The 144,179-nt window shown below is 38.4% G+C and overlaps 3 protein-coding genes across 6 annotated transcripts; all 3 read left to right on the top strand.

The window, feature by feature from the left end:
- The first annotated feature begins 59,035 nt into the window (after positions 1–59,035).
- LOC110602082 (alpha-glucosidase 2) lies at positions 59,036–124,014 on the top strand. 2 transcript variants are annotated; one of them, XM_043951056.1, is made up of 23 exons: positions 59,038–59,203; positions 59,754–60,042; positions 60,185–60,253; positions 62,672–62,809; positions 62,895–63,012; positions 70,403–70,485; positions 70,692–70,787; positions 71,926–72,094; positions 72,218–72,360; positions 72,435–72,521; positions 73,087–73,272; positions 76,361–76,528; positions 79,922–80,042; positions 80,149–80,218; positions 82,885–82,972; positions 83,047–83,167; positions 91,483–91,676; positions 91,783–91,891; positions 93,332–93,487; positions 105,335–105,437; positions 118,488–118,661; positions 122,494–122,639; positions 123,647–124,014. In XM_043951056.1, the coding sequence occupies exons 1-23, from the start codon at positions 59,088–59,090 to the stop codon at positions 123,838–123,840; spliced, it is 3,138 nt and encodes a 1,045-aa protein (XP_043806991.1). In that variant the 5' UTR covers positions 59,038–59,087; the 3' UTR covers positions 123,841–124,014. The 2 variants fall into 2 exon arrangements, with proteins under 2 accessions (XP_043806992.1, XP_043806991.1); XM_043951057.1 differs by lacking the exon at positions 118,488–118,661 and having other exon boundaries at positions 59,036–59,203.
- Positions 124,015–126,228: 2,214 nt separating this feature from the next.
- On the top strand, positions 126,229–129,852 carry LOC110602173 (protein PAM68, chloroplastic). 3 transcript variants are annotated; one of them, XM_021739622.2, is made up of 3 exons: positions 126,229–126,707; positions 128,573–128,846; positions 129,077–129,852. In XM_021739622.2, the coding sequence occupies exons 2-3, from the start codon at positions 128,745–128,747 to the stop codon at positions 129,644–129,646; spliced, it is 672 nt and encodes a 223-aa protein (XP_021595314.1). In that variant the 5' UTR covers positions 126,229–126,707; positions 128,573–128,744; the 3' UTR covers positions 129,647–129,852. The 3 variants fall into 3 exon arrangements, with proteins under 3 accessions (XP_021595314.1, XP_021595313.1, XP_021595315.1); XM_021739621.2 differs by having other exon boundaries at positions 126,229–126,711; XM_021739623.2 differs by having other exon boundaries at positions 126,229–127,416.
- Positions 129,853–140,238: 10,386 nt separating this feature from the next.
- Positions 140,239–141,537, top strand: LOC110602652. Its single transcript, XM_021740223.2, has 2 exons — positions 140,239–140,552; positions 140,643–141,537. The coding sequence occupies exons 1-2, from the start codon at positions 140,336–140,338 to the stop codon at positions 141,428–141,430; spliced, it is 1,005 nt and encodes a 334-aa protein (XP_021595915.1). The 5' UTR covers positions 140,239–140,335; the 3' UTR covers positions 141,431–141,537.
- The last annotated feature ends 2,642 nt before the right edge of the window (positions 141,538–144,179 follow it).

Below are 144,179 nucleotides of genomic sequence, written 5' to 3'. Positions count from 1 at the left end.
TCTTCTTCCATGCTCACATCCAGGTTCCCATCCCTCCTTTGATCCTCTTCCATAACCTCCCTCACATCTGAAGAACTTCCTCCTCTATCAGTCCCCCTTCTGCTAGCATCAAAAGACCTTCTAGGGTCCCTTGACACTCTTTCTCTGTTGGTCCTACAAGACATTGCCCTAGGCAATGTGGGAGGACGGGCGCTCGTGCCCTCATCCTCAGGTGGCACTCTAGTCAATCGTGCTGATCGACGAGTTCCCCTCATCCTGTTTTCTGAAAAACAGCTCATAACAAGCAAACATCAGCATCATATGGTTCATGTGGGCACACATGAACACTCATCACATACATCACATAGCATAGCATATCATTAATGCACATGCACAAAATCATGGCATTTCACATCATCATGTAAGACAGGACTCCACATCCTATCCTAGTGGACATGACCTTTCCTATTGTGCTTGACCTTCTATAACATCTATGAGCCCGACACTCTAGGTCCGACCATATGAACCTAGGGCTCTGATACCATTCTGTAACGACCCGAAGATCCGGACCGCTACCGGCGCTAGGATCCGGGTCGACTTAAGGCCGCCGGGACCCGTAGCAAGCCTGACATATAACCTGTAAACCTGTATAATCCCATACATGATCAACAACATGCATAAAAATTAAGACTTTTCTTCATACATACTGTCATCAACTAACTCAACCTGTGCATACTCTGAACATATACATAACATAGTCCCTCTGTGGGATCTCATCAAGCCTTAAAGGCAAAACAACCTGTGTTGAGTTAGTTTACATAAACATCATAACATAAGATCATGTATATACAAAAGGGATTAACAATATACTATGGTCAAGCACAACTCTATCCTCAATAACCTCATTACATAACATCCTGAATATTTTTACATTTCATCATAATACAATTGTCATGTCCACAAACTAACTATTACATACATATGACTTTTTCTCGTCTTGCCATCTCTATCTATCCCGTACCTGCAAACCTGGGGGTTAGGGGAGAGGGGTGAGCTAGATGCCCAGTGAGTAGAACTATAGAAAGAATATTTAAAACATGCTATCATGAAATGCGTCACTGCACAAACAAATCACACCACGGATGGACTGATTCAAAAATCCCTCAACTCCATGCCCGGCCCTATTATGGGCACCACAGGACTTCGTATTGCCCGGCCCTATTATGGGCACCACAGGACTTCGTACTCGGAGTTATTGCCCGGCCCTATTATGGGCACCACAGGACTTCGTATTGCCCGGCCCTATTATGGGCACCACAGGACTTCGTATTTAGAAGGCTAATGAATCATCCTAATGTCCATCCACTATCATCTATCACAACAATACAATGCGGCATAGTCGTGAATTCTAATGCAAACAACCTATAATATGATCATGATGCATGAAGCATGATAAAAGCATTTCATTTCTCAATTTAAAAGTTAAGTTTAGTTCCACTCACCTCTGGCTGACTCTGACAAACTCTGTAGCAGCTGGCTCACTGCTGGGGTCCTTGGTTCCTCGGGTCCGAACCTACACAGGTGGACTCCAATGAGGGACCAGACATACATAAACATAACTCTAATATATTCCCCAAAAAACCCCCTAAAACATCCTGAAAATATCACATAGAGATATGCATGAAGTGGCTGAACAGGGCACTTTCGGCGGCACCTTCGGCGGCCGAAAGTCCTGGACAGAGACGAAACTCAGGTAGGTTCGGCGGCACCTTCGGCGGCCGAAAGTCCCAGACAGAGACGAAAGTCTCTTTTCGGGGGCAACTTCGGCAGCCGAAAAGCCTGCCTCCCCAGCCATGTTCGGCGGCCGAAAGTGCCTTCGGCTGCCGAACCTGGTTTCTGTCAAAGGGCAGAAACTTGGCTCCTTTGTGCATTTTCGCCTCCAAACTCACAAATCATGCATACCACTCAACCAAATCATGCATACAAGCTCCTAGGGGCCTCAAACAAGCATATACCCCAACTACAACACTTCAAACATACTCAAATATGCCACATTGTTCAAAAATCACATAAAACCTAACATTTGCTTAAAAACTCATACAACCCTATACATGCCATTCTACCCCATAAAATCACTTAAAACATACTTAAAACACATGAGGAGCTTAAGATCGGCTCTTACCTCTTGAAGATCGAGAGGGAGACGACCTAAACTTGGAGATCCACGAAAATGAGCTCCTGAGTTCCCAAAGCTCCAAAACTTGTTTTAAATGTTCAAAACTTGCAATGTGAGTTTAAAACTCAAGAAAAATGGAAGAGATTTCGAAGAAGAATACAAGAGTTGCAAAGGGAAGGTGGGAAGCTTGTGGTGGCCGAAAATGGGAGAAAGCTCGCCCATTTCGGCTAAGTGCCCCTTTTATAGGTGGCTGGCCAGGCCACGTTCGGGGGCCGAAAGTGCCTCCGCATCCATACAATGTTCGGCGGCCGAACTTGACTTTCGGCTGCCGAAACTGAACTTCCCTAACTCATGCTTTCGGGGGCCTAACGTGCCTCCAAAACGCATGCATGTTCGGCGGCCGAACTTGACTTTCGGCGGCCGAACCTGGGTTTTCCTCCAATGCTATTTTCATGCAAAAAAACTCATTTAGTTTCATACTTAAAACATTAAAATTCATGAAAACATTTTATAAAACATGTCTTTACCCTTCTAGAAGTTCCCGACATCCGAAATTCCACCGGACGGTAGGAATTCCGATACCGGAGTCTAGCCGGGTATTACATGCAGGTTGTGGTTTTGTTGGTTGCATGTGTGAGAGAAGTTTGGGCACGTTTGCATGAAGCAGAACAAGGTTCTGCCTAACTGGGAAATCCAGTTTCGGCCGCCGAAGGAAGGTTCGGCCGCCGAACGTGCTAAGGAGGTGGTTTCGGCTGCCTAAGCTCGCCCCCGAAGGTTTGGACTTTCGGCTCTGGAGCGGGGTTTCAGCCGCCGAAGGTGCCGCCGAAGGTTAGAGACTTTCGTCTCTGGAGTGCCTTTCAGCCCCCGAACCTTGCCCCCGAAAGGGTTTGGCTGCCGAAAGTAAAAGTTCGGCCGCCGAAGATGCTTGAGTTTCGTCTCTGGAAGGGACTTTCGGCCGCCGAACTTGCCGCCGAAAGTGCCCTGTCCAGCTTTCTTTTGCATGCTTTTTGTGATTGTTTGAGGACCTTGTAAGGGGGTTTTGGGAAGTTTTATAGAGTTGTTCTTGAGCTAGTTTGGTCCCTCATTTGAGTCCACCTGTGTAGGAACGGACCAGAGGAACCGCAGAGAGCAGCAGTGAGCACTGCTTTAGAGTAGGCAGAGTCAGTTCAGAGTCAGCCAGATGTGAGTGGAACTAAACTTACCTCTTTTTAATATGCTAAATCAAATGTTATTCGCATATTTCATGCATCATGATGATTATAGTAGGTTGATTATACTAGTTTCACGAATATGGCGCATTGCATAATATGATGAATATGATGAAGTGGATGAACCAAGGCGACCCCAATAGCCCTAGAGATGTTATAAGACCTGGCCGGGTCAGGCATACACATACAGATGTTGTAAGACCTAGCCGGGCCAGGCATACACATACAGATGTTGTAAGACCTGGCCGGGCCAGGCATACTGAGGTTGTAAGACCTGGCCGGGCCAGGCGTACTGACACTGGAGGGAATTTTGGTGGTCATGTCCATCCGAGATGTGAAATGTTTGTGATGTGATGCATTTCATGAGAGCATGTAATGAATGAACTGTTTTCAATGTTTCTACTCATTGGGCTTTATAGCTCACCCCTTCCCCATAACCCCAGTTTTGCAGGCTCAGAGGTCAGGGGAGGATCAGCAGAGGTCGAAAAGAGTAAAGAGATGTGTAATAGATTAGTGTGGACATGTAAAATTGTAACGAGATGTAAAACTTATAACGAGCTATGTATAGTTTTGTGCTTGACCCAGATGTGATGTAAATCCCTCTGATGTATACATGGTCTGTGTTATGGATATATCTAGTTGCTGAGTGTGGATGACCAGGTTTAACTTATACTGTGTGGACTCCGCGAGGGCTGTAATGAGTGCTCTGGCAAGGGGGTCTGTGTACAGAGTTAGTGCATGCACAGGTTGAACCATGGGACAGGATTGAGTTTTTCATGTGTTCGGGTTATGTTTGATCATGTATGGGATTTTTACAGGTACCCAGAGAGTATAGCAGGCTTGCTACGGGTCTCGGCGGCCTTAAGTCGATCTGGATCCTAGCGCCAGTAGCGGTCCAGATTTTCGGGTCGTTACACCTATGCTGGCATGATGGCTGTTATTGTAGGCGAACTCCACTAAAGGTAGATGCTGCCTCCAAGAACTGCCAAAATCCAGCACACACATTCTGAGCATATCCTCTATTGTCTGGATGGTCCTCTCTGACTGTCCGTCCATCTGTGGATGGAAAGCAGTGCTAAAATCCAATCTTGTACCCATAGCGTTCTGCAGACTCCGCCAAAACTTGGAGGTGAACTGGGGCCCTCTATCAGACACTATTGAAACAGGAACCCCATGCAGCCTGACGACCTCATCAACATACACCTGCGCCAACTTGTCCATAGAATAGCCACTCCTGACAGGGACGAAGTGAGCAGATTTGGTGAATCTATCCACAATCACCCATATGGAGTCCAATCTGTTGGACGCTGCCGGTAACCCCATCACGAAGTCCATAGCTATGTTCTCCCATTTCCACTCTGGAATAGGTAGTGGGTTAAGCATTCCAGCCGGCTTCTGATGTTCCAGCTTCACCCTCTGACATACTTCGCAGGCTGACACGTACTGTGCCACTTCTCTTTTCATAGCTGGCCACCAATACACTCTCTTGAGATCTTGATACATCTTGGTGGCTCCGGGGTGAACACTGTATCTGGCATTATGAGCCTCTCTCATAATGTCTCCCTTTAGCCCTATGTCATCTGGTACACATAATCTGCTCCCATAGCGGAGGATCCCCTTGCTGTCGAATCTGAATTCACTATCTTTGCCTGACTGAACAGTCCTGGCAATCTTCACTAACTCTGAGTCCTCATGCTGTTTCTGAGCCACCTGCTCCAGAAACACGGGTGCTACTCTCATCTGGGTAATCAAAGCACCTGTACCAGACAACTCCAACTGTAGACCTTCATTCATGAGCTTGAAGAACTCCCTCACTACTAGCCTCCTCTCTGCTGAAATATGGGACAAACTGCCAAGTGATTTCCGGCTTAGGGCGTCTGCCACAACATTCGCCTTACCCGGATGGTACTGAATTTTGCAATCATAGTCACTAAGCAATTCTACCCATGTTCTCTGCCTCATATTCAACTCTCTCTGACTCAGGATGTACTGCAGGCTCTTATGATCTGTGAAAATCTCACATTTTACCCCATAAAGGTAATGCCTCCACATCTTGAGTGCAAAGATTACCGCTACCATCTCTAGGTCATGTGTAGGGTAATTCAACTCGTGCTTCTTTAGCTGTCTAGAAGCATAAGCAATCACCCTTTCATTCTGCATCAGCACACAACCCAGTCCCACACGGGACGCATCACAATAGACTGAGAAGTCTTCATTACTAGCTGGCAGAGCTAGCACTGGTGCTGAAGTCAACCTCTTCTTGAGCTCCTCAAAGCTTTCTTCACACTGGTCGGTCCACACAAACCTCTGGTTCTTCTTAGTTAATCTGGTCATGGGAGCTGCAATCTTAGAGAAGTCCTGAACAAACCTCCTGTAGTAACCTGCCAAACCCAAGAAACTCTTGATCTCTGTCACTGTGGTGGGTCTAGGCCAGTTAGCTACAGCTTCCACTTTCTTGGGGTCTACCTCGATTCCATTTCCTGACACCACATGCCCCAAGAAAGAGATGCTCCTCAGCCAGAACTCACACTTGGAGAACTTGGCATACAAGCCATGTTCCCTCAAGGTCTGCAGAACTAACCTCAGATGATGGGCATGCTCCTCTGCATTCCTAGAGTACACTAAGATATCATCTATGAAGACAATAACAAAGTGATCCAGGTACTGGCTAAACACTCTGTTCATAAGATCCATGAATGCTGCAGGGGCATTGGTTAACCTGAACGGCATCACAAGGAACTCATAATGCCCATATCTGGTCCTGAAGGCTGTCTTCAACACATCCTCTTCTCTTATCCTTAGCTGATGGTACCCCGATCTCAGATCTATTTTGGAGAAACAACCTGCTCCGACTAGCTGGTCAAATAGATCGTCGATTCTTGGCAACGGGTACTTATTCTTGGTAGTGACTTTGTTCAACTGCCTGTAGTCGATACAAAGTCTGAGAGATCCATCCGTCTTTTTCACAAATAGCACTGGAGCACCCCAAGGTGAGGTACTCGGTCGGATGAAACCTCTATCTACCAGCTCTTGCAACTGCTCCTTAAGCTCCTTTAATTCTGCTGGCGCCATCCTGTAGGGAGGGATAGAGATCAGTCTAGTTCCAGGCATCAATTCAATTTCAAACTCTATCTCCCTAGCAGGTGGTAAACCTGGCAGCTCGTCTGGAAAAACATCTAAGAACTCACTGACCACGGGCACTGAGGCGGGCTCTCTGACATGACTATCCAGCTCTCTCACATGAGCTAGAAAACCCTGACAACCCCTCCTGAGCAGCCTACGAGCCTGAAGGGCTGATATCAAACCTCTAGGTGTGCTCCCCCTGTCTCCTCTGAAGACAACCTCTGACCCATCTTGACATCTGAACTTAACTATCTTGTCTCTGCAGTCTAAGGTAGCACCATGGGTAGATAGCCAATCCATCCCTAGAATGACGTCAAAATCTGTCAAATCTAGAACCACAAGGTCGGCGGACAGGCATCTTCCCTCCACGAAAACTGGACTACACTGGCAGACTGACTCTGCCACTGATGGGTCACACTTGGGTCCACTGACCCATAGGGGACACTCTAACCCAGAGACCATCAATCCCAACCTCTCGACGGCCCTCGGAGCAATGAAAGAATGAGATGCACCAGGGTCCATTAATGCATACACATCAGAACAACCAATGATGAAATTACCTGACACCACGGTGTTGGACGTGTTTGCCTCCTGCTGAGTCATGGTGAAGATCCGTGCTGGAGCTGACGGACCCTCACCCCTGAAACCCACTGAAGAAGAGGCTGCCCCTCTTCCTCTGCCTCTGCCACTGGCCTGAGTCGCAGCTGGAGCTGCTGGCTGAGCCATACTACCAGAGGCTGTCTGCTGAGACTGTGCCATAAAAGCTGCTCTAGGACACTCCCGAGCCATGTGTCCCTCCTGCCCACATCTGAAGCAGGCTGCCGTCCCAACCAGACATACACCCTCGTGCGGCTTCCCACACTTTCTGCATACTGCATTATCTGCCCCTGAGCTCGAGCTACTTCCTAATCCTAGACCTGACTTGATCTTGCTCCAGAACTTGTTCTTCTTAGTCTTGGCTTTACCCCACTTTTTACTGCCTGAAGCTACTGCACTCAGAGAAGAGGGATCTAACCTTCCCCCACCTAGGGTCTTGGAACCAGAAGGCTGTGCCACTGACTGTTTAACTTTCCCCTCGATGATTGCACTAGCCTCCATCCTCCGAGCCATATCCACTATGGCATGGAAACTCTCCCTCTCTGCTGACTGAATTAAGGAGGAATACCTGGAATGGAGCCTCATGATATATCTCCTTGACTTCCTCTGATCTGTATCCAGATTCTGCCCAGCAAACGGCAATAGCTCCAAGAATCTGTCTGTATACTCATCCACGCTCATCTCATCTGTCTGCCTCAACTGTTCAAACTCAATCATCTTCAATTCTCTTGAACTGTCAGGGAAAGCCCATCCTGCAAACTCATTTGCAAACTCCTCCCATGATAGGCTGTCCAACCTTGGGTTCACATAGTTCTTAAACCACTCTCTGGCCTTCTTACATTTCAGTGTGAACCCAGCCATCTGAATGGCTCTATTGTCATCAGCTCCTATCTCATCTGTAATTGTCTTGACCCTCTCGAGGTACACAAACGGGTCATCACCGGTTTCAAACTGGGGAGCACCCAGCTTCATGTAATCGGTCATCTTGACCTTGCCCCCCCCAGATGAGCTAGGTTTAGGCATTTGGGTTTCTAGGACAGTAGGTGCTGCTGGTGGTGGAGGAGGTGCAGCATCCCCTGGGGTAGGGTTTGCTGTGCCTGGATGGTAGGGTGGGGGTGGATACATAGGATACTGTGGGTATGGTGGGTAGAAAGGTGGGTATGGCATCTGAGAGTGATAAGGGTTAAAACTGGGGTAATTCGATGTACCTCCCATCGAATACCCGGGATTATGTGAAAAGGGTGGGTAGAAAGGTGGCTGAACAAATCCCGAGGCCTGAGTGCCTCCTTGGGACTCTCCCATTCCCTCTTTCGATATACTTACTCCGAGACTGCCATCCTTCTTCTGATCCACATCCATCTAATCCCCCACATCCTCTGACACATCCCCTTGCACTGTTCCCCTCACTAATCTGCTTCTACCCAGATCCAAAGACCTTTTAGGGTCTCTTACTGCTCTTTCTCTGCTGGACCTACTTGACATTGCCCTAGGCAATGTAGGAGGACGGGCATCAGTGCCCTCGTCCTGGGTTGGTACTCCAGTCAATCGTGCAGATCGACGAGTTCCTCTCATCCTGTTTACTGAAAAATAGTACACATCACATAAACATTAGCATCAAATGGTTCATATGGAAGCACATGAACCTGCATCACATACATCACATACAAAGCATAACATTGATGCACATGCATATAATCATGGCATTTCACATCATCATTCAAGACAGGACTCTTTATCCTACCCTAGTGGACATGATCTTCCTATTATGCTTGACCTTCTATAACATCTATGAGCCCGACACTCTAGGTCTGACCATATGAACCTAGGGCTCTGATACCAATGTGTAACGACCCGAAAATCTAAACCGCTACCGGCGCTAGGATCCAGGTCGGCATAAGGCCGCCGGCACCCGTAGCAAGCCTAACATTCATCCTGTAAACCTGTTCAATCCCATACATAATCAACAATATGCATAAAAATTTTGAACTTTTCTTTCCATTCAACCACCAAACTCAACCTGTGCATGCACTAATCATAAACATAAACATTAACCCCACCTTGGAGTCCTCATCAATGCTCCAATGGGGTGACATAACATAAATTAAGTTTGGTTTATGTTATAAGTTATAGAAAGTAAATATGTTAATATAGGAAGTAAATATTTATAGATGGGTCAGTTGCTTAATCTTAGGGATTATATAATCATAGGTTTGATTTTCCTTCCTGTTTAGTTACCGTCTCTCATGTATAAATAGGTTTAATCTCTATTGTGATATACAATAAATATTATCCTTCTACATGGTATCAGAGCCTTTCTCATAGAGATTTTTTTTCTCTTTTCTCTCTCGTAAAGTTTTAAAATTTTTTTTTTAAGACTTAGGGCTCCATTCATTTGGGTTATCCATAAAGGGTAACATTTGGATTTGGATCTCACCATCGCTGGAGTCACCACACCGACTCCTTGTCAGATTTGAGGTTTGTTTGCCGTTCGGGTGTTTGGTGGAGGTGTTTTATTTGGTACTGTTCATCGGCACTGTTCACCGGTACTGTTCACCGGCACTGTTCACGGGTACTGTTCATCGGTACTATTCACGTGGTACTGTTCATCGGTACTGTTCACGCTGGGTACTGTTTTCTGACTCTGTGTTTCTTTTGTTGCTATTGTTTTTGGGTTGGTTGTCCTTATGGCTGAAGTTAAAACCACCACCGTAACTGATGTGATTCCTATGATGACTAAAATCACGGAACACAAATTGAATGGATCTTCCGATCAGGGAATTTTGATATCTGCAGATGAGTATGCATAATTCATCCAATACCAGGCATCTATAAAATCTTCTAATTCCTCCTCTATCACTGCAATTGCCGAGTCAGGTAACTCTACTGCATGTCTTGTGTCTTCATCCTCCAAATGGGTTATTGATTCTGGTGCTATCGATCATATGTCAAGTAATTCTACCCTTTTGTCCAATCTTGAGTCTCATACATCACCTTCTTATGTTACTCTTGCTGATGGCACTAAATCGTCTGTCATGGGTTCTGGTCATGTCAACTTAACCCCTTCTCTTTCTGAATCCTCTGTGTTATATCTCCCTAAGTTCGCATTTAATTTGCTTTCCGTGAGTAAACTCACTCGTGCATTGAATTGTTGTGTCTCATTCTTTCCTGATCACTGTGTTTTTCAGGATCTTTCGACGAAGCAGATTATTGGTAGAGGAAGTGAGTCAGAGGGTCTTTACGTCTTGGATCAGCAACTACCTCGATCTCCTCGATCTCTGGTATGCTCCACGCGTTTAACACCTTTTGATGTTCATTGTCGTTTAGGGCATCCTTCTCTCTCGATTTTGAAGAAGTTATATCCACAGTTTCATTCTTTGTCTATTCTAGATTGTGAGTCTTGTCAATTTGCTAAACATCATCGTTTACCTACTCTGTCTTGAGTCAATAAACGAGCTTCGTCTCCCTTTGAGTTAGTCCATTCAGATGTTTGGGGTCCTTGTCCTATTGTGTCTAACTCTGGCTTTAAGTATTTTGTTACCTTTGTTGATGATTTCTCTCGTACTACTTGGTTATTTTTAATGAAGAGTCGTTCAGAATTATTTTCTATTTTTTGTGCATTTTATGCTGAAATCCAAACCCAATTCAATACTTCCATCCGTATATTGCAAAGTGATAATGCTAAAGAGTATCTCTCTGGGGAATTTCAATCTTATTTGTTACAAAAAGGGATTCTTCATCAGTCCTCTTGTGTTGCCACTCCTTCACAAAATGGAGTTGCTGAAAGAAAAAATCGATATCTTCTTGAAGTAGCCAGAGCCCTCTTATTCCAAATGAAGGTACCTAAATATTTTTGGGCTGATGCTGTCTCCACTGCTTGTTTTTTGATCAATCGCATTCCTTCCTCCGTCTTTCATGGTGATATCCCTTATAACATTTTATTTCCCACTAAATCTTTGTTTCCTATTGAGCCACGTCTCTTTGGTTGTACTTGTTTTGTTCGTGATGTTCGTCCACAGGTTACTAAATTGGATCCCAAATCACTCAAATGTGTCTTCCTTGGCTACTCTCGACGTCAGAAAGGGTATCGTTGTTTTTCTCCTAATCTGAATCGGTATCTTGTGTCTGCGGATGTAACATTCTTTGAGTCCACTCCGTTTTTTCCGCCATCATCTGTTTATAACACCCAGGAGGAGGAAGATGACCTCTTGTTATACACTGTTCGCTCTTCGTCTCCTCAGACTACTCCTACACCTTTCGCTCATGTGCCAGGTCGCCCTCCCATCTTTCATGTGTATTCCAGACACTTAGAGGACTCTGACTCTATTCCGCTACCCGCTTCTTCGTCGACTGATCCTGCTCCTACTGATCCTTCATTGTCTGATTTGGATTTGCCCATTGCTCTTCGCAAAGGTAAACGTACTTGCACTTATCCTATTTCATCTTGTGTCTCTTATGATCAATTATCCTCCTCTTCTCGTTGTTTTGTCACTGCTTTAGATTCTATTTCAATTCCCAAAACTGTTATTGAGGCTTTGTCCCATCCTAGTTGGCGTGCTGCAATGGAAGAGGAAATGATGGCCCTTGACACTAATGGTACTTGGGAGTTGATGTCCTTGCTCCCAGGAAAGCGGGCTATTGGGTGCAAATGAGTATTTGCAGTGAAAGTAAATCCTGATGGATCTATTGCTCGCCTCAAGGCCCGTTTAGTGGCCAAAGGTTATGCAAAAACTTATGGAGTTGACTATTCTGATACATTCTCCCCAGTTGCCAAGCTAGCATCTGTCCGATTGTTTATTTCTGTAATACCCGGCAGATTCAGACATCGGAATTTCTACCGTCCGGTGGAATTCGAGGATGTCAGAGGTTTCTAACAGGGTAAGAGAAAGGTTTTCTAAAATATTTTCACGTATTTTAAAGGTTTCGAGTGAAAATGATTGAGTTTTGAAGAGAAAAGGCCAAGGAGGCAGAATGCAGGTTCGGCCCCCGAAAGTTAAAGTTCGGCCGCCGAAAGTCCCCTAGTTTCGGCCCCCGAAGGCAATGTTTGGCCGCCGAACGTTGCATGGTTTTGCATGCAGGTTTGGCCGCCGAACTTGAGGCGGTTGCTCATCTATAAGGGCACCGAATGGCAGAAAAAGGGGAGACTTCTTCTCTCCTTCTGGCCTAGGTAAGTTCTTGATCTCCTTGAAGTGTTTTCATGGTTTTTTCTTCACCTCTTTCAAGGTTTTAATGAGTTTTCCCCTTGTTTTGAAAAGTGATAAGCTTTAAACAAGGTTTTGGAGTTTGATGCTTTTGAAGCTTGGTTTCTCCATATCTTTGAGTTGGAATCATACCAGCCTTTGTTCTTCAAAAGGTAAGTGTTGATCTCTGGTTTTTATGATGGTTTATATGAGTTTTGTAAAGGGAAAAGGGAGCTAGGCATGAGTTTCCATGAGATGGGCATAATAGGGTGTATGAATCCTTTATGTTTGATGTGTGCCTTGTGTGAGCTTGTTTTGTTGGAGTTTAAGCTCCTTTATGCTTGGTCAAGTGTTTATGCATGTTTTAGAGGGGTTAAATGCATGTATTGAGGGCTGAGCAGATGATGGAGGGACTGGCAGGCGTCCTTGTGCACGAAACTGAGTTCTGGATGAACTCAGGTTCGGCCGCCGAAAGTCCAAGTTAGGCCGCCGAACATGCCTGACTTTCGTCTCTGGAGGAGACATTCGGCCGCCGAAGGTGCTGCCGAAGGTGCCCTGTCCAGCCTTCCTTTGCTTGTTTTGCATGCATGTTTTTAAGTGTTTTAGAGGGGTTTTGGGAAGTTGTCAAAGAGATGTTTATCTGTTGACTAGAGTATGTTTGGTACCTCATTTAAGTCCTCCATTGTAGGATTGGACCCGAGAAAACGAGGTGTTTAGCAGTCTTCAGAGTTAGAGTTGGTCCAGAGCTAGTTAGCCCAGAGTTAGCCAAGCAGAGGCTACAGGTGAGTGGAACTAATCTGTATATGTTCAATTCAGAAATGACACGCTTCTAGCATGTTCCATGCATCATAAAATGTCATGTTTTATATTAGGTTGTATTGCATTCGTTTCACGAATTTGATGCATTGCATAAGATGATATTTGTATGGATGAATGTTGGATGATCCTTAGCCCTTGATAGAGCACAGAGTTATGGCATGAGCTAGCCATACCAGGTCGCTCCTGGATAGTCCAGGTCGCTCCTGGTACTATGAGATAGACAGTTTGACCTGACTCGGACAGAGAAGTCCAGGTGAGGCCTAATCGCCCCTGGCACAGTTGGCCTTGTGATAACGTTAGGCAAGAGAAGTCCAGGTGAGGCCTAATCGCCCCTGGCAAGTTGGACATATTGTTATATGTATACAGGAAAGGGCTATTGGTGACAAGTTCATCCTTGAGGTGATATGTTTGTGATGTGATACATTTCATGAAAGCATGTAATTAATGACCTGTTTACTGTTCCTTCTCACTGGGCTGTAGTAGCTCATCCCACTCCCTTAACCCCAGTTTTGCAGGTTCTGAGATAGCTATGGGAAGTCAAAGTCAGCAAGAGTACAGGGAACAGTGATGCATGAATGTATGGTTGTAATAGCATAGTGGACATGATGTAATTAAAAGATTAGTTGTCATGTAATGTATCGATATGTATTGTCATTTACTGGATAGACTTGTGCTTTCTCTAGTGTCTTTGCCATAGTGTGATGTATGATTAATCCCTTTGTACATGCATCCTGTTTTACGTTTCTTGATGAGAAATGTGTGAGTTGGGCTTAACGTATGGCTTTGATGAGATACCAATGGGACGTGTTACAGATTAAAAGGGTTTCAATCCCTTGAGCCACAGCAGGTAGTAGTCCCTGGTATAGGCCTTGAGGGCCATTTCAGATTGACATATCTGAGTCGCAGCAGTTAAGCCTACAGAGTTTTACAGGATTGTTGAGTCGTTTTGTATCATGTAGGGGATTTATCAGGTATACAGAGAGTATAGTTGGCTGACTACGGGTCCCGGCGGCCTTAAGCCGATCTGGATCCTAGTGCCAGTAATGGTTCGGACCGTTACCAAGGGGTACCGGTTTCCGGGTCGTTACAATTTCCTTGGCGGCTACTCATGATTGGCCTTTGCATCAACTGGATATTAAAAATGCTTTTCTTCATGGCGATCTTCAGGAGGAGGTTTATATTGAGCAACCACCTGGTTTTGTTGCTCAGGGGGAGTCAGGTAAAGTTTGTAGACTTCGAAAATCGCTTTATGGCTTGAAACAGAGTCCTCGGGCATGGTTTGGCAGGTTTAGTGAGGTGGTCCAACAGTTTGGAATGAAGATGAGTAAGTGTGATCACTCAGTGTTTTATAGAAATTCTGATAGTGGAGTAATTCTACTTGTAGTATATGTGGATGATATCGTTATCATAGGAAGTGACATTGCTGGCATCACATCCTTAAAAGAATTTCTTAAAACACAGTTTCATACAAAGGATTTGGGTTCCTTGAAATATTTCTTGGGAATCGAAGTTATGCGGTGTAAGAAAGGCATCTTCTTGTCTCAAAGAAAGTATGTTCTTGATTTGTTGGCAGAAACAGGAAAATTGGGTGCTAAGCCTTGTAGTGCCCCAATGACCCCTAACCTTCAACTTACCACAGAAGACAGTGAGCCATTTGTAGATCCTGGAAGGTATAGAAGATTAGTTGGCAAGCTGAATTATTTGACGGTGACTCGTCCTGATATTGCATATTCAGTGAGTGTGGTAAGTCAGTTTATGTCTTCTCCTACTGTTGCCCAGTGGGATGCTCTGGGACAGATTCTTTGTTACCTTAAAGGGGCCCCAGGGAGAGGCCTATTCTATGGTAACCATGGACACTCAAATATTGAATGCTTTTTTGATGCTGATTGGGCAGGCTCGAAAGTTGATAGGAGGTCAATTACTGGGTATTGTATTTTTGTGGGAGGTAACTTGGTCTCATGGAAAAGTAAGAAGCAAAATGTGGTCTCCCGTTCTAGTGCTGAATCTGAATATCGAGCTATGGCACAAGCTGTTTGTGAAATCTTGTGGGTACGTCAACTGTTGGAAGAAGTTGGGTTCACAAATTCGGTGCCTGCTAAGTTGTGGTGTGATAATCAAGCAGCTATCCACATTGCCTCCAATCTAGTATTTCACGAGAGGACTAAACACATCGAGATTGATTGTCATTTTGTTCGTGAAAAGGTCCAACAAAAGATAATATCAACAGGACATATCCGAACTGGAGAACAATTAGGAGATATTTTCACTAAAGCTCTAAATGGAACTCGAGTTGATTATATATGTAACAAGTTGGGCATGATTAACATTTATGATCTAACTTGAGGGGGAGTGTTATAAGTTATAGAAAGTAAATATGTTAATATAGGAAGTAAATATTGATAGATGGGTCAGTTGCTTAATCTTAGGGATTATATAATCATAGGTTTGATTTTCCTTCCTGTTTAGTTACCGTCTCTCATGTATAAATAGGTTGTAATCTCTATTGTGATATACAATAAATATTATCCTTCTATAGTTTACAATAATCATCATTAAACATTAAGATCGTGTACTAGAAAGGGATTGACATACTACTATGGTCAAGCACAACTCTAAACTTTCAAAAACATCATTACGTTACATTCAATACTATACTTTTACATGACTGTACTAAACATAACATATTAACATTTATCATGTCCACACTAGCTATTACATGACCATAACTTCATTACTCTTGCTGACCTCCTGGTCTACCCTGTACCTGCAAATCTGGGGGTTAAGGGAGAAGGGTGAGCTACTAGAGCCCAGTGAGCAGAATAATAAAACATTATAATTAAACCACATGATAACATGGAATGCATCACATCACAACTAATCACATCAAGGATGAATTTGTCACCAATAGTCCTTCATACATTCCAATAATGCCAGGGGCGTAGAATGGGCCTCGACCTGGTCTTTCTCTTACCATAACATACATAACATAACATTCCAATAATGTCAGGGGCGTAGAATGGGCCTCGACCTGGTCTTTCTCTTACTATAGTGCAAGGGGCGTAGAATGGGCCTCGACCTGGACTTCCATACCATACCATATCACATCATGTCATACCATACGAGGACTAGAGGATCATTCAACATTCATCCACATCATCAACATAATATGAAATGCAACATATTCGTGAAATCTAATGCAGGCAACCTATTATATCTCATGGCGTTCATGATGCGTGAATCATGCTAAAACTGATTTATTTATTTTAAAGCATAAGGAGTTATTCCACTCACCTCTGGCTGAAACTCTAATGACTCTGAAGCAGCTATCTCACTGCTGAGGTCCTCGGTTCCTCGGGTCCGAACCTACACAGGTGGACTCAAATGAGGGACCTAACATACATAGACATGACTCTGAGATACTCCCCCAAAACCCCCTAAAACACCTTAAAACCATCATAGAAAATAGGCAAAGGAGGGCTGAATAGGGCACTTTCGGCGGCAGGTTCGGCGGCCGAAAGGCCCTTCAGAGCCGAAAGTCATGCACCTTCGGCGGCACTTTCGGCGGCCGAAGGTTCCCTCCAGAGACGAAACTCATGCGTGTTCGGAGGCATCTTCGGCGGCCGAAAGTCCCTTCCAGAGCCGAAAGTCATCTTTTGGGGGCAGGGTTCGGCAGCAGATTTATGCTACCACATGCAAGTTCGGTGGCCGAAAGAGCCTTCGGCTGCCAAACTTGGTTTCTCCCAAAAGGGCAGAAACTCAGCTCAACATGCATAAACACCTCCCAACTCCTTCAATCATGCATTTTCCTATTCTACAACATGCATACTCAAGCATACAAGCTCCTAGGGGCTTCAAACTATCCAAAACCCCATCTACAACACATCAAACATGCATAAACAATCCACATTGCACAATAACTCAACATAAACCCATGAACTCAAAAAATAACCTAGCATGCATTTCTACCCCATGAAACTTCATAAAACTTACTTAAAACATTAAAGAAACTATGGATCTACTCTTACCTCTTGAAGAACGAGAGGAGAGACGATCCAACTTGGAGATGGGAGAGATCTCAACTCTTTGGTCTCCAAGTTCCCAAAACTTGCTCTTTTTGCTCAAATCTCTTCAAATCAACATAAAGCTTGTTAAAACATGAAAGATCGGAAGGAAAAACGTTGAAAACAACCATAGGAGAGCAAGAACTCACTGTGGCCGAAAATGGGGAGAAAACTCGCCCGTTTCGGCCATGTCGCTCTTATATAGGGCTGGCAGACCACCTTTCGGCAGCCGAACGTGCCCCCACATCTCATGCAAGTTCAGCGGCCAAACATGATGTTCGGCGGCCGAACCTTTGAGATTTTCGGAAGCCTAACTTGCCCCCCTAAACCATCCAATGTTCGGCGGCCGAATTTGAGGTTCGGCAGCCGAACCTGGAAATGTCTCCTTGGTCTTTTTCATTCAAAACTCAATTCCTTTCTTACTTAAAATCATTAAATACATTAAAACATTTATGAAAACATGATTTTACCCTTCTAGGGGTTTTCGACATCCGAGATTCCACCGGACGGTAGGAATTCCGATACCGGAGTCTAGCCGAGTATTACAAAATGGTACCATGGCAGTATGGTACAAGATCTTTTCAATGTCAAGCCACGAATATAAGGGGGAAATAAGTCAGCCGGACCAATTGCCTCTTAGGCATTATGAGCGCCCTCATCAGCAACTAATACCATAATAGTATGGCACCATGGTAGCATGGTACTAAATCTCATTAATGTCAAGCGGGTAATACAGTGCGGAAATAAGTAAGCCAACTAATAGACCCTTAGGTGTTATAAGTGTTATCATCAACAACTCATACCATGGTAGCATGGCAGCATTATATCGGATCTTATCAATGTCGAGTTGCCAATGCAGTGGGGAAATAATTCAACTAGCACCAGCATGCTACCACACTAGGACCGAAAATGGGAGGCTAAAAATCGAAAACTGGAGGCTAAAAACCGAAAACTGGAGGCTGAAAATAAAAAATCAGTGGCCAAAAATTGAAAATCAAAAATTGAAAGTTGAAAACTAAAAATTGAAAGCTGAAAACTGAAAATGGGAAGCTGTAGGTCGAAAATCGAAGGCCAAAAATAGAAAAATGGAGGTTGAAAATCGAAAACCGTAATTAGAGGTCGAAAATTATAGCCGAAGGCTAAAAACTATAAGTTGGTTGCCGAAAATTGTAGCTAGAGGCCGAAAATTAGCCGAAGGCTGAAAACTGTAGCTAGAGGCCAAAAACTGTCATTGGAGACCGAAAACCATAGCCGGAGGCTGAAAACTATAGCTGAAAACCGAAAACTATAATTGGAGGCTAAAAAACAGAAACTTTCAAGTAGCATAAAACTTCAAAAATAAAAAACACCCAAGAAAAAAATTTAAGAAAAGTACCTTGAGCAAAAGAGCACGAAGAACAATCTCCAAAATTCGAAGACTAGAGAAGAAGAAGAAGAAGAAGAAGAATAACGTTTTGAAACTTAAAGATTCATAGACAAATGGGGGGACTAATGATACTGACACTGGAACCATTAAAGGCCCAAAAGTCTGAATGGGACTCTTTATGACCCATTCTTGACTAAACATGTCCTTACAGCCTATTTTAGACTAAAGTCTCAAACAGAAGGATTCCTTATCCTACTAGAACTCAATCACAGAATTAAAATTCTATCAGGATAAGACTATTGATAAGATATTTAAAGAGGCAACCTTCAGATATGTCATCTATTTAATCTTTTCTCTAAATTCGCCTCGGATCTCTTACTGACTTTGGTATCGGAGGTTTTGCCCATCAAACTACCCGGTGTTTTTCTTTTATTTTGCAAATCTATTACCCAAAGGAAGGATTGAAGCAACATCAAGTAGTAATATAATTAAGGGGCAAAATGATGTTTTAAAGATTTTTAAGGATTAGGATAGTATTTTTTTTATTTTATAATAATAATAATAATTCAATTAATTTTCTATTTTGCTACCTAATTTTTAATTAATTTAAATTTCATTTTACATTTTAAAAATTTCATCAAATAAAAATAAAAATTTATTTTCTTTCATAATAAAATAATTATTAATAACTGATATTATATAACATCCATCCAAAATAAGTTATAAGTTGTCACCACAAAACAAGGATCACGTGGCAAGGATCTGACAAGTGGGAAATACGGCCTCGCTACAGGAAAAGGAGACTTGGAAGCTTTAACACCCGGACTATCATCAAGACTCACCCTCTTCGGATAGACTGAGTCTTGACACTGAGTTATCATTATCACGCACATTCCTATTGCACCAGAGGTCGCGGGATTACCCACCTATTAGCTGGTAATGTCCATTATCGAGCAGCCGACCACATCATCGCTTGATTTTTAGGAAAAAACTATATTTATCTCCATCCTCTTACAGTATAAAAGGAGAACGATCCAAGAGGTAAAGGTACGTTATCTTTAACACCACTCAAGTTCTAAGTAATCCATTACATTCTCTCTATTCTTCAAGATACTGACTTGAGCGTCAGAGTGGCTGCCGTGGGCATCCACCACCACCTCTCATTTCCTCTCCTGTAGGTTCTAGCTAATTACATCGCAGTGTCGTTCCGGCTGCGTCATTAATTTAATCTCAACAACATCATTTGGTTCCATTGCTGGGAAACCCGCTGGATCTCTCTAATCATTTGGGTTTACGCTAGGCCCTTGTTCCCTTTTTCTCTCTAAAGAAGGAACTTTTTTTTCTCTATTCTGGGAATGACTAGAATTGTACATGTCATCACCGGAGGACTTGACAAGGGTAAAGAAAAAAATAAGTGGGTAGTAGAGGATGTCCTATATGTCCATCAAGAACCATAGATCAGGTAAGAGGTAAGATTCGACCCTGCGGACAAGGCGATCAGATTCTTCCAAAATGACCCACTTGTAACACCCGGCCAAACTCCAGCGTCAGAATTTCCACTTTCCGACAGAATCTCCATTGGAATCCAGAATCTTGACACTGGAATCTTTAGAAAGGTAAAATAAGATTTTCACAAATGTTTGGTTTTGAAGTTTTTGAAAATCTTGTTAAAAAAAAAAAAGAAGAGATAAGGGTGTTTGAGGAACCATAAGGTTCGGCCGCCGAACCTTCAAGTTCGCCGCCGAACCAAGGTTTGACTGCCGAAGCAAGATTCGGCTGCCGAAGCAAGGTTCGACTGCCGAAGCAAGGTTCGACTGCCGAAGCAAGGTTCGGTCACCGAACCTGCAGGAAGAGGCAGCCTTTTAGCCGCCTAAACTGCCCCCAAAAGTATGAACTTTCGGATCTGTAAAGGGGTTTAGGCCGGCGAACCTGCACCCAAAAGTTACTGACTTTCAGATCTGTGAAGAGTTTAGGCCGCCGAACCTACCCCTGAAAGTCACTGACTTTCGGATCTGTGAGGGATCTTCGGCCACCGAATCTGCCACCGAAAGTCCCCTACACAGCCTTTCCCTGCTTGCTTTATATACATGTTTTGGTATGTCTTAGGGGGTTTTTAGGGGAGTTGTTTTAGAGTCTTATAAAAGTTATATTTGGTCCCTCATTTGATTCCATCTATGTAGGACCAAACTTGGGAGACTGTAGAGGCCTGCAGTGAGATAGCTGAGTCAGTATTAGGCGAGCGTCGGCCAAAGGTGAGTAGGACTGAACTAACCTATTATTTTAAAGAAATTAAACTTTTAAGCATGCTCATGCATCACGAATACCATGTATATGTATTAGGTTGTTTGCATTAAAAATCACGAATATGATGCATTACATAATTTACTGTTGATGTGGATGGATGTTGGATGACCCACTAGCCCTCGAGTATGATATGTTATGACGGATATGGAAAGACCAAGGCTTGCCCATTCTACACTCCTGGCATTATGGATATATTATGATATGTTTAAGAGGAAGTCCTGAGGAGCACCCATCGTGGGCCTGGCACTATTGGAATTTGTAGAGGGTTATTGGTGACAAATCCATCTTGATGTGAATTGTTTCTATTGTGACGCATTTCATTCTATCATATATTTTTATTGAACTGTTTTATGTTCTACTCACTAGGCTCTTGTAGCTTATCCCTTTCCCCTAACCCCAGGTTTGCAAGGTTAGAGTTAGCTCGAGGAAGTTGGCTGAGTTGCTGCTATAACCTTTTGTAATAGTATAGATGTGGACATATATTATTTTATGGTTGTAGAATTGTGCTTTGCCCTAGTTTTTGTTCTTGTAATCCATGTTTACATTATTCCTATGTAAAAGTTTTAAGTATGAGTTATATTTGAACTAATCTTGAGGCATGTGATATTTATCATACTGGAGCATTTGATGAGGGCTTTAGTATGGGCTTATATTTTCAGCTTGTTACATGCACAGGTCGAGTCTTGGTTCATGAAATGTTTATGTGTTTATCATTGTAACGACCCGAAAATCGGACCGCTACCGGCGCTAGGATCCAGATCGGCTTAAGGCCGCCGGGACCCGTAGCAAGCCTGACATATAGCCTGTAAACCTGTATAATCCCATACATGATCAACAATCATACATAAAAATTTAAAACTTTTCTTTACATGAACATCAACCAACTCAACCTGTGCATAAACATTAACATAACATTGATCCCTCTGTGGGATCTCATCAGTGCCCCCAAGGGGTGACATAACATACGTTGAGTTGGTTTACATAAACATCGTAAAAAATCTCTAAGATCATGTGTAAAAGGGATAACACAATCTATGGTTAAGCACACACTAACATCCATAAACCTTATTACATAACTATACTGTACATTTACATTACAATCTGATCATGTCCATATCTAGCTATTTCATAAGCATGACTTCTTTACTCTATCCGGACTCCCGCACTATACTGTACCTGCAAGCCTGGGGGTAAAGGGAGAGGGGTGAGCTAAAAGCCCAGTGAGCTGAACTATTAAAACACATAAATACTATGCTCTATGAAATGCATCATAACACAGACAATTCACATAAGGGTTGGGTGAACTTGTCACCAATTAGTCCAAGTTAACTCTGTGCCAGGCCTGTAGAATGGGGTCCTGGTCTTTCCTGTCAGAACATACTTTACTTACCATTTCCCCAGGGCCTCCTCTGAGCTCCTGGTCTTCGAGTCCCGTAACCGTGCTAGACCATAGGATGGGATCCTGGTCTTTCCTTACTCTATGCCAGGCCTGTAGAATGGGGCCTGGTCTTTCTTACTCTGTGCCAGGCCTGTAGCATGGGGCCTGGTCTTCCTGTCATGGACTAATTGGGTCATCCAACATTCACCCACATCAACAACAATCGATGCAATGCGGCATATTCGTGAATACTAATGCAATCATCCTACTGCATAATCATGATGCATGAAACATGGTAAAACATTTTATTTAAAAGATTGAGTTTAGTTCCACTCACCTCTGGCTGACTCTGACAACACCGAAGCAGCTGAACTCACTGCTGGGGTCCTCGGTTCCTCGGGTCCGAACCTACACAGGTGGACTCAAATGAGGGACCAAACACACCTGAGCATAACTATAAACCACTCCCCAAAAACCCCCTAAAACATCATGAAAACATCACATAAAAACATGCAAGAAATGGCTAAACAGGGCACTTTCGGCGGCAGGTTCGGCGGCCGAAAGTCCCTCCAGAGCCGAAAGTCAGGCAGGTTCGGCGGCACCTTCGGCGGCCGAAACTCCCAGACAGAGACGAAAGTCTTCTTTCGGGGGCAAGCTTCGGTAGCCGAATGCTGCCTCCACAAGGGGGTTCGGCGGCCGAAACTCCCTTCGGCGGCCGAACCTGGTTTCTGCCAGAAGGGTAGAAACATGGTTCACATGAACCTCTTGCCTCCCAAAACCTCAAATCATGCATAAACTTGTTCTAAAACATGCATACTAGTCATACATCACACCTAGGGGTCTCAAACTATCATATACCCCAACTACAACACTTCAAACACACACAATCAACACACATTGTTCAAAACATCAATATTAACCCATAACTCAACATATAACCTAACATGCATTTCTACCCATAGATCTTGCATAAAACTTACTTAAAACACATAAGGAGCTTAAAATCGGCCCTTACCTCTTGAAGATCGAGAGGGAGACGACCTAAACTTGGAGATCCACGAAAATGAGCTCCTAAGTTCCCAAAGCTCCAAAACTTGGTTTAAATGCTCAAAACTTGCAATGTGAGTTTAAAACTCAAGAAAAATGGAAGAGATTTGGAGGAAGAACACAAGAGTTGCAAAGGGAAGGTCGGAAGCTTGCTGTGGCCGAAAATGGGAGAAAACTCGCCCATTTCAGCTAAGTGCCCCTTTTATAGGTGGCTGGCCAGGCCACGTTCGGGGGCCGAATGTGCCTCCGCATCCATGCAATGTTCGGCGGCCGAACTTGACTTTCGGCGGCCGAAACTGGACTTTCCTAACTCATGCTTTCGGGGGCCTAACGTGCCTCCAAAACGCATGCATTTTCGGCGGCCGAACTTGACTTTCGGCGGCCGAACCTGAGTTTTCCTCCAATGCTATTTTCATGCAAAAACTCATTTTCTTTCATGCTTAAAACATAAAACACATTAAAATATTTTTATAAAACATGATTCTACCCTTCTAGAGGTCTCCGGCATCCGAGATTCCACCGGACGGTAGGAATTCCGATACCGGAGTCTAGCCGGGTATTACATTCTCCCCCCTTAAGAACATTCGTCCCCGAATGTTCCTAAACTAGTACATACATAGCAAACAACATAGCATACATACATGAAATACATAGAGACTAACCTTAAAAGAGATGAGGATATTGCCGGAGCATAGACTCCCGTGTCTCCCAAGTACATTCTTCCAAATTGTGGTGGTTCCAAAGGACTTTTACCATCGGGATTTCCTTGTTCCTTAGCTTTCTGATCTGGGTGTCTATGATCCGTACTGGCTGCTCAACATAGGTGAGATCCTCTTGGATCTCCACATCAGGCTCACTAAGAACCTTGCCCGGATCTGACACGAACTTTCTCAACATAGAAACGTGGAAAACCGGATGGATTCTCTCCATTGAAGCAGGCAAATCTAGCTTGTACGATACATTCCCAATCTTTTGCAATATTTCAAAGGGTCCGATGTACCGCGGAGCCAGCTTACCCTTCCTCCCGAACCGAACCACTCCTTTCATTGGAGACACCTTGAGCAATACCAGATCCCCCTCCTGAAACTCTACTAACCTTCTGCGGATGTCTGCATAACTCTTCTGTCTGCTTGCAGCCGTCTTAATTCTCTCTCTGATTATGGGTACCACCCTGCTGGTGATTTCTACTAGCTCAGGCCCTGCCAAGGCCCTTTCTCCAACTTCCTCCCAGCAAACAGGTGACCTGCACTTCCTCCCGTACAAAGCTTCGTATGGAGCCATCCCGATGCTAGCATGATGGCTGTTATTGTAGGCAAACTCCACCAAAGGTAGATGCTGCCTCCAAGAACCGCCAAAGTCCAGCACACACATTCTAAGCATATCCTCGATAGTCTGGATGGTCCTCTCCGACTGTCCGTCCGTCTGGGGGTGGAAGGCAGTGCTGAAATCCAACCTAGTACCCATGGCATTCTGCAGACTCCGCCAAAACCTGGAGGTGAACTGGGGCCCTCTATCTGACACTATAGAAACAGGAACCCCATGTAGTCTGACTATCTCATCTACATACACCTGTGCCAACTTGTCCACAGAGTAGCCACTCCTGACAGGGATGAAGTGAGCAGATTTGGTGAGTCTGTCCACAATCACCCATATGGAATCTAATCTGTTGGACGTCGTCGGTAACCCCACTACGAAGTCCATAGCTATATTCTCCCATTTCCATTCTGGAATAGGTAGCGGGTTAAGCATTCCAGCCGGCTTCTGATGTTCCAGCTTCACCCTCTGACATACTTCGCAGGCTGACACAAACTGTGCCACTTCTTTCTTCATAGCTGGCCACCAGTAAACTTTCTTCATATCTTGATACATCTTGGTGGCTCCGGGGTGAATGCTGTATCTTGCATTATGAGCCTCTCTCATAATGTCTCCTTTTAGCCCAATGTCATCTGGTACACACAATCGACTCCCATAGCGGAGGATCCTCCTATTGTCAAATCTGAACTCACTGTCCTTGCCTGACTGAACAGTCCTGGCAATCTTCACTAACTCTGGGTCCTCATGCTGTTTCTGAGCCACCTGCTCCAGAAACACGGGTGTCACTTTCATCTGAGCGACCAAGGCACCTGTACCAGACAACTCCAACTGTAGACCTTCCTCAATGAGCTTGTAAAACTCCTTCACCACTGGTCCCCTCTCTGCAGTGATGTGGGATAGACTGCCTAGTGACTTCCGGCTTAGAGCGTCTGCCACGACATTCGCCTTACCCGGATGATACTGAATCTTACAATCATAGTCAATCAGCAGCTCCACCCATCTCCTCTGCCTCAAGTTCAAATCCCTCTGACTAAAGATGTACTGCAAGCTTTTATGATCTGTAAAGATCTCACATTTTACCCCATAGAGGTAGTGCCTCCACATCTTGAGTGCAAAGACTACTGCTGCCATCTCGAGGTCATGTGTGGGGTAATTCAACTCATGCTTCTTTAGCTGCCTTGAAGCATAAGCAATCACCCTCTCCTTTTGCATCAGCACACAACCCAGTCCCACACGGGACGCATCACAAAAGACTGTAAAGTCCTCATCACTAGATGGCAGAGCTAACACTGGTGCTGAAGTCAACCTTTTCTTAAGCTCTTCGAAACTCTCTTCGCACTGGTCGGTCCACACAAACTTCTGATTCTTCCTGGTTAGTCTGGTCAGAGGAGTTGCTATTTTCGAGAAGTCCTGAACGAACCTCCTGTAGTAACCTGCCAAACCCAAGAAACTCCTGATCTCCGTCAATGAAGTGGGTCTAGGCCAGTTAGCCACAGCTTCTACCTTCTTGGGGTCTACCTCTATTCCATTCTCTGACACTACATGCCCCAAGAACGAAATGCTCAGCCAGAACTCACATTTAGAGAACTTGGCATACAAGCCATGTTCCCTCAAGGTCTGTAGAACCAACCTCAGATGATGGGCATGCTCCTCTGCATTCCTGGAATACACTAAGATATCGTCTATGAAGACAATAACGAAGTGATCCAGGTACTGGCTAAACACTCTGTTCATGAGATCCATGAATGCTGCAGGGGCGTTGGTTAACCCGAACGGCATCACAAGGAACTCAAAATGCCCATATCTGGTCCTGAAAGCTGTCTTTGGCACATCTTCTTCTCTGATCCTCAGCTGATGGTACCCAGATCTCAGATCTATTTTGGAGAAACAACCCGCTCCTGCTAGCTGGTCGAACAGATCGTCGATCCTTGGCAATGGGTACTTGTTCTTGGTAGTGACTTTGTTCAACTGTCTGTAGTCGATACAAAGTCTAAGGGATCCATCCTTCTTTCTCACAAACAAAATGGGAGCACCCCAGGGTGAGGTACTCGGTCGGATGAAGCCCTTGTCTACCAGCTCCTGCAACTGCTCCTTCAACTCTTTCAATTCTGTTGGCGCCATCCTGTAGGGAGGGATAGAGATCGGTCGGGTTCCAGGCATCAGTTCTATCTCGAACTCTATCTCCCTAGCAGGTGGTAAACCTGGCAGTTCGTCTGGGAACACATCTAAGAACTCTCTCACCACTGGCACCGAGGCGGGCTCTCTAACCTGACTGCTAAGCTCTCTCACATGAGCCAAATACCCCTGACATCCCTTCCTAAGCAACCTACGAGCCTGAAGAGCTGATATCAGACCTCTAGGTGTACCCCTCCTGTCTCCTCTGAAGACAACCTCAAACCCATCCTGACCTCTGAACCTGACTACCTTGTCCCTGCAGTCCAAGGTAGCACCATGGGTAGATAACCAGTCCATCCCTAGAATAACGTCAAAATCTGTCAAATCTAGAACCACTAGGTCGGCGGACAAGCATCTTCCCTCAACAAACACAGGACTACACTGGCAGACTGACTCTGCCACTGATGGATCACACTTGGGTCCACTGACACAGAGAGGACACTCTAACCCAGAAGTCATCAGACCTAACCTCCCCACAGCTCTCGGAGCAATAAAAGAATGAGATGCACCAGGGTCCATCAAGGCATACACATCTGAACAACCAATGATTAAGCTACCTGCCACCACGGTGTTAGATGCATCTGCCTCCTGCTGTGTCATTGTGAAGATCCGTGCTGGAGCTGATGGACCTTCACCTCTGAAACCCGCTGAAGAAGAGGCTGCTCCTCTCCCTCTGCCTCTGCCACTGGCCTGAGTCATGGCTGGAGCTGCTGGTTGCGCCACACTACCTGAAGCTGTCTGCTGGGACTGAGCCATCGGGGCCGCTCTTGGACAGTCTCGAGCTATATGCCCCTCCTGACCACATCTGAAGCAGGCGTTCGTCCCAAACCGACATACTCCCTTATGTGGTCTACCACACCTTGCACAAACTACATTATCCGCACCAGAGCTTGAGCCACTCCCAAATCCCAGACTGGACTTGACTTTATTCCAGAACTTGTTCTTCTTACCCTTAGGCTTACCCCATTTCTTACTGCCTGAAGCTGCTGCACTCAAGGTAGAGGGATCTAACCTTCCCCCACCCGGAGTTTTTGAACCGGAAGACTGTGCCACTGACTGCTTAACTGTCCCCTGAACGATGGCACTGGCCTCCATTTTCCTGGCCATATCTACTATGGCATGGAAGCTCTCCCTGTCCACTGACTGAATCAAGGAGGAATACCTGGAATGGAGTTTCATGACATACCTCCTTGACCTCTTTGAATCTGTGTCCAGACTCTGTCCAGAAAAAGGCAACAGCTCCATAAATCTGTCGGTGTACTCCTCTACACTCATTTCCTCCGTCTGCCTCAACTGCTCAAACTCTATCATCTTCAGCTCCCTTGAACTATCGGGAAAAGCCCATCCTGCAAACTCGTTTGCAAACTCTTCCCAAGTCATACTGTCCACTCTCGGGTTCACATAATTCTTGAACCACTCTCGTGCCTTCTTGCACTTAAGCATGAACCCAGCCATCTGAATGGCTCTACTATCATCAGCCCCAATCTCATCTGTGATTACTTTAACTCTTTCAAGATACACAAATGGGTCATCCCCTTTTTCATACTGAGGAGCACCCAGTTTCATGTAGTCAGTCATCTTGACCTTGCTCCCATTGGCTGAGCTAGGTCTAGAAGGTTGCATAACTGGGGCTGCTAGTTCTGTAGGTGGTGGAGGTGGTGCAACATTTTCTGAGGTAGGGTTTGCTGGATTTGGATAGTAGGGCGGAGGTGGATACATTGGGTACTGAGAGTATGGTGGGTAGTATGGTGGGTCTGGCATCTGTGTGGGATAAGGGGTGAAGCTAGGGTAATCCGATGTACCTCCCATCGAATACCCGGGATGTTGTGAGAAATGTGGGTAGTGAGGTGGCTGTACAAATCCCGAGGCCTGAGTGCCTCCTTGGGACTCTCCCATTCCTTCTTCTGACATGCCAACTCCCAGACTGCCATCCCTTCTCTGCTCTACATCCATATCGTCCCCCATATCCTCTGACGCTCCTCCCTGAACTATTCCTCTGACTGATCTACTTCTACCCAGATCCAGAGACCTTCTAGGGTCTCTTGCTGCCCTATCTCTGCTAGACCTACTAGACATTGCCCTAGGCAATACTGGAGGACGGGCGCTCATGCCCTCATCCTCAAGTGGCACTCCAGTCAATCGCGCTGATCGACGAGTTCCCCTCATCCTGTTTTCTGAAAAACAGTACACATCACAAGCAAACATTAGCATCATATGGTTCATGTGGGCACACATGAACCCGCATCACATACACCACATATCATAGCATATCATTAATGCACATGCATAAAATCATGGCATTTCACTTCATCATGCAAGACAGGACTCCACATCCTATCCTAGTGGACATGATCTTTCCTATTGTGCTTGACCTTCTATAACATCTATGAGCCCGACACTCTAGGTCCGACCATATGAACCTAGGGCTCTGATACCATTCTGTAACGACCCGAAAATCGGACCGCTACCGGTGCTAGGATCCAGATCGGCTTAAGGCCGCCGGGACCCATAGCAAGCCTGACATATAGCCTGTAAACCTGTATAATCCCATACATGATCAACAATCATACATAAAAATTTAAAACTTTTCTTTACATGAACATCAACCAACTCAACCTGTGCATAAACATTAACATAACATTGATCCCTCTGTGGGATCTCATCAGTGCCCCCAAGGGGTGACATAACATACGTTGAGTTGGTTTACATAAACATCGTAAAAAATCTCTAAGATCATGTGTAAAAGGGATAACACAATCTATGGTTAAGCACACACTAACATCCATAAACCTTATTACATAACTATACTGTACATTTACATTACAATCTGATCATGTCCATATCTAGCTATTTCATAAGCATGACTTCTTTACTCTATCCGGACTCCCGCACTATACTGTACCTGCAAGCCTGGGGGTAAAGGGAGAGGGGTGAGCTAAAAGCCCAGTGAGCTGAACTATTAAAACACATAAATACTATGCTCTATGAAATGCATCATAACACAGACAATTCACATAAGGGTTGGGTGAACTTGTCACCAATTAGTCCAAGTTAACTCTGTGCCAGACCTGTAGAATGGGGTCCTGGTCTTTCCTGTCAGAACATACTTTACTTACCATTTCCCCAGGGCCTCCTCTGAGCTCCTGGTCTTCGAGTCCCGTAACCGTGCTAGACCATAGGATGGGATCCTGGTCTTTCCTTACTCTATGCCAGGCCTGTAGAATGGGGCCTGGTCTTTCTTACTTTGTGCCAGGCCTGTAGCATGGGGCCTGGTCTTCCTGTCATGGACTAATTGGGTCATCCAACATTCACCCACATCAACAACAATCGATGCAATGCGGCATATTCGTGAATACTAATGCAATCATCCTATTGCATAATCATGATGCATGAAACATGGTAAAACATTTTATTTAAAAGATTGAGTTTAGTTCCACTCACCTTTGGCTGACTCTGACAACACCGAAGCAGCTGAACTCACTGCTGGGGTCCTCGGTTCCTCGGGTCCGAACCTACACAGGTGGACTCAAATGAGGGACCAAACACACCTGAGCATAACTATAAACCACTCCCCAAAAACCCCCTAAAACATCATGAAAACATCACATAAAAACATGCAAGAAATGGCTAAACAGGGCACTTTCGGCGGCAGGTTCGGCGGCCGAAAGTCCCTCCAGAGCCGAAAGTCAGGCAGGTTCGGCGGCACCTTCGGCGGCCGAAACTCCCAGACAGAGACGAAAGTCTTCTTTCGGGGGCAAGCTTCGGTAGCCGAATGCTGCCTCCACAAGGGGGTTCGGCGGCCGAAACTCCCTTCGGCGGCCGAACCTGGTTTCTGCCAGAAGGGTAGAAACATGGTTCACATGAACCTCTTGCCTCCCAAAACCTCAAATCATGCATAAACTTGTTCTAAAACATGCATACTAGTCATACATCACACCTAGGGGTCTCAAACTATCATATACCCCAACTACAACACTTCAAACACACACAATCAACACACATTGTTCAAAACATCAATATTAACCCATAACTCAACATATAACCTAACATGCATTTCTACCCATAGATCTTGCATAAAACTTACTTAAAACACATAAGGAGCTTAAGATCGGCCCTTACCTCTTGAAGATCGAGAGGGAGACGACCTAAACTTGGAGATCCATGAAAATGAGCTCCTAAGTTCCCAAAGCTCCAAAACTTGGTTTAAATGCTCAAAACTTGCAATGTGAGTTTAAAACTCAAGAAAAATGGAAGAGATTTGGAGGAAGAACACAAGAGTTGCAAAGGGAAGGTCGGAAGCTTGCTGTGGCCGAAAATGGGAGAAAACTCGCCCATTTCGGCTAAGTGCCCCTTTTATAGGTGGCTGGCCAGGCCACGTTCGGGGGCCGAATGTGCCTCCGCATCCATGCAATGTTCGGCGGCCGAACTTGACTTTCGGCGGCCGAAACTGGACTTTCCTAACTCATGCTTTCGGGGGCCTAACGTGCCTCCAAAACGCATGCATGTTCGGCGGCCGAACTTGACTTTCGGCGGCCGAACCTGAGTTTTCCTCCAATGCTATTTTCATGCAAAAACTCATTTTCTTTCATGCTTAAAACATAAAACACATTAAAATATTTTTATAAAACATGATTCTACCCTTCTAGAGGTCTCCGGCATCCGAGATTCCACCGGACGGTAGGAATTCCGATACCGGAGTCTAGCCGGGTATTACAATCATATCGTGTGATTATTTATGGGATTTTATCAGGTACACAGGATGTATAGTAGGCTTGCTACGGCTCCAGCGACCTTAAGTTGATCTGAACCCTAGCGTCGGTAGCGGTCCGGAATTTCGGGTCGTTACAGAGTGGTATCATAGCACTAGGTTCATATGGTCGAACCTAGAATGTTGAGCTCATAGATATTATAGAAGGGCAAGCACATTAGGAAAAATCATGTCCAATAGGATAGGATGTAGAGTCCTGTCTTGATGAATGAAAATATAATGTGTAATGCCATGATTGTATGCATGTGCATTTTTGTGATGTTATGTATGATGAGGGTTCATGTGTATTCCCGTGAACCATATGATGCTAATGTCTATGTGTTTAATGTTACTTTTCAGAAAACAGGATGCGAGACTCACATCGATCTACACAGTTGATTGGAGTCCCATCTGAGAATGAGGGTATGGATGCCCTTCCTCCTACTGCTCCGTCAAGAGCGCAGTTGAGTAGGACTAACAGAGGTGAAACATCAAGGGACCCTAGAAGGTCCTTTGATGTAAACAGAAGAAGAACAGATCTGGGAAGGATATTTGCAGTGTTAGTGTATTTGCCCTAGGCCATTATCTTGGACCTTTTTGTATGTCGTTTTGGTTATTAATAAAAAAGGTTTTTACTATCATTATTATTTGTTTGCATGTTACATAATAATTATTAATATCCCTGGTTACTTATTATTATGTTGATAATAATAAAATATAACTAGTATGGTTATTGATTAATAATCATGAGATGATTATGTATATGTTGATATAATTCAATAATCATAGATACTTGTTAGAGAACAAAGTATTGGATGGACCCGCACTGAGATCACTACATGGGTTATTGTCATAAGTGAATCTCAAAGTAGTTATGTCTTAATCCTTTGACTTGAGATTGTCATACTTTCCAACATAAGGACTGTTATGTTTTGACATAACCAAACATTATTTTTAATCGGATAATCATAAAGGTATTGATTGACCATAATAGAAATTATGTAGAGGATATTAAATAATCAAGATAGAATTTGTCCCTCTTTTTGAGAGGGATATCTTTTGGGACCTTCGATAAGTGATACTAAAAAATGCATGGTTGTGCTTAAATGAATTGATAACGTGATAATATCATTTGGTTTTATCAGTCTACTTAGATATCGAGAAATCATAAGTTTGAACATTATAAGTTTGAGATTGACCATGACTTATGTTCAAACTAGATATCGTATGATAAAGGGATTAATACATGTTATGTTTATTAGGTTATACCGGACTATCGATTCTCATATTAATTGGATAGTTATAATGTTTTGCTAGAAGCTGCTTATGATTTATGGGTCTTGTAGGACTGGGCCCATTGCCAATTAATGTGAGCCTATTGGGTCATACACAAAACAACATCATTGATATGCTATGTCATATTAATGGGCTAAGAGCCCATTCGTATAATTAATAATAATAAAGATGTTATTATTATTAATATTAATTATTTGTTATTATTATAAGATAATAATATTTAAAAGATCTGCAGTCTATCTGTAACTATTAGAGATAAAAGATCTTTTTGTTTTCTTTTGAAAAGAACTTATCACATAGATATATTAATATCTACGATACTGTAACGGTGGTGATGAATACAACTCTTTTATAAAAAGAAGTGTGAAAATAAAAAGACAGAGAGAAAATGAGTGATCATAAAACACCTTCTTTGAGTTGCATGTGAGAAGGTTTTTTAGTGATCGTCTTTCTGGGTTACAGATTGGGAGCAATAGCTAATTCATCCATTAAAAGAGCTAGCACTCCAGACAGAAACGTTAATGTGAATACCATTGAGGGCGTTCGTTTCAGAAGAAGCACCATCAGTCCGGAATAGTTTCTTTTCGTTAAGTCTAAAAGGTTAGTCTTTTTATCCTCCTTTCGAATTAAATGAAGCACTTGGATCCTAAAAGGAGAAACAAAGATATTTTTTCGCTGTGTAATTTTGGGTTGCAATGCTCTCTAGGCTTCCTTACACATAGCACTCGGTCATTGGTTTAATCAGCCGGCCATAAAATAACTCGTTCTTTTTGTAAAATGGGATCGACATTCGGACATGTGGCTTGGCGGATACCTGCCTTACGGCCTGAAATGGCTTAGAGAAATTTTTATATGCTGCTAACACTCGGTCATTAAGCCTAGCAAAACCCGCCTTATGGCTTGGCATGAAAGACTTTTTTAGTAGGACCAACGCTCAGTCTTCTAGCCTAGCTAAACTCGCATTGTGGCTTGGCACGAATGCTTTGATTAGTGGGACTAATGTCCAATCTTCTAGCCTGGCAGAAGTTGCCTTATGGCTTTTGTTTAGCGGGTCCAATGCCCAAATGGCCTGGCGAAAGTTGCCTTATGGCCTTTTTTTTTGTGGGTCAAATGCTCGGATGGCTGGGCGGAAGTTACCATATGGCCTTTGTTTAGTGGATCCAACGCTCGAATAGTCTAGCGAAAGTTGCCTTATGGCCTTTGTTTTAGTGGGTTCAACACCTGGATGGCCCGGTAGAAGTTGCCTTATGGTCTTTGTTTTAGTGGGTCCAACACCTAGATGGCCTTGCAGAAGTTGCCTTACAGCCTTTGTTTAGTGGGTCCAATGCCCGGATAGCCTGGTGACTCTGCGGTTGTCGAAACCAGTCAAAAATAACCTCTCTGATTATCAACAATCTTACAACTGTAGATAGTGATTGTAATACCCGGCTAGACTCCGGCATCGGAATTCCTATCATCCGGCGGAATCTCGGATGTCAGAACGTTCTAGAAGGGTAAGAGTATGTTTTTCTAAAATGTTTTCACATGTTTTTATGGTTTAATGAACAAAAGAATTGAGTTTTGAAAGAAAAACACCAAGGAAGAAAATCCAGGTTCGGCCGCCAAACCTCATGTTCGGCCGCCGAACTTGGTGGAGTTTTGGAGTCACCTTTGGCTTCTGAAGGTGGTCTGGCCAGCCACCTATAAGAGGCCCCATGTCCGAAAATGGGCGAGTTTTCTCCCCATTTTCGGACAAGGGTGAGTTCATGCCCTTCCATGGTTGGTTTTGAGGTTTTCCTTCAATCCTTTCAAGTTTTTAACTAGTTTTAACCTTGTATTGAAGGTTTTTAGAGCTAAGATCAAGATTTGAAGCTTGGAGACCCCAGAGCTCTCTTCCTCCACTTCTCCAAGTTTAGGTCGCCTCCCCTCTCGATCTTCAAGAGGTAAGGGTAGATCTTTAGCTTATTCTATGTTTTAAATAAGTTTTGTGAAGGGTTATGGGGTAGGAATGCAAGTTTATGTTAGGTGTAAAAATGTAGGGTTAGGAGGGTATAATGTTGAAAATATGTAAAATGTGTTTATGCTTTATGTTGTTGTTGGGGTTTAGGATAGTTTAAGACCCCTATATGCTTGTTAGCAAGTGTGTGTATGTTGTAGAATAGCTAATTGCATGTTTGGAAAGTTTGGGAGGAAAAATGTGCATGAGGAGGCTGAGTTCTGCCACTTTGGAAGAACTCAGGTTCGGCAGCCGAAGGCACTTTCGGCCGCCGAACCTGCCTGTGGTGGCATGTTTGGCCGCCTAAGCTTGCCCCCAAAAGTTTGGTGTGATACCCGGCTAGATTCTGGCATCGGAATCCCTACCTTCCGACGGAATCTCCGTTGGAATCTGGATTCTGAAGATGTCAGAGGCTTCTAGAGGAGTAAAATGTGTTTTCTAAAATGTTTTTACTGATTTCATGGTTTGAAATGAAAAAGAATTGAGTTTTGGAAAAGGAAAGACCAAGGAGGCGTTTGCCAGGTTCGGCCGCCGAAAGTCAGGTTCGGCCGCCGAACATGGAAAGGCTTCGGGAGCGCCTTTGGCCTCCGAAAGTCTTGTTTGAACGAGCCAAGGTTCGGCCGCCTAAAGTCAGGTTCGGCCGCCGAACGTGCATGAGTTTAGGAGGCACGTTAGGCCGCCGAAGGAGGTTTAGCGGACCACCTATAAATGGCTCTCAGGCCGAAAGTGGGCGAGTTTCTCCCCATTCTCGTGCCCAGGTGTGTTCATGTCCTCCCTTGGTCGATTTCATGTTTTCCTTCAATCTTCTATGGTTTTCATGAGTTTTATTCTTGGTTTTAAAGAGTTTTAAGCTTGGATCAAGGATTTAGAGCTTGGAGACCCCGGAACTAGTTTCCTCCACATCTCCAAGGTTCGGATCACACCAACCCTCGATCTCCAAGAGGTTAGTGTAGATCTCTGCTTTTCTTTATGTTTTAATGAGTTTTAAGTAAGTTTTATAGAGTTTGATGGTTGAGAGTGGGTAGAAATGCATGTTTAAGGATTATGTGGGTTTTATGCCAATGTATGTTATATGTATGTTTATATGATGTTTTTTTGGGGTTTTAAGTGAGTTTATGCCCCTTTATGCATGATTGGGAGAGAGTATGTAAGGATTCGGGTATATTTGAGTTTGGTTTTTGGCTTGGCAGAATCGGACCTGTCGTCCAGAGGGGACCAGGTTCGGCCGCCGAAAGGAGTTTCGGCAGCCGAACCTGCATGGGAGGCAGTCTTTAGGCTGCTGAACGTGCCCCCGAAGGAGGGACTTTCGTTTCTGTCCAGGGGTTTCGGCCGCCGAACTTGCCGCCGAACCTACCCGAGTTTCGTCTCTGGAAGGGACTTTCGGCCGCCGAAGGTGCCGCCGAAAGTGCCCTGTCCAACCGTTTCTTGGGTATTTTCTATGCATGTTTAAGTGATGTTTTAGGGGGTTTTTGGGGGTATGTTTATGAGTTGTTTAAAGTGTGTTGGCACCTCATTCGAGTCCACCTGTGTAGGATCGGACCCGAGGGACCGAGGAATAGTGCTAGCAGTTGCAGAGTCAGTCAGCGTCTGCCAGGAGGTGAGTAGAACTAAACTTAATCTTTTATATACAAAATCAAATGCCTAAAGCATGTTCATGCATCATGATTATATGTAGTAGGTTGTTTGCACTAGTTTCACGAATATGGCGCATTGCATTGTTTGATGTTGATGGAGGAAGGTTTGGACCAAGGCGACTTCAATAGCCCATATCTGTCATTGAGTCATGGGTGAGTCCTTCGAGAGCCGGACAAGTACACGTAGGAAAGTCCTTGTGAGCTCTCTGTGGACTAGGCACCCTGTCATGTATGTGAAAGTCCTGTGTGAGCTCCTTTGGGGGAGCCGGGCACCGACAGAGGGAATTTTGAGGTCATGTCCGATCCTTGAGAGTAAAGGATGCTAGCAAAAAGAAACTCTCAAAAACAGTCCGTGGGGAATATTTATCTGCATGAGCCCCGAGACGGACAAGATACAGTTATGTGATTTCTGTAATACCCGGCTAGACTCCGGTATCGGAATTCCTACCGTCCGGTGGAATCTCGGATGTCGGAAACCTCTAGAAGGGTAAAAGTATGTTTTTATGATATGTTTCCATGTTTTTAATAATTTTAAGTATGTTTTTAAATGAGTTTTTGCATGAAAAGTCTTTGGAGGAAGACCCAGGTTCGGCCGCCGAAAGTCAAGTTCGGCCGCCGAACATGCATGCGATTTGGAGGCACGTTAGGCCCCCGAAAGCATGAGTGAGGGAAGTTCAGGTTCGGCCGCCGAAAGTCAAGTTCGGCCGCCGAACATGGCATGCATGCGGAGGCAAGTTCGGCCCCCGAACGTGGTCTGGCCAGCCACCTATAAAAGGGTCACTTAGCCGAAATGGGCGAGCTTTCCCCCATTTTCGGCCATAGCTAGCTTCCGACCTCCCTCTTCCAAATCTAGTGTTCTTCCTTCAAATCCCCACCATTTTTCTTGAGTTTTAAGCTTGCATTGAAGGTTTTGAGCTTTTAAACCGAGTTTTGGAGCTTTGGGAACTCAGGAGCTCATTTTCGTGGATCTCCAAGTTTAGGTCGTCTCCCTCTCGATCTTCAAGAGGTACGAGCCGATCTTAAGCTCCTTATATGTTTTAAGTAAGTTTTAAGTTGTTTTATGGGGTAGAAATGCATGTTAGGCTTTAAGTTGAGTTTATGGGTTTTGATGATGATTTGAGCAATGTATGTTGATTTTGTGTGTTTGAAGTGTTGTAGTTGGGGTATATGATAGTTTGAGACCCCTAGGTGTGATATATGGTGTTTATGCATGTTTTAGAACAAGTTTATGCATGATTTGAGGTTTTGGGAGGCAAGGGGTTCATGTGAACCAAGTTTCTGCCCTTCTGGCAGAAACCAGGTTCGGCCGCCGAAGGGAGTTTCGGCCGCCGAACCCCCTTGTGGAGGCAGGCCTTTCGGCTGCCGAAGTTGCCCCCGAAAGGAGACTTTCGTCTCTGTCTGGCACTTTCGGCCGCCGAAGGTGCCGCCGAACATGCATGAGTTTCGCCTCTGTCTGGGACTTTCGGCCGCCGAACCTGCCGCCGAAAGTGCCCTGTTCAGCCATTTCTTGCATGTTTCTATGTGATTGTTTCATGATGTTTTAGGGGGTTTTTGGGGAGTATATTAGAGTCATGTTTATATATGTTTGGTCCCTCATTGGAGTCCACCTGTGTAGGTTCGGACCCGAGGAACCGAGGACCCCAGCAGTGAGCCAGCTGCTACAGAGTTTGTCAGAGCTAGCCAGAGGTGAGTGGAATAAACCTTAAAGTTTAAAGTAAATGAATTATGAATTTTGAGCATGATCCATGCATCATGAATGCCATGAGATATAGTAGGTTGCTTGCATTAGTACTCACGAATATGTTGCATTGCATTTATGATGATGATGTGGATTGGTTATTGGATGATCCTTTAGTCCTCATATGATATGATGATGTTATGGCATGATATGGTATGGAAGTCCAGGTTGTACCCATTCTACGTCCCTGGCACGATGTAAGAGGAAGTCCAGGTTGTACCCATTCTACGTCCCTGGCACAGTTGGACTGTATGATATGTTATGTTAAGAGAAAGACCGGTTGTACCCATTCTACGTCCCGGCACAGTTGGACTATGTAGAGGACTATAGGTGACAATACCATCCGAGATGTGATTAGTTGTGATGTGTTGCATTCCATGAAAGCATGAAATTTTAATATATTGTTTCCACTATTCTGCTCACTGGGCTTTGTAGCTCACCCCTCTCCCCTAACCCCAGATGTGCAGGTACAGGGTAGACCAGGAGGTTAGCCAGAGTTTTGAAGTATGCTTATGTAATAGTTAGACTGTGGACATGACAATTGTATTATGATGTAATGTAAGAGATTTCAGTATGTATGTAATAAGGTTATAGATGTGCTTGACCCTATGAGTATTGTAATCCCTTTTGATGCATGATCTTAGATATTTGATGATACAGATGTAAGCCAACTCATCTCATGATGTATTTGCCCATTGGGGCATTGTTGAGATCCCACAGAGGGGTCATGTTTATGGTTATGTAATGTATGTTCAGGTTGAGTTGGATGTATGAAAGAAAGGTTTTAAATTTTTATGTATTTCCTTGATCATGTACGGGATTAAACAGGTTTCCAGGATGTATGTTTGGCTTGCTACGGGTCCCGGCGGCCTTAAGTCGACCCGGATCCTAGCGCCGGTAGCGGTCCGATTTTCGGGTCGTTACAGAATGGTATCAGAGCCCTAGGTTCATATGGTCGGACCTAGAGTGTCGGGCTCATAGATGTTTTAGGAGGTCAAGCACAATAGGAAGGTCATGTCCACTAGGATAGGATGTGGAGTTTTGCCTTGTATGATGATGTGAAATGCCATGATTTTGTACATGTGCATTGATGATATGCTATGCTATGTGATGTATGTGATGAGGGTTCATGTGTGCCCACATGAACCATATGATGCTAATGCTTGTATGATGTGTACTGTTTTTTCAGAAAATAGGATGAGAGGAACTCGTCGATATGCACGATTGACTGGAGTGCCACCTGAGGATGAGGGCACGAGCGCCCGTCCTCCCACATTGCCTAGGGCAATGTCTTGTAGAGCCAACAGAGAAAGAGTGTCAAGGGACCCTAGAAGGTCTTTTGATGCTAGCAGAAGGGGGACTGATAGAGGAGGAAGTTCTTCAGATGTGAGGGAGGTTACAGGAGAGGATCAGAGGAGGGATGGGAACTTGGATGTGAGCATGCAGGAAGAAGGGACAGGGGAGTCTCAGGGAGGCGTTCAGGCCTCGGGGTATGGCTTTCCACCCCATTATCCACCCTTCCCACAGGGTTCAGGGTATCCGATGGGAGGTACATCGGATTACTCCAGCTTTCACCCCTACCCTACCTACATGCCTTATCCACCTTTCTATCAACCCTACACACAGTACCCAGCTTATCCACCCTCACCCTTCTATCCAAACCCGGCAAACCCCATCTCGGGGAATGCTGCACCTCCACCTCCACCACCTACTGAACCAGCAGCCCCAGTTACTCAACCTCCTAGACCTAGCTCAGTCGATGGGAGCAAGGTAAAGATGACAGACTACCTGAAGCTAGATGCTCCCAAATACAAGTCAGGGGATGACCCCTTTGAGTATCTGAGAGTGGTGAAGACAATAACTGATGAGCTAGGGGCAAGTGACAGCAGGGCCATTCAGATGGCAGGGTTCACTTTAAAGTGCAAAAAGGCACGGGAATGGTTCAAGTGTTATGTGGACCCGAGACTAGACGGTATGACATGGGAAGAATTTGCGAATGAGTTCGCTGGATGGGCTTTTCCAGACAGTTCTAGAGAGCTGAAGATGATTGAGTTTGAGCAACTGAGGCAGTCAGAGCACATGGGTGTAGAGGAGTTCACGGATAAATTCTTGGAGCTGTTGCCTTTTTCAGGGCAAGCTCTAGATTCAGATACGAAGAAAGCCAAGAAATATGTAATGAAGCTGCATTCCAGGTACTCCTCGTTGGTTCAGTCAGCTGAGAGAGAAAGTTTCCACACTGTGGTGGATATGGCTCGAAGAATGGAAGCAAGTGCTATAGTTGAGGGGTCAGTGAGGCAGTCAGTGACCCAGCCTTCAGGGGTTAAGACCCCAGGCAGAGGAGGACCAGGGTTCTCTTCTCAGAGTTCAGGCAAGAAGAGGTGGGATAACACCACCAGGAAGCCGAAGAAGAATAAGTTTTGGAGCAAGTTGAAATCCGGTCTGGGATTTGGCGGTGGCTCGAGCTCAGGCTCAGATGGTACAGAATGCCAGAGATGTGGAAGACCGCACAGGGGAGTGTGTCGAGCTGGGACTAACACATGTTTCAGATGTGGACAGGAGGGACACATTGCTCGGGATTGTCCTAGAGCACCTTTTATGGGCCAGCCCCAGCAGACAGCTTCTGGTAGTGTGGCACAGCCAGCAGTTCCAGCCACAACTCAGGGCAGTGGCAGAGGTAGAGGGAGAGGGGCAGCCTCTTCTTCTGGTTCCCGAGGTGAAGGTCCATCAGCTCCAGCCAGGATCTTCACCATGACACAGCAGGAGGCTAACACATCCAACACCGTGGTGTCAGGTAATCTCGTCATTGGGTGTTCTGATGTGTATGCATTAATGGACCCGGGTGCATCTCATTCATTTATTGCTCCGAGAGCCGTTGAGAGGTTAGGTCTGATAGTCTCTGGGTTAGAGTGTCCCCTATGGGTCAGTGGACCCAAGTGTGACCCGTCAGTGGCAGTGTCAGTCTGCCAGTACAGTCCAGTTTTTATTGAGGGAAGATGCCTCTCCGCCGACCTTGTGGTTCTAGATTTGACAGACTTTGACGTCATTCTAGGGATGGATTGGCTATCTACCCATGATGCTACCTTGGACTGCAGGGACAAGGTAGTCAGGTTCAGAGATCAGAACGGGTCAGAGGTCGTCTTCAGAGGAGACAAGAGGGGCACACCTAGAGGTCTGATATCAGCTCTTCAGGCTCGTAGGTTGCTTAGGAAGGGATGTCAGGGGTACTTAGCTCATGTGAGAGAGCTAGACAGCCAGGTCAGGGAGCCAGCCTCGGTGCCAGTTGTCAGAGAGTTTCAGGACGTCTTTCCTGATGAGCTTCCAGGTTTACCACCTGCTAGGGAGATAGAGTTTGAGATAGAGTTGGTACCCGGAGCTAGACCGATCTCTATCCCTCCCTACAGGATGGCCCCAGCCGAGTTGAAGGAGTTGAAAGAACAGTTGCAAGAGTTGGTAGAAAAGGGTTTCATCCGACCGAGCACTTCACCTTGGGGTGCACCAGTGTTATTCGTAAGAAAGAAGGATGGATCCCTTAGACTTTGTATCGACTACAGACAGTTGAACAAAGTCACTACCAAGAATAGGTACCCATTGCCAAGGATCGATGATCTATTCGACCAGCTAGCAGGAGCGGGTTGTTTCTCCAAAATAGATCTGAGATCGGGGTACCATCAGCTAAGGATAAGGGATGAAGATGTGCCGAAGACAGCTTTCAGGACCAGATATGGGCATTTTGAGTTCCTTGTAATGCCGTTCGGGTTAACCAACGCCCCTGCAGCATTCATGGATCTCATGAACAGAGTGTTTAGCCAGTACCTGGATCACTTCGTTATTGTTTTCATAGATGATATCTTGGTGTATTCCAGGAATGCAGAGGAGCATGCCCATCATCTGAGGTTGGTTCTGCAGACCTTGAGGGAACATGGCTTGTATGCCAAGTTCTCTAAATGTGAGTTCTGGCTGAGGAGCATTTCGTTCTTGGGGCATGTAGTGTCAGAGAATGGGATTGAAGTAGACCCCAAGAAGACAGAAACTGTGGCTAACTGGCCTAGACCCACTTCAGTGATAGAGATTAGAAGTTTCTTGGGTTTGGCAGGTTATTACAGGAGGTTCGTTCAAGACTTCTCAAAGATAGCAGCTCCTCTTACCAGATTAACCAGGAAGAATCAGAAATTTCTGTGGACCGACCAGTGCGAGGAAAGTTTTGAAGAGCTTAAGAAGAGGTTGACTTCAGCGCCAGTGTTAGCTCTGCCGTCTAGTGATGAGGACTTTACGGTCTTTTGTGATGCATCCCGTGTGGGACTGGGTTGTGTACTGATGCAGAATGAGAGGGTGATCGCTTATGCTTCTAGGCAGCTAAAGAAGCATGAGTTGAATTACCCCACACATGACCTGGAGATGGCAGCAGTAATCTTTGCACTCAAGATGTGGAGGCACTACCTCTATGGGGTAAAATGTGAGATCTTCACAGATCATAAAAGCCTGCAGTACATCTTGAGTCAAAGAGATTTGAACTTGAGACAGAGGAGATGGGTAGAGTTGCTGAGTGACTATGATTGCAAGATTCAGTATCATCCGGGTAAGGCGAATGTCGTGGCAGACGCCCTAAGCCGGAAGTCACTAGGCAGTCTATCCCACATATCGGCAGAGAGGAGGCCAGTGGTGAAGGAGTTCTACAACCTTATTGAGGAAGGTCTACAGATGGAGTTGTCTGGTACAGGTGCTTTGGTGGCCCAGATGAGAGTAGCACCCGTGTTTCTGGAGCAGGTGGCTCAGAAACAGCATGAGGACCCAGAGTTAGTGAAGGTTGCCAGGACTGTTCAGTCAGGCAATGATAACGAGTACAGATTCGACAGTAAGGGGATCCTCCGCTATGGGAGCAGACTATGTGTACCAGATGACATTGGGCTAAAAGGAGACATTATGAGAGAAGCTCATAATGCAAGATACAGCATTCACCCCGGAGCCACCAAGATGTATCAAGATTTGAAGAAAGTTTACTGGTGGCCAGCGATGAAGAAAGAAGTGGCACAGTTCGTGTCAGCCTGCGAAGTGTGTCAGAGGGTGAAGCTGGAACATCAGAAGCCGGCTGGAATGCTTAACCCGCTACCTATTCCAGAGTGGAAATGGGAAAATATAGCTATAGACTTCGTAGTGGGGTTACCGGCGACGTCCAACAGATTGGACTCCATATGGGTGATTGTGGACAGACTCACCAAATCTGCTCACTTCATTCCTGTCAGGAGTGGCTATTCTGTGGACAAGTTGGCGCAGGTATATGTGGATGAGATCGTCAGGCTGCATGGGGTTCCTGTTTCGATAGTGTCAGATAGAGGGCCCCAGTTCACCTCCAGATTTTGGCGGAGTCTGCAGAATGCCATGGGTACTAGGTTGGATTTCAGTACTGTCTTCCACCCCCAGACTGATGGACAGTCAGAAAGGACCATCCAGACTATAGAAGATATGCTCAGAATGTGTGTGCTGGACTTTGGCGGTTCTTGGAGGCAGCATTTACCTTTGGTGGAGTTTGCCTACAATAACAGCCATCATGCTAGCATAGGGATGGCTCCATATGAAGCTTTATATGGGAGGAAGTGCAGGTCACCTGTTTGCTCGGAGGAAGTTGGAGAAAAGGCCTTGGCAGGGCCTGAGTTAGTAGAGATCACCAGCAGGGTGGTACCCATAATCAGAGAGAGAATCAAGACTGCTGCCAGCAGACAGAAGAGCTATGCAGACGTCCGCAGGAGACAGTTAGAGTTTCAGGAGGGGGATCTGGTATTGCTCAAGGTGTCTCCTATGAAGGGAGTGGTTCGCTTTGGGAAGAAAGGTAAACTAGCCCCACGATACATTGGACCCTTTGAAATCTTGCAAAAGATTGGGAATGTGTCGTACAAGCTGGATTTACCTGCTTCAATGGAAAGAATCCATCCGGTTTTCCATGTTTCGATGTTGAGGAAGTTTGTGTCAGATCCGAGCAAGGTTCTTAATGAGCCTGATGTGGAGGTCCAAGAGGATCTCACCTATGTTGAACAGCCAGTACGGATCATAGACACCCAGATCAGAAAGCTAAGAAACAAGGAAATCCCGATGGTGAAAGTCCTGTGGAACCACCACAACTTGGAAGAATGCACTTGGGAGACACGGGAGTCCATGCTCCAGCAATATCCCCATCTCTTTTAGAGGTTTGTATCCTCTTTGTGTCTATGTGCTATGCATGTATGTTATGTTTTATGCCATGCTATGTGTGCTAGTTGAGGAACATTCGGGGACGAATGTTCTTAAGGGGGGGAGAATGTAATACCCGGCTAGACTCCGGTATCGGAATTCCTACCGTCCGGTGGAATCCCGGATGTCGGAAACCTCTAGAAGGGTAAAAGTATGTTTTTATGATATGTTTCCATGTTTTTAATAATTTTAAGTATGTTTTTAAATGAGTTTTTGCATGAAAAGTCTTTGGAGGAAGACCCAGGTTCGGCCGCCGAAAGTCAAGTTCGGCCGCCGAACATGCATGCGATTTGGAGGCACGTTAGGCCCCCGAAAGCATGAGTGAGGGAAGTTCAGGTTCGGCCGCCGAAAGTCAAGTTCGGCCGCCGAACATGGCATGCATGCGGAGGCAAGTTCGGCCCCCGAACGTGGTCTGGCCAGCCACCTATAAAAGGGTCACTTAGCCGAAATGGGCGAGCTTTCCCCCATTTTCGGCCATAGCTAGCTTCCGACCTCCCTCTTCCAAATCTAGTGTTCTTCCTTCAAATCCCCACCATTTTTCTTGAGTTTTAAGCTTGCATTGAAGGTTTTGAGCTTTTAAACCGAGTTTTGGAGCTTTGGGAACTCAGGAGCTCATTTTCGTGGATCTCCAAGTTTAGGTCGTCTCCCTCTCGATCTTCAAGAGGTACGAGCCGATCTTAAGCTCCTTATATGTTTTAAGTAAGTTTTAAGTTGTTTTATGGGGTAGAAATGCATGTTAGGCTTTAAGTTGAGTTTATGGGTTTTGATGATGATTTGAGCAATGTATGTTGATTTTGTGTGTTTGAAGTGTTGTAGTTGGGGTATATGATAGTTTGAGACCCCTAGGTGTGATATATGGTGTTTATGCATGTTTTAGAACAAGTTTATGCATGATTTGAGGTTTTGGGAGGCAAGGGGTTCATGTGAACCAAGTTTCTGCCCTTCTGGCAGAAACCAGGTTCGGCCGCCGAAGGGAGTTTCGGCCGCCGAACCCCCTTGTGGAGGCAGGCCTTTCGGCTGCCGAAGTTGCCCCCGAAAGGAGACTTTCGTCTCTGTCTGGCACTTTCGGCCGCCGAAGGTGCCGCCGAACATGCATGAGTTTCGCCTCTGTCTGGGACTTTCGGCCGCCGAACCTGCCGCCGAAAGTGCCCTGTTCAGCCATTTCTTGCATGTTTCTATGTGATTGTTTCATGATGTTTTAGGGGGTTTTTGGGGAGTATATTAGAGTCATGTTTATATATGTTTGGTCCCTCATTGGAGTCCACCTGTGTAGGTTCGGACCCGAGGAACCGAGGACCCCAGCAGTGAGCCAGCTGCTACAGAGTTTGTCAGAGCTAGCCAGAGGTGAGTGGAATAAACCTTAAAGTTTAAAGTAAATGAATTATGAATTTTGAGCATGATCCATGCATCATGAATGCCATGAGATATAGTAGGTTGCTTGCATTAGTACTCACGAATATGTTGCATTGCATTTATGATGATGATGTGGATTGGTTATTGGATGATCCTTTAGTCCTCATATGATATGATGATGTTATGGCATGATATGGTATGGAAGTCCAGGTTGTACCCATTCTACGTCCCTGGCACGATGTAAGAGGAAGTCCAGGTTGTACCCATTCTACGTCCCTGGCACAGTTGGACTGTATGATATGTTATGTTAAGAGAAAGACCGGTTGTACCCATTCTACGTCCCGGCACAGTTGGACTATGTAGAGGACTATAGGTGACAATACCATCCGAGATGTGATTAGTTGTGATGTGTTGCATTCCATGAAAGCATGAAATTTTAATATATTGTTTCCACTATTCTGCTCACTGGGCTTTGTAGCTCACCCCTCTCCCCTAACCCCAGATGTGCAGGTACAGGGTAGACCAGGAGGTTAGCCAGAGTTTTGAAGTATGCTTATGTAATAGTTAGACTGTGGACATGACAATTGTATTATGATGTAATGTAAGAGATTTCAGTATGTATGTAATAAGGTTATAGATGTGCTTGACCCTATGAGTATTGTAATCCCTTTTGATGCATGATCTTAGATATTTGATGATACAGATGTAAGCCAACTCATCTCATGATGTATTTGCCCATTGGGGCATTGTTGAGATCCCACAGAGGGGTCATGTTTATGGTTATGTAATGTATGTTCAGGTTGAGTTGGATGTATGAAAGAAAGGTTTTAAATTTTTATGTATTTCCTTGATCATGTACGGGATTAAACAGGTTTCCAGGATGTATGTTTGGCTTGCTACGGGTCCCGGCGGCCTTAAGTCGACCCGGATCCTAGCGCCGGTAGCGGTCCGATTTTCGGGTCGTTACATTTGTGATATGATGCATTTCATGAGAGCATGTAATTAATGAATTGTTTTCTATGTTTCTACTCACTAGGCTTTTTAGCTCATCCCTTTCCCCTAATCCCAGTTTTGCAGGTCAGAGGTTGCTCAGGAAGATGTCAAGGGTAGAGGTTATGTAATAGAATAGTATGTTAGTTGTGGACATGAGATGTAATGTAATATGAGATAATGTAAAGTAAAGTTATGTTTATGGATTAGTACTGTGCTTGGCCCTGAGACTTGGTTAGTCCCTGTTTAGTACATGATGTATGTTATGCTAGATGTTGAGTTGTGTTTGAACTAATCTTGTGGCATGTGTTGTTTACCATGCTATGGTAATGGATGAGGACCCTAGTAGAGGTCTTTTGCTTATGGTTTTTAATGCATGCACAGGTTAGGTTCTAGTTCTTTGGATGTGACTCCGGCTCGATGTATGTTATGTTGACCCAGCTAGAGCATTTGATGAGGGCTCTAGCATGGGAAAGTTTATGTTCACAGTTATGTTGTAGCATACGGATCAAGTTTGGTGTATGTTCAGATTACAGGTTTTATGTTTAAGTTGTGATCATGTATGGGATTTGACCAGGTGATAGGAGGTATGTTTGGCTTGCTACGGGTCCCGGCGGCCTTAAGCCGATCTGGATCCTAGCGCCGGTGGTGGTTCGGGCCGTTACAGAGGGGTATCGGTTCCGGGCTGTTACATTTGGACTTTCGGCTCTGGGGGGCAGTTTTGGCCGCCGAAGGTGCCGCCGAACATGCATGAGTTTCAGATCTGGAAGGACCTTCGGCCGCCGAAGGTGCATGACTTTCGGCTCTGGAGGGACTTTCGGCCGCCGAACCTGCCGCCAAAAGTGCCCTGTTCAGCATTCCTTTGCATGTTTTTCTATGAATATTTTGTGATGTTTTAGGGGGCTTTTGGGGTAGATAACTTTCGGCCGCCAAACCTGCCGCCAAAAGTGCCCTGTTCAGCATTCCTTTGCATGTTTTTCTATGAATGTTTTGTGATGTTTTAGGGGGCTTTTGGGGTAGATGTTTAGAGTTATGTTGAGTTTGTTTGGCACCTCATTCGAGTCCACCTGTATAGGATTGGACCCGAGAAATCGAGGAGGCCCTCAGTGTTAGCTACTTCAGAGTTAGATCAGAGTCAGCCAGAAGTGAGTAGAACTGAACTATATTTTTGAAATAATGAAGTTTTGAGCATGTTCATGCATCACGAATCCCCTGGTATATTTTAGGTTGTTGCATTAGAATCTCACGAATATGATGCATTGCATTCTATGTTGTTGATTTGGATGGATGTTGAATGATCCATTAGCCCTCAATATGATATGATGATTAATGAAAGTCCAAGGCTGCCCATGTCCACTCGTCCTGGCATTTATTTATGTATGATGATTAATGAAAGTCCAGGGCTGCCCATGTCCACGCGTCTTGGCATTGTGTGATGTTTAAGAGGAAGTCCTGCGGAGCTCCGTCGAGGGCCAGGCACATTGGATGTAGAGGGTTATTGGTGATAAATCCATCCGTGATGTGAATTGTATGTGTTGTGACGCATTTCATGAAAGCATGAATTATGATAATGTTTTATTGTTCTGCTCACTGGGCTTTTTAGCTCACCCCCTTTCCCTTGACCCCCAGACTTGCAGGTTCAGGATAGACCGGGGAGTCTTCAAGGTTAAAGTATGTTATGCCTATGTAATAGTGTCAGTAGTGGACATGTTTTGTTAAAATAGTTTAAGGATGTTATGTAATGCAAAGTAATGTATTGAGGTTTAGAATTGTGCTTAGCCCTAATGTATAGTTATCCCTTTTGTACATGATCCTTTTAAGAAAATGGTTTAATGATGTTTTTATGAGATTTAAACCTAGCTTGACATATGTTATGTTGACCCACTAGGGCATTTGATGAGGGCTCTAGTAGGGGGTTTTATGTATATGGTGTTAGTGCATGCACAGGTCAAGCTTGGTAAAAGGAAAATTTTAAATTTTTATGAAAATGTATGATCATGTATGGGATGTTATTAGGTACACAGGTTGTATGTTAGGCTTGCTACGGGTCCTGGCGGCCTTATGTCGATCTGGATCCTAGCGCCGGTAGCGATCCGGTTTCCGGGTCGTTACAGTGGTGAAAGAATCGAATCCACATGGAATTGATAACTTACCTATCTTCCTTATCAAGACTAAGAAAATAAACTGAAAGCGAATAAACTGAAAGCGAAATAAACTGACAATAAAAGTAAAAGGGGGGTTTTGAGATTGATTCAATTAAACTACTACTGAAAGCAATAAAGTAAAGCAAACAATAAAATAAAGGGATTCAAATATGAGAAAAGATCTAGTTGAAGAATTGGATCCACTTCAGTTGTTGGGATTGATCATTGAAACTTAGGTTCCTTTGTTTGATTCAATAAATTAGTTATGGAGATAGAAAACGCTTCTCACCACCATATCTCTCCTTAGGCATAAATCAATTAGGGAATGTCCTCTAATTAATTACTAATCAACAAGTTGCCAAGGAACGTCCTTGGGCCTTAGGCATCAAAACAACTGTCAATTGCATTAAGAAATAGAGAGACCTAATTCTAGCTACCCAAACGCATGGTGATATTGCTAGATTATGCAACTTCCTTAGTTTTTACACCAAGTGTTCTTGTGTTTGAATAATCCAAGCAATTACAGACTCAAAATTATTCAAACTAACAATATATTACCTTGCAATCAAGAATCAATTGGCCACATTGATCAAAATAACAAAGCAATAATGGAATCAAGCATGAAATTGCATAATAATTGAATAAACCAAAGATAAACAATGTATGATCAGATCTCCTAATCCATAAAATAATTAAAGTTTCAACTAATCTTCAACTAGAATTAAAAGATTTCAGCCACTCATGGCTAAAACAAAACAAGAAAATAAAGAAAGGAAGAAGAAGAGATGGTGCCACTTGCAATCCCGTATGTGTGTCCAAGGGAGAGTAGAAAAAGCATGGGGAGGCTCCTTATGTGTCTTTTTATAGTTGAAAGTGTTGCCCTAGGTCCTTACTTGCTGCCTAAGTTGTTAAGTTGCTACCCAAGAGCTGCCCATGCCGCCCATATCCTTGCATTAATGAGGTGGAGTCTCATTTTGAATTTTGAATTTTAAATGTGCAAGACTTGAGGTGGCATGTGTGTCTTCATTGGCTTCTTTGACAAGCTGAATTTGAATTTCAAATTTGAATGTGCATCTTCTAAAGATTTGGCTTCTTAAATAAGGAAAAGGGATTCTTGAAGATTTGAATTTCAAACTGCTCTGCACTTTTCTTGTTTGCAACTTTCCTTATTTAGCACTTTCCTTAATGAGCTGAATCTTGATTTTGGATTTTGAATTCTCTTAAGGATTTGAAATTTGAATTTCAAATTGCTTTCCTTATTTGGCTCCTTTCAAGGTGCATTTGGCATGCTTGCTCTCCTTTGTTCCATTTTAGGCAGTTTTAGGGGTATTTTCACCAAATTGTCTCTTTACACCATTGTCTGCAAAATAAGATCAAAACCACAAAATTAGGCAGAAGAAGTGTAATTAACATTAATAACATCATGATAAAATGGTCTAAATTATGCTCTATCACCTGGTGAAAGTTGTCTTATGACCTTTTGTTTAGTGCTCTTTCATCATTTTAAAGGAGGCAACCCCATCGTTCCTTGTCATTGAACAACACAACACATAAAAAATGCATCGTTAACTCTTATTAATAAAATTTTCTTTGGTTACAAATATTCTAGAAGTAGAGAATGACTCGGTCATCTAGCTTGGCTAACTTATAAGACCCTAAATGAATAACCTTCGGGACCTTAAGTGGTCCTTTCCAGTCTTCGCCTAACTTACCAAACTCGACATTTTCTTTTAAGGACTGAGCCTCCATCGTTGGATCCTTCTGTAGTTATATGAATAACCCCTATAGGTTCTCTATCAGGGGTGGTTACCTTGGGTTCAGGTCTTCTCTCTTCCCTACTCTTCCTGGCGAAATTTCAAAGTGTGTCATTCCTTATTAATCTCTTGATCTTGTCTTTCAATTACCGGCACTCCTCTGTTATATGTCTGTGGTCTTCGTGAAAGTGGCAATGCCTGATCCTGTCTCGCCTTTCAGCTTTCTTAGGGTTAAGCTTGGGAGACTACCTCATCTTCTTGTCATTTTTCCTAATCCATATTAGAATATGTGGTCGCGAGGCATCCAATGGGGTATAATACTTATACTTACCTCAACCATTCCCTCCTTGGGAGACTAGATAACTTTTATGGTCTCCCTCATATCCTTGCTCCTCCGACTTTTGGTCTTACTTTTGGCTCATCCCCTTGTCTTCTTCATGTCCTTCCTGGTATCTTTGAGTAGGCCTTACCGGCTTCCAGTCGACGTCCTTCGAGATATCGCCTGATGACTTCTCTTCCTCAAACTTGTCCTTCCTTTAGACTGCATTTGGATTGCCCCTGTCCGAATATTGAAGGTATAAATAGAGGCTTCCTCCTTTTTGTTGGGAGCCATGAGTGACATCTCCACCCGAGCTTTGTATTGCTTGAAAGTAACCAACAACTTTCTAATGTACTGGAGTATTTGCTCAATGCTTAGATTATTGGGATTTGCTTCGCTAACCATAGAGGGTGTGTTTCGTCCTCTACCAATAGTGGAAAAAATGATAGCGTCCTCATTGGTAGCAACTTAGCAGTAGCTCGTGAATTTCCAGCCATTTCGAGAGAGAAAAGAGAGATTTCTTTTTAAGATAAAAGGGGATAAGAGATCGGTTTTAATCCAAATAATTAGAGAGAATTCAATGGGTCTTTCGACAGTGGAATTGAATGATGCGGTTGGAAAACAGAGCTGTGCTATGATTTACTAGACTTGCAAGAAAGAGAATGTGAGGTGATTGGCGCCTACGGCAGCCACTCCGATACTCAAGTCAGTAAACTGGAGAATAGAGCGAATGTAGAACTTGAGAGTAGTTGTGTAAGGGAATTGCTTACCTTTGTATCTGTGATAGTTGGATTTTATATTACAAGAGAACAGAGTTAAATATAGCATTTCCTGATAATCTAGCAATAATGTGGCCAACTATTTGATAAGGGATCCTGCTGGGTTAACTAGTTGGGGATCCCGTAATTACAGGCATAGAGGGAGTTCATTGGATTATACCTGTTAACGGTAACTTGATGCGAAGACTTGACCTATCCAGGGAAAGGCGAGTATTGATGATGAACCGGGTGTTATGGTGTCCGAGTCTTCCTTTTCTCGCGTAGGGCCGTGTTACCCACTTATCATATCCTTACCATGTGGCTCTATTTTATGGTGACAGCTCATAGCTTACTTTGGGCGATCATTGTGTAACATCATATCCTTACCCGCGTTACCCACTCGATCACCATGTCGTCCACGTACACTTCGACAGTTGATCCCACCATATCCTTAAAGATTTCTGACACCAATCTTCAGTATGTGGTCCCTACGTTTTTTAAACCAAAAGGCATTACCTTAAAGTAGTAAACTCATTCGTTTGTTATGAACACAATTTTCTTTGCGTCCTCGGTATCCATCATGGTTTGGTGGTATCTTGAGATGGCATCAAGGAAAGAAACCATCGCATGACTCGAGGTTGAGTCCACTAATCTGTCGATGGACGGCAATGGGTAATAATCTTTTGGACATATTTTATTTAGGTTAGTGAAGTCCACACATATTCTCCACTTTCCGTTAGCTTTCTTCACCAGGACTATATTGGCTAGCCATATGAGATACTGGACTTCCTTTATCAATCCTGCACTCAAAAGCTTATCAAACTCCTCTTTAATCACCTGTTGCCTCTCTGGTACAAACTTTTTTTTCTTTTGTTGGACTGGTTTGATTCACTTATTAATAGATAACTTGTGGGAAATAAGAGTCGGATCTACACCTGATACATCCTTTGGAGACCAAGTGAAAGTTGTCACTCGGCTCTTTAGTAACTCCACTAGATAAGTCTTTATTTTACTAGTTAGCATAGTGCCAAACCGTACCTTTTGCTCTTTACCTATCAGGACCTCCTCTACTAGGTCTGTTCATTCTCGCTTTACGTGAAATTCCAACTTTTCCAACAATTCGATGGGTTGGGTTGCTTTCCCGAGGCCTTTTATTAGGTGTCCATAATATTCTTTGGCCAACCTCGAATTGCCTCGGACCACTGCTATTCCTTTAGAAGTTGGAAGTTTAAGACACATATCACCCATGTTAGTAACGATACCGTGGCAGTTTAGGACTGGACAACCGAGTATCATATTGTATGCAAATGGAATATTTACCGCCACAAACTCTGCATACAACTCTCGCCTATACCTTTCATCACCCAATACCAGAGGAAGGATAATGGTTCCTAGCATTGCCACAGTCTTATATCCTAATCGTACTAAAGGATAGAAAACTCTGATAAGATTGTTTTTTATCTAAGTCTAACTTGTTAAAAATATTTAAGATGAGAAGGTTAACAGAACTATCTATATCCACCAATACCCGCCTTACTTCATACTAATTTAAGAGTATTTTAACGACCAGTAGGTCATTTTGAAAGAATCCGATCGCCTGTCAGCAAGACCGAACCTTACCTCTTGCTTGATCCATGGTTCATGATGGACAAATAAGACATCTTCTGCTACACTCTTATTTTTCTCTTTGCCTTTATCAAGTCCTCCCGTAATGACATGTACGATTCCGACCATATTAAAAGACAGAGAGGAAAGAAAAGGAATAAGAGACCGACTTTAATCCAAATGAATAGTGAGGATTTGAAGGATTTCCCAGCAACGGAACCAAATGATGTTACTGAAATTAGATTGATGATGTGGCCGGAATGAAGTTACGCTGTAATTGGTTAGAATCTGCAAAGAAGAAAATTTGAGATGATGGTGGGTACCCACAACAGTCACTCCGACGCTCAAGTCAGTATTTTGAAGAGTAGAGTGGAAGTGATGAATTACTTAGAATCTTAGTGTTAGAGATAGCGTACCTTTATCTCTATAATTTTTCTTTTTTTATATTGTAAAAAAATAGAAATAAATAAGGTATTTTTCAGTAATTCGGCAGTGATGTGGCTGAATGCTTAATTACTAGCTAATAGATTAGTAATTTCACGATTGCAGGTGTAATGGGATATGCTGGATCCCTGCTAAATATAACTTCGTGCTGAGACTCACTTTACTGAGAGAAGGCCAAATCTTGATGAAGATCCGAGTGTTACGGTATCTGTATCTTCCTTTCTTATATCCTTACCACATGGACCTATATCATAATCACGGTTCATAATTTGCTTTAGATTATTGTTATGTAATATCAATAATAAATTTATTAATATAGTTCACTCTTAATTAAAATAGATTGTATTAAACTTCAATGTTTTATTTAAATTAAAACTATTATTTTTTAACTAATCACATGAATTTTTTATGGAGGTATATTTTAATATGTTAAAATTATTATTCAATTAATTAGATTACTTTTACCGGAAACTAACTTTTAAATTTCATTAGATTTCTAAAATCAATTAATTAAATTAATATTTTATATCATTCAATTAAAATTTTCAGTTCAATGTATTAATATTATTTCTATATAAATAATATAGGAGTAGTTTTATTCTAAAACTGAATTTGAGATTATATTAGGATTCTTATTATTTATTATAATTTTATAAGTTGAGATAAATTTAATTGTTTATTAGTCAATTAAAAAAATCTTTCTTTTAATATTGCTTATATTTCTATCTCATATTATTAAGATTTTATAACTTAAAATTTCTAAAATATTAACTTTTTAATTTTTATTAGCAAATAAAATATAAATAAAAATACTTTAAAATACAACTTAAAAAAATTACTTTTAAATATAATTTTAAAATAATGAATTTGATCAAATTGTATTTAAAAATATTTTTTTACAATTTAAATATTTATTAGTTCAGAATGAAAATTAAAATCTCTATAAATAAAAATATTAAAATATAGATTTACAAGTATATTTCTAATCAATTTTTATCAGTGGCAAAATATATAATAAGTTGAAAATAAAATAGTGAAAAAATATATGTAATTTTTTTAATTAAATATTAAAAAAATTATAATTTAGTCTTTAAATTTTAATATAATTAATGGATCGATCCTTCTATTTTTAAAACTAAACATTTAAATTTTTTTATAATCAGTCCGTCTAAATTAGAGATCCCTTCATTCATTTTTATTATTAAAAGTGTTGAAATATTTTTATTTTCTTTTTTAAATAGATAAACTTGAGTTCTTGACTTTTTGCATAATTGATGGATTGATCCCTATTTTTTTAAAATTATACACTTAAATCTCTCATAATCATTTTGTCCTCATCTATTATAATTTAAATATTTTGATTTTTCATTTTTTATTTAAAAAAATAGTTAAATTCTCATTAACTTGTATCTATAACATCTCATTTAATAAAATTTTAACCCTTTTTGTTCTTCAATTTCTATTCATTAAAATTCTTCATTTAAAACTTTTAAAAAATACTTATAATTTCAACTATTTTTAAGTGATACCAATTAATTTTTAAATAAATTATAAACTTTTATAAACAGTATTTTAAAAAATTATACTTTTAAAAATTTGACCATCCACTAATTTTGAGCTGATCTCTATAATGAATGAAAAAAATTATAATTTTTGGCAAATTAAATATAGAGAAATTAAAGAATTTAGTTTAAAAAATATAAGAACTGATCCGTCAATTACGTTAAAACTTAGAGACCAAAATATAGTTTATACAATATAAAATTCACCTATAATAGAAAGGATTAAAGTGTTTATAAGAATATTTTAGATATTTAAAATATTTATTTTTTATTTGACTAGTTGAATAATGAAATTATAAATAAAAAAATTTTCAATTTAAACGGATAGATTATATAGGATTTAAGTATTTAATTTTAAAAATATAATAAATAATTTATTAATTATATTAAATTTAAAGATTAAAATATAATTTATTCTTAAATATTTATGTGAAATCTTTGTTTATACGAACTTTTTCGCTCACCGCTTATAAAGATTTATTTACATTAATTTTAAATATATAATAAAATTTTATTATAAAAACTACTTCAATGTTTATTTATTATAAAAATTGAAATGTATATTTTATAATTTAATTCCATAATAAACTATTAAAATTATAATATTATAATATTATATAAGATAACCTTAAATATAGAATTAAATAAATCATTCATATGTACATATCTAAACTAATTTATGACAATAAAATTTAGAAAAATAGCAATCACCGAAAAATAATTTCTTAAAAAAGAATAACGGATAAAAATGTTTTCTCAAAAACGAATAACAGATAAAAATATTTTCTTAAAAAATAATAATAGATAAAAATGTAAAATCCAACAGTTTATGACAACGAAAATATATCAAATCATTAGGACATCGAGCCTTATCACCATCCAATTAAAACACTACTTATTTTTTTAAAAGTAAAACTACTCGTTATATTAATAAAATTTCATTAAATAAAGAGAAATATTATCGATAAACGCATCTAACAGAAATATCAGTTATAGAGTCTAATAAAGATTTACAATCATTCAAAATCAAACCTCTGCATAAGATTATTTGGTAAAAATGCTCTTCAAGTGCCTGTCTAAACCCCTGCATAAGATAATTTGGCAACGATGCTACTCATTCTTTCTCATCTCTCGAGTATAAATCATTAAAATCTTCCGAATAAAACCACGAAAGAGAGCTTCTACGAGATAAAGCTCGAATAAGATTTCAAGACTGACGTTGTCGTTGCGATTCCGAAAACTCATAATAACTAGTAAACCTCCATTGAATATTACCTTCTGAAACAACCGAATCAATAAAATTTAAAGAAAAACCAACTACAGAAACAGACACATGACTCTTTTACATTAACGAAAGGTCTCCTCCCAATTCTTGTCTATTGACTGAGAAGCAATCATCAAAATGTAAAAAACTACGAAAAAATTTCATACGAGAATTAAGAGCTTTTGTTTCCATCAAAAATAAAATGTCCGGCTTGTAACTACTAACCAAATACTTCAATGCATTAATGTTTGAGGATTGCTGAGTCCTCAGCAGTTCCAACACCGGACGATTATTGCTTTCGGCTATCTCGACCTTTGACGGGATGAGCCGCTTCACTGTTGCCTGTGAAATTAACATTCGCAGGGGTGTTGTTAGAGACATCCTGTTGAGAGGAAGAAAAACCTGTAACAACGTTATGTTTAGTGTTTCTTGGATGCCATAAATCTGCCAAAGAGATCTGCGTATTCTAAAAATTGATTGAATTGTATGTGAGAAACATCCCTACCATATAGAAATCATAAGTAACAATCGAAATATTTTTAGAGCTCTTAATAGGGACAACAACATCTTTTTCTTTATCGATAGTCAATTGACGCAGATCGCCTTCCATGGGGAAGGAAAAAGAAGAAGTTAGGTTTAAGGAAGAGGAAAATGTGAGAGTATTGAGTCACAAAGGGACCACAGAGAGAAACTTGCAAAACACTACTTTGACCTTACTATCAAATATGAGTAATAATAAAGCCTCATAAATCATTTGATTGATAAAAAGGGAATAAGAGAAAGAACCCAAACACTACCTTATTAAGATCATGTAATGTAAAGTTATGGAAAATAATTGTTGATATATATAGGTGTAAGTCAGAGGACGAGTGATAAGTTTATACTAACATCGTTAAATAACAGATAAATGAAAGAATCGTGTATTTCTATCTCACTCCTGCAACCGCTATACATGAGAATGTTATTTTCAATGTAGTCCTTTCAAAGTCACAAAGTATGAAGCTCATCTAGTAAACAAGTCTTAATATCCACATTAGCAACATCAAAAGGCTTATTATAATTCGCTTCCAATTGTTGCTAAAGCTGATTCATCTGATGATGGTCATGCTGAAAAGATTGTTGGTGTTAAATACTAAGATGGGATCTACACGATGACAATTATGCACAAACGAAAACATTGTAGAACCATGATAGGATGCCTCCCATGCTTGCTGAATTACCTCAAAACATTGCAGATGCGTTATCCATTTAGCTTCAAATTGAAAAGAAACTTGCACTTACTAAAGTTAGCATCATGCATCAAAATCAAAGGTCTATGATCTGATTCTAACAATGACTCATAAATAAGTTGAGCTCGTGGAAAATATTTTTGCCAATCAATAGACACTAAAATCCAATCTAGATACTGTTGATTGTCTCATCTCCAAAATATTTATTAAACTATGTATAAAAAAATCATTTCCACTCTAATTCTAATAAAAGCACCGGACAACCATTTAATTTATGGTTTTGATCTCTCTTAGCATCAAAATCACTAATACAATATTAAGGTAATTTTTATAAAAGAAACAATTGTTTCAAATCACTCCACAATAGATTTTTAGACCTCTAGTAGGATAGCCATAACAAAATGTTAGGAGACAGTATAGGAATCGACAAAAATAAAATCATTCCACCGTAAAAGATAAACCACCAACTTTATCCAATGGTTGACAAACATAGAAAAGAAAATTCACACTGAATCATTGCATATATGAACATTCGTATTTGGATTCCATTAAGAAAAATTAGAGACAATTTATATTTAAATAAAAACATCTTTGGAACTTTAAATGCCAAGGGCTGCCCCAAATTAATGTCATCACAGTAGATCCGAATTATATGAAATATAAGCTTAGAAAATTCTCTTGAAACACATTCAAAGTAAATGCTTTAATTTCTTAAAAGAAAAGAAAAAAAAAATGCAAAGTACGACATAAATTTTCTCGTTCAGGCAAATCAACAAACACCTTCGCTACAAAAATATAATACAGTTGCAGAAGACCAACCTGCGTGCAATTCAAATATGGTGCGACATAAAACCACATGAAACGTAGCACAAATCCCATATGCGTCACCGACCAACAAGCCTTGCACCAGTTATTGAGTTCCTCTCGCTGCCTCTAAGTAAAATAGTGCAATCCCGAAAACTGATGTCGATAAAGTCTGACACCCATAAACAATTCCTGTCAAATCAAAAGTCCCACTCACGAAACCCTATTCCATGTTCTTCAATTACCCAATTCAAGTCTCGCCATTTCTTCTTTTTTTTTTATTTATTTATTTATTTTTATTTTTTATCCTCACCCTCTCTTGAAATAATGAACTTGCACTAAAAGGTTCAAAGCGATTTGTTTGGACTTTTTCCCAAAGTATTTTAAAAGGCTGAAGCCACGTGGCCATCAACATTTTTCCGTCAGACTCCCTTGTCCCTTTCTATCTCTAACAGAACATATTAAACTATACAAAACAAACAAAAAGAAATTCGCAGAATAAAGTAGTGTGCATTAGCTACGCCAATGGAACAAGCATTACGTGGACCAACACTGCAAATTATTAGCTCATTTCAGGATAAGCTTCCTCCTCTTCACACTCTCTTCACTCACCTACCACTTTCGCGGTTTCGATCATCCAGGTTTTTAATCTTTTCTTTTCATTTTCTTCTTTTTAGTGGTTCGTTTCCATTCTGCGATATAATCCATCGATCATTTATTTCTGCATTCTGATTTTGATTCTAAAAATTTAACTTCAGTTTCTTATATATGCAATCAATAGAAACCATTTCACTTGTTGATGATTTCGAAGATGGTATTGGCGATTTAGCGTTGTGGAAGTAATGGGTTAACATTTTAAACACTTACGTTTTATTTTTCGCCTCATCTAGTTGTTTGGTTGCATCAAATTCCGCTGATTTTTTATCCATTCCATAGTAATTTTTGGTTGCGAAATACTGTAATCCTATGCATGCACCCAGTAGATATTCTGTTTTGAAGTCGTCGTCTTGTAAATGCGTTCAAAGAATGGTAGTGGGCCTAGTGGATTCATGTGTTTCAGTTCACCCGCTTTATCTTTTTTATTTGATTAATCTATTTGTTTAGTTCGATCTAATTCCGCTGATTCTTAATCCTGATTATGGTAAACTTGGTTGGGCAATACTGTAATTCCTACTCATTTTTGGCATGCAGAAAGAAGAGGCTCATACTCAGCGCCAAGTTCGCTTTGGAGTCTGAAATGGCTGGTCAAGAAGGGAAGACAGTTCCTTCTGATGTCAAATCAGGGAATATGATTTTTGTGCCTATCCTGGACGATGGAATTTTTCGATTTGATTGTTCCGGAGATGATAGACTTGCTGCATATCCCAGTCTTTCATTCTTCAATTCTAAGGATAGGGACACACCAATCACACGTCATTCTGTTCCTTCATATATCCCTACTTTTGAATGTGCTTTAGGACAGCAGATTGTCAAACTTGAGGTTTGTTATTGATAGCTTTCCTCATTTATATGCTCAACTTCTTAAATTTGAAGTTTCATTTTTAATGATAATGGTGGTTTTTTTTAGTTTTGTTTTGTTTTGTTATGTTGTTTTTTTTTTTTTTTTTTTTTTTTTTTTTCAGCTTCCCAGTGGTACCTCCTTTTATGGAACTGGAGAAGTTAGTGGACCACTTGAGCGTACAGGGAAGAGAGTAAGTCATTTTAATTCATATGCCGTCTCTACTAGTAGATTAGAGTAATCTCTCTTATAGATTTAAATGAACTCTTTCTAGGTACTACTAGCAACACAAGCCCAATAATATTGCAGTCATAATAACATAAAAAAGTCTTTTAAATCCAATTTCAAAAAAAAAAAAAAAAGAAAAATCTTCACCAAAACTAGATTAAGTTTTACAGGGGGTGATATGTGTCACATATAAAAGGAGGATATGGGTGCTATATTACAACAAGAAGGCCATCCAATTGCTTTTATTTCCAAAGCATTTGGTCCTAGAAACAGCAGCCTATCAGTATATGAAAAGGAGCTCTTAGCAATCACATTTGCTGTGTCTAAGTGGAGGCATTACTTGGAGCAAGGGCTCTTCTATATCAAGACAGACTATGAAAGTAAACAAAGTTTACATACTAACCTGCAGAAGAAGGGGATTTCCAAGTTATTGTGGTTGGAATACAAAATATTGTATAGGAAGGGGATTAGAGAACAAAGTGGCTGATGCTCTTTCAAGGAGATCTCATGTTGTGGCAAGCTGTTCAGCAATCACAATCATTCAACCTACCTGGACCACTGCTGTAATTGACAATTATGCAACAGATGAGAGGTAGCTGAATTATTGAGGCAAGTAGCAGTAGATCTGTGGGCTTCTAAAGATTATACTTGTAAATAGGGCTTATTTTACTATAAAGGAAGGCTGGTAGTGGGGAAAAGCACAGATTTGAGACAACAATTACTTGAGTTGTATCATGGTTCTGCCACGGGAGGGCATTCTGGAGTCCAACCTACTTACTTGAGGTTAAAGAGACACTTTTATTGGCAAGGGTTATTAGCTGATGTGATGCATGAGTTAAACAATGTGATGTGTGTGCAAGGCAACCTATAGCACCAGCAGGATTACTTGAACCTCTTCCAATTCCTTCCCAAGCTTGGCAATATATCTCAATGGATTTTATTGAGCAACTACCCAAGTCAAAGGGGAAAGATACCATACTAGTTGTTGTGTTTTGTTTGACTGAATATGGACATTTTATTCCTCTTTCTCACCCTTTCACTGCTGCTACTGTTGCCAAAACATTATTGGATACTGTGTTTAAGATTCATGGTGCACCTATTACAATTGTTTCTGATAGAGACAAGTTGTTTACAAGTCTGTTTTGGAAGGAACTCTTCAGAAACTTGGGAACCTCACTGGCATACCCATCAGCCTATCATCCTCAGTCAGATGGGCAGACTGAAAGACTGAATCAATGCCTTGAAAACTATTTGAGATGCATGACCCATCATCAACCTGTAGATTGGTGCAAATGGCTGCCTCTTGCTGAATGGTGGTACAATACTTTTTATCACAGTAGCCTGAAAATGAGTCTTTTTGAAGCCTCATATGGATACATCCCCACTTTTGTACCATTATTCACAGATGAAGACACTGCTGTGCAAGCTGTTGCATATGTGTCGCAAACTAGGCAGCATATGCTCTCCCTTATTAGGATAATTTGCGGCATGCTCAAGCTAGAATCAAGTAGCAAGCAGATAAAAAGAGGTGTGAGAGGACTTTTCAGGTGGGAGATTGGGTCTATCTTAAGCTCCAGCCTTATAGACAGACTTCCATTGCCTTGAGAAAGACTCTTAAGTTGCCTGCCAGATATTATGGGCCTTTCCAAATCATAGCCAAGGTGGACCAGGTTGCATGCAAGCTGGAATTGCCCCTTACCACCACCATTCATCCTGTGTTCCATGTATCCTTGTTAAAAAAGAAAGTGGGAGAAAATGTTACTCCTATACTGGAATTACCTTCCTTCCAGGAGGATCAAACAGTGATAGTGGCACCTGAGAAATTGTAGAAAGTGAAAGCCATAGCGGGCAGGGAGAAAGGATATTACAAGCTTGGTTCAGTGGCAGAATTTACCAGCAGAAGATTCCACATGGGAAGATCAGTCCTTTTTAGCAACCCAATTCCTGAGTTTCAACCTTCTTGGGAACAGGAACATTCCCAAGAAGGGGGTTATTGTCACATATAGAAGGAGGAGATGGAAGAAGGAAGATTCTAGAAGAGTTGAGAAAGAATACTTTTGGAGGGAAATGAAATAATTGTATGTTGTGGGTTCTAGGAGAGAATCAAATGTTAGTTAGAGTTTGTTATGGTGAGAATAAAAGGGGCAGGACACATGTATAGAAGGATATGAAAAATATAACCAAACAACTCTTCTCTCTATATTCTTTCACAGATCTTCTTCCTCATCTTCTCTTCTCGAATTCTCTTCTCTTCTTCTTCTTCTTCACTCTTCTCTTCTCTCCATATAATTTCCTTCTTCTATCTCAGTACTTCCCTATTCTAAGGGAGGCTACTGACAATATGCCTCATCTAAATATAAGCAGTTTCATTTTAAATATGTAGGTTTTCACATGGAACACGGATGCATGGGGTTATGGTCCTGGAACTACATCCTTGTATCAATCACATCCTTGGGTGCTAGCTGTTACTCCAAATGGAGAGGCACTGGGGGTTCTTGCAGACACCACACTGCGTTGTGAGGTAATGTGATTTGTGAGCTGCTCAGAAATCATTAAGTAAGCCCTCATATTTTAGCTAATTTACTCTGAACCATCTACATAAGCAGATTGATCTGAGGAAGGAATCAATAATTCAATTCACTGCTTCAGCCCCATATCCTGTCATTACATTTGGTCCATTTGCTTCTCCTAATGGTGTCCTGAAATCTTTATCTCGTGCAATTGGTAGTTTACTTCTCTTTTAGCTTTTTCTCTGTGATTATTTTCAGTCCTCGTTTAGTGGCTTTTTTGTGTGCATGTTGTGTTTGGTTTGATATTAGATTTATATAGCTTGTGAAATCTGAATGGATTTAGCCTTGAAAATTGACTCAAATATGTTGGAGTGTCTGATTTTGATTTGTTTGACTTTTGAGGTTTAAAGCTTAAATGTTAATTGTGAAAAGAAAGAATGAAAATCCTGTACTTAAACATGATGGGTTTCCAGATTTACAGTCTTTGACTGAGAAAGTGTTAGGTGTTACAAAATAAGAATTCTGTGCACATGATCGTGTCCTTACCTCTATGATTGATGATGAGAATCATGGAAAGTATACCCTTTTTGTTTATTTATGGTTCTGGTGGTGGAGAAGTTCGCAAAGATTTTTTGTGCTGAGAAATTGTACTCTTGTGGAAGGAAGAGTAGTGACTCAATTAAGCAGCAGCTGATTTAAAGTAAGGGCAATAGGGTATCATAGATCTGGATCTGTGATGACAGTATTTGAGGTGAGAAGAGAAGAGAAATAGATTTAGGTGAGAAAAGAATTCAGAAAGAGAAGAGAATAGAGTTTAGGGGGAAAGAATAGTTGTTTTATTCATTCTTCAATGCTTACTCAGTACAGCTGTTCCCTATTTTATACCCGATCCTGAGCATAACTGCTCTAACAAGTTTTTGACTCACACCAGCTCGTTTCCCCCCAAAATACCACCCATAGCTGTTATTTATTAGCAGCCTTCTTATTCCTTCCAGAATATGTGACAATACCCTCCCCAGGATTCTTGTTCCCAAGAAGATTGAAAATCAGGAAACTGACATAAAACGAATGACTTGTCTTCCCATGTTTCCTCTGACAAATATTTATACATATTCTCTAGCCCAAAAAAGGAAACTACACTAATTACACAATGATAATATCTTACAAAAATTAAGGTAATCAAATCAAACAAATTATGCTGAAATTGCTGAATAGTCCTACAATACTGCTTTAGTCAACATGTCTATAACTACCTCCACATTCTATAGGTAGGGGTGAGCAGTATTCGGTTCAAACCGAAAAAACCGACCGAACTGAATTGATTTGAAAATTTGGTTCAGTTTTTTATATATTTCGGTTCGGTTCGGTTTTCAATTTAAAAAATTTCGGTTATTTCGGTTCGGTTCGGTTTTGATCAGAAAAAAACCAAAAAAACCGAACCGAACCGATTAGTAATAATAATATGTTTTTTCAATAATATATAGAAATTAAATCATATTAAGATTAAAATATTTTAATTAAATTTTAAAATATTAAAAATAAAGTGTAAAAAATAAAAAAATTATTAAAAATCGAAACCGATCAAACCGAACCGAATCAGACCGGTTCGGTTCGATTCGGTTTCTGACCAAAATCGGTTCGGTTCGGTTTTCATAAACACTCAAATTTCGGTTTTCGGTTTATTCGGTTCGGTTCAGTTTTGAACCGAACCGACCGAATGCTCACCCCTATCTATAGGTCCATCTGTTTCGGCAACTATTCATCCCCCTATTATTCATGTTTACTCTAGGACATTGGAGGCTGAAACTTTGATGAAAGGAATAAAAAGAGAGCAGAAGATTTGAGAGAAAATACTTGATTATTCCCCTCAAGCCAATTAGGGTATATATACTACTTACAAGAGTACACACTAGGTAAGAAAATAAATTAATTCCCTAATTATAGCCTAATCATATCCCAATCATATCACACAATCATATCCCTAATTACTACTACAAATCTAGGCTATTTACAGAAATAATCTCAACAGAGGCCTTTGACTGTTTTATCACAGAAAGAATTACTTCGAGACATTCCAAACTGTTGAGCTACAGTGCTAAATCGTCCAAACCATGCTCTTGGAGACTGTTTTAGCCTATACAAAGAGCGCCGAGGACGACCTACTAAGCCCTATTATTGATTCGCTTGGGAAAAGAAGCTCGAGTTTGCTTCCCGAGTTGACAAGACTCACATTCTAAAGAAGGCAAGGAAGAGAGGCCAGGAACCAATTTTTGTAACTTGTTCAGACTTGGATGTCCCCAATGACTATGAATGAGTTCAGCGGAGGTGGAAGACACAAAAGCAATTGGAGAGTTAGAAGTGGAAAAATAGTACAATCCTTGTGACTCATATCCTGCTCCAATCATCTTTCCAGTACTCTGGTCCTGCACAACCACAGATTCAGTAGTAAAAATGACTGAACAGTGAAGATCGTTAGTCAATTTGTTGACAGAGATTAGGTTGTATGGATAGTCTGGGGTAAATAAAACATTAGTTAAGGGGATAGAAGGAAGGAGATATATGTTATTAATCCCTTTAACTTGAGTTTGTGAACCATTAGCTAATGTGACTTTAGATGGTGTGGAAGGTGAAACAAGAGTAGAGAAAAGAGAGGTATTACCAGAGATATGATCAGAAGCACCAGAGTCGAGGATCCATGAACCAATGGGTAAAGACTTGGTTAGATAAGTAAAAGAATTACCAGAATGGGCAATATTTGATTGGGCCATGGAGACTGAATCTGAATCTGTATTGAGGGTGTTTTGATTCTCAGACATGTCGAGAGAGATTCTGAAACAACAAGAGACCGAGTAGGGACCCGAATCTGCAAAAAAGGAGCCGAATCTGCCAAAAAGAATGCCTGTGAACAGTAAATCTGACGATCGCACCTACTGGGCTTTGATTGCCGGCGCCAGGCAGAGCTGGGAGAAGAATCGCCGGCGTGAAACTGTCGCCAGAAAGTGGGGCACGCATCCGCGCGTGGGTGAAAGACGTGTGAAGGCGAGCTGATCTGACGACCGGACCTACTGGGCTTTGGTCGCTGGCGCCGGGCGAAGCTGGGAGAAGAATTGCCGGCGTGAAACGGTCGCCAGAAAGTGGTGCATGCGCCGGCGCATGGCCGGAAACAACTCTGTGCGAGGTGGCGCGTGGAGGCGCGTCTGGAGGCGGTGCTTCGCCGGAAAGTAGATCAGAGGCCGGCGTGGAGAATGGGCTGGGTGGTGAGACTAACTGATTTCCAGAAAGTCACCAAAGCAAGATGTCAGATCTGCAACTCAAAGGTGAACCAAATTTCTTGGCTCTGATACCATGAAACTTTGATGAAAGGAACAAAAAGAGAGGAGAAGATTTGAGAGAAAATACTTGATTATTCCCCTCAAGCCAATTGGGGTATATATACTACTTACAAGAGTACACACTAGGTAAGAAAATAAAGTAATTCTCTAATTATAGTCTAATCATATCCCAATCATATCACACAATCATATCCCTAATTACTACTACAAATCTAGGCTATTTACAAAAATAATCGCAACAAAGGCCTTTGACTCGGGGCATCCACCAATAGCTTCTTCTTCTGAAGATCCAATTGCCATTACAATCCCTGATTTTGATTTAGACCTGCCTATTGCTGTTTGTAAAAGTAAATATACGTGCACTTATCCCATCTCATATTTTGTATCTTATAATCATTTGTCTTCCTCTCTCATTGCTTTATCACTGCTCTAGAATCTGTTACTATTCCTAAAACTATCAAGCAACCTTATCTCATTCTGGTTGGCATGATGCAATGCAAAAGGAAACGATGGCCTTAGAGGCTAATGGTACTTGGGAACTGGTGCCTTTACCCTCAGATAAGAAAGCGATTGGTTGCAAATGGGTTTCTACAGTAAAGGTGAATCCCGATGGTTTTGTGGCTTGGTTGAAACCCAACCTCATTGCCAAAGGGTATGCTAAAAAATATAGAGTTGATTATTTTGACACCTTTTCTAGAGTAGCCAAACTGGCTTCTATTTGCCTCTTTATTTCTTTAGCAGCTACCCATTATTGGCCTTTGCATCAATTAGACATAAAAAATGCTTTCCTCCGTATCGATTTTCATGAAGAGGTTTAAATGGAGCAACCTGATACAAAGCCATTACAAGTGTATACACGTTACACTCACAGTCAGAAGAAACAGCCACGTGTACAGCCTACTGAAGATGGGGAAGCAGTAAGGATTGAAGGTTGACCAGTTTAGTTTCTATTTTTAGTTGTTGCATTTTTCTTTAAGCATTTGTTAGTGTTTCCACAATGTAAGGAGGGTATCTCCACTTTCAGTCATTTCCATTATCTTAGGAGGTAGTTATTTCCATTATCTTAGGAGGTAGTTATTACCATTATCTTAGGAGGTAGTTATTTCCATTATCTTAGGAGGTAGTTATTACCATTATCTTAGGAGGTAGTTACTCCCATTATCTTAGGAGGTTGTGACTCCATGATCAAGTCATGATTCCATTGATGTAGCAAAGGGTGGTTTACATCCTGTATAAATATTCAATAATTATCAATGAAGAGATCAACTTGGAAATCATTACAGTTTTGAGTACTTTAACTCAGAGGTTTGAGATTCCCTCTAATTGAGTCTTCTAATTTCTCAAGATAGGTCGCAAAAAGAACACCACGTCCTCACCCTCACGAACACCTTCCACTTCCCTCCACGAAAGACCCCTAACTCGATCTCAGGTTCGGGACCCTAACACAACCACTTGGTTTTATTGCTCAAGGGGAGTCGGCAAAGTTTTGCAAACTCCGAAAATCATTGTATGGCTTGAAATAAAGTCCTAGAGCTTGGTTTGGAAGGTTCAGGGAGGTAGTACAACAATTTGGATGTGCAAGAGCATGTCAGATCATTCGATTTTCTATAAAAATTCTGAAGCTAGACTAATCTTACTTGTGGTTTATGTTGTTGATATTGTCATTACTGGAAGCGATTTTGCGGGCATCTCTTCACTCAAATCGTTTCTCTAATCGCAGTTCCAAACAAAAGGTTTAGGCAAAGTATTTTTTGGGTATTGAGATTTGAAAGTGTAAGAAATGTAACTTCTTGTCTCCGAAGAAGTATGTTCTTGATTTGTTGGCAGAAACAGGGAAATTAGGTGCCAAACCATGCAGTGCACTAATGACTCTTGTAATAAAACAAGGAACAATCGGAAAGTCTTTTGTGTGTATTCTCTATTAAAGTAAGTGTATTTATATACAGATTACAAGACCTTATTAAAGCAACTCCTAAAAATCCTCTATCAATCAATTAGTATCAATTAGCCTATAATTATGTAATCTCCTTTAATTATGTACAGATTATGTTCACACTCCAACACTCCCTCCTTAAGTTGGAGCATAGATATTTATCATGACCAACTTATTAGAAAGATGTTCTATTTGAGGCCCATTTAAAGCTTTAGTGAGTAGATCACCTAATTGCTCTCATTTCTTCATGTAACTGGTAGAAATTAAATCTTCTTGAATCTTCTCACTGAATAAATGGCAATCAACTTTAGTATGTTTAGTCCGTTCGTGGTATACCAGGTTGAAAGCAATGTGAAGAGTAGCCTTATTATTACACCAAAGTTTCGCTGGTGACGCAACATTCAAACTGACTTCTTTCTGCAGATGATTTATCTACAGAATCTCACAAGTGGATTGAGTCATTGTCCTGTATTTTGACTCGACACTATATCAAGATACCACATTTTGCTTCTTATTTTCCCAAGACACTAGGTTTCTTCCAACAAATATAGTAGCCTGTAGTCCACTTTCTATCACTTTTGGATCCTGCCCAATCAGTATCTAAAAAACACTCAATTGTATTTGTAGAGTATACCGAGTCCAGGAATCCCTATTAGATAACATAGAATTTGTTTTAGAGCAGCCCAATGTTTCACTATAGGAGCAGACATGAACTGGGTTACAACGTTTAGTGCAAAAACAATATCTAGCCGAGTCATCATCATAAAGTAGTTTAGCTTTCCAACCAACCTTATGGTATCTGGATCATCACAAGGGTCTCCATCATCCTTTGTGAGACATAGATTAGGAATCATTAGTGTGCTATAGGGTTTAGCTCCCAACTTACCAGTTTCTGCATGTAAGTCAAGGATATAGTTCATTTGAGACAAGAAAATTTCCTTTTTACTCCTTAAGACTTCGACTCCCAAGAAATACTTAAGTTGACCTAAGTCTTTGGCATGAAAACTCCCATGCAAGAAGGATTCGAGGGAAGAGATTCTTGCACTATCATCCCTCTAATGACAATGTCATCAACATACACAACTAGGAGAATGATACCAGTATCTGAATTTCTATAGAAGATTGAGTGGTCATACTTGCTTTTTTTCAATCCAAATTCTTGAACAACTTCACTAAACTTGCCAAACCATGCACGGGGACACTGCTTCAACCCACACAAAGATTTCTTCAAACGATAGACTTTCCCATGCTCCCCTTGAGCAATAAACCCAGGTAGTTGCTCTATATACACCTTCTCTTAGAGGTCACCATGTAAAAATGCATTAAATCTAACTGGTGTAAAAGCCAATTAAACTAACATCAGCAAGAGCTTTAATCAATAAATATTAAAGAAAAAAAGATAAAAACTATAAGTATTGAAAAGAAAACCAAAAACAAAAAAGTAAATTCATCTTTTACAAAAATTAGCTACATATTGTTTGATGATTCTTACCTTAAAGGGAGAGAGAAGAAATTTGAGTGAGAAATAGAAAGATTGTGAAGGAAAAAAACACCATATTGCTGTCTATCTAAAGCTTGCTTGAAAGAAGAAGATGGCAGATTGAAGTGCATGTGATTGTATGAAGGCTGTTACCGTTTGGTAACAGCCATTACATCTGCAAGTTACAGCGGGCTTGTAGATAATGGTGAAACGGGTAACGCCCCCCAAAATCCTATTACGTTATGTAACAACCGTTATTTAATTCCATAATCACTTGCTAAGCTATGTTGAGATAATTAAGATGTCCTCCATTTTGCCACTAATCCAGTGTTTCATGAACGAACCAAGCATATTGAAATTGACTGTCATTTTATTCGTGAAAAGATTTAACAGTAGATTATCTCAACCGGGCATGTCAATACTGGAGAACAGTTAGGTGATATTTTTACAAAAGCTCTAAATGGGGCTAGGGTTGATTGTATTGTAACAAGTTGGCATGATTAACATCTATGTTCCAACTTGAGGGGGAGTGTTATAGATATATATAGCTGTAGATTAGCTTAATAAATAGCATGATTATAAGATTAATAGTAGGAGCATATCTTGTCTTAATTGTAGAGTATTTCCATACTCAAGAATCTTGTAATTTATATATGTGTGACAATCATTATGAGAAATATACAGAAAGTTCAGAAATCTTCAGTCTTTAGAAAAACAAGATTATTCATGCATGTTGGGTATCACTCAAAGCATTAAATGAGGAAAACTCGTGGTGTTTAGGTGGCTTATATTTGTTTATTTTCTGTTATATTTTTTGAATATCTTCATGTGGGTGATTATTGATTATGTGCGTCTTCAGGAACTGTTTTTATGCCCCCAAAGTGGTCCTTAGGTTATCAACAATGCCGATGGAGCTATGATTCTGATACAAGGGTTCGTGAGGTAGGGTTTGATGTTATGCATTTATGCAGTCAATTGGTTGACCACTTTAGCGTTTCAAGCTATTTTTTCTCTCATTTTTTTCTTTCGAAATATGGGAAGACAACTTTTAATATTTTCCTTTTGAAATGTTTTGTATTTGCTTTACCTTTGACCTTTGATGGTAAGACATCTATATTCTTTTCTTTTGGTTGTGCGTCCTTTTGTAGGTTGCAAGAACATTTAGGAAGAAGGGTATTCCTTGTGATGTCATATGGATGGACATTGATTACATGGATGGTTTTCGCTGTTTCACATTTGATCAGGCATGTTTGCTATTTAAATTCAGATTTTAGGTTACTCCATGGCCAAACACCCTTTTGTCTCTGAGTAAGCTCAATGAGGTTGTTCTTTACTTGCCTTATTGCTTATTGCTAGTTGTTACACATTCTCTACTAGACAACGTTAATGCTATATGTTGAATCCCACATCGGTTGTGGAAAGGGGTAATGTGCCCCTTATATGGGCTATAGGCACTCCTCCCCTGGAGCTAGCTTTTGGGGTGAGTTAGGCCTGGCCCAAATTTAACATGGTATCAGAGCCTCCCTATCCGATGTTGGGCGCCCCATAAATGTGCCATGCACCAGTAAAAATTCTGGGCATGAGGGGGTGTGTTGAATCCCACATCGGTTGTGGAAAGGGGTAATGTGCCCCTTATATAGGCTATAGGCACTCCTCCCCCTGGAGCTAGCTTTTGGGGTGAGTTAGGCCTGGCCCAAATTTAACACTATATTTTCTTTTCGCCAATTATGGATGATGATCACTATTTGATTCTAGAATCAGGAATTATGTTCTTCTGTGGAGCATCTTTTTGTGGCTTGCATTATACTAATCTTGATAGTCATGCCTATGGGCTAATGAGATCCTACAAACACAAGTACACACAACAAATACTCATGGAGATGCATGTATATTATAGATATATCAAAATACTTGTATGTGGAATGATATTCCTGTCTCCAATAAAAAAAATAGTTTCTTGATTATTATTTGTGGGCTGAGGCTTTTATATTGAACTCTCTTTTCAAATTAATAATTCACATCCTGGGATGCAAATTAACTAAACATGCATTGTTCCAAGTCTTCAAAGAAAGCCATTTTGGCATAAAGTATCTAAATAGTCAGATTTTCAAGTCACCCTTCCAACAACTTTGCATTGGAGCAATATTGTTTTGTGGATGCTTCATGAGCCATTAATAGTTATAACTTATATCCTCTTCTGGATGCATTTACTACTGTTCTTTTACAAGTTTATTAGTTGCTGTGTTTTGCCAATTCATTAAGGATCCGGATTGATCTTCTGTGTGGAGGATATTGGCATGGAAATAAATTTATTTTCCATGATAAACTGGCAATTGTCAGTCTTGAGTCTTGACTGGGAAATTTTGTTATAAATTATTTCAGGAACGTTTTCCAGATCCACAATCTTTGGTCAAAGATCTCCATGATATAGGTTTTAATGCAGTTTGGATGCTTGACCCTGGAATCAAATGTGAAGAAGGTTATTTTGTGTATGATAGTGGATCTAAAATTGATGTTTGGATTCAAACAGCAGAGGGAAGGCCATTTATCGGTGTGTATTTAGTATTTGTTCAGAAATTAAGTTATCTTGTTCCTCATCCTCCCCCGGAAGAAAGGAAGAAAGAATTAAAGAACGGAAGAAATAAATTTTAAATGTTTTCCTATCCATTTTCAGGGGAAGTGTGGCCTGGGCCTTGTGTTTTCCCAGACTTCACACAATCAAAAGTTCGCTCTTGGTGGGCTAGTCTAGTTAAAGCTTTCAGTTCTAATGGAGTTGATGGTATATGGAATGATATGAATGAGCCAGCTGTTTTCAAGGTGATGCTTGATTTGATTTTCTAATTGCTTGCAATTTGTCCAAGGGTACTCTGCCTTATTATTTCACTTTTCAGACGGTAACAAAGACAATGTCTGAAAGAAATATTCATCGAGGAGATGATGAACTTGGAGGTTATCAGGAGCACTCATACTATCACAATGTATTCAACCTTTGCTTCTCTCTTTTTTTCTTTGAAAATATAATTTTTTTCTACTATTGGAAATTAAAAATAGTTCCTTGTAATTTGTATTTGCATTTACAGGTCATAACCTAATAATCATATATGCTGAAATAGAATCACAGTGCCTCCTCACTTCTCTATTTTCTCTTTTAATCTCTCTCTTTTTCTTAATCTTTATTTAATTATTTAGCCATCAGATAGCTATATAAGGATATAATTTTGACAGAAGATGATTTCATGATTTCATGATGTAATGATTTTATTAAGAGAATCAAAATTTACTATCTTACAAATCTACTGAATTTAATTGTAACTATTTTGATAATGTATTTATGAAAAATTATTTTAAACAAATTTGAATATAATTTTATATAAACTGTTGAATCCCACGTCGGTTTCGGATAGGGGTAATGTGCTTCTTATAAGGGTCTTAGTCACGCCTTCCCCTCGAGCTAGTTTTCTGAGTGAGTTAGGCCTGTCCCAAATTATCATAAACAAAATCTTTTACTCAATTGTAATTTCTGAAATGAAATCCTTGTTTTAGGTATATGGCATGCTGATGGCAAGATCAACATTCGAAGGCATGAAATTAGCTAATGAAAATAAGCGTCCTTTTGTTCTTACTAGAGCTGGATTTATTGGCAGTCAAAAGTATGCTGCAACCTGGACAGGAGATAACCTTTCAAACTGGGAGCATCTTCACATGTCTATCCCCATGGTACTTCAATTGGTAAGTAATTTACAAGGTTTAAGAAATTTTATTGCTGTATTTGAGGCTAGCAATCTTAGGAAAGTGGGGAAACTGAATGCTTGAGAAGTCAGAAGTTTAACAATGTTCTATATGAAGGATACTAGCAAAATTTACATGAAAGGAGGGATGAAGAGTACACACCTTGCAGGCGTGTCCCATCTTATTCTGGATTGTTGTATTTTGGAGCTAATTCTCTTAGTCATAGTTATCAAATGAGAATCAAGTCAAGAATCAAAATATTAATTTTTTGAATTGAGAATTGAGAATCAAATCAAAAGATTCGGAACAACTTCGGAAAAATCAATTGAAAAAAATGTATATACATTTATATATATTCTTTCTTAATTTTATTAAAAAATATTTAAAAATTTAATTGTAAATAATGTGTGCGTGTGTATGTATACCAGTTTTATTCCAAAACATGTTCTAAACATAAAATCAAAATGAACATAATGACTTTGTTGTGGCCAAAACATGTTCTAAACATAAAATCAAAATGAACATAATGACTTTGTTGTGGCCAAGCTCAGCGTATCAAGCGAGCAAGTTAAAATTTTAAAACAAAAATAATTAAAACTATTTGAGGCCATTTTCCATTCTCCTTTCATTAATTGTTGTCATTCTCTTGGGTTTTCTGTCGTTTCCCCTTCCTTTTTTTTTCCTTGAATTTGCCTGTTTGCTGTTCTTATTCTCACAATTCACCTTCGATTCATATGATTCTGATTATTAGCTTACCATTTACTGTGGATTCATATTGTTAGGGTAATGATTCCATACGTAATGCAAATTGTACGATTCTAACAACACTACTCCTAGTCTTATGCATCATTGAGCTGTGGATTGCTTTCAATTGCTTGAGTAAAAGGCTTGATTATGGGTCTTGAATGTAGGGATTGATATGCGTTTTCTAGTTAGTACTCTTGTATATAAATATGTATCATTATCTCTAATGAAATACAACAAAAATATATTTTTACACTCTACTTTTAAACTAAACCTCAAGCTGAAGCGTATAATCATATCAGCCAACTTGTTAAGAATGTGCTCAATTCTTAATCAATCTGGTGACTTGGTAAGTAAATGTGCTGATAACCCTTCCTATTTTGCATGCAAGACCTGAATGGTCTTTTTTGTAATCATTTCTCGTACAAAATGAAAGTCACACTTAATGTGCTTTGTCCTCTCATGCAATACAGGGTTAGATTTATCATTTGCATGACAGGTCTATAGGAAGTCCATAAGCTTACCTGCTACATTTATGATTCAGCTAGCTCAGAAAGAATTATTCAGTAGGACCCACAGGAATATCTATGGTTTTCGCTCCAGGTATTCTAATCTCATAAAATCAAGAAGATATTTTTCTCCGTGAAGGATCAATGCCACAGCCACACTAGGAATAATTAAAAAACATCGCAGCTCACTTGTGTCTTCAATTTCAAAGATCCTATTTAAAATCTATTTAGTGTGTTGATTCCCTCATTATCATATGTTGTAATTACTTCATCATTTGCATAAGCATTTAAGAAAATTTCAGTTCCTGACATTCTAAACTCATCAACTCAAGAGGACATTTTCTCTATAAAGGATCAGTGCCACACTAAGACTACTAAGAAACACTACAGCTCGCATAAGCCTTCAATTGCAGAGCTCCTACTTTAAATCTACTGAGCTTGAATGCCCTCATTATCATATTTTGTAATTTACAATATCATTTGCATAGACATTCAAGAAAATTTCCCTCTCCTTGGCTTGTATATAGAAGACAGTATATCGGCAATTCAACACTTGAGACCAAACTCCATAACATCAACTAATCAACCCAACCAAGCACAAGAAGGTTGTTCAAGTTTAAGGTAGGATCAAAATTATGTACCACTATTCATGAGAAACATGACCTCTTAGGTCCATTCTCAGATGGAATGTGGTCATAGTGAGACGATAAACATATGAATCCAGTTAAGATTGACACCAACCTCAAGGCTAACATATATAACTGTAGCGAAAATGAAATAGGCGTGACTCCAGTACAACAACTAACTCAACAGGAAAGATTGACCAAGTCTTATATTTAGTCTTAAATCTGTCCCAAAAAGCAATATGGGACAGCATATCCTCTCACGCCCAGGAATAAAATCTGAGTGGTTACCAATATTGAAGCAGTGATAGGTTCTGAACCATGTAGAGAAAGTGGACTAGATCTAACTCCACTCTAAAAGCGTGTGAGGCTCACTTGTCGGTTAGATGGCGATCGGACCTTCCTTGGCAACATTGTCCGACCTTGGACGTCCCTTTTGGGTGGGCAGTGAGAACCAAACGTCATCCTACAGGGGTGACTTAAAATCACACCCAAATAGAGACATGTGTCTCCAACAAAACAAGAGAAGCAAACTTTGTGTACTTATTTATTTATTTGCTACAAGGCTTTGATACCATGTAAAAAATCATTGTATTGTATTTCATTGGAGAAAGTGATATATATTTATACACGAGTCCTAACTAAAAAGGAAATGCCAAATATATATTTATGTACAAGAGTCCTAACTAAAAAGGGAATGCCAAATATATATTTATATACAAGAGTCCTAACTAAAAAAGGAATGTCAATCCCTATATTCAAGCCCTCTAATCAAGCTTTATGATCAAGTTAATATACACAATATTTACACATACTTACCTTCCTATAACAAAGGGCATTTTATTCTGTTTGGTTTTTACTATATATTGTACATATGATTAGTGCTTCATTAAAATAACAATTGCAGATCTATATTATTTGTCTTTGTTTCTTTTAATTGTCTTTTTCCCCCTAGATTGCATATCTATTTTGCGGAATTTTATTCTTGTACAACTTGGTTTAACCATCGCCCTTGTCTTCAGATGCATTCCTTCTTTTCTTCAATTCTTAGGTGAATGTCAGTATATTTCAGGGCATAGTTTCATTTGGAAGGGAGTAGAACAATCTCTTCTCATCTAAAGGAAATAAATTACCTCCAAAATAAAAGTACTTTCTAGGTTTATCTCTTTCAACATGTTATTTTCTCTAATTTTGGTTTTACCTTATGAACAGGGACTTAGTGGCCAGCCACTTTCAGGACCTGATATTGGCGGATTTGCAGGAAATGCAACACCCAAGCTTTTTGGAAGGTGGATGGGCATTGGTGCAATGTTTCCTTTTTGCCGTGGGCATTCTGAAACGGGCACTTTTGACCATGAGCCATGGTCTTTTGGAGAAGAGGTTTGTCCTCCTGATTAGCAATTTGATAATATCCACCTTCAATTTCTTACTAATAATATCTACAGATATTCCATTCAATTGAGAAAAGCCCAAAGTTGATTATCTACTATAGTATATTTCTTTAGACCTAAACTGTTGTAGGATTGAAAAAATATGTATTTGCATGTTGTTATAGCAAGTCAACTATGTAATAATCATTAGCATAATTATAGATATACTTTCCTAAGTTAGAATACATGATTATAGAGTATCTTGTATATAAATATTGTATGATTTTTGTAGAATTTTGGAAAATTTTTTGAGTATTCTTGTATTTCATTCTTAATCTTTACAATTGGTCTACATGACTATTTATACACAAAGAATTATATCTAAATAGAAAGTAAATAATCAAATAATAATTACAGAGATAATTAAGGATCCTAATAAGATCAAATCATATCCCTAGAATCAGCTAGGATCAGCAAATAAGTCAACACTTCCTCTCAAGTTGGTGTAAAGATGTCACACATGCCAAACTTGCTAATCAGATTATGGTAGATCTTGTTGTTGAGGCCTTTAGTAAACACATCCGCAAGTTGCCCAGTAGAAGTCACATGAATTAGGCTCAAGACACTGTTTGTTAATTTTTCTTTAATGAAGTGCTGATCAATTTCAATGTGTTTCGTCCGGTCATGTTGGATTGAATTTTGTGCTATACTTATAGCAGTTTTATTGTCACAATACAAAGTTATCTTGTCTCTCTTGGGCAACCTCAACTCTTCCAATAACTTCTATAACCATAAGAGTTCACACACACTTTGGGCCATTGCTCCGTATTCTGCTTCAGCACTTGACCGAGCAACAACATTTTGTTTTTTGCTCCTTCAGGTGACAAGGTTCCCTCCCACAACTGTGCAGTAGCCAGAAGTAGATCTCATATCATCGAGAGATCCTGCCCAATCTGCACTGTAAAAGCTTTCAACTCGGAGGTGACCATGCTTGGAGTAAAGAAGCCCTTTCCCTTGCCTAGACTTTAGGTATCTTAAGATGCGAAGTACAACCTGCATATGAGTCTTGCGAGAGTCATGCATGAATTGGCTGACTAAGCTAACAGCATAGGCTATATCCGGTCGAGTGTGTGAGAAATAAATCAACCTTCCTACTAATCTCTAGTATCTTCCAATATCCACGGACTTACCAGTTCTTGCTTCCAGCTTGTGATTACTTTCAATGGGAGATTCTGCTAGTTTACACCCCATCATACCAGTTTTTTCCAAAAGATCCAGAATGTACTTTCTTTGGGAGATGAAAATTCCTTTTTCTGATCTAGCCATCTCGATACTTAAGAAATATTGCAGTTTTCCTAAATCTTTGATTTTAAATTCCTGAGCCAACAACCTCTTTAGTTGACCCATTTCCTCTTTGTCATCACCTGTCACTACTATATCATCAACATACACAATAAGAAGGGTGATCTTACCCTTGTAATGTTTGATAAATAAAGTGTGATCAGCATTGCTTTGTTGGTAACCAAAGGACATCATGGCTCTGCTAAACCTGTCAAACCAAGCTCTGGGAGATTGTTTTAGCCCATACAAAGCCTTTTTTTAACCTGCACACCTTTCCTTGTGTCTTCTCATCAGCGAACCCAGGAGGAATTTCTATGAACATTTCTTCCTCTAAATCTCCATGGAGGAAAGCATTCTTCATATCAAACTGCTGCAAGTCCCGATCCAAGTTGGCTGCGAAAGATAACAAAACTCTGATTGAGTTCATTTTTGCAACTGGGGCAAATATCTCTTGGTAATCCACTCCATAGGTTTGGGTGAATCCTTTATCAACCAATCTAGCCTTAAACTGTTCAATTGTACCATCAACTTTATGTTTCATTGTGAACACCCACTTACAGCCAACGAGTTTCTTCTCAGGTGGGAGATTGACAACTCCCATGTCTCATTTTTAGCCAATGCTTTCATCTCTTCAATCATTGCTTCCTATCATTTAGGATCTGCAAGAGCTTTCTTCCAATCCTATGGAATATACATAGAAGAAATAGACAAGACAGGCTCTATAGGAAGGAGACAAGGATTCATAAGAAACAAAGTTAGAAATAGAATGTTTAGTACAAGATCTGACCCATTTTCTTTGTGCAATAGGTTTATCTAAGTCATTGGAGCATTCAAGAGTTGTGGGTAACTCACCAGAAGAAGATTCTTGACTGGGTAACTCACCAGAAGAAGATTCTTGACTCTGAGTAGACTGCATAATGGCTTCTTCTGCCTTGTTTCTCCTTAAATACTTTCTCAAATCTGGCTTGTCCAAACGACCAATCCTTTCTCCCTAATTGGACATCTCCCCCTGTTTACTAGAACTCAAACTCTCTAGTTGAACCATATTATCCAAAATCACAAAATTCGGAATCACCTCTTCTTGCTCATTATTCTCCCCTTGAAGAGGTGAGTGGGTGGTATTGAAGTAGGGTTCAGTTTCTCGGAAGGTAACATCCATATTGACCAAGTATTTCCTAGAGGGAGGGTGATAACACCTGTATCCCTTTTGTATCGTAAAATACCCAACAAACACACATTTCAGGGCCTTGGGTTCCAATTTCCCTACCGTCCTAGTATGGACAAAGCAAACACACCCAAATACTTTTGGTGGAACAACGTATGAATTTTTCCCTTGTAGAATCGCCAAAGGACTCATAAAGTCAAGGGTCTTGAGAGGCATTCTATTGATAAGATAAGCAGATACAAGGATTGTGTTGAGATTATTTCTGTAAATAGCCTAGATTTGTAGTGGTAATTAGGGATATGATTGTGTGATATGATTGGGATATGATTAGGCTATAATTAGGGAATTAATTTATTTTCTTACCTAGTGTGTACTCTTGTAAGTAGTATATATACCCCAATTGGCTTGAGGGGAATAATCAAGTATTTTCTCTCAAATCTTCTGCTCTCTTTTTCTTCCTTTCATCAAAGTTTCAATTAATAAGCTATACCAAATACCCAAATTAAGTAGGTGCAATAACTAATTCATACTACAAGGATTAGGAATGCCAAAGTAAGAAAAATCTAAACTAATACCAACTTGAATTACCAAACTGACATTAACTAGTCAATTATAAATGATAGAATAAAATAATTTAAATTTTATAAATACTAGAATCTAGATTTTCTAATTGTGTTGAACTGAAAATTTTGAATTTAAGATCTTAATTTTACAATGAGAAATTAAATCAAGATAATTTTGAATCTCTTTTCCTTGAATACATCTATATCACCTTGCTTTAATAACATGTGCTTGCTCGTTTCTTATCTCTTTCTAAACTTTTTATATTGCTTTTCAAATTTATGTAAATTATCCTTTTCTGCTGTCAACTTTATATGCTAACTTTAGTTCCAATAGTGTGAGGAAGTATGTCGTTTGGCATTGAAGAGACGTTATCGCCTTATTCCACACTTGTATACTTTGTTCTATGCTGCTCATACTACGGGTACACCAGTGGCAACTCCTACTTTCTTTGCTGGTATGTGATTGTGCTCATGATGTAATCCAATTTCATTTGGAGGAGTTTGGAAAGCATGCATACTTCTTTTATGGTTTTAATTAAGGCATGTAAATTGCTTGTGCAGATCTGAAAAATCCTAGCTTAAGGACACTTGAAAATTCCTTCTTGTTGGGTTCGCTTCTGGTTTATGCAAGGTACTTGTTCTCTTTATTCTTAGACCTGTAGGTTATGATAAATTTAAATGTACGTTAAACTTTTGACAATAATCATTAAATAAATTAGAATATTTTCTTCTGGTGGATGTATAAATTCTAAGATATATTATTAAATATTTATATTAGATTGATGCTCAACACTAGGAAACTTTTTGGGAACCTAAGTTTGTATGGCATTAAAAAAGAATTACATAGAGATTGATGCTTACCTAAATTGCCGGTATCTGAGTGGCATAGTATATATGTAAGGTTCTGACCTTTGTGATATTGATTCTTGTTAAGGAAACTAAATATGTATAGATATGTACTTGATTTTAGGCTTAATAGCTTGATGTTAGGCTTAATCTAGGAACTCTCTTTCATTCTTTAGTTAGGACTCTTGTATATAAATTTATACTATTCTTTTATACAATACATAGAAAATTCAATGTTCACATGGTATTAGAGCCAACAAATTTTTGAGGTTTCGATATTGCTCATCGATACTATTCATGAGTATTGTTCATTGGTACTGTTCACGTTACAGTTCATCGATGCATGTCTTTGTCTAGCAACATTCAGTTATCGCACTGGTTCTTTTGTGTCGCCTCTGCCTTGTGTTTGCAGCCTTGTATGCTGTTTTGTTTTATTTTTGGTGCTTTTGTAGGAACCTTTTATGTTGGCCAACACTTCCCCTCAAGTTAGTGTATAGATATCACACATGCCCAACTATAGGTCTTGTTGCTAAATCCTTTGGCAAACACATTAGCTAGCTGTTCATTGGAAATCGCATGATCTAATATCAGGATACCATTTATTAACTTCTCTTTAATGAAGTGTTGATCAATCTCTGTGTTTCGTTCAGTCATGTTGAACTAGATTGTGAGCTATACTGATTGGTTAGATGAGTTTTCTATTTAAATTCAAATTTAATTTTATAGTAGATATAATTTCTTAATTTTTTTTAATTTAATTAAAAATTATGAATTAAAATTATAACTTTGTTCATTCATTTTTGGCTGAAAAGATATCATTTCAATAAATACTTAAAAAATGTATTGTGTGAAAATATATTTATCATCTATGCTATGTATAAAAATGGCAAGAGGGAATAAGGACTTTTCCTAAAATACTCTTTTTTATTTTTTATTTTTTGTAATTACATTTAAATTTGAAAGTGGATAATATGTTAGTTTCTTAGATTAATTTTATGAGTTAGTTAAAGAAATTTTAAGATATATAAATTTATTAATATATTTAACAAATTAAATTGTATGTAAAACAATTTTGAATTTAAAATTTTTCATATTTCTATTAAAATTTAATAATACATATAATAAAATTATATTATTAAGTTTAAAAGAAGTTTTGGAGATTGAAATATTATTTTTATAAATTTCATGGATACAAAAATAAATTATTTATTTTAATATTTTGATAAATTGATTAATAAATTATTTAATATTATTAATTGTACATATGTATTTTAATAAATATATTAAAAAGTTTGAATGATTTTTTTATAAATGAGATTTAATAGTATAAATTTGAAGATATATAGATAAAAAAAAGTTGAAATTTAAAATGACAATAAGTAATTAATCACAGTGAAACTACAGTGTAATAGAACTCATCCTTTATTTTTTACAAAAAAGCTATAAAAACTCCCTATTTGCCCTCGTGTTTTTATTTTGTTTCTTAGCTATGGTATCTTGCAAGTTGCAACTATGGCTGACTTAAGAGAAAAAATGTAATTGAGCAGATAGAGGACAAGTAGCAGATAGTAAATTGTCTTTAATTTGCTTTACTATGAGTAACAATAAAGACACAATTTGCTGTTTTGCTACTTTTCCTTATCTGCTCAGCTACATTTTCTCTCTTAGGTCAGCCATAGTTGGTAAAAAGAAGTTTAGTTGAAAAAAGTTGGTGAAGATTATTCATATGATAAGTGATGTATTTTAAAATTACTGAATTTAATGATGCGATATGCATTTTACCATTCAGTTTATGAAATTTGTGGTCTTTAGATAAAATATTATTCTATATAAAATTAAATTTTAAATAAAATTTATAAACTTTATATCTAACATTTATTATTTTAAGTATTAATAGTTTAAATTTTAGTCGCTCCATTTTTTTTTCCACATAAAGTATTATCATTGCTAAAATTTATTGCTAATAGATAATAACGAGATAAATTTATTAGTTTTAAACAATGGTTTGTTAAATTTAATAATAATTTAAATTTATTAGTTCAACTTAATAAAGTTAATATCATACGATTTATTAAAATGATAATAAAAGAATCAAATAATTTTAATACTGATAATAATAATTAAATATTAAATGAATTATTAATAAATATATTTAAATATTAAATAATTCAAATAAAATTATTAGTAAATTTACACAATGACGTTAAAAAATTATATCTTTGGGATAATATTAAGATATTACATGATAGGTTCAAATTTTAAAAATTCTTAATGCTATTTATTCTTAATTCCTTTAGTTAAATTTTTTTTGTAATTTAAATTTATAAAAAAATGTCTCATTAATTCACTAGTAAAACGAGTATAAAATGTGCAACCCACATTGAGTAAACTAGTCTCCATAAGTATTGCACCCACGCATTGTAATGATGTTTTTCTTTCCATATGCTGTAGCACGATTGCTGATCAGGGAACAAACAAATTGCAGCATGACTTGCCTAAAGGAATCTGGTTGAGATTTGATTTTCATGATTCACATCCGGTATGCTTATTGCATAATTTGTGCTTCTTTGCTTAAGATGTATTTTCTTGATCCTAACTATTGTACATGTATAGGATTTGCCAACCTTATACTTACAAGGTGGATCAATAATACCTTTGGGTCCCCCTCATCAGCATGTTGGTGAAGCTAATTTGTCAGATGACCTAACCCTGGTTGTAGCTTTAGATGAATATGGTAATTTGATGTATATATATATTTTTTTCCATAGAGAATAATCTTTAAAAAAAAAAAAATCATATTTGAGGTCGTAAAAAATAAATTTACAATTATTATTAGTTTTGGGTGGGTATAGGAAGCTTGATCTTTTGCCTAAATCTTTTATGTTTCATTATTATTGTTTTGTAGTTTATCCCAAGAATATTATGAAGTTAATTGGTTGTCTAATTTACTGATAAACTGCAAACAAGAAACACAGACGAGTTATGTAGAAAAGTAACTATGTGCTTCGTTGAAGAATACTTGGGTTAAACTTACTTCACAACTTATATATGATTTATTAATCTTGAAGTTCTGCACAGGACAGATAAATTTACATGCTATCTGTTTACTAATGAGGAGATCTTTAGGCCATAATTTTAGTTTAAATTAGAAAGCATAATTGTAGAAATTAAATTCTTTGTAATTTTCTTATTAGCTTTGACTCTTTATGTGTGAATTAGAATATATATAGCTTGTAAAGAATTATTATAGAAATAAAAACTCTCTCAAATTCTTCATGGTATCATAACCTTAAACCTGATTTTAGGGTTTCAAATCAATTTCAATTTTAGGGTTTTTGGAATCCTAACTGCCTGAATTGGTACTGCTGCACCTAGGATCCTCTTCTTGCCCTACCACTAGGGTTATCGGAGTGTGGCCGGCCTATCCCTAGGTTCTAGCGCCGGATCTCTGAGTGCGTGAACCTCATGCACCATTATGCTGGTGCATGATCTGTTTCTGTCAGGTTTCTCTTCCCAGGCATTGAAGAATTTTGAGAAAGTTTTGAGTATTCTTGTATCACTCTTGATCTTTACAACTGATTTACATTACTATTTATATACAAAGAATTATATCTAAATAAAAAGCAAATAATCAAATGATAATTACAGCGATAATTAAGGATCCTAATCAAATCAAATCATATTCCTAGAATCAGCAAATAAGTCAATACTCCCCCTTAAATTGGTGCAAAAATATCGCACATGCCCAACTTGCAAATCAGATTATGATAGATCTTATTGTTGAGCCTTTAGTAAACACATCCGCAAGTTGCCCAGCAGAAGTCATATGAACTAAGCTCAAGACACCGTCAGTTAATTTTTCTTTAATGAAGTGCAGATCAATCTCAATGTACTTCGTCTGATCATGTTGAACTGGATTTTGTGCTATACTGATGGCAGCTTTGTTGTCACAATATAAAGTTATCTTGTCCTTCTCGGACAGCCTCAGCTCCTCCAATAACTTATGCAACCATAAGAGTTCACACACACCTTGGACCATTGCTCTGTGTTCTGCGTCAGCACTTAACTGAGCAACAACACTTTGTTTTTTGCTCCTCCGGGGGACAAAGTTCCCTCCCACAACTGTACAGTAGCCAAAAGTGGATCTCATGTCATTGAGAGATTCTACCCAATCTGCATCTATAAAAGCTTCAACTCGGGGGTGACCATGTTTGGAGTAAAGAAACCCTTTTCCTGGTGCAGACTTTAGGTATCTCAAGATGCGAAGTACAGGCCGCATATGAGTCTCGTGAGGGTCATACATGAATTGGCTGACTAAGCTAACAGCATAGGCTATATGCGGTCGATTGTGCAAGAGATAAATCAACCTTCTTACCAATCTCTAGTATCCTCCAATATCCACAGACTCACCAGTTACTGCTTCCAGCTTGTGATTACTTTTAATGGGAGATTCTGCTAGTTTATACCCCAACATACCAATTTCTTCTAAAAGATTCAGAATGTACTTTCTTTGGGAGATGAAGATTCCTTTTTCTGATCTAGCCACCTCAATATCTAGGAAATATTGCAATTTTCCTATATCTTTGATTTCAAATTCTTGAGCCAACAACCTTTTTAGTTGAGCCATTTTCTCTTTGTCATCACCTGTCACCACTATATCATCTAACATACACAAGAAGGATAATATTACCCTTGTGATGTTTGATAAACAGAGTGTGATCGGCATTGCTCTGTTAGTAACCAAAGGACATCATGGCTCTGCAAAACTTGTCAAACTAAGCTCTGGGAAATTGTTTTAGCACATACAAAGCCTTTTTTAATATGCACACCTTTCCTTGTATCTTCTCATCAGCGAACCCAAGAGGGATCTCCATGATTACTTCTTCCTCTAAATCTTCATAGAGGAAAGCATTCTTCATATCAAACTATTGCAAGTCCCAGTCCAAATTGGCTGCGCAAGATAATAGGACTCTGATTGAGTTCATTTTTGCAACTAGGCCAAATGTCTCTTGATAATCCACTCTATAGGTTTAGGTGAATCCTTTAGCAACTAATCTGCCCTTAAACCGTTCAACCGTGTCATCAACTTTGTGTTTCACTATGAACACCACTTACAGCCAACGAGTTTCTTCCCAGGTGGGAGAGCGACAAGCTTCCAGGTCTCATTTTTAGTCAATGTTTTCATCTCTTCAATCATTGCTTCCTTCCATTTAGGATCTGCAAGAGCTTCCTTCCAATCTTGTGGAATAGATACAGAGGAAATAGACAAGGCAAAGGCTCTATAGGAGGGAGACAAGGATTCATAAGAAATGTTGAATCCCATATGAGTTGTGGAAAGGGGTAATGTGTCTCTTATATGGGCCATAGGCACTTCTCCCCCTTGAGCTAGCTTTTGGGGTGAGTTAGGCATGACCCAAATTTAACATGGTATGAGAGCCTCTCCCTCCGATGTTGGGTCTCCTATAAATATTGTTAAATTTGGGCCAGACTCATCCTAAAAGCTAGCTCATGGGGGAGGAGTGCCTATGGCCCATATAAGGGGCACATTACCCCTTTCCACAATCGATGTGGGATTCAATACACCCCTCAATGCCTAGAATTTTACTGGTGCGTGACATATTTATAGGAGGCGCGATATCGGATGGGAGACTCTGATACCATGTTAAATTTGGGTCAAGTCTAACTCACTCTAAAAGCTAGCTCATGGGGGAGGAGTGCCTATGGCCCATATAAGGGGCACATTACCCCTTTCCACAACCGATGTGGGATTCAACAAATATGTCATGCACCAGTAAAATTCTAGGCGTGAGGAGAGTGTTGAATCCTACATGGGTTGTAGAAAGGGGTAATGTACTTCTTCTATGGGCCATAGGCACTCCTTCCCCTTGAGCTGGCTTTTGGGGTGAGTTGAGCTTAGCCCAAATTTAACAACAAAGTTAGAAATAGGGTGTTTAGTACAAGATTAGACTCTTTTTCTTTGTGTAATAGGTTTATTTAAATCATTGGAGCATTCAAGAGTTGTGGGTAACTCACCAGAAGAAAATTTTTGACTATGAGTAGACTGGCATAATGGCTTCTTCTGCCTTGTGTCTCTTCGAATATCTCCTCAAATCTGGCTTGTCTAAACGTCCAATTCTCTCCCTCTGATTGGACATCTCCCTATATCTACTAGAACTCAAACTCTCTAGCTGATATCATTCAGAATCACAGAATTTGGGATCACCTCTTCTTGCTCATTATTCTTCTCCCGAAGAGGTGAGTGGGTGGTACTGAAGTAGGGTTCAGTCTCTCGGAAGGTAACATTCATATTGACAAAGTATTTCCTAGATGGAGGGTGATAACATCTGTATCCCTTCTGTGTCGGAGAATATCCAACAAACACACATTTAAGGGCCTTGGAGTCCAACTTTCTCACCGTCCTAGTATGGACAAAGCAAATACACCCAAATACTTTTGGTGGAATAATGTATAAATTTTTCCCTTGTAGAACATCCAAAAGACTCATGGAGTCAAAGTTCTTGAGGGGCATTTTATTAATAAGATAAGTAGATACAAGGACTGTATCTTCCCAATATGCTTTGGATAGATTCATAGTGAATATAAGAGATCGAGCTACCTCCAATAGATGCATATTTTTTCTTTTAACAATGCTATTTTGAGTACTAGTATAAGGACAACTAGTTTGGTGTACTATCTCATTATTCTCCAAATAAACAGAAAAACTACTATCCATGTATTCTCTTTCATTGTCAGTTCTCAAAATTTTCACTTTAGTATGAAATTGAGTACAAATCATCTTATGAAAGGATTGAAAACAAGAAAAGACATCACTTTTATCTTTAATCAAATAGACCCAAGTCATTCGAGTGCAATAATCAATAAAGGTGACAAACCATCGATTATCAGATAAGGAGATAGTTTGATTAGACCCTCAAACATCAGAATGAATAGTCACAAAAGGAATTTGGCTTTTATTCTGACTCAAAGGATAGGAGGTCCTAGTGTGCTTAGCATACACACAAACATCACAAAATAAAGAACCAAACTGAGTTCTAGCAAACAAACTAGGATAAAGTTTTGCTAAGACAAAAAAATGATGGATGCCCTAACCGCCTGTGCCACTGTATTATTTCCTCATTGACATCTTTATTTTCTCCAAAATAGGCTTGAGATATCGGAGAACCTGGATCAGCTTCCAATATGTATAAGCCATCATGCAGCCTACCATTGCCAATCCGCTTCCATGTGCGAAGATCCTGAATAACACAGTGATCAAGAAAGAATTTAATTTTATAGTTAAGAGCATTGGTGATAGCACTGACAGATAAAAGGTTGGTAGGAAAGCGGGGAACATGAAGGACAGATGATAATTTAATATTGAGTGTGCAAATAACATAACTTGTTCTGGATATAGGGGTAAAAGAGCTATCAGCAATTCTGACACTATCTTTAGTTAGAAAAGGAAAATGATTGAGAAAGCTTTTAGAAAAGCCTGTCATGTGTCTATTCGCACCAGAATCAATAATTCATGGAACATTATCAAGAGATGAAGCATTACCTGACTTTACAAAGTTAGATGTAGCACCGGAGGATGAAGAGGTGTCAATATGAGACAGGAGGCGCTTGAGACTCTGAATTTCATTAGGGAAAAGGAACTCGGTCGCTGTTGTCTCTTTAAAGGGCTCCTCGACAGTTTTTGCTAAATTAGCTTAAGTTCTGGAGGTACCTCGTTTCCCCCCACGGCCTCTAGTAGAACGACCATGTAACTTCCAACAAGTCTCCTTGGTATATCCCGGTTTTCCACAATAGTCACAGTGCAAGTGATCTTTCATAGAATTATGAGGCTGCGGTGTGCTCAAACTAGTAGCGAACCCAGCCTTTTCAACTGGTGCAGCATAGAGCATAGCATGTCGATGACTTTCCTTTTGTTGAACATGGGTGTGGGCCTCTTCTAGAGAAGGAAAAAGATTTCTTCCCAACACTTGGACCCGAATTGGATCATATTCGTTATTCAACCCTGCAAGAAAATCATAGACTCCCTCATTTTCAATCATTTTCCAAAATTTGACTGCATCTCCAGTACAGTTTGCTTGGAAGTCTTGATAGTAATTAAGTTCCTGCCATAAGCCACATAATTCAGAATAAAATTGGGAGGCAGTCATTTCTCTTTGCTTAGTACCATGGATCTTATTCTGAATATAATAAATTTAGGCATTATTCTCAATCTTAGAATAAGTTAAGGACAAGGCCTTCTATATTTTTGTAGCAGTATCAATCAACAAATATGACTTATAGATATGAGATTGCATAGAATTAAGTAACCATGTCATAACAAGACAATTATCCGAGTCCCATTGAGGAAAATCTGGATCACTCTAATCCAGTTGCTTCTTATTACCAGTGACAGCCCTGCTTCCATCAAGTTTTGTGGGACTCATTTGCAAGGAAGGATTATCAGAGTTAGGAATCGAGACCCTTTTACCTTCTGCCAACGTAAAGACAAATGAACCGTAAAAGAATAGGAGGTACCCAAGGTTGTACACACAAGAGAGCCCAACCGAATCACCAAAAGACTGGGTAGCAGCATGGGCAAGCCAGAAAGACGATCGTAATCGTCGCCGGAGTGATCGGAGTGGCGAAGCAGCATCAAGCGATGTATCACGCGTCAGGAAGGGAAGGCGCATGAGCTTCACGTTCTAGCGTCATAGCTAGGCAGTCGGGTCGGCGACGGTCCGACAATTCTCCTAGTGCCGGCGGTGAGAGGTGGAAAGACTCTTAGATGGATTAGTACCAAAAAGGTAGATCTACGGTTTTGGAATCCTAAAGAGGAAAAATTGGATTTAAACCTGAATTGGTACTGTCGCACGTAGGATCCTCTTCTTGCCCCACTGCCACCACCACTAGATCAGGGTGTGGCCGGCCTGTCCCTAGATTCTGGCGCCGGATCTTTGAGTGGGTGAACCTCATGCACCATTATGCAGGCACGTGACCTGTTTCTATTAGGTTTCCCTTCCCAGGCATCGTCAGTGATTTTTCTGACCTCTTTCTGTCCACTTCCTGCTGCTTCTTGGTCATCTTGGTATTGGATTAGGTCTTCTCGGTGTTTGCAGCCACTATTGGGTATTTACAGGTTCTTTATTTGATTGGGCAGCCTTTTTTCCTTTGTTTAGACCTGGTATTTTGGATTCTCTTTTGTTTGCTTTATTGTTGTTTTTTGGCCACCATAGCAGACATGAAAGTGACTAGTGGGGGATAATGTAGTGCTTCTTATAATACTTTTATTTCGTTTCTTGATACTGTTCCATGGATTATTAATTTCAGATTAATAGACATATGACGGGCTCTTCTAAAGCCTACATTAATTACCTTCTATGTCTAAACACGGGTATAGCTAATGGTTATTTCACTCAAATCTTTTGGAACCAATTTTGTTGTTTGCACTCTAAATATTAAGCTATTCTCTGTTCTTCGTGTTTCTCATTTTCTTATTAATCTTTTATCTATTAGTGCTCTTACCAAAACTCTTAATTGTAAAATTAAAATTTGCCCTATCCGTTGTATTATTCATGACTTCCAAACAGGAAAGAGGATTGGCAATGGTAAAACTTAATGATGGCTTGTATATGTTGGAAGGCGTTGTATTGTACAATTGTAGAGATAGAGAATCAAAATAATTGCCTTACCTTGTATAGAGTGCATAATCATAGGAAGGTTCATAGGATCAATTAGAGAATTAATTACAGGATTAAATGTAGGACCTCTTCCTTTTTAAGGTCTTGAATATGTGTATAAATACCCCTATTCAGAATATAATAAAAATAAAATATTTACTACTAATCTAATTTGTTACATGGTACTTGAGCTTTCAATTTTTTGAGGTTTTGTGTTTAAGTACTGTTCACACGTATTGTGTACGAGTACTGTTCATCGGTACTGTTCACAACATCCGGAAGCCACGTTTGGTTTCTTTTGTTGCCTCCATCTTGCTATTCTAGTCCTATGTGTTGTTTTGTTTTTGGCACCTCTTTCTTGATGATGCTTTGAAGTGTTGGATTTTGTGGAATTTGGACGTTGTTGGATTGGGTCTCGTTCTAATATGATTTTCAGGTACTGTTACAACTCTTTAGTTTTGCCTTTTGGTGCTGAGTTGTATTTGGTTTTTAAATTTTATTTGTCGGTGAAGTATTTTATTAGTTGGAAATTTAAAAATGGCCATCGATAATAAGTCTATGATTGCGAAAGGAGGATGAGAAAATAATAATCGAGGTGGAAATGGTGCATAGAATAATAATTTGAGTGATCTTATTTGAATATAGTCATACAAAAAGATAAGGTAAGAGAAGAAAAATCAAAAGACTCCATTGTTAATGTTGCTACATCCAGCTCTGTTTCTAAGAATCCCGTTACTATCTCGCTTAATGAATATGCTCATTATTAGGACCTACTTAAAAGATCCACTTCAGTCATTACTATTGTTTTGTTTTTTGCTCGGCAACCTCATTTTGTTGTGGGTATTGACATATTTGATTTTGTAGAGATTTTAGCCTTGATTATAGAGATTTTGTTTATTTCTTTCCTATAAATCTTTCTAGTTAGGCCTATTTCTATTGTATAAATAGGATGTATTTAGCTATGTATATTAACAAGAAATACAATTCAAAAATTCCTAAAATTTACAAAGACAATCATAGTACTTCTAATTAAAGTAGAAGACTAATATAAACAACCTATGTAATAGAAATTTGATAAGAAATTACTAGATTGATTATGATACACGGGATTCCAGCTAGTAGGTCCATTCAACCTACGTAATCTTCAATTTAAGTTGTTTAATCATAGTTTTGCTCTAGCTTGGGGTCAGCCTTGTCCTTGATTAAATTAGTATATTGTTGTATAGCAGAAACAAAGGGCAAATAATGTTCCTATTCTGGTTCTCTCTATATCTGTGTGTGTGTGTGCGCATGCACAGGGGTGTGTTTGTATAAATGGATGATTGTCTATTGGTCAGCCAGCAAAGGGGCTGGCTAATCTGGATTTTCTCATTTGCAGGGAAAGCTAAAGGTGTACTCTTTGAAGATGATGGTGATGGATATGAATTCACTAAGGGTGGATATCTGCTCACACATTATGTTGCTGAACTTCATTCTTCTGTTGTTACTATTAGAGTTTCTGAAACAGAGGGGTCTTGGAACAGGCCCAAAAGACGTCTGCATGTACAATTATTGCTTGGTGGAGGTGCAATGGTACATACTTTTTACTCAACGGACATTGGGTTGGAGCTGGCATTCTCCATAATCTACCATTTGAAAATATTTTATTTTGCGAAACTTTTTTCATCTGTTCAAACAGGTTGATTCATGGGGCATGGATGGAGATATTGTGCAAATTATGATGCCTTCAGAACATAATGTTTCTGAGCTGGTATCAACAAGTGAAAAACAATACAGGACCCGTTTAGGTATATTTTTCCTTTAGTGATATTGGCCTGCTCCATGTTCCTTCTTTGGCTTCTCTTTCTAGTCTGCATAGTTGTAATTTGATCAAGATCTACTTACTCTACTATATTTCTCATATGAAACTATTTTCATGCATTAAATTGATGGCATGATTATCTTCTTCCAGTAACCTGTATGCTAAGCATTTGGTGTGATTTCTGTATTCTTTCATTATATTTCAATTCTCCAAACTCCATCTTTGTTTTCTCTATTATCAAACTTTTTTTTAATTTCTGTTTGTCTTTGTTGCTTGACTTGCCATTAATATGATTTATGGTGATCAGATATGTTTTGATGCCTTGAACTTCATAGTTGAAAATTGCCTGTTCTTCTTGTTCCTCCCCCCCTCCACCTCCCCCCCTTTTGTCCCCAAGTTTTTTTTCAGCGATAGGATTTACATTTTGCTATGGTTATATTCTACTGCTGGCTTTGACTTGAAATGAAATTATGGTGGTGTTAAGAATAAGAAGGAAAGAGGATTAAAACAACAGGGTGTTAAGATAGCCATTAATGGCCAATTTCATTCACCAAAAAGAGCTGCGAACAGCTTAAAAGGTTTATGACCAGTCCAAAGAGAATAAACAATCACTACTCCCTTCCCAAGCATGCAGCAAGGACAAAATCTCACAAAATCAGAATACCAAGCATGCCTAGACTGTTACAGGACCCTCTTATTTATGTTCTTCTCCGTCACGAGCTACTCATGCCCTTCCCTAACCGAATTGTCCACGTCAGCACTCTTATCCTTCAATCTTCTGGAATAAACCCTCCATATCCTTTGTATGGACCTTGTTGCTGGACTCTTCTCTGGGCATATAGCTTTTGCTGTATCAAATTAGTTCTAGGTTTTTGTGATTTATGGCTTTGTGGATGTAAACAGTTGCATATTTAGAGCGAGTCATGGATTGCAAATTAATTAGGAATTTAAAGGATTAAATGTTAGGTGTAAACTAAATTTCCCTGTATTTTCCTTGAAATTAAATTGGAAATCTTTTGAAAATTTAGCACTAAAAGTAATTATCTTTTCTATTTTGACATTTAAATTTGAATAATTTCATTTACTTACATTTACTATTAAAAGAATCGGAAATTCACAATTTTAATTTACATCGGAAATTAGGTGTATATACAGCTCCTTCAAGCTCAATTTTACCTCAGTTATTAGTAGGCAATTTTAGGAGTTCTCTTCGTTTATATTCTAATTATCTCTTAGTAAAGTAGGAAAGTGGGAACTGTAGATATAAATATTCTCCCTCTGCTTCTCCTTTTATAGTTATTTGACAAATCAATTTTTTTTCAAAATATAAATTTACTAATGAATTCTGAACTTCAAAATATTTCTATACATTAAATTTTAGTTTTTTTTAGTTGATGTCATACTGTTTGTTCATTGTTCAATGCAGAAAGTTCCAAGTGTATCCCAGACTTTGAAGAGGTTTCAGGACCAAAGGGAGCAGAACTTTCTAGAATCCCAATTGAAATGAAAACCGATGATTGGATTGTTAAAATAGTCCCCTGGATTGGTGGTAGAATTATTTCCATGGAGCACCTTCCTTCAGGTAATGATTGTATTCTGTATAATAAGGAAACTATTAACTAACGTAGTAAGTTCCTGATTTGGAGGATTTGGATGTTTGGGATCCTACTTAGGCTTGATTGTAGAAATTTTATTTCTATTGTAAATATTCCAAAATTAGATTGATTCTTTGTGTATAAATACTTAAACCTGGTAAAAAACAATTAAATTGGAATAAAATTAAAAATTTCTCTCAAAATTCTTCATGTTATTAGAGTTTTTGCCTGATTTAGAGTTCCAATTTAATTTTGGACTTTCAAAACCCTAGGCAACCAAATTTGGTACTCACCTACCTAGGCCCATCTTTTTGCATAACCGCCTACCCCATTGGAGTCGCAGCCCCTTCGCCGGCCGTTTGCCAGCCTCCGGTGACCGAGATCTTGGTGCGTGTGACTCATGCACCACTCTACCTCAGCGCGTGAGCTTGTTTTCGGCATAGATCTTCATGCCTAAGCCTTGTTGCTGCCTCTGGACCTCACTTTCTGGCCTGTTCCTACTGTTTCTTGTTGGATTTGGTGTTGATTGGGTGTTGGTGTGGGCAGCCTCCTGTTGCAGCTGTTTGAATATTCCTTTTGCTTTGTTGCTGCTCTCTATTATGGCAGAGGCAAAAAGGATTCTTTGCTAAGTACGATGTTGATTGGGTATTTGTTTTAGTTAGGTAATCTCTTTTTTATTGTTGTGGTTGCTTTGTTGTTGTTTTCTAACACGTCGTCCCCTAATAGTGCTCTATGGATTATTGATTCCAGTGCAAATAGACACATAATAGGCTCCTCTGAATGCTTCCTTAATTACCTTCCGTGTCTACAAAAAGACACAATCAGAGTCTCAAGCCTCTCCTGTCTTTTATTTGCTGATTTCTAGTGATATGATTTGATTTGATTGCGGATTCTAGAAATAAATTAGGATTCTTAATTATCTTTGTAACTATTTTTATTGTTTGCTTCCTATTTAACTGTAGTTCTTTATGTATAAATAGTCATGTAAATTACTTGTAAAGATTAAGAGTGAAATACAAGAATACTCTAAAATTCTCCAAAATTCTTCAGTAATCAAGTAGCAACCGTATTTTTCTTTTTAACTGTTTTCCTCTCCAAAATGGCTCGAGGATATGCATCGCGAATGTGAGATACAAGGGGAAGTGAGATGGCCACAGTAACATCAGCAGAAACTGGCTGAAGCCGGTAAACATGGAAAACATCGTGTATTTGAGCATCAGTGGGCAAATTCAGCTTATAGGCAACAACACCACTCAATCCATGATCTGATAAGGGCCATAAAATTTCAGTTCAAACTTATTATGAACTTTACGAACAGAGAACTGTCAATATGATTGCAATTTAAGATATACCCAGTCACAAATTTGATATTCTCTATCAGTCCTGTGCTTATCAGTTTGTACCTTCATTCGATGGGCTACTTTCTTCAATTGAAATTTGAGAACCTCAAGAGCAGCCTCTTGAGCTCTTAGAAAAATATCAACACCAACTATTGATGAGTCTTTGGGAAAGTATGGAACATGTATTGGTGGAGGTATGCCATATAAAGGTTCAAAAGGACTCATATTGATTGAAGAGTGGTGGAAGTATTATACCAAAACTGGGCAAGTGGCAGCTATTGAAACCAGGAATGAAGTTAGCCGTCATACAACGTAAATAACATTAGAGGCAACAATTCACCACCTCTATTTGGCCAACGATTCACCACCTCTATTTGGCCATCATTTTGGGGTGATAAGCCATGAAAACTGTAATTAGACTGCTTGCAATGTGAAAATTTCTTTTCAAACTGAACCGAGGAACAATGAATCTCGATCACTTGTAATAGTTTAGGGCATATCTTGTAAATATTATTGAGAAAGGATTCAACTACTTCCTTAGCTATGAGAGGATGAGATGACCCAATAAAATAAGCAAATTTAGAGTCTATTAACCACCGCCATTATCACTATTCTACCTTAAGAGGAAGGCAAGCCGTCAATAAAATCCATGGTAATGTCTGAAAACAGTGTAGTTGGAGAAGGTAACAGCTGAAGCAATCTCGTAGGTGCATTTAAGTCAGGCTTAAGACACTAACAAATGGAGCAATCAAGCATATATTGATATATTGCTTTAGACATGCTTGGCTAGTAAATGAGTGCATACATCCTTTTATAAGTTGGAGTTACCCCGAGTGACCACCAGTAGTAGAATCATGAAAAAATTTTAGCAAAATCCTTCCTCAATTCTTTATCATACACATCACCAACTTCCCTTTCCTTCATAATTGAGTATTGAACCATTGGAAAGATGCATGCATGAGAGGTTCCTTCAATTTTTCTTGTATGACTTGAACCAAGTGTTCATCATTGTTCCATGTAGCAGCAATTCGATCATATTATTGAGAGGGCAACAAGAAGGTTGAAGAAACATGCAAAGATATAGCTGGTGATCGAGATAATGCATCTACTATACTTTTGTAGAGTCCTTTTATGCTTGATATTTGAAACAACGATGAAGAAAAGAAAGAGAGAAAGAGATTTTGAGAGAAAGATATTTGATGATTCCCCTCAAACCAATTGGGATATATATACTACTTACAAGAATAAATTAATTCCTTAATTATAGCCTAATCATATCCCAACCATATCACACAATCATATCCCTAATTATGCACACAATCACTACAAATCTAGGCTATTTACAGAAAGTATCTCAACACTCCCCCTGAAATTGGAGCGTACATGTCATATGCTCCAAACTTATTACAAATATATTCGATTCGTGAATCCCAAAGAGATTTTGTGAAAACATAAACTAATTGGTCATTTAAGTTGACAAAGCTAGTAGAAATGCATCCCGATTCAATCTTTTGCCTAATAAAATGGCAATCCACCTCTATATGCTTCTTCCTCTCATGAAAAATTGGATTTGATACAATATGGAGAGCAGCTTGATTATCACATATCAGCTTCATTTGGCCAGTATCGCCATATTTCAATTCTTGAAGGAGTTGCTTCAACCAAATGAGTTCACATATTGCCAGAGCCATAGTTCGATATTCTGCTTCTGCACTTGATCTTGCAACCACACCCTATTTTTTACTTTTCCAGGATATAAAATTCCCTCCTTTCATAATTCCATATCCTGAAGTAGATCGTCTATCTGAAAGAGAACCTGCCGAAGCTGCATCAGAGTAGCCAACAATTTGTGAGTGACCCTTGTTCTCATAGTGTAGACCCTGTCCTGAAGCTCCTTTGATATATCTAAGAATGCGAATAACTGTATCCCAGTGGCTACTGTAGGGGGTTTGAAGAAATTGACTAACCACAAGTACAGCAAAAGAAATATCTAGTCGCGTGATAGTGAGATAATTGAGCTTGCCAACTAATATTCTGTGTCTAGCAGGATCTTTAACTGGCTCCCCCTGTTCAGGAACAAGTTTGATATTTGGATCCATAGGAGTGTCCACATGTCTATAGTCTAACATGCCTATTTCTTCCAATATATCCAAAGCATATTTCCTTTGAGAAGTCGCAATACCTGTTTTAGATTGTGCCACTTCAATCCCTAAGAAATACTTCAATTTCCCCAGGTCTTTCATTTGGAAATGACCGAACAAATGTTGCTTAAGCTGAGAGATTCTATCATAATCATTTCCTATAATAACAATATCATCAACATAGACCATCAAGTAGATGCATCTATCACCATTATGACGAAAAAATACGGAATGATCAAAATTACTTCGAGACATTCCAAACTGTTGAATTACAGTGCTGAATCGTCCAAACCATGCTCTTGAAGACTGTTTTAGTCCATAGAAAGAGCGTCGAAGACAACACACTAAGCATGACTCCCTCTCAGCAACAAACCCTAGAGGTTGCTCCATGTAAACTTCTTTGGCGAGCTCTCCACGAAGAAAGGTATTTTTAATGTCTAGTTGATGAAGAGTCTAGTGATTAATTGCAACCAATGAGATAAAGAGGCGAATAAAAGTTATCTTGGCTACTGGAGAGAAATTATCACTATAATTAAGTCTAAAGATCTGTGTGTAATCTTTACCAACAAGGCGAGCTTTAAGGCGATCAATTTTGCCATCAGGTCCCACCTTAACTGTGTAAACCCATCGACTACCAACCGTAGATTTGCTAGGTGGTAAGGATACCAGTTCCCAAGTTCCATTGTTTTGAAGAGTTGTTATTTCCTCAACCATAACATTACACCAACCAGGATAATCCAATGCTTCTCTAACTGTCTTGGGTATAAAGACAACAGACACAGCAGAAATAAAAGTATAATAGGAAGGAGACAAATAATGGTAACTTACAAAATTAAAAATGGAATGAGGATTTCGAGAAGAGCGAATATGTTAGGGTCCCGGGCCAAGGATCTTGTTTGGGGTCTAAGTGTAGATGGTTGGGTAGGTGTTTGAGTGTTTGGGTTAGATTTCTTTTTGTTTGCTCGGGTCATTAACGATTCGGCTCAAAGAGGGAGCCTTAAACCTCTTGAGTGTAAAGTACTCAAAGACTGAATGAACACTCCAAAACCTCAAAAGGACCATAATATTTGGCAGCCAATTTCTGATTTTTTCTTGAGGCAATGGATGACTGACGGTATGGCTGGAGTCGGAGTAGAACGACATCACCAACATTAAACTCCAATGGCCGGTGAGAACGATCATAATGAAGTTTCATTCTGTTTTGAGCCAATTGAAGGTTGTTGCGTAGGAGCTGCAACATTGAGTCGCGTTGCTGTAAAATAACATCCACAGTCTCTACAGTGGAATTGCTGGCCAAGTAAGAAAGGAGTCTAGGTGGAGCACGCCCATAGACAGTCTCAAATGGAGTGGATTTAAGAGCTGAATGGTAGCTGGTGTTGTAGCAAAATTCAGCCCAAGAAAGCCAATCACACCATTTGTGGGGATGAGAACTAGAGAAGCAGCGTAAATACATTTCCACTGTAAGATTAGTGACCTCTGTTTGACCATCCGATTGTGGATGATAAGCTGAACTAAAACACAGTTTAGTACCAGACAACTTGAATAATTCAGTCCAAAAAATGCTAGTAAATGTAACATCGCGATCACTGACCATGGTTTCCGGTAGTCCGTGAAGCTTGAAAATGTTATCAAAGAAAATACGCGCAACACCCACAGCAGTATAAGGGTGAGAAAGTGCCAAAAAATGCCCGTATTTAGAGAACCTTTCAATAATGACTAGAATCACATTTTTGCCTCTGGAAGTTGGAAGACCTTCAATAAAATCAAGAGACACATCTGCCCATATTTGTTGTGGAATCGGCAGTGGTTGCAGCAGACTTGCTGGTTGCAATGATTCTGTTTTGTGGCGTTGGCAAACAGGACAGGCTCGAATGAATTCCTGCACCATTTTTTTCATCCCTTTCCAGAAGAAATCCCGTGTAATTCGGTGCAGCGTTTTCTGATATCCTTCATGACCCTGATTGTGAAGTGCAGCTATAACCAGAGGTATTGTTGGTGAGCCATGTGGAATAAAAACCCGGTCTTTAAAGAAAAGAAGACCTTGTTTGAATGTCCATGTTGCGGCAGCTGAGTGATCAAGAACTGCTGAAATGAGGTGCTGGACGTCAGGGGACTGCTGCTGTTCCTGGCGGATATCATCAAACAAATCCAGCTGGGGCATAGAGAGAGCAAGAAAACATGGTTGATCGGAATCTCGGCGCGACAGTGCATCGGCCACAGTATTCGACGACCTGCTGGTTGCAATGATTCTGTTTTGTGGCGTTGGCAAACAGGACAGGCTCGAATGAATTCCTGCACCATTTTTTTCATCCCTTTCCAGAAGAAATCCCATGTAATTCGGTGCAGCGTTTTCTGATATCCTTCATGACCCTGATTGTGAAGTGCAGCTATAACCAGAGGTATTGTTGGTGAGCCATGTGGAATAAAAACCCGGTCTTTAAAGAAAAGAAGACCTTGTTTGAATGTCCATGTTGCGGCAGCTGAGTGATCAAGAACTGCTGAAATGAGGTGCTAGACGTCAGGGGACTGCTGCTGTTCCTGGCGGATATCATCAAACAAATCCAGCTGGGGCATAGAGAGAGCAAGAAAACATGGTTGATCGGAATCTCAGCGCGACAGTGCATCGGCCACAGTATTCGACTTACCCGCCTTGTACTCTACAGTGAAGTCAAAAGGCAGTAGTTTGCTCACCCAGTACTGTTGTGAAGAGGAAAGTGACCTTTGTTCAAGCAAAAATTTTAAGGTGTAATGATCTGTGCGCACCAAAAACTTTTTGCCCCAAAGATAAGACTGCCAATGTTTAATTGCTTTGACTAGACCGATCAACTCCCTTTCATATGCTGGCAATTTGGTGTGACGGGTCGCAAGAGCTCGGCTAAAAAATGCCACAGGTTTAGTTTCCTGTAATAGAACAGCCCCAAATCCTGATTCAGAAGCATCACACTCAAGAATAAACATTAGCTCAAAGTTAGGAAGAGCTAAAATTGGAGTAGTGGTGAGTGCCCTTTTCAACTCTTCAAAAGCCTTAACCACATCATCGGTCCAGTGGAAGGAGTTCTTTCGCAACATAGCTGTGAGGGGAGCAGCAATAAGGCCAAAATTGAAGACAAACTTACGGTAGTAACCAGCAAGACCCAAAAAACCCTGCAAGCCTCGAATAGAAACTGGTCGCGGCCAATCAGTAATAGCCGAAATTTTGGATTTGCCAACCTGAACGCCTTCATGTGAAATGACATGACCCAAATAAGAAACTTCCGTTTGGGCAAAGGTACACTTGGACCGTTTCAAGAACAATTTGTTTTCTGCCAAGAGGCTAAACACTTGTCGCAGATGTTGCATATGGTCATCCCAAGATTTACTGAAAACCAGAATGTCGTCAAAGAAGACTAAAACAAATTTGCGCAAGTGGGCATGAAATACCTCATTCATTAAAGCCTGGAATGTGGAAGGAGCATTTGACAGCCCGAATGGCATGACCAAAAATTCAAAATGGCCATGGTGAGTTCTGAATGCAGTCTTCTCAATGTCTGGTGGATGCATGCCAACTTGGAAGTACCCAGAAACCAAATCCAATTTGGTGAAATACTTTGCCCCTCCCAATTCGTCCAGAAGCTCTTCAATCACAGGAATTGAAAATTTGTCTTTGATAGTTCTTGCGTTAAGTTCCCTGTAATCCACGCATAGGCGCCAAGTTTTGTCAGCTTTAGGAACCAGAAGTACCGGAGAAGAAAAAGGTGATCGGCTGGAACGAATAATCCCTTGATCCAGCATAGCAGTACACTGTCGCTCGATCTCATCTTTTTGGTTGTGTGGGTATCGGTAAAGATGAACCACTACGGGTTTGGTATTTGGAGCTAGAGGAATCCTGTGGTCACAGTGGCGAGCAGGTGGGAGACCTGTGGGAGCTTCAAAGATTGCAGCAAAATCAGCTAATAATTGGCGCAGATGATGATCGCAAGCAGCAGATGGTGAAAGGGAATTGAGGGATGAATTTGTTTCTGATTTGCTGCCTATACCCGTAAGAGCCACCTGTTTCCCATTAACAAAGAAAGACATCCACATGGAGTTAAAATCCCATAAGATGGGGCCCAGAGTAGCTAACCAATTAACACCCAAGACCAAGTCAAAACCAGTGAGCTGTAACACAAATAAATCCACTGTGAAAACAGAGTTTCCCAATTCAATCGGTGCGCCTTTGCAAAGACCAGGACTGTGAAGTTGTTCACCGTTCGCAACTTTCACCCGTAACCCATCCTTCGCATCCACTGTAACCTGCAAATCGGCCACCACCGAATCCGAGACAAAACTATGGGTGCTTCCCGAATCAACCAAGATCAGTACTTGCCTACCGTGCCAACAACCTAGAAGTCGCATAGACTGGGAATTGCGAGTTCCAGTGATGGCATGGAGAGAGATTTCTGGTGAAGAATCGGAATCAGACTCCACATCAGACTTACTGCCGTCATCCAGATCAATCAAAAATAGGCGTTTGCATTGATGTCCGCGTACAAACAGCTCATCACTGTTAAAGCACAGTCCTTTCTTCCGTCTCTCATCCATTTCGTCTGGGGTGAGTCGTTTGATGGTACGGCCAGGGCGGTGTTCCGAAAGGGGAGCAGGACGTCTGACCTCGCGTTGGGCAACACTCTTGGAGTAGAGCTTGCGTTCATACAGGCGTGACATACTCATGGCGGTGGCTAAGTCTTTTGGCTGGTGTAGCTCGACTTCCACTGCTATGTATTCCTGTAATCCACTAATATACAACTGAACTTTCTGATTGGAACCTAAGGTACCAGCCCTCGAAACCAAAATCTCAAATTTAGTTTGATAATCCTCCACCGTTCCTGTCTGCTTCAATTTGGCAAGCTCCCCTAACTTGTTGCTGCGAATAGGGGGTCCAAAACGAAGATTACATTGGTCAACAAACTCAGCCCAAGTAGGATTTGGAACATCCTGGATTAACTGTAAGTACCACAATTGGGCAATTCCTTCAAGGTGGTAAGAAGCCAGTCCCACTTGTTCATCATCAAGAGTGGACTGATGCTTGAAGGAACCAGTTTTTATAACTTGTTCAGACTTGGGTGTCCCCAATGACTATGAATGAGTTCACCGGAGGTGGTAGACACAAAAGCACTTGGAGGGTTAGACGTGGAAAAATAGTACAATCCGTGTGACTTATATTCTGCTCCGATCATCTTTCCAGTACTTCGGTCCTGCATAACCACAGATTCAGTAGTAAAGATGACTGAACAATGAAGATCTTTAGTCAATTTGCTAACAGAGATTAGGTTGTACGGACATTCAGGGGTGAATAAAACATTAGTCATAGGGGGTTAGAAGGAAGGAGATATAAGTTACTTATTAGCTAACGTGACTTTAGATTGTGTATAAGGTGAAACAAGAGTAGAGAAAAAATTGGAATTACTAGAGATATGATCAGAAGCACCAAAGTCGAGGATCCATGAACTAATGGGTAAAGACTTGGTTAGATAAGCAAAAGAGTTGCCAGAACGAGCAATATTTGGAGAAGAATGCTGATGAGTAACTCGGAACTGTAGATATTCTCTGTATTCTGCTTTATTTAGAGTGACTGAATTTGGTTTGGAACATGAGCCTACTCTATTTCATTGCGCCATGTAAATTGTATTTATGGTTATCTGCTTCTAAGACATGTTGAGAGAGAGAGTTTGAAGAGGAAAGGAACCTGCTTCAGGACGTGAACGATAGTCCTCAAGGTACTGTTAACGAAGGATGGGTGAAGAAGAGCTGGGCAGGTGACTGGACCTAGTGGGCTAGAGTTGCCGGCGTTGAGCGGGTCTGGGGGAAGGATCGTCATCGTGAAAAGGTCACTGGAATAAGGGTTACGCGCTGGCGCGTGTACCGGATGCAGAAACAGAGTGGCGGCGCGTGAAGGCGCATGGTTGCGTCTCTAGTGATGGTGCTTCAGGGAGGTGCCAATTGGAAACCGGTGAGATAGATACCGCCTGGCTGGTGAGATTAACTGATTTTCAGAAAACCTCCAAATGAAGGTGGCAGATCTGTCACTCACAGATAGGCCAAGATGCTTGGCTATGATACCATGAAACAGTGATGAAAAAAAGAAAGAGAAAGAGATTCCAGAAAACCTCCAAATGAAGGTGGCAGATCTGCCACTCACAGATAGGCCAAGATGCTTGGCTCTAATACCATGAAACAATGATGAAAAAAAGAAAGAGAGAAAGATATTTTGAGAGAAAGATACTTGATGATTCCCCTCAATCCAATTGGGGTATATATACTACTTACAAGAATAAATTAATTCCCTAATTATAGCCTAATCATATCTCAACCATATCCTTAATTATGCACATAATCACTACAAATCTAGACTATTTACAGAAAGTATCTCAACAATATCATTATAGAATTGCATCAATTTGGCCATCCAAGCCTGATGCCACTGCCAAACTCTGCCCCTGTTCTGTGGTTGTAAAGCAAAGTGAGTCATTATCTTCTTTGAACATATTGGAAAATGCCACGTAAGTTTCAAGCGATTCAATTGATTGGCCAGCCAGTCTTTGTTTGGCCCATCAACTTAGAGAGTCTGTTTTGGTACTGGAAGACATTTTAATTTTGCTTAAATTTAAGGTAATGTCACCCAAGGTAAACAACTAGTGTGCTCCAAATATCAGGTCATAGCTATCCAAAGCTAGAATAAAAACTTCTGTGACAAACTCATACCCCTACATGGTCCATCAAAATTCCTTACATACCTTGTTACATTGTAAATTTTGACCATTTGCCACCTCAATTGGAAGACACATAATATTTTCCATGGCACAATTTGATTTTACTTGCAATTACCTCCCTTAAAAAGTTGTGGGTACTGACGGTGTCAATCAGGATGGGTAGCCTCCTTTTCTGACATTTACCTGTCATCCTCATCGTTTGAGTGCCCCTAAATCCCCACATAGCGTTAAGGGAGGGTTGCTTATCTGCTTTACACTCAGTGTCAGCTTCCCCTTCGACTACTTCATTCAATGCTTGCATCGACAATATCCTTCATTAATTGCATCATATACAACTTTTTTTTCTTTTTTTGCAATTATGAATTGGAGAATAGTGTTCATCACACCAGAAACATGATCCCTTCGCCCTTCTTTCATCCATGTCTTTACTGGTAATCCTTAGGTTTTTAGATTGTGCAGGTAACTGCTTGGTTGCAGTAGTTGCAAGTAGAAGCCCAGGTAAATATCTGGATGGGATGTTGTTTAAGGCTGTAGATTTGATGTATGGTTGGGAAGTGGAATTTGTGGTGTTTGGCTTGGTTAAGGTGGAATTTGTGGTGGTGGAGTTTAGAGAAGGTTTATAGGAAGGTTTTGGTTTGTTTTGAATGGCTGCTATGGTTATTTCTTGCAATATACCTAGAGTAAGCTTTTGCTAATGTTTTGGGTTTAAACATCCTCATCGGCATTTGCAGTTCATCAGCTAAACCAGAGAGAAAAACTTAGAGCCTAATCCTCCCCTATTCCTGCTTTGGGATGATCTCATCAAAAGAATCTAGATATTCTTGAAGAGCACCTACTTGCCTCAAATATCTGAGATCGGTTCGAGGATCCTCATACCCTTTTTCATCAGACCTTGAAGCTATGGCTACCATATAAGCATTCTAGTCATCATAAGTTGTTTGGCCATTAACTTTCATAAAACTCTGATGCCACTGCAAAGCTTTTCCATCCAAATGAAGTGCTGCTATTTTGACCCCCTCATTATTAGTAATACCAGCTACCCTCAAAGAAATATTCAGCTCGCATAACCCAGGCCATCCAGCCTATCGCCTTCAAACTCCAGCTTTGTTGCTTGTCCCCAATGTTGATTCGGAGAACTTAGGTTGATATTATTACTGGACTCTCCTACTAGCTTCTTCCACTCGCCCTATCCATATTCTGCAAACTCCATCCAATAATAAGAGCCTTAATCTCATCCAATGCTTGTTGGTTCCTATTTTCGGCCTCTTTTCTTAATGCGGCTGCTATTCTTAAATATTAATACATATTTATATACAAATTTCCTATAATTATTTTCCCAATTTAGGTGTACAATTTTACAATTATATGTCAGTTTATAGGATTACAGTGCATATAGGTTGACTTCTCATAGCGTAATTGTATCATTCTGTCTGTGCAAGACTACAAATTTTGTTATTTATCTTGTTTGCATGGCAGCCATTTAATGGCAGTTTATTCTTATTCATTTTTAAGACTGAATTTTGAGTGAAAAAATTAAGAATTTATTGTCTAAATTTCTCAAATTCATTTAATTGTGTATTATGTGATGATGTATCTGATTCCTTCCATTCCGTTGATAATCACAGCAACACAGTGGCTTCATAGCAGGATTGAGATTAATGGATATGAAGAATATAGCGGCACTGAGTACCGGTCTGCAGGATGCTCTGAGGAATACAAGGTCATTGAGTAAGTTACTATGGTACCAATTGAACTTTGTACTTGTTTCCCATTCTTTTACTTATTTTCTGATGATGAAATTGATATTGTTGTATAATTTAAAATTATTTCACTGGTACAATAGCACATCACGATTTTCATGAGTTGTTACTATTTACATACTAAGGTCTAACCAAGAATAGGAAACTAAATATAATAGGAAGCTAATTACAATGGGAAATTATATACAATTGAAGATTTTTAGGAGGAATTTTTAATTATATTCCAATTGAATTGATCTTGACAAAGTTTTAGTATTTATATACAAAGAATCAATGTAGTAATATTTATAATAAGAATAAAATCTTTATAATCAAGCCTAATTCAAAGTCACATGATTTGATCTCAAGACACCATTTATTAACTTCTCTTTAATGAGGTGTCGATCAACCTCTATGTGTTTCGTTCGATTTTGTTGAATCGGATTGTGAACTATACTGATGAGATGGCAGTTATGGTTTTAAATAACGGCCGTTACGTAATGTAACGGCCATTATTTACAGGTTTAGACATAACATAACGGCCGTTATTTACAAGTTTGGAAGTTGGTCGTGGCCGTTAAGGCCAATAAATAACGGCAGAAAAATTTTGTTGTTGTAACGGCCGTTATAGCCGATACACAACGGTCACGGTCGTTACCAATTATGATGTAACGGCCGTTACTTTTCTTTATTTCAAATCAGCTGCTCAACTTCAAGAATCTTGCAGAGACGTACCTACTTTATTCACCCAGCAGTCCAGCACCAGCCTTTGTCACGTGAAAATGCATTATTGAAGGGGGAAAAAACTGATTTCTCTACTTTTTCTCTTTAGTCTTGTCTTTAGTCTTTAGTTACTCTTTCCATCTAGCAACCAGCAGCACTCTCTCCAACATTTCTCTAGCTCCATATTCCAGCATACAGAGAGTTCTTCCGTACTTATTTCCAACCTCCATTTCAACTTTTCAAGCCACAAACTACCATATTTCTCTTAATTTTTTTGACAGCAGCCTATATACTTAAATTTATACTCAAAAACCTGTCGTAGACAATCATTCTGGTGGTATTAATTGAAGTAAGTTATTATATATATTGTTTAAAATTTATGGATTTTATGTTTATTTGATATATTTGTACTTATTATTAAGTTGTATAACTTAATTTTGATTATATCTTTAAATATCTTTTAATTTCATAAACTTTACAAGTTACAAGTTACAAGTTTACTTTATTATAAAATTAAATTTTATGCTTCAAGTATATTAAAAATTGTTCTCTTAAATTAAAATGGTAGTTTCTTTAAATAATTTAAATGATTTTGCATAAAGTAAATTTAAATTTAAGTTAATTTGCACATTAATTTAATAATATATTTTTATTTTATAATATACCATTTGATAATTTGAAAATGCCGAGAGGGAATCTGATAAACCAAGTCAAAATGTTGGATGGAATTTTGCCACTCCTACAGGAAAAAAATGAGAAATGACCTGAAATTTTTGTAGTGGAAACATAACTGGGGAATAACTCGCTTGAAGCAGCATTTGGCAAATATACTAGGGCAAGTTGCTGGTTGTCAAAAAGTTTCTGCACAAGTTAAAAAAGACATGGGGAATATCTTGAGCAGTTTTGAAGCTGCAAAAAAGGATAAAGCAAAGAAGGCAAGAGAGTTAGAAGATGAAATCATGAAGATGACAGATGTTAGGGTTCATAATTAGATGAAGAAGATATTGAATTAGAAATTGCGAGAGGCGAAAGTATGCGGCAGTTTAATGAAGATACTTAGAGAAGGAGAGCTTCTCATTATGAAAGTGGTGGGAGTAGCCATCAAACACTTCCTCGTCCGGGAATTAGTCATTCAGCGACCGTTCATGAGAGAGATAGAGAAGCATCAAGATTTGTTGAGCAAATATCAACACTTGCTTCTAAATTAATAGCAGCTGAAATTGAATTAGAAAAGAGGAAAAGTATGAAGCAACCAAATATTAAAACCAAATGGATTAAGTCGCAAAAAGAAAAGTTGCTTAAAGCCTTTGGTAATTTTGTTATCCACAACAGATTATCTTTTAGTGTGGTTGAGTCACCATGGACAAAGCCATTACTCAGAATAGCCGTTGAAGTGGGACCTAATGTATCACCACCTTCAGCATATGAGATTTCTGAAGTGTATTTGAAAAGTAAATATAAAGAAATGAAGAAATATATTGATTCATTTGAAAGCATGTGGAATGAGAGAGGAGTTACAATTATGTGTGATAGATGGAGCGGACCAATAAGAATGAGTATAATTAATTTTCTGGTCTACTCTCCTCGTGGAACAGTGTTCCATAAGTCCGTAGATGCAAGCAATGTTGAATGAAAAGATAGAGAATATTACTTCAAGATCATGAAGGAGGTAGTTGAAGAAATTAGCTCAAGCAAAATTGTCCAAGTGGTGACTGATAATGAAGTTACTATTAAATTTGGTGGCAAGAAGTTGATGGAGAAGTTCTCAAGTTTGTATTGGACAGCATGCAGTGCAGATTGTATTGATTTAATTTTAGAAGATTTTGGGAAGAAGAGTATAAAGGTCATTATTGAGTAAGGAAAAATTATCACCCAATTTATTTACAATCATAATTGGGTGGTAAATTGCATGAAAAATTTCATTGATGGTCAAGATAATTCACCTTGGGATTACCAGATTTGCAACTAATTTTATTACATTGGAGAGTCTTCTCCGATATAGAAGGGGTAAGAAATATGTTTGAATCTAAGCAATGGGTAGCAAGTAAATATGGCCAAGCTACCAGTGGATCAGCTTATGGAGGTAAGAAATTGTTCTTAACTTGGATAGAGAGGAAAGAAAGTTTTGGGAGAAAGCCGAGCAAATTATGAAAATTCAAGAGCCATTGCTTAAAGTGTTGAGATTAGTGGATGGTGATAACAAACCAATGTATGTGATTTATATATGAAGCAATGGAATGAGCAAAATTGGTCGTTAAGCAAAATTTCAGAAGTTACATAGACTACTGGAAAATTATTGATGCTCATTGGAATTTTCAATGACATTATGATTTGTGAAATTTCGATGAAAGGAAGAAAAAGAGAGCAAAAGATTTGAGAGAAAATACTTGATTATTCCCCTCAAGCCAATTGGGATATATATACTACTTACAAGAGTACACACTAAGTAAGAAAATAAATTACTTTCCTAATTATAGCCTAATCATATCCCAATCATATCACACAATCATATCCCTAATTACCACTACAAATCTAGGTTATTTACAGAAATAATCTCAACACTCCCCCTCAAGCTGAAGCGTACATATCTGTTGAATCCCACATCGGTTGTAGAAATGGGTAATGTGCCCCTTATATGAGTCATAGGCAATCCTCCCCTTGAGCTAGCTTTTGGGGTGAGTTAGGCCTGACCCAAATTTAACAATATCATATGCTCCAAGCTTGTTACAAATATACTCAATTTATGGTCCTCGAAGTGATTTTGTGAAAACATTAGCTAGCTGATCATTTGAGTTGACAAAGCTAGTGGAAATGCATTCGGACTCAATCTTTTGCCTAATAAAATGGCAATCCATCTCTATATGCTTCGTCCTCTCATAAAAAACTGGATTTGATGCAATATGGAGTGCAGCTTGATTATCACATATCAATTTCATTTGGCCAGTATCACTATATTTCAATTCCTTAAGGAGTTGCTTCAACCAGATGAGTTTGCATGTTGCTGAAGCCATAGCTCGATATTCTGCTTCTGCACTTGATATTGCAACCACACTCTGTTTTTTACTTTTTCAGGATATGAGATTCCCTCCAATCATAAAGCAATATCCTGAAGTAGATCGTGTCCTGGAGCTCCTTTGATATATCTAAGAATGCGAATGACTGCATCCCAGTGACTACTGTATGGAGTTTGAAGAAATTGACTAACCACACTTACAGCAAAGGAAATATCTGGTCGTGTGATAGTGAGATAATTGAGCTTGCCGACTAATCTTCTGTATCTAGCAGGATTTTTAAGTGGCTCCCCCTGTTCAGAAACAAGCTTAACATTTGGATCCATGGGAGTGTCCACATGTCTACAGTCTAACATGCCTGTTTCTTCCAATATATCCAAAGCATATTTCTGTTAAGAAATTGCAATACCTGTTTTAGACTGTGCCACTTCAATTCCCAAGAAATATTTCAGTTTTCCCAGATCTTTAGTTTGGAAATGACTGAACAAATATTGCTTAAGCTGAGAGATTCCATCATGATCATTTCCTGTAATGACAATATCATCAACATAGACCACCAAGTAGATGCATCTATCACCATTATAACAAAAAAATACGGAATGATCAGAATTACTTCGAGACATTCCAAACTGTTGAACTATGTTATAAGTTATAGAAAGTAAATATGTTAAGATAGGAAGTAAATATTAATAGATGGGTCAGTTGCTTAATCCTAGGGATTGTATAATCATAGACTTGATTTTCCTTCCTATTTAGATACCCTCTCTCATGTATAAATAGATTGTAATCTCTATTATGAAATACAATAAAGTGCTCCTGAACTATAAAGAATTGCAGTAAGAGTGTTGAGCCAAATCACTTTTACATCTAATTGTGAAAGAAACTGGAGCACTTTTTCACTTATACATACAAAGACGAGCAACAGATTACGGTATCAAAAATTACATGCACTCATCTTTGTCACTACAATATGCAGCTGAAATTGAGGAATTTGAGCAGAAAGAGTCAGCATGTGCTAGAAAAGAGCTATAATCCAATTAATTTGGATTAATTTTCGAGGAAGTTGATCCACTAAATCCTTAATTGGAGGAAAGGGAAAATCATGTGCTTGATAGAGAAGAAAATCCTTGGCTAAAGGAGCATGAGGCTGCTCCATGACATTCACAACAAGCTAATCCTCCAACTCATGGGCAGAATAGTGGAGGCGGTGGTGATGCTGAACCTAAAGATTCTTTTATATTATCTAGTTCCAGTGATGATGATGATGGCGGTAGAGGTCAGAGTAGAAGAGGTGAAGGTCATAGAGCTACTAGTTCATTACAATCATGTGACGATCCCTCTTCATATCAGAGGCATAGTCCATCTCTATTTTCAGCTCCAGCTCCATCTTTGCAACATAATTATCACAGATCCTGTGGCTTTGGTGGCAGTGGTGATAAGGGAAAAGGTGTTGCACATGGAGAGTGTTTGTGGATGCAAATAATGATGGATATGGGACTTATGGTACAAGTGAATCTTCAATGGAAGCAACTTCTACTGGTGATTATGAATATGGAGGACATTCTCAATAGAGATACTCAAATCCATATCCATATCCATATCAGCCTCCTTCATCGTATTCTGATTTATCTTCATCAGAGCAATCATTCTCCCACACTTAAACCCAGTCCAATCCTAGTGATCAATTTGGTAAGGTTTTATTTTTCAGCTTTGATCCATCACAATACTATCAATATCATCAAGATCAAAGCTCTCAATCACAAGATGAAGGTGGTGGATTTATTCAAGAACCTGCTAGATGTTCATTCTGATGGTAATTGAGGTAAGTTACTGTTGACTTATTTGTTGATTCTAGTGATATTATTTGATTTGATTAGGATTTTGAGCATAAATTAGAATCTTGAAGTATCTCTGTAATTATTCTTTGATTATTTGCTTCTTGTTTAGTTGTAATTCTTTGTGTATAAATAGTCATATAAATCACTTGTAAAGATCAAGAGTGAAAATACAAGAATACTCTAAAATTCTCCAAAATTCTTCATTAGAGGCCATGGAGGGAAACAAGGGCCTCTAGAGCTCAAACTAATTTAGCAGAAACTATGGAGGAACCCTTTAAGGAGACAACAACTGCTGAGTTTCTTTCCCCTAACGAAATTCAGAGTCTCAAGCGCCTCCTGTCTCATACTGACACATCTTCCTCCTCTAGTGCCACATCTAACTTTGTAAAGTAAGGTAATACTTCCTCTCTTGATAATGTTCCATGGATTATTGATTTTGGTGCGAATAGACACTTGACCGGCTCTTTTAAAGGCGTCGACGATTATTTTCCTTCTCTAACCAAAGACAGTATCAAAATTGCTGATGGCTCTTTTACGCCCATATCTGAAACAGGTTCTGTTATTTGTGCACCCAATACTAAATTATCATCTGTCCTTAATGTTTCTCGTTTTTCTGTGTCAACTTTTTATTTGTCAGTGTTGTCAGCATGCTCTTTAACTGTAAAATTAAGTTCTTTCCTGATCATTGTATTATTGAGGATCTTCTCATAGGGAAAAGGATTGGTAATTGTAGACTGCACAATGGCTTATACATGTTGGAAGATGATCCAGGTTCTCCGATATCTCAAGTCTGTTTTTGAGAAAATAAGAATGTCAATTAGGAAATATTACAGTGGCACAGGTGGTTAGGGCATCCATCTTTTTTTGTCTTAGAAAAACTTTATTCTAGTTTGTTTACTAGAACTCAGTTTGGTTCTTTATTTTGCGATTCTTGTGAGTATGCTAAGCACATTAGAACCTCCTATCCTTTGAATCATAATAAAAACCAAATTCCTTTTGGGGCTATTTATTCTAATGTTTGGGGGCTTACTCAAACTGTCTCCTTATCTAGTAATCGATGGTTTGTCACCTTTATTTATTATTGCACTCAAATGAATTGGATCTATTTAAATAAAGCTAAAAGTGATCTTTTCTTGTTCTCAATCCTTTTACAAGATGATTTGTACTCAATTTGATACTAAGGTGAAAATTTTGAGAACTGACAATGGAAGAGAATATATGGATAGTAGATTTTCAGCTTATTTGGAGACCAATGGGATAGTACACCAGACAAGTTGTCCTTATACTAGTGCACAAAATGGAGTTGCTGAAAGAAAAAATAAGCATTTATTGGAGGTAGCCCGATCTCTTTTGTTCACCATGGACCTATCCAAAACATATTGGGAAGATGCAGTCCTTGTATCTACTTATCTTATCAATTGGATGCCCCTCGAGACCCTCGACTTTATAAGTTCTTTGGAGTTTCTACAAGAAAGAAACTCATACATTGTTCCACCAAAAGCATTTGGGTGTGTTTGCTTTGTCCATACTAGGACGGCGGGAAAGTTAGACCCCAAGGCCCTTAAATGTATATTTGTTGGGTATTCTCCGAAAAGAAGGGGATACAGGTGTTATCACCCTCCATCTAGAAAATGCTTTGTCAATATGGATGTTACCTTCTAAGAAACTGAACTCTACTTCAATACCACCCACTCACCTCTTCGGGGGGAGAATAATGAGCAATAAGAGGTTGTCAGGAAACCCAGAGATTACTGCAACCCAAACACGCAGCGGAAAAATAAAATCTCTAGTTTCCTTCACAGGATCCGAGTGCTTCGTTTATTTCGAAAGGAAGGATAAGAGACTAACCTGTTAGACTCGACAAGAAGATACAATCTCAGACTCAAGGTGCTGCTTTTCAACAAACACCCTTAATGGTATCCACACGAACGTCTTTTACCCTTCTAGAGTGCTAGCTCTCTCAAGGATGGATAAACTATGTGCTCCCCAATCTACAACTGAAAACAAATTCTCTAAAAACGTCTGCCCCCGCAATTCGTAGCAGGAGTTTTATACGTTTTAAGTCTTTTAGTTTTTCCACAATTCTTTTCGCAAAAGAGTTGTGTTTATCACCCACTATCACAATCTCGCAGATACTCAAATATCTTACGTGACAGTTTGTTTTGATAAGGAAAACTGAAAATCTTTTATCGTAACAGTTACAGATAGACTGTAGATCTTTTAAATATTATTATCTTATAATAATAATTAATATTAATAATAATATCTTTATTATTGTTAATTATACTAATGGGCTTTTAGCCCATTAATATAGCACATCAATAACGTTCTTTTGTGTGTGACCAAATAGGCTTACAATAATTAGCAATAGGCCCAGTCCCACCAGGCCCATAAATCATAAGCGGCCTCTAGCAAGACATTATGACTACCCAATTAATATAAGAATCGATAGTCCGATAAAGCCTAATAAATAGAGCATGTATTAATCCCTTTGTCACATGATATCTAGTTTGAATATAAGTCATGGTCAATGTCAAACTTATAATGTTCAAACTTGTGATTTCTTGATCTCTAAGTAGACTGATAAATTCAAATGATATTGATCACACTATCAATTCATTTGAGCATGGCCATGCATTTCTCAGTCTCATTTATCGAGGGGCCCAGAAGATATCTCTCTAAAAGAGAGGGACAAATTTTATCTTGATTGTTCAATATCCTCTACATAATTTATATCATGCTCAATCATAACCTTTATGATTGTCCGATTAAAGACAATGTTTTGTTATGTCAAAAGATAATAGTCCTTATACTATGACAATCTAAAGTCAAAGGATTAAGACATAACTACTTTGATATTCATTTATGACTGAAGAATTTTGGGAAGAATTTTGAGTATTCTTGTATTTCACTCTTAATCTTTACAATTGGTCTACATGACTATTTATACACAGAGAATCATATCTAAACAGGAAGCAAATAATCAAATAATAATTACAAAAATAATTAAGGATCCTAATAAGATCAAATCAAATCCCTAGAATCAGCTAGGATTAGTAAATAAGTCAACACTCCCCCTCAAGTTGGTGCAAAGATGTCACACATGCCCAACTTGCAAATCAAATTATGGTAGATCTTGTTGTTAAGCCCTTTAGTAAACACATCCGCAAGTTGCCCCGTAGAAGTCACATGAACTAGGCTCAAGACACCGTCTGTTAATTTTTCTTTAATGAAGTGCCGATCAATTTCAATGTGCTTGGTTCGGTCATGTTGAATTGGATTTTGTGTTATACTTATAGCAGCTTTATTGTCACGATACAAGGTTATCTTGTCTCTTTCGGACAATCTCAACTCTTCCAATAACTTCTGCAACCATAAGAGTTCACATACTCCTTGGGCCATTGCTCTGTATTCTGCTTCCGCACTTGACCGAGCAACAACACTTTGTTTTTTGCTCCTCCAGATGACAAGGTTCCCTCCCACAACTGTGCAGTAGCCAGAGGTGGACCTCCTGTCGTCGAGAGACCCTACCCAATCTGCATCTATAAAAGTTTCAATTCGGAGGTGACCATGTTTGGAGTAAAAAAGCCCTTTCCCTGGCGCAGACTTTAGGTATCTCAAGATGCTAAGTACAGCTTGCATATGAGTCTCGCGAGGGTCATGCATGAATTGACTAACTAAGCTAACAGCATAGGCTATATCCGGTCGAGTGTGTGAGAGATAAATCAAACACACCCAAATACTTTTGGTGGAACAACGTATGAATTCTTCCCTTGTAGAACCACCAAAGGACTCATAAAGTCAAGGGTCTTGAGAGGCATTCTATTGATAAGATAAGCAGATGCAAGAATTGCATCTCCCCAATATGCTTTGAGTAGATTCATGGTGAACATAAGAGATCGAGCTACCTCCAATAGATGCCTGTTTTTCCTCTCAGCAACGCCATTTTGAGCACTAGTATAAGGACAACTAGTCTGGTGTATTATCCCATTACTCTCCAAATAAGCAGAAAAGCTACTATCCATATATTCTCTTCCATTGTCAGTTCTCAAAATTTTCACCTTAGTATCAAATTGAGTACAAACCATCTTATGAAAGGATTGAAAACAAGAAAAGACATCACTTTTAGCTTTAATCAAATAGACCCAAGTCATTCGAGTGCAACAATCAATAAAGGTGACAAACCATCGATTACCAGACAAGGAGACAGTTTGAGTAGGCCCCCAAACATCAGAATGAATAGTCGCAAAAGGAATTTGACTTTTATTATGACTCAAAGGATATGATGTTCTAGTGTGTTTAGCATACTCACAAGCATCACAAAATAGAGAATCAAACTGAGTTTTAGCAAACAAATTAGGATAAAGTTTTTCTAAGGCAAAGAATGATGGATGCCCTAACCGTCTGTGCCACTGTATTATTTCCTGATTGACATCCTTATTTTCTCCAAAACAGGCTTGAGATATCGAAGAATCTGGATCACCCTCCAACATATATAAGCCATCATGCAGTCTATCATTGCCAATCCTCTTTCCTGTGTGAAGATTCTGAATAACACAATGATCAGGAAAGAATTCAATTTTACAATTAAGTGCATTAGTGATAGCACTAACAGATAAAAGGTTGACAGGAAAGTGGGGAACATGGAGGACAGATGATAATTTAATATTGGATGTGCAAATAATAGAACCTGTTCCGGATATGGGAGTAAAAGAGCCATCAGTAATTTTGACACTATCTTTGGTTAGGGAAGGAAAATAATTGAGAAAGCCTTTAGAAGAACCTGTCATGTGTCTATTCGCACCAGAATCGATAATCCATGGAATATTATGAAGAGATGAAGCATTACCTGACTTTATAAAGTCAGATGTGGCACTAAAGAATGAGTAATCAGAGTTAGGAATCGAGACTCTTTTACCTTCTGCTATCGACACCTTTTTACCTTCTGTCATTGACACCCTTTTACTTTATGCCATGGTAAAGGTTTATAAACTGTGACAGAATAGGAGGTATCCAAGGTTGTACACACAAGAGAGCCCAATCGATTCACCAAAAAGACCGGGTAACAGCACGGAAGGGCCGGAAAGCTAGTCGGAATCGTCGCCAGAGTGATCGGAGCGGCGAAGCAGTGACAAACGATGGGTCACGCGCCGGGAAGCAACAGGTCACGCGCTGGGAAGGGGTGGAGCGTGAGTCTCACGCGCAGGCTTTTCCGGCGCCGGAGCTGGTCGATCGGCCGGCGGCAGTCCGGCGGTTCTCCTGGTGTCGGCGGTGAGAGAATGGGAGGCTCCTAGATGGGTTAGTACCAAAAAAGGTAGATCTAGGGTTTTGAAACCCTAAAGAGAAAAAATTGAATTTGGACCCAAAAAATCAGGAAAAGGCTCTGATACCATGAAGAATTTTGGGAAGAATTTTGAGTATTCTTGTATTTCACTCTTAATCTTTACAATTGGTCTACATGACTATTTATACACAAAGAATCATATCTAAACAGGAAGCAAATAATCAAATAATAATTACAGAAATAATTAAGGATCCTAATCAGATCAAATCAAATCCCTAGAATCAGCTAGGATTAGTAAATAAGTCAACAATGACAATAACCCATGTAGTGATCTCAATGCGAGTCCATCCAATACTTTTTTCTCTAACAAGTATCTATGATTATTGAATTATATCAGCATATACATAATCATCTCATAATTATCAATCAATAATCATACTAGTTATATTTTATTATTATCAACATAATAATAAGTAATCAGGGATGTTAATCATCATTATGTAACATGCAAATAAATATTAATGATAGTAAAAACCTCTTTTATTAATAACCAAAACGACATACAAAAAAGTCCAAGATAATGGCCTAGGGCAAATACACTAACAGAGGTGACCCCAAATTCTGTAATTCTAAATAATATGGTTCAGCGAGAGAGTTCTAATAGACAGGGGGAGAGAATTGGACATTTGAACAAGTCAGATTTGAGGAGGTATTCGAGGAGAGACAAGGCAGAAGAAGCCATTATGCAGTCTATTTAGAGTCAAGAATCTTCTTTTGGTGAGTTACCCACAACTCTGCTGAATCGATCAAATCAATCTTTGGATGACTGCTTCAATCCATACAAAACTTTCTTTAGTCTGCATACCTTTTCTTATATTTTTTTTCATCAGCAAATCCAAAAGGAATTTCCATATACACTTCCTCTTTGCGGAGGAATGCATTTTTCACATCAAATTGCCTTAGGTCTCAGTCAAGATTGGCATTGCAAGATAGCAAAATTCTGATTGAATTTATTTTGGCAATAGAGGCAAATGTCTTTTGGTAATCCACTCCATAGATTTGAGTGTATCCCTTGGCAACTAGTCTGGCCTTGAATGCTTCAATTGATCAATCTGCTTTGTGTTTCATAGTGAACACCCATTTGCAGCCAATTGGTTTTTTTTTTCAGGTGATACATGTTTGCTCTTGCAAATCAATTGAATTGATAGTGAGGTGGTTGGCTTAGTTGATCATTATAAACTTGTGAAAGAATTAATGAATTATCTTGAGTTTTATTTTGGCAAAGCAAACATATCTCAAATCTATGATGTATGTCAATCTTTTTACCGTGCTCATAAAGGGCAAATCACTCACAACCCTCTTTATAAGAGTTCAAGAAAATGTACGAGGTGTTGAGTGCTCTAGGTTTTCAATTTCTGTGTAAAAGAACACATGAATTCTCCAACATCCACCTTTTCCACAAACCTACTTTCAAGTGAACTGTTATAGTATGAGGCTGTGAATAATGTGCAGTTTCTGCAGTTTGTTAATTCAAAGCAGTCTGTTAATTATTTTGTGTTAACGGGAGGATGAAGCTGGACTTGGAAACGAAGACAGATGCAGGATAAGGGCCTTCTGGTTATTTAAAAGAAAAAAAAAATTAAAAGCTCAGTCATTGAAAGACTAATGATAGATGATTACTATTTTTAATAGAAGGACCAATATGTTATATGGAATATAAACTTGAGGACTTGATTGTTACACAAATATAAACCAGAGGCTAATTTGTGTTTATGCTAAATGTCGGGGACCTGGCTGCAATTTACTCTTACTTTTAAACCATCAACAAACTGATATGTATTGAGATTTGAGGTACAGATGTAAAATTTATTAGGAAGTGCTCATGTTCATGTTTTATCTCATGGTTATAGTTTTTGCTTCATTTTCTGCATCCTTCGAAATTGTTATATTCCTTTATTCCCTCACCCACCCCTTCAGATATAAAATAAGAACAATGCCTCAGCCTGGAAGACAAAAGATCAGGATGTTTGGAACTTTTATCGGAAAAAAGGGTCAGAAATCAGAATCTCAGGGAGTTTAGTATTGTCTTTGCCTGAAAATAATTGCAGTCACTGCCTCAATTGCTCCTGCTTTATGTTATGTACTTGCTACACATGAAGTTTAGCAAATTTATTTCCTTGTAGGCGGGATCTGGAGCATGCAGGAGAGGATGAATGTCTTATATTAGAAGGTGATATTGGTGGAGGATTGGTTATTCAACGGCAGATTTTTATCCAGAAAGGTGATCCAGAGATTCTCCATATCGTTTCTAGCATTGTAGCCCAGAAAGTTGCAGTTGGTTCAGGTGGATTTTCAAGGTTAGATTCCAAATGGATGCAATTTAATGATTTTCTTCGTGATTTCTTTCAGGATTTATAACTAATACACAGTTTGATCTGATTATTATTCTTTGCTACCTATTGAACAACACTCACAAATGAATCAAGCTAATTTGACAGATATAAATGCCAAAATAGTGAATTTACTCTACATCGTCATCAATTAATCATTGACTTCTTCGGTTAGCTTGCAATGTTTCACATATTTGTATACAGATTCTACAAGTATAGCAAATTACCTATCTGGATCACTGTTTTAGACTTGTCACTTCCATATAACAAAAATAATAAACAAAAGGAAGTCTGACATACCTCATTTCTATTCTGTATGTTAAAATTTATTATTTACTAGAAAAAAATTCCCACAATTTTAAGGACCGAGTCTGTCTTCAAGTCTGCTATGAGACAAGGTGGTTTATATACGTATATATGTATATGTATATCCTAAAATTGAGATGACATTTTCACAATTTTCCATCATGCAATCAATTTGATGATTTTGATTCAATTGATTTAAATTTAATTAAACATCAATTTAATAACCCAACTAATGAAGAGTTTAATTAAGTTAACTGAATGAATTCTTTCATAAATATACTCATTAATATTAAAATTATACATTTAGTCATAAATTCATTGTATATATTTAAAAGTGATTAAATAATTAAACAGAACTTAATTAATATTTTAACAAAATTATAAAAAGTTAAACCTGTGCACTTATTTTATTAATTCTCCTTGTTGGGTTTTTTTCTTCACCATAAATATAATACATGAAGTTCTATTGGGAATCCATATAATCAAATGATTTATATAATTACTTTCTAACTTTTTGCAGTTAGTATGCTTCTCTTTCTTATTGTTCTTCATTTTATTTTATTTTTTTCTCCTTTTCTTCATTTATATTTGAAATATTGGATGCTAAAAATCCATTAATCTAAAGTTCAATGACTAGGAAAGTCATGATCCTTGCTTTACAATTTTGCGCGATGCTTATTCCTCTGCTTTGCTGATAAGAAGGCACAGACCGAAGCAGGGGGAATTGGGAAACCTTTTAAGGTTTATTCTAGAAGACCTAAAGGGCAGGAGAAGGGCAAAGGAATATTTGGTTCTCTGAAAGTTGTTATTGCAGAATGTAAGGAGAAAGGGACACCTGTCAATAATTAGTTATTTCCTTAAAAAGATTCCAGGAAAGCTCCAATATTTAACAGACTCTTATTGGATTTTAATCAAAAGTAAGTCTTGTTTTATTGGCTTCCATTATTTTCCTCTATTAATCTGCATTCTTAGGCCCCTTACTCTACCAAATTGGTTCGACCTATCGAATCCCCACACATGACAAAGACAAGAATGGAAAGGAGAATAGAACAAGTAGAGAAGGGACTTATCGAATTAGAAGAAGTCGTTTCAGTTAATTAAAATAATCTCATTGTTATAGAACTAGGAATCTTCTCTTCTCTCTCATTATTCTACCCTTGAAGAGGTGATGGAATTGTATTAAAGTAAAGTTCAGTCACTCTAAATATAACATCCATCTAACAAATTATTTTCTAAATGGAGGATGGTAACTTGTAACCCTTCTGTGGGGGAGTACCCAACAAACACATTTAAGAGCCCTTGGATCGAGCTTCCCACCTGTTTTAGTATGAAAAAAACACGTGCATCTAAATACCTTTGGTGGAACATTATAAGCATTTTTCTCCCATAGCACCTCTAAAGGGCTTTTAAAGGCAAAAGTTTTGAGGGGCATTCTATTAATGAAATAAGCTACAACTAAGACTGCATCTCCCCAATAGGTTTTCAAAGGGTTCATAGTGAAAATGAGAGATCGGGCTACTTCTAACAGACGCCTACTTTTTCTTTCAGCAACACCATTTTCGGTAGTAGTGTAACGGCAACTAGTTTGATGCAGTATCCCATTAGATTCCAGATAAGCAAAAAAAGGGTCATCCATGTACTCTGTACCATTATCAGTTTTCAAAACTTTTATCTTAGCATCAAAATGAGTACAAATCATCTTGTGAAAAGATTGAAAGCAAGAAACCACATCACTTTTTGCCTTTATCAAATAAACCCAAGTCATGCGAATGCAATAATCAATAAAAGTAACAACCAACAATTACCAGATAGTGGGACCGTTTGAGTAGGTCCACAAACGTAGAATGGATGGTCACAAAAGAGATCGTACTCCTATTGTTACTAGAGGAATAAGAAGTTCTTGTATGCTTAGCATACTCACAAGCATCACAAACTAAAGAACCATATTGAGTCTTGGAAAATAAATCAAGATAAAGTTTCTCTAAAACAAAGAAGGATGGGTGTCTTATTCGTCGATGCCACTGTATGATTTTCTGGTTGACATCCTGATTTCTTCCAAAAAGAGTCCAAGGTGAATTCAAATTCAGATTTCCTTCTAACATATATAAGCCATCATGCAGTCTACCATTACCAATCCTCTTCCCAGTTTGAAGGTAGGAAAAAATTCAATTTTATAGTTAAATGCTTTGGTGAGAGCACTAATAGATAAAAGATTAAAAGGGAAACAAGAAACATGAAAACAGAGGATAGCTTGATATTTGGAGTACAAACAATAAAACCAGTTCCAGAGATAGGAGTAAAAAAACCATTAGCTATTCTGACAGTATCCTTTTATAGACATGGAAGATAATTAAGGAAGCATTTAGAGGAGCCTATCATGTGTCTATTTGCACCAGAATCAATAATCCATTGAGCAAAATCAATAGATGAAACAAAAGCATTGTCAGAGGTCCTTACATTTTTTACACTAATCGCTTTCTTGTCTGCCATTTCAAGGAGAAAAAAAAAAACTACCCTTTTTTTTTTCAAATCAAATAAAGTGCTACTCTTCACTAGAGAAGCAGATGCGAAAAGGCATGGGACTGGGCTGGTCAGAGGCGCGACGTGAAGAGGAGGTCGCCAGAAAGGTGCGCCATTAGAAAAGGGCACCAGAGAAGGACCTACGAGCCGGCGCGTGAAAATAACATCGAGATTGTGGTGGCTCGTGAGATCACGCACATGGTTGGAACAGAGGCGCATCGCCGGGAAGACTAGAATTGATATTTCTAGCTTTATTCAATGAAATCTTTTGTTAATAACCAAGTATGATTTTTTCATTTGTTAAATTTGGGTTAGGTCTAACTCACTCCAAAAGCTAGCTCAAGGGAAAAGAGTGCATATGGCCCATATAAGGGGCACATTACCCCTTTTCACAACCGATATGGGACTGGTGCATGACACATTTATGGGAGGCCCAATATCGGATAGGGAGGCTCTGATACCATATTAAATTTGAGTCAAGCCTAACTCATTCCAAAAACTAACTCAAAGGAGAGGAGTGCCTATAGCCTATATAAGGAGCACATTACCCCTTTCCACAACCGATGTGGGATTCAACACCATTGAAATTGGGCACTTGACATAACCTAAATGTTGTGCATCGGCACTTATCATTCTAATGTGCATACACAGTGGTGATGACATTAGGAAACAATAAAGTATTACAATATGCTGTGCACAATGTCTTGGTGTTATTATTTGCCAATGGATCTTGGAATTTGAGTCGGTGCTTTCGCAGTCTCTGCAAAATGGCAACTTTCACCTGGTAAAGTTGATTAAGGAACACTTAACTTCTGTCTATTTGCTCATTCGAGTCATCTTTATTTTTCTCTTGCTTGGTGCTTCTCTAATGTGCTAGGGTTGTTTTTTTTCCTTCCTTTCGATTTCTATGATTTAATATAGAAAAAATGATGATGCCTTCCTTTTCTTTGTTGCTGTTAATTTTGTGATGTAGGCTGGTTTGCTTGAGAATACATCCAACCTTTACCCTTTTACATCCCATGGAGACTTTTGTTTCATTCACTTCCATTGATGGATCAAAGCATGAAATTCGACCTGAATATGGGGATCAATTTTATGAAGGGAATCTGCTGCCAAATGGTAATCATGCTTTTCCTCTATTTTATTTTTTAATGTTGCTTCTGCAATTTACAGTTTCTTTTTCTTTTTGTTTTTATTCTTTACAAAGTCAAAGCATATGAGAAACAAAAGAAAACTTGGACCAATATAAAAGGTGAACAAGTTGACCAAAAACAATGTGTTTGTTATCAAACTTGAGTTCTTTGTTTGATTATGAATATGTCTACTTGGATTTTGTTGTGTTTGTTATCAAACTGATGTTGGACTTCCCTTGAGTGTTTTGACAGTCTAGATATACAGCCATATGAACGAGAAGGGTATTGTTAGTTCCCATATTAGTTTAGCATAGGATTACGAGTAATATATCAGTTATAAAATTTTGAACACTCCTCCTTAGGCTAGTTTTTAGGATGAGATAAGCATTTCTTCTTTATTTATTTATTTTTTGTTTTTTTCAAGAGGTAGCTTGTTTTACCTTTTAGAAATTCTGATGTAATCATGACAGAGAAATTTAGCCTAAAAAATCCAGTTGTCCCAAGTTAAGTGAGTGCTTCTATCACTGATAGTGGATTTAAATAAAAAATTTAAAAAAAAAAAAAAGAAGTCACCTTTTTAGCTTAGGGCTATATTCCTGGCAGATTTGTTTGGGTCATTGTGGGGATGCATTTCTCATGCACTTTGTGAGAGCTCGAAAAACACAATTGTTCTGTCCCATTATAATTTGAAGTATTTGCTTTACATTTCTTCTTGGGTCTCTCTTGACTCACATTTGAAGGACCTTATACTTGAATTCATGATATCCAAGTGATGCATCTACCATGCCTTAATATATCTAAACTTTCCTTTTCTTTTAGATATTTTCGGGCTAATGTTTTGTAGGACTACCAAAAAGGTCTGTATATGTGTCCACGGGTCATGCAGTGTGGATGGGTATATACATTTGTGCATTTTTAACGAATGATTGTGTGCTTTTGAGTAAAATAAAGGTAAAATGCATATGATTTCGTAACATGGTTTTTCATTTTCAGGAGAATGGATGCTTGTTGATAAATGTGTTGGTGTGGGGCTAGTGAACCGATTTAATGTGAAAGAGGTGTTCAAGTGTTACATCCACTGGGGAACTGGGACTGTTAACCTGGAGCTGTGGTCTGAAGAGAGGCCTGTTTCAAGGCAATCTCCTCTCAGGATTTCCCACGAGTATGAAGTTAAAGCAACCTCTTAGTTGCTTGGTATTGTCATTTGTACTAGGAAAAATCCCAATAAGCTGGATGCTATAATGCACTGTAACTTGGAATTTTATTATGCAACCTTGAATTGATAAACACTTTTCCTTGTGGAACCTTTGGGGTATTACTCAAAAAAATATGGCATTGGCTGCTGCTCGATTTCTAACTTATGTTTTGGGCTAAGCTTCAGTATAAAATTGTTAGATTTTATGAGACATTTAAGCAAAAACAGAAGGTAAGTTGGAAATATTTTCACAACTGTACCACTACGTTTTGATTATCTGATTTCAACAATTATTAGGCCTGGCCAAGGGTCTATTTAAGGTGTTGGGGATTAGAATCAACCCTGTATGGTTCCTTTAATTTCGGTTTAATTCTATGGTTCTTTTTTGCTGTAAATTCATAAATAGATACTCTTATCATAAACAAAATTTTCTTTGGTAATTCGTTTGTGAATATTTGCATTACAAATAAAATGTCCATTTTGTGATCCATATCTGACTTCTGTTTGTAGAGTTACAAGCAAAGTAGTTTTCATTTGAATGTCCATTTGATAATTGGTTTATAATTTCACAAAAAGATTTTATGCTTGCAATTTTATTTGTAATCAGCTAAATCAACTAATCATTTCGATGACAATGTTCACCCAAATCACCTGTTATAGTCATAATACAAAAAGATGACTACTTTAACTTAAAATTAAATATAAATATTTAAGATAATAAAAAAACTAATCAACAGAAAATATATTTTTAATAAAAAAATAATTTTTTCTTAAAAAAAAAAAAGTTATTTTTCACCATCCGATAATTTTATTAAAATCTTTATATATGAATTTATTAATAAATTTTATTTTTTGAATTAAAATTAAATAATAAAAAATAAATATTTTTTAAAAATAAAAAAGAATTTAAAAAAATAGAAATAAGTCTATATTATACTTTTATTTTTTTTAAGATCAAATAAACACATTTTTAAATTTTTTGCCAAATACACCCGCTAAGTATTTAGAAACGTCCAATTAAATTTTCTGTTTGTTAGAAAACAAGCGAGTGTGATACACGGTTCAATTAAGTGAGTGAAGGAAATATTTTATAATAAAATAATAAAATTGAGAGAGAAAAAAAAAAGAAAAAAAAAAAAAAAAAGTGAAACCATTCATCATTTATAAAAGATTTCCTTCTTTTATATTTTATTCCATTGGTCCTTGTGGAAAGCTACAGTAAGCAATATTTTTAACTGGCATGAGAAGAGAATGAGTGTAATGATAGTTCAGTGTAACAAGTTAATAAAATTGGTATTTGGGCAGACCAAAATTTAAATGGAAAAAAAAAAAAAAAAAAAAAGAAAGATAGTTGTACATATCAATAAACAAGTAAACAAGGTAAATAAAACAGTCTTTTTGAAATAAATATTCTTTATTTTTTTGATAAAAAATAAAAGACATTTACAAAAATATTGAAGATAAATAAAGTAGAAAAATTATAATTTTAAAAAGATCTATTCCATTGTTACCCATTAATAAAAATAAATTATATTTATTAAAAAAAATTAAAGATACATCCATTAAAAATTAAAAACTTCAGAGTTTCTTTTCCCATTAATTATAAAATATAATATTTACTTTAAATGGACTAATATTAATTTTTTAAATATACTTTTAAAATAGATAAACATTCAAATTAATTATAAAAGCACAACCAAAATAAAATTTAAATGAAAATAATTAACATTTATAAACTAAAGCATTAATTTAAAGATTTTTAAAATGTATAAAAAATATAATAAATTTAAATATCTTAAAACTTAATTTAATATATAAAAAATAAATTTTTATGCGAATATTAATTATCTTATGTAATTGACATCAAATAATGGTAAAATTTTATATTAATCTTCAATATTTATAACAGATTTTTTGAATTATTGTTTAAAATAATTATCTAATTAATTTATTGTCCTAATTCTTTTTTAACAATAAAATTAATATTATTAATTTTGATATTTATTCGATATATTAAGTACAAATTGCTTTGATTAAGAAGTGATTATTTTATTATCGTATATTAGCATCTTATAGATTTACTTTTTTTTATTTAAAAATTTAATATTATGACTATTATTTTAATGTTTTAATATTTTTAAATAAATAAAAATTACCATTATCATATGAGTTATGTTATCATTTTATTATTTTGTAATATTTTTTAAAATTAAAATTCTTATCTAATAATTTAATATTACTAAAATCAAATTTTATTTCAAAATAATGATTTTAATATTCCGAAAATTAAAAAAGATTATTTATTAACTTTAAATTAATTTCAATAATAAAATTATTATCCACTTTAAACGATATATATATATATATCATCTGAATTCCTAAATCTAAAATTATCTCATCTTCTCTCCTATCTGCCTCTCGTTCCTTTCCTTTGTAGCACTCTCGTTGGCTATGATTATCCTCTCAAGTCTCATCCATCTCTGAGTTTCCTGTCTCATCTTTACAGATCCGTTGGATTCTTGTAATATAGGTAGTAGATGAATTACAAACCCATTTCAGTATTCAAAACCAGCTCCTACCCAACCACCATTTCCTTCTCCTGACTCCACCTCATCACAACCACCTCCCTCTTGCAACTTGCATTGGACGGATTGCGAGCTTTGCCTTCTCCATCGGATTAAATTCAGCCAGACCCAGATCTCCAGCTATGCCATGCTTCTACGCCTTCGATTCGCCGACCAGATAAGCTTGTTTAATGATGTTGTAGCCTCAACTCTTGCTCTAAATCATCTCTTTAGCGGCACCATTCTTTTCTCCGAATATTCTCTTCTTGACCAAAACGAGACTGCTGCTCTAGGTGTGGGTACACTCTTCTCTACATTTTTGTTTATTATGGCCATGATTTTTTTTTCCTACCTCTTTAGAAGCTAAATTCATCATTTGGCTGATTTAATTTTACCTTTTTATTTCTGCTATTTATATACCGTTTTTATCTAGAGCATGTTTCTTGGATCTTTGCTAATAGTTGAATCAATGACTTTTGATGGGCATTCTGTATAGTGTGTTATGAACAATTTCTATGGGTTCTTATGAATGGTGATTAGAGCTCGATTAACATTTCTTGTTGGATTTGTGTGGTAGCTGTGCTATTGGATATATGTCTTATTACTCTATTTATTTCTTATGGCCATGATTTTTTATTTTTTATTTTTTTTCTACTCTTATCGTTAGTTTTATTCTTTAAAGGTGCCCCTTTAATGTAGTGGATGTTACTTTAGTAGCATTTCAGAAAGCTTATGCATGTTATGTTCTTCTAATAGAGATTTTTCTTTCTTGCATCATGATCTCTCTGTAGTTATAGATTGTATAGAAATATTTCAAATCATTCTTGGCCTTCAAGATCTTCAAATTTGGAACTCCCTGCACCCAAATGTAAATTGAAATATTGATGCCTGTTATTTGTAAGCTCAGCCCTGCTGGTATTGGTGGAGTTCTCAGAAACTCCAGTAGAATATTTCTTTGCATCTTCTCTAGGGTGTATGGAGCATGTGACTCAAATGAGATTGAGGTATTTAAGCGACTATATTTCTATATGAACATCACATCTAAATGTAAAGTTTACTTTCATGCTTAGCCCACAAATTATTATCAAGAAAGAAAATGTATTGTTATTTAACATTACAGACACATTTGTGATGAATAAATATTAATTATACCGACAAACCATGCACTAAAAAGAACTATTTTTGACATTCCGAATATTTGGATAGTCTTAACATGTTGATAGATAATGTTATTGATCTTCAAATTAATTAATTATATTTGTTGCCAATATATTTCGAATCTCATCACACAAAGAATTGTATGAGAAAATAAAACGAGAGGTTAAATCAAGTAGGACTTTATTGCATATAAATTAATATTGGGATAAAATTATAATTTAAAAAAATTATGATTTTGATCTAATTAATTAAGTAGAGATTTAATTTAAAATTGTCTAAAAATTTATATAGCCTGTTTATTAACGTTTTGGATCATAGTTGTAATTTATTTATTTAATTAGTTAAATAAATAAATAAAAGGTTGTTATACTGAAACCTAAACCCTAGGGTTTCAGTAAAAAAGGGCTGTGAGCTCCCAATAGAGAAACATTTTTTAGGGTTTTCAGAATTTGTAGAAAAAAAAAGAGAGCTACCTCTTAAAACCTTTCCCCTTCTCAAACCTTTAGAACAGTTCTAAGGTTTTTCAATCGCTATTCTATGTGGACATTGTCAGAGAGCGATCACTTAGACGGTTTGTGATTTGTTATAATCCAACCAAGACGAATGATCTCGCATTTTTGCTGCAAAGAAAATAAAATGTATTTATTTCTCCTTAATATTATTGTTTTTTTCATTTAAACGTGATCCATGTTGGTGAAAATTTTATTTTTTTATTTTTTCAATTGAAAATCCAACAATAATAAAGTAATTTGGATATAAGAAATTATGAACCTAAAGACTAAGATAAAAAACACAAAATAAAATAGAGGTCCAATGCAATTAAGGAATAAATCCATTAGGATAATTTTATGTAATTTTAAAACTATATGCTCCTTTTAATTAATTTGATCAAACTATAAAAATACAATGATAATTATTCCAATATAATTAATTTACATGATAAAATAATTATTATTTTGTTTTCTAGAATAAAATAACGGTAAAAGTGTTTTTTTTTTCCAGGAAATTGAAGCCAAAGCCTTTTAATACGAGATCCCAAGTGAAAGGTATCAAAAGACCAAAATGCCCTCCCTTTAAATGATATAAAGTTACTATAATGCCCTCAGCGACGGCACCATACAAAATCATTTCCGCTTAAAAATTTCCCTCGACCCCACCCTTATCCTTTCCTTTTATGTGTATCTATAAAGCGACAGAGTTTCAGTGTGTGTCAATGGCTTCAATACAACCATTACTGATCAGCCCATCATTCTCCACATTATCATTTTCTTCCAAGGTAAAATTCAACACTATGCTTGCCATTTTTTTCAATCCCAGAATTTCTTTGGCTCCTGTTATATATACAATTTTCCTTTATAATTTCATTTTCGTTATTGAATTATAAATTATAGAAGTATAACTAAAGGTTAAAAGTTTATTTTCTGCTCACACAATATGATAAACTTCAAGCTTGCCAAATTTATGCTGATATGATAAAATTCCTTAACTTCTGTTTATTCTCTGCAGTTCTTTGAACAAGCCTCAGGCATTACATCTTCCCTTACTCCAATCAAACATGCCTTCCAATTCCCAGTTTCCAAACACATTTACCCAAATCAATATGATTTTTCACACTCCAGGCCTCTGTATGCTACCTTAAATAGTCCAAAAGGCTTTGGTCCTCCTCCAAAGAAAACCAAAAAGACCAAAAAATCAAAGACAACCTATGATGATAATGATGGTGATGATGATGATGGTGATAATGATGAACCAGATGCTGGCATCATACCAGAGATAGTGACCAACAGGATGATTAGCAGGATGGGATTCACTGTAGGAATTCCTTTATTTATTGGGTTGTTGTTCTTTCCATTCTTCTACTACTTGAAGGTTGGTCTAAAGATTGATGTGCCGACATGGGTACCTTTCATAGTGTCTTTCTTTTTCTTTGGTTCTGCGTTGTTGGGTGTGAGTTATGGTATTGTATCCTCCAGTTGGGATCCAATGAGGGAAGGCTCACTCTTGGGTTGGAATGAGGCTCAGAAGAACTGGCCTGTCTTTTGGCAGTCTCTTAGGGGTAGATCTGGCAAGAAGTAGGCTTGGTTGTCTCTTTTGTATCTTTGCCTAATTTGTGTTATCTTATTTCCCTTTTTTTCTCTGTCCCTACAATATCAATGTATTCTAACAATGAGAATTTTGATAGCCTTGAGCTTGTACATTCTCAAAAGCCACAGCACATAGAGCGATTTATCTTACTCTATAGGATTATAATCAATGGCCATAACCAACTTTTTGTGCTCAAAGATTGCAAATAAAGGACCACTACATGTTGAGGTAGACTGCTGGTATATATATACATATTTATGTGTGTGAGTGTGAATGTGTGTGTATGTGTGTGTATAGAGCCATTTTATAGTAATTTTCATTTGATTTTGAAATTTTTTTGTTTGTTATGCTAGAAGTCTGGTGGTTTATTCATGTTCTGTAATGCTCTAATTTTCTAAATGCAATTCATGACATTTTTGGAATTTGCGTTTGTTGAACCTAAACTTAGGATGGGCTTGTAAACAGATTGGACTAAAATGGTAGTAATTGAGTTTTAAGGCTCAGTTTATTTTTATAGGAGAGCTTTCTTTCTCCTAAGGTCATCTAGTTTCCTTCTGCCTTTTTTTTTTCTTTGAGAATGAACAATATCATTAAGAAAATATTGGAATTTGAATTTAAACTGCATTGAACTTACTATGTAAAAACATTATGATGTATTCTGTTATTCTCTAATTTGGTTCAGCTTCTTTTGTGGCAGATCTAGTTCAAGCTGCAGTTTGGTGTATGGTGTGGATTAACTTTCAGATTTTGTTTTTCTGGTTACTTTTGACAGACCTAACAAAATTGCATGTTTTGATTTATTTAAATGTGAATTTGCTAAATCATACGATGAGTAGCTAATTTAATTTGCTTTAGCTGGTTTCTTTTAGGTTGACAATTAGGGTTTGATGGGTTGATGGACACTCAAATAGCTACATTGTATGACTATGAGATTAGACAAATAAAATTTTATATGCTGAAGAGCATCAATCTGTTGAGAAGTGCTATAATTAATCACACTTGTGCTTCCTGAGCCTCCAAAGGCTCTGCCAATTTTAGGTGAAACAGCTTTAATTTTCTTACCTACTGAGGAGTAGTATTATTATTATTATTGTTATAATATACTTCTTTCAGCTTCACAGCCATACTGCAAAGGCTTCTTGTTGTGGATGGCATGATAATTAACTTTCCTGCACACCAAAGTAGTGAACTTGTAATTACTTGAAGGCCTATCTATTCATTTTCTTATTTTATTTCATGTTGTTTCAATTTCTAGTGACGTAGAATTGGTTTCAAAATAAATAAATAAATGAACTCCGTGTAATCTGATCAAACTAGTTTGAGATTAAGTCATTTTCTAGTAAATTGATATTGAAGAAACTAGAATATATAGTATCTCAAAATTTCTACTTATTCTCTTATTAATAGTTTGGGAAAATTTTCATTTTTTTATCCACTTGGCATTACTTTATGTGAGGAGTACTATTTGATATAAACAATTAAAACAACTTAATTCAGTTATTTGGTTTAAGCATCTTAGAATTTTTATTACATATACACATGGTACCATAGATAGGTTAAAATTTTTGTTATTTATAATTGTTTAGGATTCTACACTTATATCCTTTAATACTATCATATATTAATGTATATAGGATTCAAACCCCTCAATAGAATAGTGATTTCTACACTCTTTCATATTTGGATGGAAGAATATGAATTTGCACCAAAGAAACAAGGGGCTGACTGTGTAGCCAACTTGGAAAAAAAATGGGAACATAATCCTTATAGAATGATTCTTTAGAACAGTCTTTTGAAGAATAAAGGAGATTCATTCTCCATTGTAAAACTAATCTTTTTATCTGTTTCTCTTATTCTAAGATTATAGATTCAACATTATATCATGTAGGCTCATCATAGTACTCTGGAGATATGACGGACAACCTTGGCTCCTTTAGTTGGTTTTCAAGGACAGACCTTGAGAAACGTCCTTTGTTCACGGCATATAAAACAATGATGACGGATTTTAGGTCTCTTTAACTTTCTCTTAAACAAACTGAAAGACTTCCTTTTTCCTTTTCATACTTCATAAAATAAGACTTTTTGGATGAAGGCCACATCAATCCTTTGTCTCCAAATTTAATCTGCAGATAATATTTTTATAAACTTTTTGAGATACTTGTTATCAAGCACGTATTCAACATCTAATTTTGGTCAAGTAGCTTCTTGATGGAACAAAGAGTCATCTCATTAATTTCTTCCAAGGGGATTTAAGTTATATATCATGAATGACAATAGTAGATCATGGAATTTATAGTTATCACTTTCTATGCATCTTATTATGCCACAGGGGGAAGAAGGCCATCAAAAGAAAACCAGAGGCTTGATGTAGGTCTGAGTTCTACTGTTTCTTTTTTCTCTTTCTTGAATAGCATAAACTGAGACCTTTGGAATAAGTTCATCTACGGCAAATTAGTCTCTTTTTTCTCTCCAATAAGGGAGGAGTTTGTTTCTCTAGTTGTGTCTATCTGTCTAAAATTAAATGGTACAGTTGAAGTAGTCATGAGTAAATTAGTAAATATTTTGTGATTACATATTCTGATTCTGTAGTTGTTTATTTAGAAATGGAATCTAAATCAGTATTAGAAGAATCTTTTGTGACTTGTATATTCACAAGGCAAATCTTTATAGGCTATTTGCCTTTTGAGGGCTTAGTATAGATGATTTAGGTAGGGAATGATTTGAAGATAATCTTCTTCCACAGAATTGGAAAAGCAAAGGTTTTTGGTTGGCTGAGGTTGAAATGATAGAGAGGATACTGGATTTTTGAACATGTGATGTGTCATTTTGGCGCTAGTTGATAAAATAGTTTGTATGATGAAAAAGAGCAAACTATAGTGAAGGGAAATGACTAATGGTTCAAACGTGGCATAATCTTTGCAGGTTTTGCATCCAAATTTTTTTTAGGAAGATGAAAGTTATAGAATTTTTTTTTTCTTCTTTTGTTCAACGGGGCTTTTTAATGCTGTATTTAATTTAAGAGGCTTCGAGCTTCGAATCATAATACATTTTTTAGATGCTAGTAGAATTTAGCTTGGCATCAATTTTCTTTGCTTATCTCACAACTTAGGTTCAATTTCCCATCAATCTTTCAAAGAACTTTGTTTTGAGCTACGGTATTATCAATTTGCCAAACAAGCACCATCTTAAATTGTTTAGGGTATGCTAATTAACAACACTATATGGTGTGAAATACCTTTCAAAATTTGTTTTATGCTTATTTTGACAGATCTCACAAACTTGCCATATTTTGAATGTGAAGTCTATTATTTTTCGGGCTACTTAGAGAGTACTCTACGGCTGAAGTCACAAATCTCTTTTGCTCTACGGACTTAGGGAACGGGTTTAGGATGTCTATCCCCCATTGCCCATTGTGAGAACGGCCATGGGCTCAATATGTTTGACTGTGGCGTAGCCGAGCTATTGATATCATTGGTGAATTTTTGACAAATCCCCGGCTTCTTTCTTTACTGTAGGCCAGTAATATCCTTGCCGGAAAATCTTATTTGCCAATGTGGTTGCCCCCCATGAACTCTGCAGACTCCCTGGTATATCTCTTGAATCACCCTGGTTGCCTCCTCGGGGCCTACACATCTCAGCCACAAGCTTGATTTCCTCCTCCGATATAGGGTTTCTCTCACTGCTTGATAATTGGACAGCTTTAGCAGCAATTTTTCGGGCTTTTACTTTTTCTTCGGACAATTTTTCAGTTTTTAGGTACTTCAACTATGGGGTCATCCAGTTTCATTCTTCATCAATTTGCATGATGGGGACTGACTTTTCACATGTGGAGATGTCGATTTGCTGCACGTATATTTTGTTTGGGAGTTGTTCTAGTTCCTCCATAAACAATTTGTTGAGCAAGCCTGTCTCTTCATAATCTTCCCAGGGTATTCGTTGGTACTTGACGATGATTCCTTACTCATCGAGCTCGACTTCTAGAGCTCGTACTTTGGTTAAATATTTCTACATGATGGAATCCTTTTTTTGGTACAATTCTGTCATTTGATTTACTACAAGTTAAGAATTATTGTTTATTCTAAGGTTGGTTGCCTTACTCCTGAGGCTATCTGCATTCCCTTCAGAAGAGTTTCATACTCCGCCATGTTGTTAGATGCCGGGAATCCAAAGCATAGGGCATAGCACATTCTGAAAATCATCAGGTCCTTTCAGCAGAATTTCTGCCCCACTATCTGTGGAATTCGATGCCCCAGCTACAAATAGATTCTACCTGAATTCGTGCTGATGTTGATCCCCATCCCTTATTTCCACTGAACTTTTCATTGTGTCACCCTGCCCTTTATTATTTGTGTAACGACCCGAGAATCGGACCGCTACCGGCGCTAGAATCCAGATCGACTTAAGGTCGCCGGGACTCGTAGCAAGCCTAACATACATCCTGTACATCTGGTATAATCTCATACATGATCAAACATAAGCATAAACTTTTAAAACATAAAACTGTAAACTTTTTCTTTCTTTCAAATACCAAGCTTAACCTGTGCATGCACAACACATAAACATAGACCCCAACACTAGAGTTCTCATCATCTACTCTCGTGGGGCAACATATATTAGGCTTGGCTTTTCCTGTCTCATAATAAAACATACATAAGGACCATGTACAAAGGGATTAACCACGTTTTTAGGGCAAAGCACAACTCTAACTATTACATTACATAATAACATATTACATTTCGATACATATCTCTACCTTACATCATGTCCACTACTAGTCTATTACATAAACATGATCATGGTCATAATCTGCTGATCTCCTTACTATCTCTGAACCTGCAAACCTGGGGTTAGGGGAGAGGGGTGAGCTACAAAAGCCCAGTGAGCAGAACTAAAGAGAAAAACAGTTTATTATATCATATGTTTTCATGATATGCATCACATCACAAACAATACACATCAAGGATGAATTCGTCACCATTAGCCCTCTACATCAAGATCTCATCTCATAACAAATCCAACAATGCTCTATGCCAGGGGCGATACGGCCACGCCTGGACTTCACATAACTCTATGCCAGGGGCGATACGGCCACACCTGGTCTTCCTTACTCTATGCCAGGGGCGATACGGCCACACCTGGTCTTTCATGCTCTATGCCAGGGGCGATACGGCCACACCTGGTCTTTTCATGCTCTATCATGCCATACATGTCATATCGTGTCATATTATGTCATATCACATCATACTGAGGGCTAATGGGTCATCCAATATTCATCCACATCATCATACATCGTAATATGCAATGCATCATATTCGTGATCTCTAATGCAACAACTTATTATATAACATGGTATTCATGATGCATGAACATGCTTTGAACATTCAATTTCTTTAATATAAAAAGAGTTATGTTCTACTCACCTTGACTAGCTCTGGACCGACTCTGAAGCAGTTAACACTGCTAAACACCTTGGTTCCTCAGGTCCGATCCTACATAGATGGACTCCAGTGAGGTGCCAAACATACTCTAAACAATACATAAACAACTCCCAAAAAACCCCTAAAACCTCCTCAAAACAATCATAGAAAACACCCATGAAAGCGCTGGACAGGGCACTTTCGGCGGCACTTTCGGCGGCCGAAGGTCCCTTTCAGAGACGAAAGTCATGCAGGTTCGGGGGCACCTTCGGCGGCCGAACCTTCTCTCCAGAGACGAAAGTCAGGCACTTTCGGCGGCCGAACATCACCTTCGGCGGCCGAAAGTCTGCTTCAGCTCCGAAACACAACTTTCGGGGGCAAGGTTTGGCGGCCAATCCATGCATCTATAGGCAGGTTCGGCGGCCGAAACCACCTTCGGCGGCCGAACCTGAGTTCTCCCAGAACTCAGCCCTTGTGCATACAAGCCTCCCAACCTCTCAAACAAGCCTCCAACCTTTTAAAACATGCCTAAACTTCTCAAAACCAAGCATAAACCCTTAGTCATGCATAAAGGAGCTTAACAACTAGATTAAACTCCAAAAACAACCTCAAAAGCATACATAGGTAGCTTATGACCCACATAGGCCAAAACCACCAAAACATCCCACAATCTCACTTGCTCTTTCCCAATCATGCATACACTCTCCCACATGCATAAATTAGCTCAAACACATCACATAAACATACATTGGGCATAAAACCCACATAAACCCTAACATGCATATCTACCCATACTCAACCATCAAAACATCTTCAAACTTGCTTAAAACTTCTTTAAAATATAAAGGAAAGCATAGATCCACACTTACCTCTTGAAGATTGAGGGTTGGTGCGACCCAAAGCTTGAGATATGGAGAACCCAAGCCCTTGAAGTCTCCAAGCTCTCCAAACCTTGATCCAAGCTTTAAAACTCTTCAAAACAACCATGTAGCTTATAAAACGTGAAGGATTTGAAGAAAAAGCATGAAAACGACTAGAGGAGGACATGAACACACCTGAGCTCGAGAATGGGGAGAAAACTCGCCCATTTTCGGTCTGAGGGGCTTTTATAGGTGGCCAGCCAAATCTCCTTCGGCGGCCTAACGTGCATGCAAAACCCCCCATGTTCGGCGGCCGAACCTGGTTTGTTCAAACATAGCTTTCGGAGGCCAAAAGCGCTCCCAAAACCAACTCATGTTCGGCGGCTGAACTTCACTTTCGGCGGCCGAACCTGGCAAAACCCTCGTTGGTCTTTTCTTTTCAAAACTCAAATCTTTTTCATTTAAAACCATAAAATCATGTGAAAACATTTTAGAAAACACATTTTAATCCCCTAGAAGACTCTGGCATCTTCAGAAATTCCAGATTCCAACGGAGATTCCGCCGTGAAGTCGGGATTCCGATGCCGGGATCTAGCCGGGTATTACAATCTGAGCTGAAGGAGATTCAACTATAAAGTCAGCTAAAGCTTGGGCCTCGATAAATGAGGCAGTACGGGCTAATTTCTACAGACCATGCGAGCATCCGTCCCGAAGGCTTAGGCATGTGTAAGATATTTTTCAAGGGCTGATCAGTCATCGCTACTCCTTGGTGGCCTTTCAGATACATCCTATACTTCCTTACTGCCAACAACAAGGTAAATGACAGTTTCTTAATGTTCATATACCTGTAGGGGTGTAATCGAACCGAGCCGAGCCAAGCTTTATAAAACTCAGATTCGTTTATTAAAAAAATTTGGAAGCTCGAGCTCGAACTCTGAATTCGAGCTCGAGCTCGACTCGTGAAAGGCTCGTTCAGTATAATAATGAGCCTAATTCGAGCTCGAGCTTGAAAAGCTCGATTAGGAAGCTCGTTAATAAAACTCGAGTTCGAACTCGAAAAGCTCGATTAAGAAACTCGTTAAAAAAGTTCGAGACCGAGCTCAAAATTAAAAAGTTCGGTTTGAGCTCGAGTTCAGGCTCGAGCTCAAATTCAGAGTTCGAGCTCAAGTTCAGGCTCGAGCTTAAATTAATAATTACACTTTAATCAGCTTTTAATCATCATTAATATAAATAATATAAAAAAAGAGAGTGCACATAAAAAAATATGCATAACACAATTCATAACTAAAATAACTCAAATAAATACAAATTCAACAACATAATAAAATTACACACAAAGTTTAATATCGTCCTATGCCTGTACATCTCGTCATTGTCATGTTAGGCCATATGTATGGATATACTGTATCATTTCCCATCATTAGGCAGTCATTTAATTTTATCCGGCGCCATGTGGACATGATCTCGGATATTTAGGGGTCTGCTACCCTGCGGGTCTATCAAGTCGATTGGGTTGAGCTCTCTACACGTGGGCCTGAGCCCTGTCTGGTTCGTCTGAGCGAGTCCTGGAATGTGCAGTGGGGAGCAAACCTGTGTATTGGACTTTAATATAGTTACGACCTGACCTTTTTAATATGGGGCTCGGCCATAACCTGGGTATCCAAAGCCCGATAGTCATCATTTACCTTGTCACTTTCTCGTAGAAACCCTCATCCTAGGAATAATAACTTCTCCGCTAAAATAATGCTTTATTTTATGAAAAGAACCTCCTTTACGATACGCAAAATTTACTTCTAAAATCTCAAACCTTAGCTTCTTTAAGATTTTGTGTTTGATGATCGTATATTTCATATACTTAATGGAATTTGATTTACATTAAATGATACGAAACAATTATTCTTGGATGAAGAAAATGGCTTAATTTCTGCTTAATGTCCATTGAAGGTCTACAGTAGCTTTTCGAAAAGAGAATTTCGAGATGGACGATTTTCAGAAATGCGACGAAAGACTACAAACCTATCGCCGAGACCCAAATTCTATCGTTTATGGGGATCAATTTTACATTTTCATTATTTTTTGAAATTTTTTTCGTAAAATTTTCACATTATAATTTTTTGCTATTATAAATAGTCTTTTATTGACTGTTTGGAGAACTTTTGAATTTTTGAAAATTTTATAAAGAATTTTGGTTTTTAGCCTTTCTGAATTTCGTCTTAATCAAATAATATTAATTAAAACTCTTGACGAAATATCTATTATCTTGTTTCATCAAATCTAACTAGAAGATGTGACGCTGTGTTGTAATCTTTGTGATAGAATTGACAAAGTGTCTACAGTTCATTATAATTTGTATAGTGTTCAACACAGCACAAATTCCTCATTTAAGACACTTCTTACGCTATGTTGTTCTTCATAAATTTATTGAGATATAATATTTTACCTTTGAGAATTCATCAAATTTATTACTAGAGTACTCCTTGCCTTAAATAACATCTAAAGTCTTAATACTCTTTCCATATATTTTCATACTTTAAGTTTGAAATTCCTAAATCTTTAATGGATCTCAAATTTGTATTTCACTATTTAAATTTAATGATGGGCTTATTCAAGTTTGAACGTGGTGAGAGCGTTGGATTCCGTAATAAAATTTAATTGAGTTTAGTGTGATAGTTTTTCTCTAAAATGCTTTTAGACAATTTGGATTAGCCTTATTTCTTCTTCTTTTTACCGATGTGGGATTCCACTTCTCCAACGCTCCCCTCAAGTCACAACGGGCTTGAGTTTGTATTCTTTTTGAATCTCAAAAGCCTCAACAGTATTAGTGAGAAATTTTTAAACTTTAAATTTTCATGAAATGTGAAACCATTAGATTTTGATACCGCTATTGAAATTTTTTACAGAACTTATTCAAATCTACGTGTAGTAAGAGTGTTTGGCCTCTATAACAAAGTTTAATTGAGGTTGATGTGATAACTTTCACCAGAATGCCCTTAGACAATTTAAATCGGACACTTCACTTTATTAAATATACATTTCTTCACCTTTTAAGGAGGTTGGATTCCACTTCTCCAACAAATACAAAGACTATCAAATAAAAAGAACAATCTTTCTAACCATTTCCAGAATTAACTACATACAATTTTACAAAAACAAGGAAAATGAACTCATTTGGGGCAAAGTTCAAGAGGTAGACAGCACCAAGCCTACTATCACATTTAATAACCTGTGCATCCTTCTATAAATTGAGAATACTATATTTTTGAAATGATAAAATTCAAATTCTTGCCCAAAGCTTTCTGCAGGATAATCTGAACCAACCCTAATAATTATCAATTATCATATAAGCTAATGATCATTACAAAAGCCCAATGGCAATCCTATGTCAAGGGACGCCCTGAAGATCACACTGCAGTGGGTGTAAAATCAAGTATTCATCTAAGACAAAATTTGCTTAGACTGAATTTGAATTTTATATATATTCAAAGCATAAAATTATTGTTAATCCAAATGAAAATCATAAAATCTCATTTGATAAATCAATTTAAACTCAATCAAAATAAAAATTTTCACTTATCTAAACCTCATTAAATTAGCATGTATATATCAATTTTGATAATTTGATTCAAATTAATACTAAATAATTTTCTAAAAGATCATATCTTTTAATTAATTATTTACAGAATTAATATTAATAATTTTCGCATTTTACTTAATTATTTTATTACTTAATAAAATAAATATACTTATAAAAAATATTGCTGTTTAGACAAGAAAAATAATTCAATTGAAGTTTTATATAATTATGCATAATTTTATTTTTTTCAATGAAATTTTTTAATTGAAAAATAAATTCTTTCAACATAAGAAAAATAAATTATTTAAATTAAATTTTCATACCCATTTGACATTATTCATTTCGTAAAATCATGCATGATTCATTTTATTTAAAAATAAAAATTTTGTAAATTAAAAAAATGAATTCTTTTTTTTAAATAAAAAAAATAAATTAAATTCTTGTCTAATTTCATATTACTTGCTTGTTGGTTCATGGCCCTCTGCCAGCTACTTTTGTTTATAGATACTTTCGGCATCAATTATGGAAATAAAAGTGAAATTTGATTCCAAATTGCTTCTCCTTGCATCACCTCTGGGCTTCCCTTTCATAGAAAGCAATGCATATGGAAATGAGAACCAATTCAGCCCATGTTCATGCTTCCAATATAAGCTGAAATTAGATTAAATCACAAGCTTAAATAAACTCCTTTAAAAATGAAAAATAGAAATCAGTTTCAGAAGTATGTCTGCTTGGAGAATTCTATATATAGCACCAGCAGAAGGTGAATTCAGGCATCAATCGGGCTTCTTCCTTTTCTCCTTTCGTCTATCGTTAATTAAAGAGAAGTATGAAGATCTTATTTATCAGTCTTCTCGCCTTCATTTTAGTTATTATACAGGCAAATGCAGCAACAGAAAATTTCTGGTGCAGCAACCCGGGAACCCGATGTTATGGGAAGTATGTGAAGTGCCCTGATGAATGTCCCAGCACTTCCTCAGAAAACCCCAAGGCTAAAGTTTGCTATGTCAACTGTAACAATCCACATTGCAAGCCCGAGTGCAAACGTAAGCTAGCTAACTATTCTTTCATTTCAGATTATTGGGGATCATTACATTGAACTAATACAGTGAAACATATGTGTTTGATACTTTCAGGTCGCAAACCAGATTGTAACACCCCAGGATCGGCATGCTATGACCCACGTTTTATTGGTGGTGATGGTGTTGTTTTCTATTTCCACGGCAAGAGCAATGAGAATTTCAACTTGGTATCAGATTCCAATCTCCATATTAATGGACGCTTCATTGGCCATAGGCCAGCAGGCAGAACCCGGGACTTCACTTGGATTCAAGCCCTGGGCATCTTGTTCAACTCTTACACCTTCTCCCTTGAGGCCACAAAAGCAGCAACTTGGGATGGGGAAGTTGACCATCTAAAATTCACCTACAATGGGCAAGATTTAGTCATTCCTGAAGGCTCCCTCTCCATCTGGTACTCCCCACAGAAAGATGTCAAAGTAGAGAGAGTATCAAGCAAGAACAGTGTCATAATCACCTTGAAAGATATTGCAGAGATTTTGGTCAATGTGGTGCCAGTGACTAAAGAAGATGACAGAGTCCATAAGTACCAAGTACCTGCTAACGACTGCTTTGCCCATTTGGAGGTGCAATTTAGATTCTTTAAACTGTCCCCTATGGTTGATGGAGTGTTGGGCAGGACTTACAGGCCTGATTTTGAGAACTCAGCAAAGCCTGGTGTGGCAATGCCAATTTTGGGAGACGAAGAGAAATACAAAACCCCGTCGCTTCTCTCTGCAAAATGCGAATCTTGCATCTTCTCTGAAGGCGGCACAGAACAAAAGACCTCATCGATAATAGATTTTGGCACCTTGGACTGCACCCGCGGGGCGTCTGCAGGATATGGAATTGTTTGCAGGAAGTAGATGCCAAAGAAATAAGTACAGAATAATAGAAGCTAGCAGCTTCTAGTTAAATAAGTAATGGTGTTTTTTATGCATTTGGAAATTATGTTGAAGTCATTGTTTTGATATCTACATGGTGTATTTCATTTCATGAAATTCCACAATCATATATATTCACTGGTTGTTTGCCCGAACATAATGTGTATTATATTATTATTATATATAATAATATAAAATTATTTTATAAAATAATATATTTTTTTATATGAATTTATTCTGTTTATTAAAATGAGTAAAATATTTTCTCTTTTATATTTAGATTTAAAACTTGAAATGATTTGATGAAGAATAAATCATAATATTTTATTTTATTTCTTAGAACTTAAAATAATATAAGAAAAACACTGTTGATTAAATATATGATCTATTGCCATAAAACAAAAAACATAATTCATAAGAGAATTAAAAATCTAACTAATATGTATTATTTTCAATTTTAAAATAAGAAATTTAAAAATCTCAAATATTAATTAAATACAAAGTCATACATCAATAAAATCAATAAATTTAATTACATCAAAAAAATTAAAAATTTTAATATTTACTATCATATATTATTAATATCCAATAATAGATTCTGATAAATCTTTTCCCCCTCCTGCTCCATGATAGATCTGACTTCTTAATCCATCATACGAGCCCATCAGATGGGTCTCACAATATTTTTTTTGACGAAGGGACGTGCAAAATAGGGAAAAATGATCAGGGGTCTACCGGGGATGTCCCTGGTGGAGACCCTCCGACGCCCGAGTCAGTCTTGTAATATAATATTCCATGGATAGACCCGAGTTTTAGAGAAAGAATATGGAGGCCCTGAAAAAGAAGAAGAAGCAGAAGAAGAGGAGAGAGATCCCTTTTTTTCCTGTCCCCCATGTCTATAGTGTTAGGCTTGTGCTCGTATCTGATCCGGATTGCCCTGGGTTGCTGGCCCAGGCTCGTGAAGTCGAGCCGTCTTTTGAGCGTATGATCTGATGGGTTTGGGTTTTGGACCTGTGGCCATTTTTTGAATCCGACCTTATTTCTGGGCTAGGAAAGATCCGGAGGTTATCAGATTCTATTCAAGAAACTATACTTTTTGAAGAAAATAAAGTTTATTAAGTTTTAAGAGCGGTGGATAGCCATGACAACAACGGTGGCAGCAGTGGAGGAGGAGAATAATTTGAATTAAATAATCCTAATATTTGAATGACTCTCTTTCAACTTTTTTTTATTTAAGAGGGTTGAGTTGGCCAATAAAAATTGTGTAGTTATGCATCTCACAACAGATGAAGAGATAACAATAATAAAAAAAAAATTTAAAACGGGAGTTATTTGAAAATGAAGGATATGGAGCTATGTGAAGAATTATATGAAATGGAGGTTATACTATTGGATTTTATATAGAAAAAATACATAAAGGTTACGTTATTATAATTATTAATATAATAAATTATATTAATTCAAAAGTTTAATAACTTAATTATTCAAAGTTTGTAATACTTTATTTAGAGTATTAGAAAGACTATTTTAATTTTATTATATTTTATTATTTATTTTTTTTATAAATTTTAGTTTAATAATATTTTATGTAATTAATTTTATTAATTTTTAATTATTTTATGTTTATTATAATTAATATTTTTATATAATAATTTTAATCGATTATATATTTATTCTATATAATTATTCACGTTAAAAAATATATATAATATTAATTAATTAGATTATGTTAAATATAATTTTAAAAAATTGTCAAATTAATAAACTGACACCATTGTGAGATGTTAAAAATTTTTTACATGATATTTTATTATAGACTTATATATATATATATATATATATATATATATATATATATATATAATTTAATTTTTTTAAGAGTAAAATATAATAAAAATTTTATTATAATATTAATAATATATTATATTAAAAGTAGTAAAAAATTAATAACAATTAATATAATAAATTGCACTCATTATATAAAAAATAAAAAATAATAAATCATAATGATAAAAATAATAAATTGTATTTAATATATATATATTAATTATTATTTTATATAAAAATAAAATTATAAATATATAAAAAAAATTATAAATATGTCCCACATAATAAGAGCACTCTATCGTATATTTATTATTATTTACATAAGAGATGCAAAATATATAGTATCAATTAATTAATAATGTTGGTTATAATATTTTTTTTACAGTTTATTTATTATTAAAAATTAAAATAAAATATATATTAAAATTTTTATTTTAATATAATTAATATAATATATTAAAAAAGTTATAGAATATTAAAAAGTGAAGTGCTATCGTAATAATAGAAAATTAAAAAGTCATATACAAATTGTAATAGTAATAATAATAAATTACATTTATTATAGATATATTATTAGTGACATTATTATATATGAAAATATAATTTAAAAATAAAAATAAAAATAAAAATAAAAAATATTAAATATGCCACTTATGCAAATAAACAAGTTTAAGGGTACTGTTTGGCATAACTATATAAACTTAAATATATCATTCGTCAATTTTTTCATAATTTATTTTAATCCGAACTTTATATATATATATATATATATGCTTCATTTTTTTCATGTAAAATCCTACTATAGACATGCACAAATAATTCAATATTGATTAATGGATAAAATCCATCTATGGAGTGAAATTAGCCAATATTCCAAGACTTAATTAGATTGAGCAAGAATCCC

Source organism: Manihot esculenta, chromosome 15, assembly GCF_001659605.2.
Source record: "Manihot esculenta cultivar AM560-2 chromosome 15, M.esculenta_v8, whole genome shotgun sequence".
Lineage (NCBI taxonomy): Eukaryota > Viridiplantae > Streptophyta > Magnoliopsida > Malpighiales > Euphorbiaceae > Manihot > Manihot esculenta.
Note: the sequence above shows the minus strand (reverse complement) of the source record. Positions and strands in the feature narration are given on the sequence as shown.

What these genes read in the sequence shown, in the direction of transcription:
- LOC110602082 (XM_043951056.1), top strand. Translation starts at nt 59,088, where the DNA reads ATGGAACAAGCATTACGTGGACCAACACTGCAAATTATTAGCTCATTT. An exon ending in TCGCGGTTTCGATCATCCAG is followed by an intron (nt 59,204 to 59,753) that starts GTTTTTAATCTT and finishes TTTGGCATGCAG; the next exon opens with AAAGAAGAGGCTCATACTCA. An exon ending in ACACCACACTGCGTTGTGAG is followed by an intron (nt 62,810 to 62,894) that starts GTAATGTGATTT and finishes CTACATAAGCAG; the next exon opens with ATTGATCTGAGGAAGGAATC.
- LOC110602173 (XM_021739622.2), top strand. Translation starts at nt 128,745, where the DNA reads ATGTGTATCTATAAAGCGACAGAGTTTCAGTGTGTGTCAATGGCTTCA. An exon ending in CATTATCATTTTCTTCCAAG is followed by an intron (nt 128,847 to 129,076) that starts GTAAAATTCAAC and finishes TATTCTCTGCAG; the next exon opens with TTCTTTGAACAAGCCTCAGG.
- LOC110602652 (XM_021740223.2), top strand. Translation starts at nt 140,336, where the DNA reads ATGAAGATCTTATTTATCAGTCTTCTCGCCTTCATTTTAGTTATTATA. An exon ending in TTGCAAGCCCGAGTGCAAAC is followed by an intron (nt 140,553 to 140,642) that starts GTAAGCTAGCTA and finishes TGATACTTTCAG; the next exon opens with GTCGCAAACCAGATTGTAAC.